The 144,179-nt window shown below is 39.0% G+C and overlaps 2 protein-coding genes across 6 annotated transcripts; one reads left to right on the top strand and one right to left on the bottom strand.

Annotated features, from left to right (window-relative positions):
• Window positions 1–62,859: 62,859 nt before the first annotated feature.
• VRK2 (VRK serine/threonine kinase 2) lies at window positions 62,860–109,428 on the top strand. 4 transcript variants are annotated; one of them, XM_072857517.1, is made up of 15 exons: window positions 62,861–63,095; window positions 63,389–63,529; window positions 74,378–74,433; window positions 74,957–75,026; window positions 75,857–75,944; window positions 76,081–76,189; window positions 77,640–77,732; window positions 86,484–86,616; window positions 96,704–96,824; window positions 99,431–99,489; window positions 101,304–101,485; window positions 105,516–105,689; window positions 106,036–106,212; window positions 106,896–106,987; window positions 109,186–109,323. In XM_072857517.1, exons 2-14 carry the CDS (start codon window positions 63,394–63,396, stop codon window positions 106,965–106,967), a joined length of 1,470 nt encoding a protein of 489 aa, XP_072713618.1. In that variant the 5' UTR covers window positions 62,861–63,095; window positions 63,389–63,393; the 3' UTR covers window positions 106,968–106,987; window positions 109,186–109,323. The 4 variants fall into 4 exon arrangements, with proteins under 4 accessions (XP_072713620.1, XP_072713618.1, XP_072713617.1 ...); XM_072857516.1 differs by lacking the exon at window positions 106,896–106,987 and having other exon boundaries at window positions 62,862–63,095; window positions 109,186–109,428; XM_072857519.1 differs by lacking the exons at window positions 106,896–106,987; window positions 109,186–109,323 and having other exon boundaries at window positions 62,860–63,095; window positions 105,516–105,708.
• On the bottom strand, window positions 109,387–141,012 carry FANCL (FA complementation group L). Of its 2 annotated transcripts, none has more exons than XM_072857520.1 (14): window positions 140,865–141,012; window positions 137,723–137,781; window positions 136,695–136,755; window positions 135,600–135,656; window positions 133,715–133,812; window positions 126,983–127,097; window positions 122,089–122,157; window positions 114,012–114,162; window positions 112,149–112,232; window positions 111,454–111,499; window positions 111,283–111,364; window positions 110,365–110,481; window positions 109,986–110,057; window positions 109,387–109,524 (listed from the first exon to the last, which is right to left on the bottom strand). In XM_072857520.1, exons 1-14 carry the CDS (start codon window positions 140,955–140,957, stop codon window positions 109,489–109,491), a joined length of 1,140 nt encoding a protein of 379 aa, XP_072713621.1. In that variant the 5' UTR covers window positions 140,958–141,012; the 3' UTR covers window positions 109,387–109,488. The 2 variants fall into 2 exon arrangements, with proteins under 2 accessions (XP_072713621.1, XP_072713622.1); XM_072857521.1 differs by having other exon boundaries at window positions 126,983–127,079.
• Between the last annotated feature and the right edge of the window lie 3,167 nt (window positions 141,013–144,179).

The following is a 144,179-nucleotide window of genomic DNA, read 5'->3' as shown; positions in this document are numbered from 1 at the left end:
GCAGTACGGTGTCACCTAAATGCCACACTTGTGTTCTTGAAAGGCAGCACATTTCAGAGGGGAAAACATACATCCACATCTTGATAGCTACACGCTTGCTTAAACTGCTTACATTTATTGTAAAACTGTCTCAGCTTTTCAACTTCTGCACTGCAGACAACTGAAAATCCAGATTTTCAGCACAAATCTCCAGCTTCACATCGTCACCTATATCTTTTACATTTAAACACTACATGACAGCAGAGCCATTTGACAACAGTAATATAGTGTGGCTAACACACACATAGCACGGTGTTGACAGGGGTATTGTGATGAGCGAACATTGGTCTAGACAAGAGCCAAACACCAGTACTGGAACAATGGAGCATCCTTTGCAAGCCACAGGCAACGAGGAGACAGCTTTCAGGAAAAGGAAAAATTTCACTTTGGGGTGGATTGTGTAGGTCATTTAGGGTGAAATACGTACAGCACAAACCTGCTGTATAATCGCAGGATAGGGCTAGCAAGGATAACGGGTGATACCTAAATGCTGCTAGCCCTCAGCACAATGAATAATTTCATTCACTGTGAATACTCAGAAATACAAGCATAAAACTCAGTATTTGTGAGTATCTGTGCTAATGTGATTTGACCTCTCATTGTTCAGGTAAAGCAAACATGACAAGGTCACTGCATATTTCAGTTGCAGTTCTGTTTATTTTAATACGGGAAATATTTGTGAGTATTTTTTCCATACTTTGCTCAGATCTCTTCAGCTCAAATTCACTTATTAGGAAAGTGCTTATGTTCCATTTAAGCAGAAGGTAAGCCTGCGTACTCAAATATCCTTAAAGGAAATTGCATTTTACAAATCAGAGATACCTTGCTAACAACAAAGACATTCTGCCTTTCCTCTGGAAAAAAAAAAAGTCAGAAAGCTTACAAGTAACTGTTGACTACCTAAACAAGAGGTTAAGAAAGATTTTCAGTCTGTTCACAATATTCTATTATTTTAATTCATCTAAGAAGGAATTTTTTAAGAGAAAAGCAAGCACTGAGTTCAACTAAAAGCCTCTATTTGCAGCAAGGCAGCCTGGTAAATTTTTGCATTATTTAAAAATGAAAAGTAAGTGGGGACCAGGAACCCTAATGACTAAACATGAAGTTAAGGTGCAATAGAGTGTGTCTATCTTCCAGAGTGCCCTGGATATCCTAACTAATGTTTTACTCTTACTTACCTATATTATTTTTATTTATTCAGCATTGTAATTGTTCCTAACTTACCTCAAGTGCAATTGCCAGACATACAGGAAAAGATACTTAATAAAGTGCATTAATAAAGTGAGGATCATTTAATGATCATGCTCGCCTTATAATGATCAGGCTGTTAAAAGCTCATGTAGTACATTGATTCTTATTCTACAGTCACCAGGAGACTAGAGGCAACTAAGAAAGGGAAAATATTAGAAGCAGTTCTGGCTAACTACCTCAACCCAGTTACCAAACTCTGACAAGACCAAAGACAGAAAACAAAGAGCACAAACTGGAAGTAAAACCCAGACCCCAAAGAGAAGGGGTGCTTCTTTACACAGAGAATTCTTAGCTCATAAATTGCCAGTGGGCAATAACTTCAAAATTGTCATCGCATAATTCTTGTAATACACCATCCTGTCTCTGATAGCAACCCATACTGAATGCAGGAAGGAAAGGCATACTCCCCTCCTGCCCCATTCTGTACCGAAATTGTGCAATACAGTATCACGGGGGAAAATGTATTCCTCTACGCAGCTGGTAAATATCCTATGCCTGCACGAGGAGTAACGACAGCTCTTATTTAAATCCTGGTTGGAAGGACTACAAGCTACAATTTGAGTATTAGAAGTAAATTTGTGTTGGGCTTTATTAATGTAAATCGTTCTGGCTTCATTTCATCCTGCAGCTCTGAGTTCCACAAGTTAAATGCATATACTGTGTGCTGTACTTTTCACTCACTCTAATGAATCACTCTTTGGCCCGTTGTTGTTCTATTTTTGAGTTCTCTCTTTTTCTTTTGTTACAGACAAACGTAATGAGAAGCAGCAGACTGGCCTGATCTATGCCCTTCATTATTTTATATGCCTCTGCCACATTTCCTCCCGCTCTTCTTCTTTCCAAACTAAATAATAATCCTGCCCTTTTTAATGTAGCCTTATATGAAAGGCTCTCGATGGCTCTACTCATTTTCTTTGCCCTTCTCTGGACCATTTCTATTTCTGTTATGTCTTTGAGATAAGGTGACCAAAAGTGAACATGATTTTCAAGGTGAGGACATGCCACTGATTTATATGGTGGCATTAAAATATTTTCTTCTTTATGATTTATCTTCTTTGACCACCCTCACATTGTATTCTATTTCTTTCTGACTGACAACTAGCACTGTCCTACAGAGCAGCCATCTTAATTGAGCTGACTTCATTGACTCTTACGTTAGCGCTAATTCAAAACATAAAAGCATGCCCAAGAACCTGAATTTCATTGTATACCATTTCATTATATTTGCCAAATACACAGTCTGATTAGCCCTGGAATTCCTCAAAATGTTACTAAACACCCGTTGGCCAAAATTATTTAGTATGGTCAGCATATCACGTCAGCTCCCGCAGAAAGTAGAAAGTAAGTAGTGGGGGCTGTAGGGGAGGAGAGGAAGGCAAAGGATGCAAGGAAGGGCAATTTATTCCTATACTTGGTTTCCTCTTTCTTAACAGGTGTTAAACTCGAACCAGGATCTACCTTGAAGTTATTAAGATTCCTTATGAGGTCTCTACGCAGCACCCTGTAAAAAACCTTGAAAGGCTAAATATACTGAATCCACTAATACTCTTTTCTGCCCTACTTTGCTAGCCCTTTAAAATAAATCTCACAGTCGCACTGACTGTTAGCATAAATCAACAGAGTTCCTTCTGATCCTGGAAATACCATTATGCTCTACATCAGTGCAACTGTGCTTATTTACGCCCATGACATACATACATATGCCAGGTGTCCCAGTTCTTTTCTGACTGCAGTTAGGCTGAACTCATCTAAGCATTTAAGCCCAGTGCTTAGCTTTAAGTCAATGTAACACACAAATTTACTTAAGAATTTCTCCTAGGCTTAAGGATGTGATTTAGGGAAACACTTAAGTGTGCACATTTACTTAATTAAGCACATGTGGTAAGCATGACTTCATACACTTAACCACCTTGCAGGGCTAAGTGAAGAATGTCTCCAATGAAGACAATGGATTTGCAGTGGGATACAAAAGGGGAGGTTTAAAATTCTATTTTTAATTAAAATTTTCAAATCAGTCCTTAAGCATTAGCATCTAGATCAGCAATTCTTCATGTTCAGATCATCAAAAACATCAAGACATCACTGTCTTGCTTTTTGTTCCTTGTTGTTCCTCACAAGTAGCAACTGCAGGAGGAACTGGGATAGAGGTTAACTTTTCTGTATTTTTTTTTCCTCTTTTAAAAATCTGTTGATAAATGCATCACTGAAAGACACTGAATCAGAGCCCAGAAACTGTGAAATTTAAGGATATGTGAAGCATGCACAGAAAGAACATATGCTTCCCCAATGTCCTCAAATCTGCTTCAGTCCTAATCTTGGAAGGACCGTCTCTAAGGGTGAGAGAGTAAATGACACCTCAATCCCTCTGTCAAACACAGGAGCACAAGTGCCCATAGCAGCAGGGGTTTTACTGCTACAAAAATTGGGAACTGAACCAAGAACACCAACACATTTCACAAAGGCCACTGGAAAGCCATTAGTCTTTTGCTCACTGAATTACAACTAGGGATAGGCAAATTCATCTGAATAAAAGAAAGACCAAACTAAACATTTATCCAAAACCTCGTCAGATATAAACCAGACCTTCTTGAAGCTTTGAAAGTGGTCATATACTTTTGTTATAATTTTTCTATTTTGTATATTCTTGAGCTTTGGATAAAAGTACCTGTAACGTCAAGATACCAACTGTTCTTGCAGTATCTTCAATCTGTTTTATAGATTCAAGAGGCTCAGATATTTAAAGTGCAGTTAAGTTTGCCTAATACATAAAAACAGTAACTGACTTTAAAAAAAAAATCTGCTAAAAAAAGTTGTCATCTCTGCCCTTACACTGCACCAGTGTCAGGGGGACAGCCACACAGAAAGCTGAATTAACACAGAATGAACAACAGAGTGGAAAATTTAGGATCCTCAACAGTAGTCAGTAAACTTTACTTTAACGTAAGATGGAAATAAGCATTTAACTTGGGGGCACTATGGTAATACCAGTGACAATAGATTTTTTTTTTTTCTTTTGAAATTAATGTTAACCAGTACACTGAAAACATAAGTATTACATTATTTCCTTGACCAGTCAAGAAGAATAAGGAGGAAGAAATGTGGATTCTTAATTGTAGGATGGAAAGAAGAAAAAAACAACCAGTGCTCCAAAAAGTGAAAGGATCATTTGAATGAAACTGGTTGCCACTTCAGGCTTTACTAGAGTAGAAACATCCTGACCAAGAGTGGCTGTTCAATCCAAGTGTCTTTATTAAGCAAAGATTGACATATATGCCCAACGTGAAGGAGCTTTGCGATTGGTAACAAATGTCTGCCAAGACTACGATGACAACAAAGCAGTAGACATACGTAGCTTTCAGTAAATGCAATTTGAACATAGGTCTTTAGAGATGAATGCCTAGCAAGCTGACTTGCTCACCAGCTTCACCTCACTCACCTAACTTACAACAATTCCTTAGAGGAAAGCACATTATGTAGCACAACATCTATAGTAAAAAGAATTGTATGTACTAAAACTTCCATGTGCTGTATGGTCCCTGTCTTATTCACAGACACCAAACTAGTCTGTCAGGCACTATGGACTGAACTGCTTCTGTTGATTCTATTGAGGCAAAATTCTTTTGAAATAGCCAGCACAAAATGATTGCTACAGAGTTAACAAGGTGTACAGTAATTACATGCAAAAGATGAGGTTCCTACTTTCCAGTTTGGTGGCTAAGGCCTTAGGTCAAAAGTCATATAGTACAGACCCATTAAACTTTGGGAATTCAAACATCAAGGAAGATAAGGTCTGTAAAAAATTATTGACACTGCATTTTTTTTCAACTCACTTGCACTGCCTTAATTTATACTAAAGAGGAGACAAATGAACTGAATTGTCCTGACACAAGTCCTAGTGAAGTGTGCAACTAGTACCAGGCCCAAGGAAGCTAAGCAGTAAAAGACTGAGTCTATACTATCTACCCTGATGGTGTGTCATCCCAACAAGTCACCCCAATGCACTTCTCTGTGCACTGCTGACAAGTAGTAAACGAGGTATAAATGCCAGCAGGGAAATACAGAGCTCTAACAGGTCCCCTAGCCCAAACAGCCAAGGGAGCTGGCCTCCATACCCTGGGGAAGTGGGGAGTGACCCCACAGCTGAGAGACACGCAACAGATCTTTCCACTGTATTTCATGTTTGGTGTATGCTTCAATGCCTGTTGAATGGGAGGCTGCCTGTAAGGTGGCTCAAAAATGATTTAAAGCAATTGCTTCAAAATTAGTATTAGGAAAAAAAAAAACCCAGCAGCAATTATCACAGCCTAAACCAATTAGCCATGTTGTTTCTTTGTGTAGCTGGTGATGGCTCCTCATCCAAAGAACAATCCATTCCTGTCATTCTTCTTCAAATGTTACCTTACGATGTGTCCAGCCCCCAAACTCATCAGAACCACTGTGACCTGATATCCTGCAAGTAAAGACTTGACTTTCTGCTGATTTATTTAAAAAAAATCTTATATTTTACTGCTCACATGTACTCTCTAGAGCGTGGTCACATGACCAGTATAATGACAATCTGTCTCTCTGCTAACATTTCTCTACTTTGGTTATTTGTTTGATAAAGTGAGGAGCTTCCCTTTTGTTGCCCTTCATCAGAGCTTAATGTCTTTACTTTGGGATCAATATACTTTATGAATAATTTTATTTCCTTCTATTTTTATGGTCTTTTCTCCTCATTATCATACTGAGTTTATTAGCTGGTGCTGTCAGTATCTTTACCCTGTCATATGTTCCTGAGGTACAGTAAATATCACTTGTGTTGTAATTAATATGCACACCCTCTGCAGTAATTAAAGCACAGACCCCTTCAACCAGCTGAGCTTCCTACGCTAATTCCACCTTATCTTCATAATGAACTTATTGTAATCTGAAACTACCACTGAATATTGTTCAGTAAGGATAGAAGAATGAAATCTAACGAGATGCAATAATATTTGTGAACATGTTAATATGAAAAAGTGAATTTAATTAGCCTTAAATCTAATTAAATTTCCTGTACAATCAAAATCCCCCCATTTATCCCACAAAAACACTGATGGTGCAACACTAGTGCCCCTTCGGAGATTTACACAAAGATGGAGACCAGACACCTCATCCTTTCCCTACAAAATTCTCACAGTTAGCTATCTAGGGGGTGTCCTGCCCACAGATGATTACAGAAAGGACTTAGAATCTCCGTTCAGCGATGAGATTTGGAAGTAAGATGGGAAGGTGAAGATGGAGAGGCAATTCAAGCCCCCTGAAAAGAGACCCAGCAATGAAACAGTTTGGCAAACATTTCCAACAAGGGAGGGGAAAGGAATATTGAATATATAAGCATGATAGTATAATGCAGAACAATTAGAGGGAGACTGGATACAAGAAATTCAGTTCTTATTTTCTGAAAACATTTCCATATGGGAGACTAGCGCCTAAGGTGCAGACTCACACAATAGGAAGAAAACTGGCAGGCTACATAGACTGAAAATTGGCTGAAGGGCAAGAAACAAACAGTGGAAGTAAATGGGATTATTTCAAGGTGGAAAGAGGTTACCAGTAGGGTACAGCCCAGCTTTCTAATTATTCACAGTAATGACTTGGACGATACTATGGAAAGGATCGTTTCCAAGATTCTAGTAACTGGGAAGCACAGCAGTAATAAATACCAATGTAATCCAATAGCCATTTCATTAATAGTTAATTTGAAAACCAGGGAAGTTGCATAGGAAAGTGTTTGCATGTATCATGAGGCAGGATTGAGACATACGACGGCACAAAAATGGAATGACCTTCCCTTGTAAATGGTCATTCTAGAAGAGGCTTAAGCAACAGCCGTTGAGCAGCTCTTTGTGCTTTATTGATTGATGTCAATCTGTCCAGTTCCAGAGCGTTAACTTCACTTTAAAATGTGCCCTTTTCTGTCATTCTTTTCCTGTAACCCCCTAAACATGCCTCATTTCCTACACCAAAAAATTATGTGGTCAGATATTGATTTGTGACTCTCTGGCTGACATCTGAATAGTGAGAAAATGAATTGACTTAAAGACATATGAGGATAAATAAGTAAAGGAAGCAAAAAACCCCACCCTTAAATTTCTGCTAAACTGCACTGACACAATCTAGTGACTAGGAGAGCGGTATGATTAGTCTCTTCCATCAAACTATGGAGAACTGTCCTAAAATGAGAAGATTGTTCCCAAATTCCCCAGAAGAGGAGGAAGACTCATATTCCATAAGCCATTGTGGAGAAACCCTTCGTCCTGAAAGAAGTGACATCATCATTATTATTTTTTCTGGCTCATGAAAGAATTCATATCTAGATGATTTCACTCACCTTCCAGACCCTATAAGGTACACAACAGCCAATCAAAGAAGGGAAAAAAACCAACCAAACCCTACAGTGCTTCATCTGTTCAAAATTCACTAGGTAACCCTCACAACTCAAATGCACCACTGCATTGCACAAAAACTACCTTGTTTGCCAACACTGAGATCATGAAAAAAGCAATCTATGCCCAAGTACAGAAATTTCACACAAGTCTCCCTGCCCTGTAAATTGAGGGTTACAAACAGGCACTTAAAGCCCTTGTCACTGCCTTCTTTCTGCACTTCACTTCTGAGAGAAGCAGCAAAGACTGACTCTGCATGTCTGCTGAGGTTGGCGGACTAAGAAGTAAGCAAATCTGAGCATTTTTAATTTTCTCTCAAACTGTACTTGGGAACTGGTGACCTAGCTTTAACCTTTCACTAATATGAAATATTTCAGCTATTACCACTCAAAGCCTTCAGAATTTTAAACTTGGCAGTTCAAAAGAGTGCCAAGATTTTAAGCTACAGTGTATCATATCATGCCAGGGAAGGAGCAAGAGAAGAGAAGGATATAGAAGGGGCAAGAAAAAAGAATGTGCAAAACTAGGACTGATAAGAGAGCAGAAATAAAGATATAAGGGCAGAAAACACGATAGTTTTTTTCTCCTATATCCCTTTCATGAACCCTGCAGTCCTTATCTTACTTCTGCTTTCTACATTTTTACATGCTTTCTTTTTTTCTCTGGCTGCTTCTTTATTTCTAGGCATGATCACAGTATTCTTCAGTTTAGAAGAGTAGATTCTTATCCTCAAACTGTATACCTGAGGACACCTTCTAGGAGTCTGTGTCCCATAGACTTGAATGGAGGCAGGTTCATGCTTTTCAGTCTGCAGCTGAAGTACTGGTACCTCCTGTTCTCACTGCTGCAGATGCAGGGCATAGATGGGCCACTGTTCTCACTCAGTAAGGCATTTCTTAGGAACTTATTAGTAATTACAAAGCTCTGTCCCTGCAGCAGGCCACAGTAAGAGTGCTGCTACCACAGGTAAGGAAGGATTCCTAGCACCAAAGGATTTGAGTGTCAGGGAGCAGCAAGAGTGGGTTGCTCCTCAAGGCAGATGAGACAGGAGCAGAGGGTGACAGCAAAGTGGGCAAGGCAGTGTCCTCACCATAAAAGGGCACAGTGTCACAGTACCCAAAAAAAGGTCCTGTGACAGTAACCGGCATCAGCCAAGAGCTCACTGATTGCCAGACAAGCTTATGGCGAAAAGGGCAGGTGAATCCAAAAGTCAAGTCACCAGATCAGGGGTCCAGATAAGGATCAGCAAGGTACATGGACAAGCACAGGCTCACCTGCAGCGTAGCTCAGGCAAAGAGCCAGGCAAGTGCCTGAGTTTAAAAGCAGCTTCTGAGCAAAGTGGAGGAAGCCCCCAACACCACTTTTCACATAGCTCTTTTCACAGCTGTCTTGTCCAAGGTTACACAGCTGTGCCATAGCAGAGCCAGTGCTGAGCACAGGCAGCTAAATTTTGACAAGGTTCCTGACACTAGGAGGGAAAATGTTAGCTTAATCAGAAGGATTGCTACAAATCTCACTTTAATGTCATCCTTAAATAGTCTAATACAATTTTTTGTCTTCCATTCAAGTATCTCCTGTGATCCAGAGTCACAGATCAGTTCCGGCAGTAGCAAAGAGCAAAATGCCAGCTGTGTGGTCCTTCTGCCCTCCAGTTCCTTCACTCTCTTTCCGTTTTTGTAATTCAGAAAGTGCTAATTTTTTCTGAGTTATCTTTCAAATTGTGATCAGCTTTTTTGAGCAAAGAATACTATGCTCACATATGTATATTTGATCATGTGAGTACGTAACTCTTACTAGCTTTCAATAAATTCTTTATCATAAACTTATGTTCTGCAAGCAGAATTTGCAGACCATACCCCAAAGCATCAGAGTGGATAAAAAAGCAAATTATGAGAAAAGACCTCTCTCAAACGTCTTGTGATATATTAAATAGCGAAGAGGGGAGGGAGCAGGGATGGCCTCTTTTGTCACATGCAGCTTTTAGACAGTTCAAGAGAGGTATCTAGGCCAATGCTACCTCCCTGGACTGGCAGAGAGGCCGGGCAGACATCAGCTAATGAGTATCTCCTGCCACAGCAGACAACCCGCTGGGGAGAACCATCATCACGAGCTACCTGAGAGCCACTCTGGACATCTCCTTTTCTCTGGAATCTGGGTTGTGCAATGTGGGCCCCGTAGCTTTCAGCCACACAGAGCTTTCAGTGTTCAGCTTGCAGAGTGGCATTGGTTGGCCACTCCCAGAATAAAGTCACCAGTTCAGTTGTAGGATTCAATAAAACCCCTGCAGACCTGCAAGGGGACCTAGATTTTAAAGGCTCTCTGTTTTCTTGGCAAATACAACTTTCCCCCCATGATTAACTGCAGACAAAATTAATTTTTTTGGCACAGCCTAGTCACACAAAGACCAGAACTGAATGTCTTGACCTTACAACTTGGAAATGCTGAGTCCAAAACCTTAGCAGGACCAACTACTTACCTTCTGGGCCAGATTCTCCAGTGTTTTAATTCAGAGAAACTCTGTAAAAATTTAGTAAAGTTCTGCCAGTTGATCCTAATTTATCACTAATCAGTTATAGTCCTTTGAGTTAAAGCAGTCAAATTCTATTCCTATTAGCAGAAAAAAAATCCAAAATGAAAACAATCGGCATTTAATACTTGGCCCACTCAGCTGTCTGCTGCACTAGCTTTTGTGCAGCCAAGCATGGGAGAATTGTCTGTACCATCTACCTCTCTGGGTTCAGGTCTCCTTCCCCCTCCACTGCCAGGCTGCTTCTACAACTCCTGCCTTACTCCTCCTTTAGCCAAAGATCATCACCATCTTGTCCTCATGTGCCTCATCTCCCTCTTGCCAACATTACAAACCACTTTTGTTCCTCTACTCACAGTCTGGCACCTGACATACCTCACCCATACCAGCCTGGCTCTAGATGAAGTTTGTGCCAGACAGCACCCAAGTCATTAAACCTGGAGAAGGACACCATTCAGAGCCATAAATACATTTGTCTCTATACCACGCGTGGCACTCCCAATTCCAGCAACATGGCCCACTGCCAGCCTGGCTGGCCATTCCCAGGGCCAGCAGAAGCCCAGCAGTGCTCAGCAGCATGTGCTGTGCCCCATCCCACATATGCTATGTGCTTACAGTTTCCTATGGGAGGAAGGGACCTGGGACACTAGTTCATCTGAGGCCGGGCTAAAGGCAGGCCGCATTTTACTAATGGCTAGAATGAATTCTTCTGAAGTCCAGAGGTGGAACAAGTAACAACATCAGGTTTTTGTGTGAAACTGTCTGGTTTAGCTAATGAGCAGTAGAAAAGTCCAGCAGATTTACTCAAAATCTGTCCTAGGGTTATTCTAGGTCTGACAAGTTGGTCTTTTCTGACACTGAGATTTTTCATTGTTTTGCAGCTCGTTTAGTCATCAGTAACAGTAGAAAAGGTGTGGAAAATGACTGTCAGTTTTCCTTCACATTTTACATCCAGTTTGCATAAGTGTGAATGATTATATAAGGCAGACATGAATGGATAAGCAAAATGATAAAGTCCGTAATGCAGACTTTTGCAAAACAGAAGCTAGTCTCCTTAGCATCCTATATGTGGTCTTGCTCTATTTCGAGGGGAAATCTGGCAGGGATCTCCATTGCACTAAGGATAAGGAAGGTGTTGCTACAGCTCCTGGGGCCAAACACTGCATTCTGTCACTGAGCTAGCCCCTCTTGAAATCAGTGGGAGTTTTGCTTCTTTAGAGACCTGCCAAACTTTTTCTTAGGCAGGTATTATTTAGAAGAAAATCCATTCAGTTAAGTACAGCAAAATAGCGTAAGCCTTCTTAGCAAGAGAAGAGGCAGCCAATCCCATCCACGACAGGCAAACGCTCTTTCTGTTCGGTCTGCTTGTCCTGTGCATTTGGAGGCACTGGCAAAGTGAACCCACTGAGAAATGGAAATAAGTGGAGGTAGATGAAATCAAACTGAAGTAAAAAAAATAAATTTGTTTTTTTTACTGTCGCCTCCCCATCTCACTTACATCACAGATTACACAATAGGACAGCTATGCCAATATAGTCAACATATCATCAACAGAAAACACCATACTGTAAAATAAAGTAAGAGAATATGTTGAACTGCAGATAACTGAATGCTCCATGATCAAACAAAAGGGAAGGAAGCGTCCCTATCTGCTTCTGTCTCTGTGAGTTTCTGTAACTGCTACCACGTTAGCGATTTCATCAGTTGAGAGATTTTTTTTTTTTCCGCTTACTTAGTCAACAGAAAGTAGCTTTAGATAATTAAGGTAGTTATCATTTCCATTCGTATTTTATAAAATCCCTAAAGGCCTGTTTCCACAGTTACAGGTTACTAGGGTCTCGCTGTAGCTTAAGTCTGAGAGGGGTCACAGCCCAGAAGACAACACGTTGTAAAGGCGTCCTGGTTACAATCTTTCCTCTTGCCACTAGTCTATGCTGTTGTATAAAGTTCAGAACAGGCCTGGGGAAGCTCAGTGCAAATGTTGGGATGATCACTTTTGTCTGAGAATCTTCTGAATTCAATTGCAGAACGGTATGCTCTATTGTTCTGTTCTGTAAAGTATATTTAGCTTGCTTAATTAACCTATATTTCAGACAAGTCATGCAGGCATTCACCTAACTCTGTATATGCTTTTGTGATTAAACTTTAATGCAAGGGAATCTAAAGTAAAATTCCTCCATGTTATAGTTCTGAAACAGACAAAAAAAATCAAAACATAATATTTCTGTCAGATGAATTATTATTATTCTGAATTTTCCCTGCAAAAGGGAAAAGAATATGGATGAGAATGAACACAGGGTTGAGAGGAAAGGGTGTTTCTGATTATGCTTAATAAAGGCTACTTCAACTGAAGACAGGTACAGAGGTTTAAAACAGTTTGATGTGAAATCTGGATGGGGCACAAAGCACAAGAGCTAGTACACAGTTGTCAGAAGAAAGTTTATATTTCTTTGCAATATGTGTGAAAAACCACATAATTATTTATATTTTCTCCTAAACAAATACGCAGTAGTGCTATTCCCAAGGAAAAAAAAAAAAAATCAATGCCAGGCAGACTAGCACTCATAAGCAGCCTTACAATAGCAAACCAGTATGTGTCCATGAAGGAAGAAAAAGGGATTAGATAAGAAAACAGATTTCACTTTCAAGCCTCTAGTGGATTCTTAAAAACAACGGAGGGAAAAAATTATTTTATCCACTGTTGGGAGAAAAATGCTTTGCCCAGTGTCCTTTAAACTTTCAATTAGAGCAACTTGAGAGTCACAAAAATACACATTTGTTTGCTCCTCTGTTTTATGTTAAAAGACATTTTTAAGAGATATTTATTACTAGAATGAGATGAAGGTTAGTCTGATGAAACACTGGCATTATTATGATCTTAGTACATATTAATGAACTTTTAAAATGCAAATCATTGACCCACTAGGTGGTCTCATGGTCTCATAAATAGCAATCTTTTGCATTCCAGCATCCAAATACCTAGTTAGGAGCTTTACAGAATGCACATTATAGGTGATACAGACCATAACAAGTACTCTGGCAAGGGAAAAAAAGCCATTCCAGCCTATTGTGTCAATTAAAATGAAGGGATTTTAATGTTATGAACCATATGTTCAAAGAACATTACATGTAAAATTACATACAATCATTCTGACTATGAAGAACACAATAATCCTGGTACATTAGTGTATGGCTTCTGGTAAAATTTGATACTGGTGTTTTTTCCACTTAGCTTGTGTCAAATAATTTGGATTGCAGCCATTCCTTACTCTGTGCTGTGATCCCACCAAAAGTCAAGAGTAAGAAGAATGGGGCAATTAGGTGGGAAAGCAAAGCACCAGTGAAATATTTCAGAAGTGATGATGGTGACAGTGTCACCACTCCCTTTTAGCCAGTGAGAAAACAATTACATTGGTGGTTCAGAGGAGACGTGGTTTAATGACAGAAAAGGGACTCAGATATGCTGTTGGCACACACATCCCAAGCCTCTCTTTCCCCCCTCCTAAATTTTGCAATCTAAACAGACATACAACCAAAGCCTTCAGGTCCTAGAGTAATGGGATTCATACCTTAGCACAGAATGCCTTTAAGTGGTACCGCATTAACAAGCACATACCATCTTTTACATGCCTTGAAAACAGAACAAAAAGCATAGACAGAAACAAATCCCGAGCAACAGTTCATAAGAAGTGCAGTGGCATGCAAACTAAAATATGTAGTGTCCCAGCTGCTGCTGACACACATACACCCTGGTGTTGCTGCCTCTCTGATCACGAGGCTCGGTAGCCTTTGGGGATCCCACCCCATCACTGAGGACCGAAGCAGGTGCCTGACTTTGCAACTAAGCGGGGGTGCTCAGACAACTCACTGGTGTAGCTGCTACTGCAGGAGCAACCCACAGTTTTAAGGAAACATTTAAACACAATTAATATTAAACTACAGAAAATGTTTACCAGTTTGTAAAATTATTAATTCTATTTTTTACTGATCTGTCTATTTACCAGATTAAGCCAATATATCAAAACTAATGTCTTCCCTCTCTAATTATTATTAATAAAGACTGCTTATTTCCCCTTAACAAGAATTCATTTTCTCTCTTCAAATTAATAACAGTCTGAAGTAACTCAGGCACCACAGGGCCTGATTCCAGGCTCAGTTAATCTGGAGTAGCTCCAGAGCTTTCATGTAGTGAGATTTACAACTGTGTATGTGGGAACAGGATCTATCCCTCCACCTGTAGGCTCTCTCTTGAAAGTTTTTCTGGTCTAAACTCCAAATCAAACTCTCCCACAGCACTGAGCAAATGCAAACCATCAGCAGCACAATCTTAGCTTATACTTCTGAAGCCAGTGGAGCTACATATGCCCATTTTCACCTTGTGAGCATCTGGTTTTGTTAGAAAAATCATTCCACACGCTTAAGCAGATGAAGGAATATGCAGAAAGTGCAGAAGAAATGCTGCTGAAACTAAACAAGGCGACCTTGGGAACCCTGGCTACATTTCTGTGGTTCTCAGGATGCTCACCCAGAAGGTCTGTGCTCGTGCGTATGTCCTAGACCATCCTTTCCTTGCCATAGGGCTGGCCAGGAAATACCACAGCCCCAGCTGGGGGCTTTCACAGCACACCCTCTCACACAGGAGGCACCTGTGAGAGCACAGCAAGGAGCAGTCACAAACCTTAAGGAAGAGGAAGCTGATATCTGCACCTCTGCCTGAAACTACAGGTTTTACAGGCAGGGGAGGGGGGAGACTGAAGGCTCCCTGCCTGTGCTCTTCCTTTACTCCTGCCACCAGCAGCTGGGGCACCGGACGCAGGGTGAATCGGGCACTGCTGGCCTGGGCCCAGAGGGAGTCCTGCCTCCCACCAGTCCCTTTGCAACTTTTTGCCCCAGTTCCATGCAGTTGTTTGGCTTCTGTCCGTGCCTTTCAGTGGAAGAGAGCCTAAGATGAACTGCAAAGGAGCGAGTGCTTGCTGGTTTTGGTTTGATTTTTTTTCGCCTTTCCAAAGCCCTGGCTGTTGTTTTATAAGTGCCCTTCTGACACATGTTTGTGCTTGGGGAGGTTAAGGAACTTTTGCCTCTCAAAAATGATGTCCTCAGTTTATCCACAACCTCTGTACAGCGAAAGCAACTGCAATCAAATACCCTCATGTTACCCAGCATTTAGCACAGCCCTGACCTGACAGTGCCATCCTCTCTAGGGAGGAGAGGTAATTTAGACTCTCTGATAGCTTTCTTCTGTCCGACTCTTTAGTACTGGATGTTGCTTAATTATATGCGGGCTGTGCTTTGCTTTGTGCCTTTTTCCAAATTAAACCTCCCTTCGTCATTTTAGCACAGCTTTTGTACTCCTGCTTTAGCTTCCTAAAGCTGCATCTGTACAGCATCTTCACCCAAGCATTATAAAAAATGCTAAATGACTTATGTAGGTCTTCTCACTTAAGGTCATTTCAATTATGGCAACATCAACAGATGTATATGTTCATTAATAAAAGTGTGATATGTGTTTGTGTCCCTCTGAAAGTTCAGTCAGAAAATTATAGATTATACTGAGACACTGCAGGAATTGCTACTCTGTAAGTCAAATGCTCTATTATTAAAAATGTCATCCCATATGAATTTCATAAATAGCAAAGCCAAGAACAGAGTAACCATTTTAAAAAGTCTAGAGGGGATTCCATAACAACATTTAAATGCATTACTACTCAAACAATTTGATTGGATTATAAAATATTTAAAACTGCAGCTGTACTTGTGGTGTTTAATGTTGACTATTTTGATTTCTGGAACATCTTTACCTAAGAAGTACAAGTTTACAAAACTAGTTACATAATTAGTATATAAATATATAAGAGAATCTATAACCATGGAAATACATCGTTTCGAAGTATTGTATATAGCTGGCTTATTCTACATACACAAATAAAAGAAAACTGAAAGAGAACATCAGACATTAGAGTTCATTTAAGACTTGCCCATAGAATAAAGCAGGACCCTATTTTGCCAAAAGTATCCTAATGACTAAAAATAAATATGACAAGAGATGCAGGACAGCGTGTCCTAAATGGGTATTGTTGGCCAGATTCTCAGGCGGTGTAAACTGGCATTGATCCATTGTAGTTAATGGTTACACTGACAAGTTTTGGCTTTATTTTCATTCTGTGTCCTCTAAAATTTTTTTTCCAGGATCTCTCTTACATATGTATTAGGTATGTTTGGGTTTATAATTAAATCTTCATTGACTTTTTAAGCAGAAAGGACAATTTTAAAACCTATTTTTCAGAAGAATAGCTATGTATTAATCCACAAATATATACTGATGCCCATATGTTATAGATATCCTTTCATATGCTAACTGTACCTCTTCTGCCAAACTATCTGTCATCTCCGCTGCTTTACCTGGATGAGTGTCAAGACATAATTCATCCAACAAACTCATGTTATTGGTCACTGCATTTCCACAAAAAGCAACCTTGTTTCAGAAGTACAGTGACTATCAGAAGTACCTTTTGTAATGGATGACATTTTGGCTGAGGCTTCATGGATTAGACTGGTGCTGAAAGCGTAAAGCTTTGCAGCTTTAGCTATGGGATCCATTCTGTAGGCAAGTGGTATAACATATCCACATCCTTTGTGCACGTGCAGAAAACAGCATGGGTTACCTTATTTTTGCCACCGCTGTCCCAGGAATGCTCTAAATTCAAAGTTGCCACTGGGATCTTGTCTCTGGTGCCTGCTTGTCTCCTGCAGGCAGTCTGACCAGCTAATGAACTCAGGCAGCATACAACTCCTGTCTGTCCTTGCAGCAGGGGACAACGGACAAGGTCTTCTCTGCTTGACATTGCTCCTGCAAAGGCAGACAGAATAGCTGGAGATGCAAGCATGCCCACAATGCATTTAAGCGTGTGCTACAGGGGATTTCAAAGCTGTGGATGCATCTGAAGGATTACCCAGCAGGGTCATCCCAAAACATACTTCTACCAGCATACAGTTTAAGTAGTAGCCTATTTTTGGCCATAAGAGCACAGCTGTGATATTTCACTTCAACTTGAAGAGACACAAGGACATCCTTCTGCACTTTCCATTCTTTTAGAGGACTCTAATTTCTCAAGATGTTTTGTTTTAGGCTATCTGATCTGCACATATGCAAATTCAAAATGCCCTTCTGAAACTTCTCTAATCCTGCCCACCATTTAGGCTTGGCATAAAAGCATCATCCACGTCTCAGCAAGCCAAATGACCTTGCAGACCCTGTTTTCCTCAGGGAGAGTCACCTGTATTTATTTCCATTAAACAGAAATTAACTTGGACCTCCATATGCAACCTCATTTGGCATAGTTAATTCCGGATTCCAGAGTTACCATTAAAACAAAAAAGCACATCTTACACATTGAAATCAGTGGGAATTAGACTTCAGTAACACACACAAGGCTATAACAAAGATAATCAAACAGCATAAGGATAATCCACTAATTGTTGAAATGAGGCGGAACATCTCCATGGCTTGTCTCAACAGCTAGCCCTGGGCTGAGTCGTGTTTGGAGTTCAGGAAGTTTTTATCATTTTAAAGTATGTCAAGCCTGTGCATTTCAGGGCACAGCAGGAAGCAGAGGGAGGATTTTGCCTGCCCCGAGGTAGGCAGTTCTAGTCGAGGAAATGAAGATCACCCAGTTCCAGTTGAGCAAGTGAATGCTCCTGGTTCCAGTTGAGGGCATGCATATCCACCAGGCCTTCAAAACCAGGCCAGTGCCTAACTGGTACACATTCTGCTTCCTCAGATGGTCTTTGAAAAATCATCTAGTCTTTAAAAGGAACACAAACCTGAAGTTTCTGTAATTTCCTGGGTTTCTATATGACAAAGAGGCCAAAGGCTGCTGAAGCAAATTAGGATCATGCTCTCAGTATATCTTTAGAATTATTTTGTTCTCAGCCTGAAAGCAGAATTTGACATTCAGTAACCTTTGTAAGTCCAAAGAAATGCTATTGATTTCACTGCAACTACTATAAATTCACACTCAATATAAGTGAGAGTAGAGCTGTGCCACAGTTTGGTCATTACTCTATGAATTCATATGATATAGAACAAGCCCAGCAATTATTTGTGGTGTTTTTATTTTAAATGCCTAGCTTCTTGGCGCATGGTAACTTTCATGAGTGGACCCTGCCCTTGATCATCTCAAATGGTGTTTGAACCATTTGGATCTTAAAAATCTCACTGGCTTCTAGGAATAGCGCCTTTCCTATGACTGGGTCTGAAGTTAGAATTGTGCCATTTAAGAGACAAGTTCAGAAAAAGGTGCACTGGAAATTTGTGCATGAACCTACGTACATAGTGAAGAGGTGAAAACATCACAAAATTAAAGAAAATGTAATGCCAACAGAGCTCTTAACTTTTGGCTGCCTTTACTCCTCTCATTCTACCTATGTGTGGTCTCGTTGAAAAAATAACTAGGTATATGGAAAATATATGATCAAACATTTATATTCAGGTGTAGCATGAAGGAGCCTGCAATACCTTTCCCCCTTACTACAACTTGTTAGAATGATCATGCTGGCAAGAAATTTGCCAGCTTGTGGTTAAAGGGCGAGCAGCTCATACCTTGAACAAGGTCAGCACCCTACTCCATTCACATAATATCTTGGATATAATGGACATATATCTCATATCATTATGTACTTAAAAGTGTACTATACTGTTGCAGATGATCCTAAAGGTCCAAATAGTCCAAAGACTATTTGAGAGGCAAAGTGCCTCTGAAAGGGACCAAATGTGAATAGACACCCAGCTTCATTCTTCACCATTAAAGCAGCGTTTAGGATTCAATTTTTATGGTGGAGGGGCTCTATTTTACCTCAGTGGAGTTATTCTTGATTTATACCAGATTAGAATTAGTGCTCACAACTGGAGAAATCTATTCTACCAGGATGGTGATGGAGGCATTGATCCTAAACAAATAAAATGACCTTCTCCTTCAATTATTTTGGGCTTCACTAATTAAAATAATTTTGCTAATGAAAGCTGCAAAAATATTCACACAATTCTCATGCAGTCAGTCTGACCTTCTGCTGGTGTTTCTGATGATGGCAAATACTTTACTCACCAGAAAATGTACAAGCTGTAGAGACTCCTCTACAATGTAAGAAACCAGAAAACCTGAAAATAATAGTTCATTAGATACTTCAGTATCAGTGGCAGGCACCAGGTTCTGTGCATACATCCATGGTGACTTAAAGGTGCTAACACATCTTCTGATCTCACGGCTTCATTATTTCTTATCGACCTATTGACCAAATCCATTGGTATGATTTACAAACCACACCTGCAGATCCTCTGCAAATAGAGGTTATTTTCCTTGAAATAGTGTTCCTAGGGACAAAATTACTGACTCAAACAGGCAGTCAAAACTTGGGCAGAATTTCTTTTGAAATCAGAGTATTGAATGAAGACTTTAAGAGCTGAGCCAAATAATTTTTGAGAGATACATTAATATAAGCATCTGTAAAGTATGGCTTAATGCCAGAAAAAGATGCCAGTCACATGCTTATTAGCTTGTACACTGGTAAAACATATTGTTAAGAGTTATGATTGTTAATTTTTTTTTATCAGCACTAGCACAGATTGCAATGATGATCGAAACAAAAGGAAACATTTTGTTTAGGTGGACTTGGATATATAGGTGCCCTGCTAGTGAGCAAGAGAAGCATACCGATCAGTACTAAATTCTCATATTGTTCATTTCAACATCTATTTTCTACAGGTATTTCATTCCAAGTCCTAAAAAAATACTGTCATACTAAAGAAATTGTGTTAATTAACCAGCTTCTTCTGATACACAGTTCCCACCTTGACTTTTTCAGTGTTTTGACATGCTGACGTGTCATTTTTAATTGTGGTGCAGTCTGAGGTCCACAGCTTATCCTTAGAGGCCTCCCAAGACAAATATAACCAAATGCTGGTTTAGCCATGCACATAGTAGTTGTTCCGAGAAGTAAAAATAAGGAAGCAGACAATGGAGGGGAATGGAGATCAGGAAGTCTTTGCCAAAACTGAAAAATGCTAATCCCCAAAACATTGTATATGTTGCAAACAACATTTAAAGTGCTGCAAAAATACAGATGTTGTTAAGGAAAGGATCATAGCAGGGATCAGAACTGACTCCAAAATGGTCTATCATCTTCCTACAGTTTTGTTTACATTTCACATTGATCTATATGTTCCAAACCTTTAGGTAGATTTAGCTATGTATTTATCATTATCAAGAATGAAAAACGTGTGCTAAATACCATGTTCCATTTTGAAAATTTCAACCTCTTATTTTGTGCAGATTCAGCCATCACAACATAGTATTTTAAGAAACTGCTTCCAGGAAAGTTCAGACTCCCCTCGGACATGCCACCACTTACCTTCCAATCAGGAGTAAGGATCATAGCCCTAAAAAGTGCCAGGATTTATTAAAGAATGCATATAATTTTTGCTTTCCATTTCATCAAAGTGAAGAAAAACAATTTTAAAAATATTTATGTATGACTGGGCAGACTGCAGGACGGGCATGCTTAGTATATAGTAATCTGTTATTGACAAAGGTTATTACCAATTGCTGAAGGAAGACAGGCAGTCAAATGCCTACCACAATGAGCATGCGTAGTTGCTCCCTAGCTCACATTAGGTAATGTCTGGCATATGCTCTGAAGCAGGATGGTTTATTTCCCTACAAAAATTTTTCCTCCTGTCTTCAAATATTTGCAATTAGAAATCTGGATAGTCTTGTTATATTTATATAAATGTCACTCCTTAGGCTTCACTGATATCTTCTGGCAATTAATTATTTATTCTAAGAGTGCACTGTGTACTCATTTTTAATGTACAACCTTACAGTTTCATTGTAAGTTCCTTTTGCTCATAACATAAACACTGCATGGTTGAAAATCAGAAGGGAGGAATCCCAGAAACCCAAGTCCTAATAGATGCAATATTAACTAGACATCCCTGAACAAGCATTTGATTCCATACAGTGGTGTGTGTATTTTATCCTTATTTACTATTTGTACGGCTGCAGCATGCAGAGAACCACACAATTGTGGATCAGGGCTACGTTACTCTAGGTACTCTGCAAAGAGACTGTCACCTCCCTAAAGGCCTTACGTACAGTAAAGGACAACATAAAATACAGAAGGTTTGCAGAGTGCCCAGGTCTACTGTCATTTACAGTTCCTAGCTTCCAATGGCCTTATACTCCCATTGCTGTGTGAATTTATATTTTGAGTCTCACATCTCTCACTGCAGATGCAGAACTGGCTTGATCCAGTGAGGCAACAGAGCAGCAGTAATTCGGCTAATTTCCCTGTAAAGTGGTGTACAAGGACTGGTGTACAAAGAAGCCTGAAGGCAGAGCAATGCAGGATGAGCTACCAACGAGGCTCCTTTGGTCCTTCCCCCTTTCGCAGGAGCCCACTGAAAGCACAAAGGCTGTTCCACCCGCCAGGCTGAAATTGCCATGGCAAAATAGCTCTATTGCCTTTTGCAGCGCGGAGGGCTGCATCCCCCATTTTTCACAGGCAGGGCTCTTGCCCACTCACAGTTAGGTGTGGGTGCTGAGGAGAAGAAAGGGGGTTGTGTTTGTGATACCTTTTCATGTTTCATATAGCAAAGCACATGAATTGCTTCCTACCTCAAACCAGCTCTGCATAACTTTGCAGTTTTCTGGCTTTCTGGCATTTACAAACGATTGTGCAAGGCTACATCCTCCCTAAGCAAAGCCTTAATCTGTTTTCAGTCAGTTACTTTTTTTCTGGCAGCAGATATAAGGCCACACAGTCAAATAATGAACTTGTCTTTCATTTGGATATAGTTTATTAATGACAAAAACGCTAATCCATTAATCAATTTAAAACAAGTTGGTAAATGAAAAAAATTCTCAGTCTCCTTTAGTAACAGGATCACATGCATCTTAAAAGGGGGCCATTATCTCCATGGGTTTCTCAGCTGAAGTTAAAAATCTAAAAATGATTTTCATTCATTTCTCATTAATATGCAAAATTATTCAAATTAGATAGTAATTAACCATCTACTCAGTAGAAAACCTTTTCATGATAATTTATGATAAACTCAGTAGCAGCTTTGATTGAGATTGATTTTTGGTGTTGAGAAGCTATCATGAATACAAAAAAGCACCTGAAAAAATATTTTTAAACACCTAACTTACTGCTCAGCTAATTATATGGTAACCATGTTCACAGATTATTTCAAAGAGAGGCCTATAGGCAAGATACTAATGCTGAATGAAACAGGCAAAACATCCTTTTGAGTTTGTCCTACATTTCATCTTAAAGCTCAGCTTTCTTCACATCTCCCAGCCTAATTCATTTAGAATGTTAAATGTTTAGCGCTGTTTAATTCAGCAAACGGATACATTGGAACTAGGGCTTTGCTTGATAAGGCTTACAGGATTGCTTTCAAGATAAAACTGTTTTGAAAAATCAAAATACATTCAAGACAAACTGTTGTTTTACAATGCAGTGTTCCTGGGAATATCACTATGATTTGTAAACAGACTCCAGATCTATTTTTGCAGATGGCGACGGGAGCTCAGCGGGTTATGGGGTTAATATCATGGGCATGTTGCACTGTGGAGAATATGGTTTTGTTCTTAGTAGCAAAGATGAGCTTCAGGATTGGGGGACATCATAGCTCTAAACACTGGGGATTGCCGTTCAAAAATGTTACTCTCTTGAGGTGGGAAAACCAGAGGGAAAGAAGCATTGACCTTGTGCTGCTGAAGTAGCATTAAGGGGAGAAAAAGCCCTATTCAATACCTATTGCTACTAGTGGGAATTGCTATGAGCACCCATGCCAAAAAGGCAGGACTATGGAGGAAAGAAAAAACTGATATTCTTAAAGGTTTTTTCTCTGAACTTGATCACAGAACTAATGCAACCGACAACTGACGATCTTGTAATAAATAAGGTATATACTGCACATTCTGAGGTATATACTGCACATTCTGAGGATTGTGTGTTATTTAAATAAATACCAACAGTAACAGGAGAAATAGGAACCTTGAAGCCAAACCACTTGAACTATGTCATCGTGGGGGGCGGGGGCAGAAGGAGAGAAGAGGAGGAGAGGAAGGGATCAGCTCTGTGGCTGTCCCTAAGGTTTCGCGCCAGCTCAGATCCAGAGCTGAAAGGCCTGTTCTCCAGGGTGAAATCAAGGCTATGCATAAGCTGCACCTTACCACAGGTAAATCTTTTTCAGTCCTTAAACCAAGTCTCAGAATTGAGTAAACACGTATATGTCTAATAAACATGTAACTAGCAACAAAAGGATAGAGTGTGGTAGCTTTGAACAAATCTCCATTCCTATAAGTACAATGGCATCAGCATTCACATACATTAGGTCTTGGCTGAGTTTTATTTACTGCCCCACTGCAACCCACAAAATCCTTTTCCTCATCAGTGTGTTATATAAATGTCCTGGTTAGTAAATAATCCCCAACTGTACTTCTTGGCCCTGTGTTATTTTTTACATTGAAAAGTATTTGCCATCTATTGACCTACACAAGTACCTACACAAGCCAAAGCCTATTGAATGCGACTGCATTGTTCCTCATTATTTACCCTGCCTCCAATTGCTTCCAGATGGTATGGCGTTACAATGACTCTATTCATTCCTCCCTAGAAGGCCAGAGGGTGGCAATGGACAACCTTCCCCAAGAGCCCTCCTTTCTGCAGGCATAGAGGGGACCACATTCATCCTGACCGCATTCATCCACAGTCATGATATGTTTTCAAAGGGTAATAAAAAAAACTCTGTCAAGAAGTTACTGATGATACCCAAGTTAGTATTTCTTCTTCCAGGGACACGGTGAGAATCATCTCAGACATGGTACAAGACTTGTAGGATATTGAAACTGAAATTCCTGCTCAGGTGACATGTCACAGATGGGCCTGAAAAAGAAAGGCCATTTTGGGGAAGAAAACATAATCTCTCAGCTGACACATATTTAACTACTTGATCAAAGAGAGAGAAGTCACACAGGGAAAGATGATAGAGAAGGATTTCGGAGGGACAGATGCAAATTAGCTGTTTTCTGAGACAGCACAGACTAAAAGGAACGAGAAATTTGTTCTGAACTTCCACATCCATTGCTTTTCAATGATCTATTTTCCTACTTTTTGAGATTCAAATAAATTGAAGGTAGCTGTGTCTTTGACAAAAGCAGAAATAATAACAATCCTCTAGTACTTAAACCTTTTCTTTTATTCCTTCCATTGGAATATCTCAGGGGAGTTCGTAAGTACGAACTTCTCAAGTGGTGAAGCACTATTCTACTTATTTTACTGATGGGGAAATTGCAGCAAAGGACAGGTTTGGTTATGTGTCCAATAGGTCACATAAGAAGTTTTTGTCAGAAGTACAAACAGTTACTTCACATTAACCTGGAGCCCTAAGCATTAGTCACTAGATTTTCTTTGTGGTTTGGGAAGAATAGATGCCAGTGAGAAGTTTGGCTGAGAGAGTCCAGAATTAAACAAGCTCTGATAAGTGTGTGCTGTTCAGGCAGCTGGTAGGTTATGGTGAACTGCAAGAGCAAATAACATCACACTTTAATGTAGTGCACTTTTTAATCTGACAGACAAAAGTTTAACAACATCCAATAGCTGCCAGTCGACTCCTGAAGAAGTCCAACTGGAAATCAAGTGGCATCTCTCTGACCACTTCGCACCACTTCAATGGGAACAAAGCAGCTGGAAAGCTACCTAAGCCAGCAAGTTAAAGCCATCACAGCTCTTTTGTTGCAGAAAGAATCCAGCTCAGAAAGGTTTTGCCTCCTCAGGAATGCTGGAGCAACCCTTTTCAACAAAACGCTACACATATTCTGGTGCTAAGTTTGCAACTTCAAAGAGGATTCAAAACGAGGTGGGATAACGTATGGCCCAGCTGTAAAATTGGACAGCAGGGAGACCACAGTAGCTACCCTGGGCAAAATTCCCCTGGTGTCAGCCTATTTACTTGTCTTCAGTGGGAGGAAAACTGTAGCTTTGCCCTTGTGTTTTTTAGTTTAATTTCTTTTTGCTACTTGTGGAAATGTGAAACAGTTAACAACCTTGTTTCAATAATATATAATTCTGAGGGAGGAAAAATTGGGGACCTAAGGAACCTGGCTTTTTTTCCCTCCCTTATTATAAAGTCATTTTTCAAATCACCTTTCTGGCACATTTGTCCATATTGATTAGCTGCTTTTAGAATGACATTGTCTGACCTGTCTAAATCCATCAATTGCTCTCCTGCTGATGCTTAATTCCCAGGCTACTTTAGCTTCTAATGGTATGGTATGAATATTATTCATAAAGCCTTTTTGCTGAAAAGATCAATAATCATGTACATCTTAAGTTTGCATTCTGGGTGTTGTTCAAGTAGCCCTTTAACTGGCCACAGACTCTTCTATTTTCCTTTTACCACTGTGGACTGTAAATGTTTCATTAGTAGCATTTAGAGACTACATACTTGATCCTATATCCCCAGGAGTTTCAAGTGAGTTATTAGGAACTTGTTCAGCATTAGGATTAATGCATATTCCCAGTAGTTTTCATTGCATTTCCATTCTGTGTGCCACAAACTCTATTGGTAAATATGTTTTGTCCACTTAGAAACTGTTTGGTAGGGAAGGCATGCCTTAATTATTCCCAAGACATTGGGTAATGCTCTACTGATGGGCCTAAGGTTGAACTAATAGGCAAGTAAGATGCAGTTTAGCTTCAGCAGGTTTTAAAGTACTAATGAGGCACAATATACTGAAGTTAAGAACCTGTCAAGATGGGCAGTTCATATAAAAAGTTGAAACAACCGTTACATTTTTTTTTCCTTTAAAAAAATACAAGCAATGCTGAGAGGATATGTTCAAGTTAAATATTTTCTAGATTAGTAGACAGATATTTGCCTTACAAAATCTGAAGAATTCAAACATCACCTGCATTTCACTAGAAGCATGTTATTAAAAGAATTTTTAGGAAAGACTTTTCAAATCTAGATCCCCGAGTTAAGCAAAGCCTAAAATGTATCTGCCTGAGCAATAGTAGGTAAATACACTTGTAAAATAGAGTTTTCAGTTTGCAGGATGGGCAAGTTGGATGTCCTGTATTCCAAGCTGCTGTTTACACAACTGCTTGTCTATATTTAGCAGCCTTTGCAAGCTGGGAAATTCTAGAGCCTTAAAAGTACAAATACTGACTAGTCACCATCTTAGCTTTACGACATTTTCCTGGAAGCCCTCTTGGAACAAAAATGCAAGATTCTAGGTATTTTAGTAACTACAGGATTGATTGGAACTTCATTGGATTTTAACTACTGCATGCCAGGCTGTTGTGTTCAGTGACATAAAATATTTCATTTTCATTTTATGACATAAAAGTCTAAGTGTCCTGCTGCTGAGATGTATCAATCAAATCAGAGGTTCAAATGGAATATTATCTTGATGCTGGTATAAGAGTGAAAATGATGCTTTAGTTCACAGTCAATCGGTACCGAATGTCTTCGCAGTCAATAACAGACTTCTGCAGATACTTTTGCAGAGCCATTACTTCAGGGTTCATAAAGTGGAACACAGCACTTCTGACAATGCTGGAGGATTTTTTTTTTAGAACATAAAAATGTTGCTTACATTAAAAGGAAAAATCAAACTTTTTAGAAGGATCATTTTAAGACAGGCATTTCAAACAATTAAAGCCCAAGTGTTTTGTGGATAGTGATATTTCACAGATGTTTGAAGAATGGTTATAATCTGCCCAAATACATTTTTTATAAAAACCACTGGAGAGCTGCAACAGTGGGTAGGGACACTGTAGGCTACACAATGGGATTTTTTTTCTTTTTTTAATGTGACCACCTCTCTGGCCATGGAGCACATGATTGTTGTGGATAAGTGGAATGAAATCTTCTCTGCACTTGAAAAGCTCAAACTGTTTTAATGCTGAGGGATGAACAAAACTGTTCAATTAATTAATAAGCATCTCTGCTTATATTACGCTTACACCTTAAGCGGGCTTTTTCTTACACAGCTAACTTAGCTCACCCCACATGCTTAGCATATGGACTTTTAGTTGCATGCTTTACAAATTTAATGCAAGTCTGTACCAAGTGGACAGAATGTGCCCCACGTACCACTTCCAGTGGCTCAGTGGACCCATGGAGCACAGGTACTTTTCTTCCATGAGAGCTATTTCAGCACCATGTTAAATTTCCTCCATCCGGCACTCTGTTGAAATATTCAAAAAGAAAGTTGCTGCTGTAATTATAGAAAAACAGAAGCTTGGGTTGTTTTTTTTTTCTATCTTTCTTGTAGTAAAAGAATAAAAAGATGACTGAACTGCTTAAATGTTAGAAAGTATGACCTGCAGGTAGAAACCCAATCTGAAAAAAAAGACCCCAAAAGATGAAGTGCTAAGCCTCCAGGCTAGACTGCATGCTGATTTCCAATGACTTGGCATGGGAATGAGCCCATACCAAGAGGCCTGGATCAGTCAACCAACCAAAATTTGACTTTTTGCACCTCTCAGTACCAGAATCCTTCAATTCTGCCCAAGTAAATGCTCAATTTCATAGGAATGCAGTATCTGCTTGAGTCTGTGACCCTCCCAAAACAGGAGAAAAGGACTCGGCCTCAGCAGTCTGTGTTCCTGAATAAAAACAGTCTGCTTTACTCACTGTACCGGAGCACAACGGGGGACAGGTAGCTTTTTGCACCCAGAAGACACAGAAAGCATTTCTGCACATGCTTTTGATGCTTCTCTTGGCACACTGCCACTCTTCTCCCTCCCTGCATACAGCTAGACCATGTAAGAGTGGCTAAATTTTTGTGAACCAGACACCTGAGACTGCTCTGCGGAAAGGCATCAGGGGACAAAACCCACTAAGCAAAAATTTGCAAAATTCTGGCGGCATGGATTGCTTCTTATTTTTCCTTAACAAGTTGCCCTCCTCTAAGAGAGACCTGAATCAGAAACCTAAAGAGACACAAATGAACTTCCAGGACTGGACGCTGAATGTTACTCCTAAGAAGATTTCACTTGGTCTCTTACATGTACCACCAACACATCAAACATTTCCCTCCCACACACAGATATACCTTGTTATTTTGCTTTTGCTGACCTTTCACAAGATGACCTCCTTTGCAGCTTCTCATACTCATAAGGCAGTTTGAAAGTGCCGCTGTACTGTGCTTAACCCTGACCCAAAGGACAAAAATCACTACACTGCAAGGAATACTGCAGCATTTGTGGTGGTTAACACTTATTCCTTACTGCTAACCTTGTGTTTTCTTCCCACCACATCATGGAGTTTTTCTGGACTCAGTATGAAGTAGCAGGGAAGAAAGGGAGAAATCCAAATAAAGGATTTGTTCTGAAGGCTTGCTGCAATATAATTTATGATGCTTCTTTAGCAAATGACTAAGTAAGGCTTCATTTAATATTATTGTAGAGATTTTCACAGTAATATCCTTTTTCTTCTAAGCAAGGTAGATAATATTGACAATGTTGCCAAGTAATTATACCAGCAAAGCAAATGTATGGCAATGTGCCCCTACAATTCCTCTTCTGGCTGCCCAGCATGCAGCTCGGCAAGCAAGGATACAGGCCACTGACAGTAGAAGAAATGGTTTTATTTATTAATTGCGAAGCTCCAGGTTACAGAAATGCCACTCAGACTTACTATGCTTCCCACATAAATAATTGATCATTTTATAGCTCAGCACAGTTACTACGAGAGCATGTAATGCACAAAGGATCAGGCATTTGTTGATACTTATTGCAGTACATAGGTAATCCAGTGGAAGCCAGACAAAATTTGTTCATGTGGTTCCTTCCTTCACCCACCTTTTGATAAGACCATAGGCTGAATGTAGTTGTGGGAACTGCTAGTTCAAACAAAAACCACCTATAGAGTATACTACCTCACCCTTTGCAGGATCATCTTGCTCTATGATTGCCAGTAGATTTCTTGGAAATCTCTGAAAGTCAGTGAGTGTTCCTTCAAATGGTAAGCACCTTGTCTCACCATCCTGAAGTTTAATCAGGCACATTTATAAATCTTAGTCCTCCAGATTCTACGCAATGTCACTTGGTCCATCCAACCCACCAAAGTCCATGCTTTTCATCTTCACTAAGGCATCTAGGAGTCAGAGGACCTGGCAGAAGCACAACTAGAGGAGACACTGCAATAATCCTTCCCGCTATGAATGGCTCTGCTGCCATGAATATGCCTGACACAGCCTTAGCCTGATTGAGTTTTGTAAGAATAATGTTCCTCAGCATGAGACACTCCTGGATCTCTTTTTCAAGATGTTCCATCTCAACCAGGAAGATGGCTGTCAAATGCACCAACAACTCTCCTTGCATACCTATGAAGTATGGATGGATGCATGCACCCAGACACAATGAAAAAGAATGAGCACGTGCTAAAGAGAGCTTCAGAGACTACAAGCGTCATCAGTGAAATAGCTGTCTTTCCTGATAACAGCAAATTTTACTGTAGCAGCTCCTGAGGTGGATTGTCTCCTAACATCTCTTTAATGTCCTATTGTATCATAACACATCCAGTCCAAGAGGTAAGGCAAGTTCCCAAAGCTGATGAAAAGGAGCTGACAAAAGCACTTAAGCCAAACTTACATTTTGCCCAAAATTAACGCCTGTGATTTAGTGACTAATAAAGTAAAAATAAAAGCAAACTCTGGAAGTGAGTAAAGAAAAGCCATTTCCTCCATATGCTCATGCTTTAGGGATAGGCTTGGAAACTCCAACTTTCACAAAGTCATTACCAGTACATGAGCATGAAAGCCTTTTTTCTTATGCATAAGGACTGACTCACGATTTTTTTCAGCTGTGAATCTGTGTTCCCAATTTTCTAAAATAACATGGTAATTTACCCTGCTTAAAAAATGGTAAGAATTTTTTACCATTACTCTGGTAAAAAAAAAAAAGTTAGTTATCTGCCCAGTGGATCAACTTTTATTTTTTTCTCCTACATGTGAGAATTGCCAGCTTGATAGCATGAAAGTCTGCATCCCCTACAAGACACACCTGTATAGTAAATGAAACAGCAAGTTATGTCTCCCTACTGCTGTACTGCAGTGTTTCAAGCCTCCTTTGGAAGGACAACCACAAAGAATTAGAATATAAATCCTTTCTAATGCCCATTCCATCCTTGGTCTATCTGCTATCACCGCTAAGCAGAGTGCCAATTAGTGTCAGTTGTAATGGTGGTTTCTGTACTACGAACATTCTTCAACTGGGAATTGGACTAAATTTCCTCATTTAGTCTCATTTCACACTGGAAACCAGACCGGTCATCATGCAGTAATAACTTTTGGTCACTGCTAACCCAGACCTCAAACCAGTGACCTTGAAATGAAAAGGTCTGCGTCCCACTCCCTTTCCTTCCATTTCTCAAGCAGAATGGCAATGCCACAAGTTCTTACGATTGGAAGGAATCCAAATATAATGGATATGTCATTGAACCCTGAGCCCTAAACTGGAAGCCAGTGAGATCTATTCTCTATCACTCTTCAAAGCAAAGATTAAAAAACCCAAATAAACCCCCCCACAAATAAAAGACCCCAAGGATTCCACTTTCAGTAACGGGCTATGGGCTGTGCAATACCTACGAAACCCGTAATCACTGACCCCAGGACATCTCTCACCACCAGCTGATAACCATCCAAAATTTTCCTATTGCAACCACCTTTGCTATAGTCTGATTTATATGCAGAACATGGCATATTTTGGACTCAGTCCACTGTAACTGACCACTGAAATTACTGGGTCCTTATTTATTTGAATTATTAGTTCAGATTAATTGAAGAGTTTTGTTACCAAGCCAATGCTCCTCTGTTCCTCCATACAACTTGAGCCAAGTAGTAAGATTGTTTGGAATAACGGAGATTAAATTTTGGTTCACTGTCTTTTATTTCTACTTTAAAAAGTTATAAATACTGCATTAACTGGGTTATAACATACATGGTGATCTCTAACTTCCACTCTTTTTATGGGTTGGGTTTTTTGTACAACAGTTGCTGTCTTTTCACTTTCAGAAAATCAAGACCCAGAATTTAAAGTGAGATTTGTGTATATATACATATATGTATATATGTGCTATAAAAATTACAGCACAAATGTCTACATATGCTGTCAGTTTTAAACAAATTAATCTAAGGCTCTGAAAATATTCAATATGTGAGCATTCTACTTTTAGGTCCATGATATTTAAAATTACTAAGGCTGGCTTTTGCATTGCACATGAGACTTTTTTTCTGTTAAAAAGTAACAACTGTAAATCTGTTTTCTCATGCCCAAGTAGCCCTTTATGAGACACGTAAGGAAATGCAGTGTGGATTGTCATGAATGGAGCAATAATCATAAAATTAGAAACAAAAGAATCAGACAGAACAAAGCTTTTTAAAGATTCTAAATCACACACAAAACATTTGTTCTGCTCCAGCTCTTTGTGAACTAATTGGCTCTCCTGGAGGGACAGGTAATTGTACTTGACTACACAAGCTGTCCTGAAGCTCCCTTGGAAAGCTCCAGTAAGCTTCCAGTGTTAGCAGCCATCAAGGATTTCACAGGTCAGGCATCGGATCGATACAGCTAAAAGCAGCAGGGACTGTAATGTCGACAGCAGGTTTCAGAAAACGCTGCAAGTGCCAGTTTGTTCCCCTTCATGCAGAAGCTCAAGACAGCTTAATTAACCCTTGGAAAATACAATTTATCCAGAGGCTCTGCGGGTCTGTACTAGGCCTTATTGGCGAACTGATAGCAGAGATACCGTAGCTGGCAGCTCTGAATTCCCATTTCCCCCTTTAATGCTGTTTCAGTTAGGATGCAAACAAAACATGATTTTAGGTGGATATGTTCGCCTTGTCCTGAAGAGCATGCTACAGGAGGCCACAAAGGCAGCTGTTTTGTTAGAACTCGCTTGTGATTTCAGCAGGAGCCTGGCCCAGCAGGTGCATTGATCACTCACGTCTTGGGTTGTATGTATGTGTGCATCTGAGTGTGTGAATGTGTGTGTGAGAGAGAAAAAGAGAGAAGGGGAAGGAGTCATCTCCCACAGGTCTAAATGCTTCTTTGCCCTCTTGTAAAGATGTTCCCTTGTTAGTTGTCTATTTTTACTGTCTTTTAATACCACATGGCCATGAAAAGTACAGACAAGGTAATTTTCCACATCCCAAAACACCTACAGTTTAGAAGACAAAGAACTTGCCAGGGGTGACAGACCAGTAAGAAGTTAGCTTGTCTGATGTGATATTCAAATTTGTGTCTCTAATGTCAGGCCAACAGGCCGAAGGGTTTTTCCTTCCACAGCTCTTTTCAAGCTAAGGAAATCTTCTAAGAAGATATACATAGAGCAACTGAGAAAGAAAAAAAATATCCAAATTACTGAGGCTTTGCAATTTTAACATATAAATCTGCCTGTGAATTCAGTTAAAAAATTATTTAAAATAGTAACTACTTACACTTCCATTAGTTATGTTTTTAATTTGTATAATTTCAATTAAATCACGTAAATGTATCTTGTTCAGTTTATATTTACTTTCTTTAGTGAATGACAACATGCCACTTTTGTTCCAGAACAGTGAACTCTCAGTGGAGTAAGCAAGGTAGATACCACTTTCTTTCCACTGGTTTGATACTGTTTCTGATGGTAAAAGTCTATGTGAATGAGTAGGATGAAGTAGATAAAATCAAATTAGAAAGAGGTTTTTTTACATGTGCGCACGCATATCATCATATACACTCACACATATATGTGAAGACTTGTGACAATAACTATGCAACTTTGAATCCACATTTTCATCTTCAATAACCATTAAAGGTATAGGAATTTATAATGAAATATAAAAATGCTGAACAATAAGCAACCAGGAATCTAAAAAAAGCAAAAGCAGGCCAGACTATATCCGTGACTCTTGTTTTAACACACTCACAAAAACAGTGCAAAAAAACCACTTGATAGAATTATTTAATACATCTATGTCACAGTCCCCCTATCCAAGCAACTAGATATTAATTTTTCAGGATAGCTTGTAGGAGGCAGTCTGCCAGAGGTAGTGAAAGATGGTGCTTGAAGGTCTGCAAGCAAAGGGTAATGATAGATACTTGACACATTTCAACCTGGTATATTGCTGCCTACTGGGCTGCCAGAAGGTTCTGAGGTAGGCCCACACTCGTCTGACATTTGTATTAATGACAGGCAAGAAAAAAATAAAACAGCACTTGAATGACAAATGCAGAAGTGAGAAAGGGCTGGACTGTGCCCAATATAGGTGTGCAAATATACAAGATACATTGCAGATGAAGAACTAGGACTTACTCATGTAAAGGCCAGTTTCACAGGAGCAAAACCATCTTAAATACAAGTACGCTGCACTCCCCATGAGGAGAGGGTTTTGCAGATGAACTGGCATCAAAAAAAGACATAAGTAGGCGACAGAAAAGAAGTTTTATGGCCGCTTACACCAACTGTAAGTCTGTCTCCAGAATTTGAGAAAACATCCTACTGTTTTAAAGTCTTTACTTACCGTTTGGACTACAACCAGAACATGCTTGAAAAGACCACAGAATCCAGCTGGTTATCTAAGATTTGTGAGATCAAGAAGGATAAAAGAAGCATTGCTAAACATGTTGTCCCAGTTCTCAGGAAAGCTTGAAGCTGGACTGAAGAATGCACAAGATATTAGATGGTACTAAGGGAAAGATTTATGATTATTGCTAGAATATCAATTAAATAAGTGAACATTTTTGACTCCAGAGTACACATGCATGTCCACAGAAAGACTATGAGGTATGCAGGTATGAAAAAAAGAGATGAATTCTCTTTCTACCTCTGCCACCCATCCCCTTGCTGTTTCTGTTTTTCCTGTTACTATATTTTTTTATCTTTATCTGCACCTTTACTTTTGTTTTTACTGTTTGGGATTTTTTTGGTGATTTTTTGCTTGGTTGGTTGGGTTTTTTCCCCCCAGTATTTACCACTGCAAGGACCTGACCTCTACTGGAACCACTTGGTGCTACCATAACACACAACAACATCTGACCAGCTGGTGTGCATGTGAGAACAATCACAAAATTTGTAGTTAATGCCACAATATGCTCTTGTGCTTAGCAAATTAAGTATTGCAACATGTCATGTTCCAGAGCTCTTCAGCGGCATGCTAGTGTCCATGCTGGTTAGACTGCTTGCTTTCGTCTACCACTGCTTGCAATCGACTTTAGAAAAAAAATACGTGTTGCAAGAATTTTCTTCAGGAAATGCAAATGGTTTCTGAGGACACACAATGAAATACATTTTAGCATTTTATGACAGTTCCAGAATATAGCAGGTAACAATCCTTAAGGAGAGCTCTGCTCTGATATATTCTAAGCACTGTTATTCATTAGAATCAGTAAGAGCAAAATCTAAATCTGTCATAGCTCAAAAATTCCATTTTAATAATATCAACAAAGAGCTTTTACATTCCCACAATACAGTTTAAAAACTAAATCCTCCTGTTAATTATCAGGGAGTGCAGGCTCTCCAAGGTTGAGTACCGATTTCTGTTTAAAGGTCGGCACTTTAAGCGCTCTAAAATCCACATACTTGCTCAAATTGGCTTGAAATTTGGTGTGCCTCATGGGGATCCAAGGTAAGGTTAGAGTCATAAGCTTAGGGTCACGTTTGCCTGTGCTTTTCAAGATATGGCCTGAAAAAACAGCTTTTCCTAAGTGATAAAATTCTGATAAACTGTTTTTTCTATTCTTGCGCATCCTTAGTGGATGAAACTACAGCTTTCCACGATGCTCCAAATGTTCTTAACATTCAACATTTGGCACCCTGAATAGGTAAGTGTCTAAATTCCTGATCGTGAAGAGGCTATAGAACATATTAGGTATCTGAAATCAAGAACGGCTTCCACCTTATTGACCAACTTCTAAATGAACTGGGTGGTACAAGAGGATGTATAATATTAACTTACTCTATACCTAGTGGAAGTTTGCATTTGATCCTCAAAAGGAATTCAGAAAACCAACTGAGTAGATATTATTAGTAATGCAAAAACCTTTGAGGAAGACATATTTTATTATTCAGGGTAAGTAGTTAAAATGTTTTTGAAAAAGAAAGTAAGTTACACATATGAATTCTTGCTTTGGAGGACAGGGGAACTAATGAACAGTGAGCAGACCAAGGAAGGAAGAGCATTTTAAGGGCAGTGGGGAGCCCAACAGGAAAGTCACAAGACTCTACAAAGAACTTGAGGAGACCAAGGAGGAAAGGGGTGAGCAACTCTCATGCTCTTTTTCTCCTCTTATGTGTGTTTCAGGAGCTTCAGAGGCTCCTCCACATTTGCGTCAGGTCCTGGGGAAACCCTGTTCCTCTGGGAAGAAAGGATGGGTGCCCAAAAGCATGTCCTGTCCACATGCAAGGAATAAAATGTGAAATCTGTGAAAACCAGGACATTCAAAATAAGATACCTGCCACCTCTCTGTAGGGGTGGGATGATGGAATGGGCCACCCCTCACAGATGACTTGGACAAAGGCACAGGGAACAAGGCTACAGAGGTGGGCTAATGAAAAGTCATTAGGATACAAAAAAAAGGAATCTTATGACCTTATTTCTAAAGAGATATTGGCTTAATGAGACAAGACAAAGGGACTGGAAATGATGACTAGGGAGGCTCTATGTTTTTAGGAAAATCAGATAAGACAGACAGACTCACTAGTTTTATACTACATATTTAAAATTCCTGTAGCCATCCCATAATAAAAAAAAAAGCCCAAATGTTGGGCAATGTGTCATATTTGTGATTTCTCTGTTAGTAAGCAGGAATTTCTGATTACATAAAGCATCTGCTTGCTGATGGTGTTGTGAGGAAAATATGGCATGAGTTGATGACCATACGCTTAGATATTTCCCTGCAACAATTTGTTGAGGGGGCTGTCTCAGCGCAGGGCATGCGGTGTCAGCCTTATCAGGAGAAAGTAAAGTTGAGCTTTAATGCTGTTTAAGCTCAAAAAGTCTTAAACTCATACACTTCCCTACGTATATAAAGATGCATGCTTCATTCATGCTCCATGCAATCTGATCCGTTTGTTTTTACTGAGAGCTTTGATACTGACAGTTTGAAAGAGTCATATACAGTCCAGTACCACTGGCCCCTCCTTTTCAACTTTAACATGCCTATAAATTTTTTTGGAGGTAATGCTGCCACAAAAAAACAAATGCAAAGTTTGTATGATCTTATATATGTGGAATGGGACATCTATGTATGTGCTACTGTCGTGTATTAATCAGTAAAATGTTCTGAATAGTAATTCCCTCAATAATAAATGTGGTTTAAAACATCTCCAAACTGTTATTGTAGTCAAGCTGAATTAACTTAGAAGTTCCAGGTGAAAAGAGTCCTTGGAGAGAAAATAACCCCAACGGGAAATTTCCAAGAGGAAATTTGGCTAGCACCAAAAATGGGTCATTTGAGGTTGTCCTTGTACAAAATTTAGTCTAAGAAACTCTTGACAGTGGTATCACTTTTTCTGTCATCGTTTTAGAGAGCAGAGAGATTTTGAAAATCAGTATATAACCTTTTGGATTTGATCTAATTAGATTTTTAATATTTCATTCACATATTTCCCTTGATGCATCACATACAAATAATGCAAAATAGAAGCTTATCAAGCCATAAATTCATTCCTTTTACGTTTTGTCTTTTTTAAGTTCAGTGACTTAACTCTTCTAACCTTTCATCACTATCATCCACATACGGCCAAATGATTTTGGAAAGCCAAAAGGCATCAGGTAAATTTTATAAAAACTGCTCCATGAAGGAACAGTAAAACTGCATCAACAAGAGGTAGGCTGCAATACAAGAAACTTTTTGTTAAATTTCCTGTAAGAATGCCACAGAATGCCTCTTATAAGGCTGCAATACAAGAAACTTTTTGTTAAATTTCTTGTAAGAATGCCACAGCAGAGCTGCTTGCCCATCTGTTGCTGAAACACCTCCCAGCACCGTATCTAACAGTGTCAATTCACAAGGGTGCTGGATTAGGGTTTCCTGGGGGTGCCCAGCCAGGACATGGAACCTTTTCAGCCAAGATCTAAGTCTTGAGAAGTAAAAGAGGAAATGCAGTTATAGCATATCAAAGTCGCCTTAAACCGCTCCAAGCTATTGCCTCCCTTCAGAATGTGTTTCAGAATACACTGAAGCATGTATTGTCCCCTTCTGATCACATTACAAGGAAGATGGTTGCTGTTTTTTTGAAGAGTCCTCATTGTAGTTTGACATACATATGCCTGGTACAGCATTCAGGCATTTGAGTCTGCAGGTACGTACAATTCATTATACACAAGAAGAATGCTTATAGAAGCCAGGGAAACAGGGCTGCAGAAGCCTGTCCTGCAAACATGAGCATAAATCATGCCCCTGTAACAGCAGACAGCTGAAACTGCAGACGTCCAGAGCATATTGCTGAGAGTGTGCTGGAGGTCAGAACTGCTGCTCCAGGTTGGTGCAAAGGGAGTGAGAAGGGGAAGCAGGTGGCATAAAGACAGTCAATACAAACCCAAGTGACAGACAGAAGCTTACCTGGTACTCCTGGGTGAGCAGCATGCTGCCCATCATGAAGAAAGTCTTAGCTCCTCATAATTATACACAATTAATACAGAGTTGAATTTACTATGTGAACCAATAGCTTTATTTTCTCCAAGCCCAAACAGATCTGATAGAATTAGATTGAGCAAGATGGCCCAACAACTGGAGAAAAACTGGAACATTAGGTGTCATCAGAAAAGATCACCAGAGCCATGAAAACTGACAACCATTGCTCTACCCCAGAACTGGGAGACATAGAGGACTGGTACAGAATTAGGACAGAATCAGGTCAGGAAAATTGTCCTACTGCTCCTATTGCTGCCAGAAAGTTAGAGAAGAAAATCTTGCTACTTTTGAAAGGAACAACTGCCTTTCGCAGCAGTTTAAGACACCTGGCCTAAATGCTCCAGAACTAATTTGCTTTTCAAATCTAGCCAAGATATGCCAATGTCCAGCCACATTCCTGAAAAGTGTAATGGTTAGTGATTTTACAGATAGCAAAGAGATTCTCCCATAAGATATAATATAATAGAAGAGGGATGGATGGACGGAGGGACTTAAATAATTCACACTATTTAAATGCACAGGGTCAGTATAGTGAAACAGACGATCTTTCCAATTATCCTAGCAACATTGCTCATAAAAGCAAGATCTAAGCTGTGAGAGTGTAGAAGAGGCATCCTACTGTATAGCCACACAGGTGATACTCCATGCATTTCTATCAGCATTGATGTGATACATAAATATTACTTAAATATTAAAAATACTGAAGACTATTGTATCTCTTATTTTAATACAAACAAGTTCTCATCAGGCACCACTTCAATGCAATTGGGTGGCTCAGGGCAGTCTGTCAGAAGGGCAAAGGAGGGAAGAATAATTATAATGGGATGATCGATGGTCAACCCCTAACACAATGGCTAGAGAAGTCATGGAGACCGACACATTACTCTATAGACACAACAGCTCAAAGCCAGAAGTCTTTGCTAACCGTAGAAATCTGTTGCTCTAGGTAACTACCTGAAGGTGAAGTTAGTCCCAGTTTTCTCTTTAGAGGTGTTGTGGCTCCATTCTCTGAGATTTTTAAGGGCTATCCCTCTGAAAGCAATCCTGGGAAACAAGCATATATAAGAGGTTTTTTTGCCTTGCTAGAAAGAACATAAGAACCATATGGTTAGAAAGGGACAGGCTTCAGTTTCTTTGTCAGCATGAGGACTGTGCGCACTACAGTACAGCATAAAGCTTCTGAAAACTGTGGGAGAAAATGGTTAGCGTAAGCTATTAACTCTGTAATTTTCAACATGTGCTGGGCAAGTATCCTGTGAAATAGCAAGACTCTCTCTGCAGTTACAGGGACTATAAAGCAACCCTCAACAACTGTTTAGATAGGAACCTGTTTTAAATCCTGAAAGCCTGGAATCACTTTATTTAGTCAGCAGTGGAGCAAAAGATGATTTAGAAATAGCTTCCTGGTGTGTCTGGAAATACATCTGTATTTCATCATATAATGGAACAAACATGGCATAGTTCAAATGCAGGAATTGGTTATATAGATGATGTGTTCATTACAGGTACAAATTAGGAAGCTCCTTTGGGAAGATCAGCCTATTCTGAAGGTCACTGCCAGGTCAGATTTATTCCAAAGCAGCTTCTTTTTACAGAACCTGGAACTAACACACTTCTCTCATAAGCTCAGCCTTTGTTCAGCTGAGTTTTTATTTGTGTTTTGCTTTTTAACTTCAGAGAAGCCCCAAACTTCGGCATACTTACTGCTGTCTTTACAACATTTAAAACCTTCATGCTGCAGTGTCATACCTGGCGAGAGCTAACATTTGCCACTGCTGTCCGTTTCTGCTGCTGATGCGAGGCTCCTAAGCCTGAGCTGCGTGCACTGAGCCCTGTTTCCCCTGCAGCTCTACTCCAGCAACAGGAGACTACACTTTGTATTTCTGAGCAGAGGAGAAGCAGCATCGCTGTCCCTCATCCTTCTCACCCCAGGTGGATCTCACATCGCAATAAAGCAGCATTATGACTGTACAGAAGAACTAACTCTCAGCATGAGAAGGATCTGAAAAGTTTTCCTGTGAAGAAGAGCAAGGAGTGTGGAGTGGTCTAGAAAGGAAGAACTGAGGGGTAAGGTGGGGCTTTTCCAAGAAGAGGGGAGTACACTGGGAAGGGAAAAGCAGGAGGAAAAGCAAAGGGACCAACAGGAAGAATAGGGTGAAAATGCTAGCAGAAAGACAGACAAGGAAGGAAAGGTCTTGCAGCTATGCACTTCTGTATATACATAATCATCTATTTCGGTCTTTGATACTGATTTCCTGTGGGACCTTAGAAGATGCATGACTTTCATGTGCATATGTAAAGTGAAGATAGAGACACTTCCACCCCACAAGTGGCAGCAGTTTCAGCTACTTGGAAGGAAATACTGCTGCTTATGTAGGCTATATCTACACCAGAACAACTACAAATGTTTTTGTGTTAAAAGTGGGTAGTAAAAGTAATCAATGCAAAAGCTTAAATAGTTTATTGTGGCAAGCCAGGCTGAGGAAAAATACACAGAATCCTATCTTTTCTTCTCTGAGCAGTTAGCCAAAAACTCAATAGTCAAAGTTTATTCTAGTTAGAAGGCAGAACTGGCAATGGAGCTGTGTATCCCCTCCAAGCAATTCTGTTGGTCTGTAAAGAGCATACAAAGCTCCATTTCCCTGAAGACAGCAGGACTTAACAAGAAGCACTTTTTTTGCTCAAATTCCAAGACTCCTTCCCAGTTGGTGCCTAAGCCTGTAGCCCTCCTCCCTGGGATTTTTCTGTGACCCAAACACTTGGCTTTGTTTTTCTTCTCTCTCCTATACTCAGAAATGCAGATGCACGCGTTCAGTTAATTCCACTGTTTAATGAGGTAGATGTATCGGTCCCTGGAAACACATCTGTGCTGGTTTTGGCTGGGATAGAGTTAATTTTCTTTATAGTAGCTAGTACGGGGCTATGTTTTGGATTTGTGCTCTAAACAGTGTTGATAATACAGAGATGTTTTAGTTGTTGCTGCACTAGTCCAGGACTTTTCAGCTTCCCATGCTCTGCCAGGTGCACAAGAAGTTGGGAGGGGACACAGCCAGGATCGTTGATCCAAACTGACCAAAGGGCTATTCCACACCATATGGCATCATGCTCAGTATATAAAGCTGGGAAAGAAGGAAGGGGGGGACTTTCGGAGTGATGGCGTTTGTCTTCCCAAGTAACCGTTACATGTGATGGAGCCCTGCTTTCCTGGAGATGGCTGAACACCTGCCTGCCCATGGGAAGTAGTGAATGAATTCCGTGTTTTGCTTTGCTTGCGTGCGCGGCTTTTGCTTTACCTATTAAACTGTCTTTATCACAACCCACGAGTTTTCTCACTTTTACTCTTCCAATTCTCTCCCCCATCCCACCGAGCAGGAGAGTAAGTGAGTGGCTGCGTGGTGCTTAGTTGCCAGCTGGGGCTAAACCACAACAACATCTTAGTGCTATTTGTCCTCACTTCTGTTTACTTTTGACAGACTGAGATAGTGTGCCAGACTTGGATCAAAACTAAAAAATTTTTTGCCCCTTCTGAAGCCTAGATGGTAGGACAATTCCTAGACTCACCACTTGTAGCTGTTTGTTCACAGTACTAGCCTCTCTCTCAAAAGTGAGCAAATTATGCAATATTAAAGTAGTATCTGACTCTTATTTTTTATTGCATCGAGGATCTTTTTTATTCTCTCACTGTTGTCCTCTGATACTTGAAGTATCTCATAAAGGCCTCGCTTTCTTAGGGTATTGAGAGCCAATAAAAATTTCATCTCATTCTAAAAGATTGGAAACCTTGCCATTAAAAAGAAAAGTTGGAAAACACAAAAACATAGAAACCCAGGAGATAAATAAAAACACTGACAAACATTTACTTAATCACTTCAAGTCAACGCTAAAGCTTTGCAGAGGTGGAGATATAATTTTTGAATGCTTCAGACTGACAATTCTGCAGATATAAAACCTGAATTTTCAAGTTACATAGAATTTACATGACAGATGAGAGACTTACAGCTACTTCCCAGCAAGAGCAAATCCCTGTATGTAGGAGCTGTGTCCATGACTGTCAGAAAGCATGAATAATTTTTAACTCCGCCTGGTTGACATGGAAATGTCACCACTTTACCATAAGTCCATAATACAGGTAATAAGTCTTATGACATGGTCCTTATAGAAGATTTTCTTTAGACTAGAAAATGTAAGATACATGAATACAGCAGGAAGCTGCAGATACCTTCACCCTACACTTCTGTCAGAATTAGGGTTAGAATTTGAAAACTCTAATTTTCAAACCTGCAGTTGTGGGTGACTGCCTATCATGCGAAATATTAAAAAGTACTAAAGGGTAAATTGCTTCCAGAAATCTAACTTTTCTTTAAAGTAAAAAAAATCCCAAACCAATAACACCAAAACCCAAACAAAAATCCCCCAAAACATAATCTTTAAAATAAAAGTAAAGAGGATGCTCTAAGTACTTGCAGGAATTTGGAAATTCTGTAGATTTCTGAATAGGGAGATATTTACATTTTTATTAGATCACAAATATCTTGTTAACTTTTTAGGTCAAAAAATTAAATGGTTAAAAAAAGGCTCTTATGTCTTATCACTAAGTGAAAGATTCTGCCAAGTACTTTCAGTGAAAACAGTCAAATCGATGGATCACTCTGCAGATGCACGAGACTCTGTAGGTTCAGGGTTTACAACACGATATAGGGATGGATAGCAGAAAACTGGCCTGCAATCACCTCCTAAAGCCAGCTGAAAAATACAGAAATTTGGATGCAATCTTTAGCTGCTTTTAGACACTATAGATCTACCATCACCAAGCAGTTTCCAAGAATGAAAATTCTGCAATCTTGCAGAGCCTCAAAGAAAAACTGAATCAGACTGAAAATATACTTATCCCAGTGAAGATAATCCTGTTGAAAAAATTGTGTCCAAGACGCATATTTTGTGATGTTTACGTGTAATAACAAAGGTCTTGTTGACAGAATTGCTTGGAAGAATCTCCTGAAAGACTGGGATAAATGTCAAATCAGCAAAAGGTAATTTTGGGGGCCATATTTATAGGAGATGACTGGAGAATAGAGCAGAGACTGGTAAGTACAAAGCAGTCCATTGGGTCTGGCAAAGCAATCTATTAGGAAAACATGCCAGAGCATAAGGAGCAAACGTTCCTCATAACGTGCTATAATGCCAAAAATACTTTAAACAACGTGGCTTCCAAGAAGACTTCTGAAGTTCTATTTATTAAGGGTTTTGCATAAAAGCTGACAAAAACTTTTCAAACATTCACCTTTATATCTGAAGAATTCTAAACATTTGCAGGAAAAAAAAAAGATATGAAACACATTGACTGGCTTCTTATCACCTTGACTCAAATAGGTTTGCAAAGATTTTGGTCCAAATATCAGCATGATAGAAATGGTATTTTTGGGAAAAGTATCCTATTCAATCTATTGCTGAGGCACCACATAACTAGTTTAATCTTTTCTTCCTGTGCTGACCTCCAAACAATACTACACTGAAGTCCAGCTGACCTATTAAAAAAATCATCTTTGAATCCAATTTCCATTTTTACACAATGAGAGAATCACATGAAAAACAAACAGGAAAAAAGTGAGAAAGCAGAAGTGAAAGAAGAAAAAAACCAAGTATTCTGTTCTAAGCCTGGTTTCCACAGAACACAATGATAAATTTTCCATTGACTTCATTGAGCTGTGACTTTACTTCAAGTAAGTGGGGAGAAGTAAAAGGAAAAGAAAACAGAACAGTTCTTATAACTTGTGGTTACACAATGTAAAAAGATTAAAAGGAACTGAGGTAAGTAATTTATCTAGTAGGTATAATTATAAGACTTTTCAGATCTTCGAAAACCTTCTGCAAGTAGAAGTTGTGCAGAAGACAGTTACCTTCCCTTTATTTAATAAACTAAGTTTTCATACCACTAGACCAAATAGGACTTTTTGATGTTATACAAACCTTGACCAAATTCAAATTATTCTAAATATTCTGTTCTATATGTTACAATTTACTCAGTGGATTTTTTCAGAATTATAGAAAAATGTCAAATCAAGGGGTAAAAACAGAGGAAAAAGCAAAATACTTGAAATAATTTTCACTTGATTAAAAAGAAATCATTTAAATTAAATTGTATCTAACTGTGAAAAGCTATTTTTGTAGTGGGTTGGATTACAGAATCACAGAATCGTATAGGTTGGAAAAGACCTTTAAGATCATCGAGTCCAACCGTAAACCTAACACTACCAAGACCACCACTATACCATGTCCCTAAGCACCTCATCCAAACGTCTTTTAAATACCTCCAGGGATGGCGACTCAACCACTTCCCTGGGCAGCCTGTTCCAATGCTTGATAACTCTTTCAGTGAAGTAAAATTTCCTAATATCCAGTCTAAACCTCCCCTGGCGCAACTTGAGGCCATTTCCTCTCATCCTATCACTTGTTACCTGGGAGAAGAGACTCCCCTACTACATATCTGTCACACAAGATACACTTTTATGAATTAAAATATAAAAATATAATATACAAATATGTTTTAAACACATTCTTTGTAATTTGGAAATCATCTGGTATGTCACTACCCTCCTGGGCTACCGACAGCACTGTAGTCTACTTCAAAAACACTAAGCAAATGCACTTTAATATAATACAGGCTTGCTAGTTTGCTGCTTTCCTTGGAAGTCAATGGTTTAATTAAAAAAACCCAAACATAACCACAACAAACAAAACAACACCCCCCCCCCCCCCCCCGCATATGTTTTGTGAAAAAAATCCAAATTCTTATGAATGCTTGTTATACACCTTGGAAAGGCATCAGCACACTTGCAAAAGTTTCATTAAAAGATGCAAGTTTCATGAAAATCTAAATACTGATAAAGGTGAGTTTGTTTGGTTCCCTTTGGTACCTCACGCTTCTGCCAAGTATCCATTTATTATGTCATCAGACTAACAGTCTTGTATCTCACTGAAGCAGAGGCCTGAGATGTGTTTGGATTCCATTTAAACCCTAGGAACAACTTCAGTGCTGTGATCACACCAGTAAAAGCATGTGCTTGTACTCTACTTTCAACTCCTTCCCCTTTCAAAGCAGTAAAAGTTCTTTTACAGGTTTTTTTTTCCCCCCTTTTATGATAGTCCATAGTCTCAAGCTCGGTGCAGACAAAAGACTTGCACTTGTAAGTTAGTAGTTTGATGCATATACTACAAAGCTTTTGCTTTCTTTGCAAAACTGCAAAATCCTCAAATGACCTCATATGTGAGCATCATGTGTCACCTGGGACAGTCCAACACATACTAGCTCATAGCACGTTATAAGATGAGAGGGTTTTTTTCCAAAAAAACTTGAAAGCATGTTGCACATGCCTTAACAGTAACTAGTAAAACAGAAGAATAACATACTGAACTCTTGGACTTTTCAACACTTTGTCTACATCCCTGTTTCATCTGCTTGTGTTTCATGACTCATTCAAATGTCAGCATGAAAATCACAGTTATAAACACAGCCCTCTAAGCATTTATGGTTTTTACTGTGCATTTTGAACAAGCTTTTTGATATTTTCATTTTACAACCAATTAATGAAAAACCACTCTGAGCTATAAAGAGGAAATAATGTTGGGTTCTGACAGATGTTTTGCATGCGTGCTGCATTTATTACAATGTTTTCACTGTAAAGCTGGAAAGAGAAGTTGCAAATAATACTTTGTTTATCCACCGCACCTTAAAAATAAATCTTGGGGAACCCTCAGGAAAATCAATGAAAAATCATTCCAGACGTTGAAAATAAAGTTCCTTGAAGTTACAGAAGTCTCTGCCATTCTTGCCCAAAAGAATAAAAAGCTAGGTTCTTTCTTTATTCTCTTTTACTTCTCTTTTTACAGTCTCTTTAAACCTGGAATGTAAAGTATCTATTACCCTTTTTCTACTTACGACACTTGGACGTTCTTTGCCTTCTGTTCTCTGGATTTCACTGCACGAATCAGAAGCTGAATGACTACCACTAGAACCATTCTGCAGAGGCTGAGCCTGTGTCTTTATCAGAGTGATCATTGTTTGCAATAGTCTCATAAAACTGTTTTGTCCCCAACTACAGAGTTCAATAGAGAGATGGTTTTTATGCTTTCTCTGTTTAGAAATGACCTCTTTGTCTAATCCACAAACCTCCTCCTTCTTCCCTTAAATATTTTTTTAAAGCTGTATTATGCCAGCAATTTTTCTTTTTCCATCAAGAAAAAAACCTCTCCTTGCTATAACAACAAAAATTTCAAAATCAAGTTACCCTTGAACTTTACCAAATGGCCTTGTACAAAACATCTCAGACTAGCTGATGAAAAGAACTTAAATCTTTTAACACTTAGACACTTGCATAAGTTCTGCCTTTTCTAACTGAAAATGATAATGACTTTTTCATCAGCCTGCCTCACACAGTTGCATTACAGCAACATTCAGCATCAGCAACACAGTGTCATCTAGGGCAGCGTGGCTCTGAGAAGGATAGAGCTCAACTGAAGAAACTAATTCCTCTGAGGGCTGCAGTGTAGTTCCTCATGAAGCTCATCGGGAATCACAAGCACAGCTACATTAAGGCTCTCTCCACTAAGCAGCAGGTTACTCATGACAGCAACTGCTCACTAAAGGAGATGAGCAAAAACAAGAGAGCAGGAGGGTTTCCACAGGGCAAGGTAACTTTTCTGCCACGGACTGACACCAAGTTTTTGCTCAGTGTTACTAAGACCCTCTAGAGAGGCCATTCTCAAAACACATCAAAGGTGATCTGGTCAGTTACCAGGCATATACTCGTATTCTATCAGGAAGCCTGCATAAGAACACTAATGAAATTAAAGCCTTGCATTAGACAAATACAAAAGCATCACAGTATTGAGGAGTCAAGAAATACAGAGTAGTGCCCAGAGAGTGCATTTGGCATTACCCTACTTTTCCTTTTGCCAAAAAATAAGCCTGTAATAGTACAGAAGAACTGGGGACAAGAAATACCTCCCAAGAACTAGAAATGAACCTCACTCCCTTGTGCATTTAGCTATTTAAAAAAAGAGTTTTTAAAGTCACAGTGAAACTCCACTATAGAGTCAAGGAACAAAGCACATGAGAGCTAGAGAATGACAAGATCACTGATAGCTTGAGGGAAACTTTGAGAACTTAGAAACAGAAAGAAAGTATTGTGAAAATTAAGCAATTCCAATTCATCTAATTGTAGGGAAAAAGTACCTTCTGCAGGGCAGTAAAACAGGCTGAACTGATTCCTATTTGGATTACAAAATTATGTTAAACTACTGAGCACTATTGCTATGAAACCAGAAACAATGCATACACCTGATTAACAATATGATATGGCTAAAATGTTCAGGTCACTGGAGGATGGCATCTGTTTTCAAGGTAGGAGCAACTATACAGAAGAGGGGAACAGAGCTTCCTTTTAATGAAACAGGAGTGGCAACCGGGGTTAAAAATATCTAGTGGGTACACCTTTGCCTGACAGTGCACACAGTTGAAAGGTCTAGAAATTTCAGAGATGCGAAGGCTGTGACAGCCACGGTCATCATCTGTTCAAATAATCACAAGCTATAAGACTTCACCCTGTAATTTCCACACCCAATCTACTTAATGGGGCCAAATCTGTGGCCTTGGTAGGATGGAAGAGCTGATAGAGATTTACTCTGAAAGAAAGACTACTTTTATAGCCTGTAGGCAAGAAATTCACCTCACATGACACCTGCAAATCCTTCCTCTCTTCCATACTTCATATTTCACAGTCAGTACTCAAGGCAAACCAAAATGGTTTCTAGACAGTTTAAAGTAACCCCAATTTTGGAAAGCTGAGGTATGGATTTGCTTCCTCTCTCCCAGTCCTGTGACTTGACCACTAACTTCACCTCATAACTGTTGGCTGGGAGCTTTTGGCTTTCTATCATCAAGCCTCTTTAAAATAATCTGGCTATTTTCCATGGAGAAAAATAATGTATTTGTCAATATGCATTGTGTGTAGCCATACGTCTGCGAACATCTATACTTGGTGACCGGCCATCTTTCCCTCCTGGAAGAGGAAGGAGTCTGTGGTCAGGTGTGCATTACATAGTTGATGCAATGGGAAGCCATTCCCCGCACGGTATGCTTTAAAATTTGTGGTTCCAGAGTTTGTGAAGGAGGCTTAGCAGCACTGCAGAGGTTTTGAGGCCCAGATCAGTGTTGGATTAAAGCTGATAGCAAGGATTCCCTGGAGGCCATCACCTTTTGTTTGTGGTCCTCCCTATACATATGTTCTTACTGTACTGTGCAGTACATATAGCCCTTCTATAATGTTAGTAGAGGGTAGGCACATCTTCTGTATGGGTAACATTTACCTTGGCTGCATTATTGCTTTTTCACATGCCTTGTGAACAAATTTACAAAGAGCTTCTTTATAGATTTTCTGCCACCTATTAGAATAGGGAATGTAACTCCATTTTCTTTATGCATATTGGCGCTCTCATTTGGATGCAGGAGCCCTTCACTCCTTAAGAGTAGGGTCAGCTCTTTAACAGAGAAAAAGTGCAAGATTGTATTTCTCAATCTGAACGGGATGCTATCTATATGGTGATACTGCTGCTGGTTTACACATGGCTCTTGTAGTATTTATAATGGTTTCATAAGAATGCAAATACAATTCAGTATAACTTTATAAAGCTATGTTGCATACAACTGTTGTATAGCTAAAGCTACTACTTTCTCCTGACAATGTTTCATGCCCACCTCTTCCAGAAATGTAGCCACATGCCTACCAAAACCTCTCACCAAAATTCCTAGGATGTCAGCTAGTTTCTAGCACCCTTTCCCCAAGCTTTAACTCCATCACGTGCTGAACTGAGACACATTGACGGGAAGGATACAACGGAGAAGATTTACTGACTTACTGTGTGCGTACACACAGTGGTGTAATAGGGGAATGGAAGGTGTGTTTTTTTCCCTGCTCCAGCCCCACAGAGACAGGAAGAGTGCCATGTGTATGTGGGTTTCTTTTCCCAGGTAAAAAGTGATAGGGCGAGAGGAAATGGCCTCAAGTTGCGCCAGGGGAGGTTTAGATTGGATGTTAAGAAAAATTTCTTCACCAAAAGGGTTGTCAAGTACTGGAACAGGCTGCCCAGGGAAGTGGTTGAGTCACTATCCCTGGGGGTACTTAAAAGAAATGTAGATGTGGTGCTTAGGGACATGGTTTAGTGGTGGACTTAGCAGTGTTCGGTTTACAGTTGGACTCGATCTTAAGCGTCTTTTCCAACCTAAATGATTCTATGATTCTATTCTATGATTCTATGAGGGGACGGACTGGGATAGATTATTAGAGCTTAATGACCCCTTGATTAATTTGTTGTTGACATTTAGTCAGAGGAAGCAGCAGAACAGAGAAGAGAGCCATAAGCGAGGGGAAGGATGTCTCTGGAGATTGTCTAGGGTTTGGTGTGTATGTAAACAAAGTTAGTACGTGCCTTCAATGGTTATGCTAAACAGCTGTTTCATTATTTATGTAAAAAGTAGTAGCAAATGAAGACTAGGATTCTCGGAAGGAAATATTTTTTCTTTTCCCAAAGACATGCCTCTGGATTCCTGCAACTGATATTTATATCCTTAAGTGATTTCATCAAATGCCTTCCCATGACAATCTACTTTCCATAAAGCCTCGACCTGATGAACCACTCAATTACGGTAGGTCACTGTAGTGATATAATGACGTCAGGGACAGACACTTACAAGGCAGTAAGGCAGTTTTATCTTAAACAAGCAGAAAAACTGTAGTCATCTCAGCTGAATTTCTAGTTATTTCAGTTACAGTACTTTATTTTGGAGTTGCTTTTATCCTCTTGGTGCAATTTTCCAAGTGGGGCTTGACACAGTTTGCAAACGGTACACTCAGCAAGACAAAAGTCTGTGTACCATTGGTAGTGCTGCTGGAAAGTTCCCTGCTTAACTAAAGAATTCAAATATAGTCTAAACAACAACTGCTTCCCAAATCTGCCTGCCCCAAATTTCATTAGCAATCTCCTTCCTACCCAAGTCACTCCATGCACAGGCCACTCCAGAACATTGGCTGCAAGGTGAACAACACAAAGCCTTGAACATCTGCTCTCTATCTCATGCCCCCACCAAAGGGAGATTCTTGTAATCTATATACTAGTGATGATGCCACGTGAGTGTCTTGTGATTTATGCATGATGCTGTACAAACTACAATGAGCTCTCCTTTGCTCCCTTTTCTACCAACTTTTTATCCATTCTCATCTAATCTTCTAATCTTTGGGAATGTTTCTGCCACTTGGACTCTAACTGAGCAGAATCCTCTCCGAGTACTCAGTTGCTCAAGTCCCCTTGGACCTCTGTAGCCTCACACATGCAACAACTCTGCTCTGTTTCAGCACTGCAGAAGGCCTAGGAGACCTCAAAGAATTGTTCAGAGCTTCCAGAACCGTGGCCAGAGAGCATGAGAATGGCCACTGCACAACTCCTTACTGCAAAATGAACCTGACCCTGCAAACATGTGACGGTGTCTAAGGAAACATTCAGCTCAGCTTTCTACTACTCAGCAATTCCATGACAAGGTGGTTTCAGAGTTAATAACTACTTTGCCTTTCTATGTGAGCAAAATTTATAAGCACAAAAAAAAAAAAGACTGTCAGATGAAGAGACCCTCACACTTGCTGCCTCTGGCATAAAATTCTGTAATCCATTCATTAGCTGCCTCCAGGTCATTGTTTCTCCAAGAAATTTATAACTTAATATCTTGAGTCCATCTTCCCCAATGATGCTGAAACGCAGACATTATAGAAGTAGGTTAAACGGTATTTTTAGAGGCTATAGGTATCTCAATATAAAGAGCTATGGACCACTACTGAAAATGATATTCACATTAACTAAATCATAAAATACTTCAAACTGATGTATACAAGATGTATAATAATATGTGCACTGCTAGGCTATCACGTATGGACTTGACCGAGTACTTATGCATATTTTTCTTAAAGGTAGCCAGTAAAAGCTTGTTGGTTTTGGTCGAATGAAATGCTGAATGTGTTCCACTGTGACAGATTTGTTTGGGAACAGGAAAATTTACCCCATGTGTTCTTACTGTTCACATAGCACACAGATGAGCCCGAGACATGAATTCAGACATTGTCTATAAGGTGCTGTGCAAACAAAGCAACAGAAAGATGGCTTCTACTACCACAACACATTCTCACCTGTGATCATAAGCTACATTTCAGAGACCAGCCACTTCTACATCTCTATTTCTACCATGTTTGCTATGGGAAAGATCCAGTCCTAACAAAGGCCTGTGGATGCCACCGTAATATATGTCTGCTATTACTGCAGATGAAAGCAATCAGAAAAAATGTAAATTGTAATAAAACTGCCAGACATTCAATAACAAACTATTACAGCCTTCAAATGACAGGCAAGCTCTGGCCCTGAGCAATTTGTTTTAACTTTGAAGATTGATATAACTTCAGAATTGGTCCCACTTTGTGTACTGGTGCTGGACCAGATGACCTCAGGAGGTCCTTTTTGGCCTAAATTCTATGATTTTGTGAAATTACAGTTACCAAAGTGAAATATAAATAGTCTTGAACTTTTATCCAATATTAATTTACACCTTCAAACTGTAACTTGTATGTATGGTACAATTAATTCCACAAGCAACCTAAAAGCCTTCATTAGATGTGATGCATCACAAGAACTTATGTATCATCTAAGGAATCAAATCCCTGATAAAGGAATTAATACAGTGCATTACACCATAATGCACAAAGAGAAATCAGATACTTCGTACAAAAGCTTTCTATAACCAAAACCCTTTTATCATCATGTGAGACCTGCAGACTCCGCTGTCTAAAGATGGTGGTTTAATAGTAATGCTTGGGACCTGGACCTGTTCTTGCTTCACCTTTTCTTCTAAGCTTCTTCTAAGCTACATCTCCACCAGTGTTTTAATTCAGATCAGGGTTATACTTTTGAAGCAAAGCTCATGATTTTCTCCCCTTGTCATGCATTGCTTTGTGTTACAGAACAGTTGTGGAATATGAGAACTGGCTCCTTTTGGAGTGAATGAAGCTGTGCGAATATGAATTTTGGAGTGAATGTGAATATATCTAGAAAGGTATTTCCTGGTGAGTTCTAGGATACCGATGCTGTTAAGCTGAGTTGCCTTTTTCAGCTCAGCACATCAAGTGTTACTGAAAACTAACCCTGTAATATACCTAAAGGGTAAGTAAATATGATCCATATATCACTGATGATTGGAAGAGATGATTGGATATCACTGAATGTAACGGCCTACCCAGCTAACAACACAGCATTGGCAGAGCAACTGATAGAAAGCCAGCAGCGTCCTGACTTCCTGCTCCCCTCCCTTCTTAGGCGTCGAGATGGAATTGAAATGTCAGTAAATGAGAACTATTGCAAGCTACTGCTCAGCGGGCCAAAAGTCCTTTTAATGCCCCAGCGTGGAGGGAACAGTTTATGGCTTTCATACAACCTTTGACGCCCTATTTGCAACTTTGAGCGATGATTGCTGTAATTTGTCCTAATGCCCATCCCGTGGCTTGCTCACGAATTCACAGTTTCACTGCTGTGTCTATATAATACCTTAAATATTGGCAATATAGTCTCCATTCAGCAGTTAAAGCAAGTATGGAGTGTACTGTAGTAAAACAAACAGCTGTACCCTACACAGAATAGTTCAAACCTCCAAATGAAATACTGAAATGAATCTCTACAGTGCATCTAGCTTTATTGCACAGAGAGATGAGTCCATGAAGACTATATACACAGAAGCATTATTTTTTGATGGAAGTATAGTACTTAGCTTTTAGAAAAGCAGTGCTGACTGGTTTTCCTGTGCTCCACTTGTAAGTACCATGTACCCAGCTGTCCCTTTTACACAGCTTTATGTATCATTCTATGTATTATTTATACTTGGAAAAGGCAGAGCCACACAGGAGTCAGAACTCGTTTACATATCAGTTATGTAGTAAGCTATTGATGCTATTGTGTCAAAGGTATTTTTGTTTATTCAGCAGTCTTATGATCCACAGACGATGAAAATAAATTAAAAAATAAAAAATGAAGTTTCAATTAAGAGACAGTTGTGATATTTCCACCAAAGTATATTATAGTTCTATATTGATTTAATGGCCTGTTACTTTTAAAGTGACTGCTTTTAAAACAGTTGCACACAGTTGCCTTTATTATTACAAAAGCACTGTCAAGTGTAGAAGTATGGAATTAGTGTACTTACATTAAAGAAAATTAAGGCAGAATGCCCATCTTCTTAACTTTATGTTCCTTTAATAGACACTCATTCTTCATGTTTTTCCTTTCAAATGTAGGAAAGCTTGAAAGACTTAAACCAGGTTTAGTTTAATAAGAGAAAATAAGAGTCCTGCCACACAGAAAATGACTAAATTATGCTCAGTTTAGGGGTTCCACTTTTCTCTTTTGCCTCAGGCTTTTGGGACATTAAGGCCATGTTATAAATCCTGGTCAGTGTTTTTTTCTAAAGAGCAGAAATGAGAGTTTATTAGCATCACAGTGGTTGCCTCAATAATGACAAAACAGTTGCTCATTACTGCTCATTAGATTCATATTAGATTCATTTGCAATAGCAATACATCTTCTATTCATACTCGATTGCAAAACAACAGATATGATTTGACACCTGCTGTAGTACAGAATTCATTAGAAAGTAATAATACAAATAGGAATTCAATGGATGGACTTAGTCTTCTGTCTCTGATGGGTCTAAAATTTGTCATTTAATGTAGAATTTACATAGGATAAATACCACAGCAGGCAATCAGCTTCTTCAAATCATATGTGCTCCAATAAAATATCACACACAGAAGCAGATATGCAAAGAGCAGACAGACACACAAACAAGCAAATTAACAGTACCATATGCAGTATATTACGTACGCTGTAATATACATGAACTGTTTCTGTTAATATCCCTAATATATAAAAGTAGTTACTAATTTTTAAGACCACAGAAAAATGCAAAAAGTTACATTTTCATCAAAATATTAAGTCAACAAGTAAACAGGTCCAATTTTCCCTTGAGAACTTCTGGGACAAACTGAGCCCAGGATGTTACTGAAATACTACTTAAATGCCATTGTCTTAATTTACTCCAATAGTGCATAACCATTATTGTATCGCTATACTTTGGAAGCACCAAACTCATAATGGTGCTTAAATGGGCTGAAACCTCTCCTTTTTCTAGAAAATCCCATGGGGAAAAAACAAAATTCTCTCAAAACTCAGCAGTTCTTGCCTTTTTTCCTGTGCAAGGGATGAAAGTATACCCAAGTAATAGGTCTTCACATCATGCAGAAGCAGAGAAATGGAAGGATAGGTTGATTCCAAAATCTAGCCCTGCATATCCCAAAAGAACTCACATTATATTACCCTCTGCCTTCTACCTTTCATGGTATTTCTGATGGTATTTCTCAAGGTACAAAACAATATCCCCTTTCTGTCCTCTGCCCAGCTCCTAATTCATCCATCAAGTTAATTAATTCCCTACCACTTACTCTTTATGCAAAGGAGTTTCTGTGTGTTCCTACCCCTCAACATACCTAACATCTGAAGAACTATACAATTTTGCTTACTCTACCTCTGGAAAGAAATTTATTCACAACTTCTTTTCAAATCTGTTTCTTACAAGAACCAGTTTCCAGCAGAAGAGGTCCTCTTCCAACTCAATTCACAGTAATGATCTAGCTCTGCTTTCCACAGCAGAACTGAATATGATCACTGCCCTCTGCCTGCATTGTTTTAGAGATAACATTCATGATTTAACACTTAAGGAATATGCAGGACAGTAAAGATGAATTCTCCATGAAAGACTACCAAATATGTATTCTGAATTTCATAATAAAACTACTTGATCTGATACACCCTAGAATCAGGCCTAACTTTTCTTCAGACTTCTTAAGTCACATTACCAGCCCATGGTCATTCTGTCATTCTCCTCTTTTTCCTCCAAACCAGTAGTGTCAAAAAGCATAACCTAAATTTTGTATTATGAAATTCTGTTCTGTTTCTCTTACATCGATACTCCAGTGCCTCACAACTTTATATTCATCAGCAAATTGTATAAGGACATTTCTATTTTGTTGTTGCTGCTCATGAAATCAGTAATACTGAATTGAACAGGTCCTGGGGTAGATCCTTAGAAAACTAGTAACCTCTTTGACATTCACAATTTCCCCTTTCAGTTTATTATTCCCTTCCCGTTTCTCCACTGTTTTACACTTTTTGCACTTACTCACACATTCTCCAGCTTAATTAATAATTTCGCATGTGATTCTGTATTAAATGCCTTGCTGAAGTCCAAATGAATTGGTTCTATCACACTCCTCTTATCTAGCAAATAAGTTATCTTAGCAAGGATAGGTACCAAGTTAGTTTGGCATGATGCAAAGCAATACTGCATTTTATTCCACTTTCCATTTATCATCATGCACTGTTATTATTCTTTCTTTCAAAATTAGTTCTAAAGCTGCAAACTGTTGAATTCAGGGTTTTTTAGTTGCTCAAATCACTTTCCTTTCTTAATTGTAAGTATTTTCCATATGGTAATATGTTATACTGGACACATTTATTTTCCTTGCTGTCTGTAAACTATGGAATGGAAGTTGCCATCTTCCCTCTTGACTTACGTTACCTGACACAAAACACTCAAAACATGTATTAAAGAGAAAGACCAGCCACAAAACAGCATTTATAAAAGGCATATAAGTATTCCTCCTCTAAGTGGGCACTGTTTTCTCAGGACGTCTAGAGACTATACAGTATTATTCAAAGGTTACTTCAATGCATTATCTCTTATCCCTGCTCTTTATAGAGCAGACTTTATAGAAAAGTCATATACAATTACTCTATGAGGAATATTTAAAAACGACAGATGTGCCTTGGTTCAGCCAACCATTAGAACAGCAGTTCTAAGCCTGGATTTTCAAGCATCACTATAAATGCAAAAAAAGAAGGGAAAAAAAAAAGTCACACAAGCAGGGCAAAGCCTCACTTGAATAAGCTAACTGCTTTTAAAAATCAGCTGTTAAGATCAACGGCTTCCTGATTTCTCCTGGGAAAGAAGGCATTGGCACCCTGCCTCTTTCCTTCTGGATGGGATCTGAGAAATAACAATGCAAATATATTAATATTGCATGGTCAGGGCTACTTTCTATTAATATGCCATTAATATAACAAACTTTGCACTACATTTAAAGATCATGAAGATCAATATTTATTCCGAGGTCAGGAAAAAAAAATCAATCTTGGAGTAAAATGAGTCATATTTAATATATCCTATCATCATAATTAAGTTTATATATAAAAAGTAGCATTGATATGTGAATAACGAATGCTATGACAGCTGAGTTTCCCTTCCGAAACAACTTTATGCGAATAATCCCAGAAGTGGAAAGACTTAAATGAGTATATGCACCTTCTCCCTGAGTGCTTTGCCAGGGGAGCAAAGCACTTTGTTTCTCTAAACCTTTTCACGTACACAGCTGTATAGAAAAATAAGAAGTCACTGCTTCCTGTAGACCAAGAACACTGGTGTGCTACTGCTAATATTCCTGTAACTCCTTCATTTGCATTCCTAGATATCTGAAAAGACCTAATGTCTAAGTAATAACAACTACGGAAGCTTAGCAACCGTCCTCCGGCTTTTTGGACTAGCGTGTCTCTACTTTTATAGCTAGGATAAAATGCATGACAATACTAGTAGAGGCAAATGTACTTATTTTCTTTGCAAGGCTGTGACAACTTTAACTTCATGCAAATTTTGTGTGTTCCATACGTGTTTGGTTTTGGAGGGGAGAAGCTCGAATAAAAACGCTTGAAACAATGACAGAAAGAACATACATTCAAGCTGCCTATATGGGAAACCAGTTCTAATGCATCACATGTCCCATGATAAGGTAGGGCTAATGTTCACCATCAGATAATAGCCATGGCAATAATACATACACAGTAACTCTCACCTGAGACTCTCAGTGCCTTAAAACAAGCCACCCGGACTGCTTCGGATGGATAAAATGAAACAGATATGAAATTATTCGTATAAGGTCAGTCAGTAGCAGAGCTAGGATTAGGATTCCTGGAATTACTCCCATGAGGAAAATCATTCCTGATCCCCTTCTCTGCTCTAACCACTAGACGTTCTGCTCTCCCTGCAAATACAATCCATTCCCACAACAACAATACACTTACATTATCTCTTTGCACATTTCTGAAAGTAAATAAACATGGCTAAGAAAACACTTTTTCTTCAATGCTCACAAATAATCGCTTTCTAAAGGTATGAGCAGTAAAACCTCTGACATATGAGAAGATATAAGGAACACACCCAGGGTCTGACTGTCTTTTCAGTTATAGGAACTGGGAGTAACATCTCATCCCCCCAGCCATTAAAATGATGCGAGAGCAGGAACAGACCTGGGGAGAGGAATCCTGAGCCTGACTGGACAGACAGATTCTGTAGCTCATTCAAAAACCAGACATTACTTCTTCTCTGTTTCAGGGCTTTTGGTGCTTTTGTTGCCAGGAGGTTTGACCTCATTGTATTAATTCCTTATTCTGGTTAGTTCAGGATGTAGAACTGATTACACATTTCTCTTGTATTGGTAGCAAGGCAAGTGTTAAAGAGAGACTGAGTAGGCAAGTTACAGAGGCTAAAGCAGCCCCTATAGAAGGAATTTATTTTTTGGTAAAATGACAGTGTAGGAGGCATTAATTCATTCAGGCTACATGGCATTAAAGCAAATATCACCTATTGCCATTGTCATGTCCTGTACTTTAATAGAGCTTTTCAAATAATTTGTTTGCAGTATTGTATTTAAGATGAAAGTTCCAAGATCTCCAATTTTTTGCATTTTCTTTAAAGAGAGGACTAATTTCTTGCCTGCCTTTTTAAAGTCTAATCTGTTTTCTTCTGCTCTGTTTAACACATAAAAGCCTTTAATACTTTGAACTTATTGTGAGGTGCAAAATACAAGAACTGTCTACGTGGAAAACCTTAATCAGTCAGGAAGTTGGTAAATTATGTCTTCATGCCATCCATATTGAGTGTCCATTACTCCTGGACATAGCACATTAACTGACTCATTAGCTATTTCAAACCATATGGACTTAGGTTTGGGTGGGTTGCTCCGATAATATCCTGAGGTGAGCTTCCTAATTATTGTAATTATGTGATCTCAATCATGGGGCCAGTCACACAAAATAGAGTCAAGAGTCTTTAAAATGGGTGTCAATGCACCTAGACAATGACTGAGTTGAGCAACATGCCCCCTGGATGTTGGAGATCCCTTGATACTGCAAAAAGTAATTACTTTAAAAGTTCTAAGAAACTGGCAGCGAGCACAGCGACAACTGAATAAGCACAGCAAGCGCATGAGCCTGCACAGATGCATGAACATGAATAGATTTCTCAGCAGAAACTGGGAAGCAGTCTGAAACTCGATGCCTTGTTGTCAGTGGTCTTAATACAGAGATGTTACTTCTCTAGTGTAAATTTAGCCATGATATTTTAAGCAACAAGGAGATCTGGAGTGGAGTGGGGGAATTAAATGTGGAAGTGCTAAAATGTCAGTGTTAAATACCACAAAAGCATGACAATGCAACAGTGAGAGAAGCTACAAGTTGCTCACCTAGTGTAGCAAATTTAAGGGGCTTTGTGTATGTGATACTGCAAGATTTCATATAATTGACTGAAATCTTTTATACTTAAGCTTAAGTTTGAGCAAGGAGAAGAAAAAAGGATTGAAATAAATGGAAAATAGACCAAATGTTTAATGTACAGTTCTTTAAAACAAAGACAGAAAAAAATACAGTCTCAGAATAGAGATAAAAATAGTTTTATTATTAAAGACTTAAAGAAAGCACTCACTCTCTGAGAATCGCACCACACTTTTTAAATGCAACCCATGATAACACCACATAGCTTTTTGTCACCCTCTAGAACTTATTCTGGAAAGAATATTAGGAGTAGGGTGCCGCTTCTGAGCCACAGATCAGGATAAAACTTCCAAAGTTTCTACCTTACAGGCTTACTTCCAACTTTCAAAGTGCCTCCTGGGCACCTACAAATCCAAAAGGCCAGATATTAGATAGCACTAGACACTTGAATACATAGCTAGATAGCAGAACCATACTTTCAAAAGTTACTTAGGTATGTAACTTTGACCCACTATGTAAAGTAATCTATGCTCATATCTTCACCCCAAAACTAGATCACTGTATTTACCTTGCAGAAGAGCCAGCCCTAGGTATTAGTGATGATCACAGAATAACCTAAAAAGTATAGCACCCCCATTTTCATTTTCAGTAATACAACAGTGAGCATACCTGTACCAACTCTGCAGAGAAACTCAGCTTTCCTCACATATTGTGTATCAGTAAGTATATACCAAACAAAACAAATTAATAAAACCGTGAAGATATCAGGAGCACTAAAACAAACATCCAAACAGAATTTTTTCCACCACTTCTAATATATAATTCTGAGTAATGAGAAAATACCCCCTGAGCTGCAAGAGGGATAGATTCTTCGTGAGAAGGGCCTGTGGCCCTCAGCTCTTTGCAGCAATATGCCATTAGGAAGTAAAATAACAGTACTTTGGTAGCATTTTCAGTTGTATGCTAGCAGGATTTGTATATTTTTACCTTTATTCACATACACACCTTTCTCCTGTAATGATTCTTGAATTTGGCCGTAATGGTGGCTATATCACCTTGAAGGGAAAGTGCTTCCATCATAATTAGGCTTTCCTAGAGGAAAAAAAAACAAACAAAACCCCACCCTTGTATCTATAATTATTTTGGCCATTCATCCCCCTTACATCACATCCCCAAACTGCTAATTTGAAGCAACTGTGAAGAGGTAATGGAGGCTTTAACCTGACTAAATGAATCTCATGTTTCTTGGGAGGGTTGCTAATTGGCTGATGATAAGCAAGGGAGAAGAAAAAAAAAAGCCCTGTCTCCAGTTCAGCCCAACAGGAAAAGAGGTTTTCTTAGTCCTGCTCACAAAACACAGGGATGTGCTATTTATAGGGCTAAAGGGTCTAGTATCAAGTTCTAATCTGATTAGAGCTTTTCTCAGGTAAAGTCTTTGATCTGTGTTGATTTTTAGAAAGATGTATGTGTTAATTTTTTGTTTTGTCTTGTCCAAAATAGAATTGTATGAAAAATTTGCTAGTGATGTTTGCATACATTTTTTGTGGGCCTACTAATTATAGTTGTTTATTAATAAATGTCTGGATTTAAGTGACAAACAAACTCATTCTTCAGGAATAGTCTGGTATGTGCAGGAAACTTCTCTTTTGTAAATCTTTTTTTGTTTGAGTGATATTGTTAGTCTCTACTACATTCCTATGTATTTGTCTTTGAGAGTTTTTTAACTCTTGTAATGAATGATAAAAGATTCAAAATCTTTAACTTTATATCTATTCTCTTTCAAAACAAAACCCACAACTATTGCCTGTGACTTGTAGGGTATATAACTTAAACCTTTTTATACTACATAATAATGTTGAACTGCACAAGGTGTGAAAGAGCTGCATGATGTTAAAGATAGATGGAGTTAGAGCTGTAAACTTGTACTACTAAAATAAAAGAAATTACAAGGAAACTTTTGTTTAAAAACTGAAGACCTCAAACCTCAGCTACTTATGTAGGTATCAGTGTTGTATGAGTCAAAGGGATGTTATGTAGCCTCACTTAAGTTTTCAAAACCAGTAACAGATTGTGTGTGCTACTGTATTCATTAACAATGAAACAGACCCTTGTCTATCTATTTCCACCTTCAGTTTTGCTATTAGCTTATAATGATTCTTTTTAAAATAGCCTTTTCTGATGACTTCACTATTCCTCAGAACTGCATGAACTTGTTTTCTTTTTGTGACCTTATCCTTGCTCATGAACAAAAAGCACCAAATAAGCTCAAAACAACTTATGTTTCTGAACTGTAAAGCTTTGCATTGAACCCCAACCTTTCATTAAATCAATGTATTCCACTAACTTCCTGATGTTAGACTATTCTCAATGGTTTTGTGGGAACAAAAGGGAAATACACTCCAGTTCTTGTGTACTTAAAAACAAAAAACAGGAATATCTAATCAGTTTTGTTTCTTTAGGACCATGTATCTTTCCATTCATTCATCATTAATCTGTTTTTTTCCCCACATAATTTCTACAAATTTTGAATGTTTTAATTTGTTATGGGGTTTTCTCCTGTTTCTCTCTACTTAAAAAAAAAAAAAAAGCTTAAACTATATAAAAAGGTAGGTGTCTACCAGCAAGCTAATGCTATCACTGGTATCTGCTAAATGTCTAGAAGACAGAAGCAAACCTCAGAAGCAGCAAGCCCTCTAATACATGCTTTTGTTTCAGTTTAATTGTGTGAATATGTCTTTGCAAAAGTTGAGGAAAAAAAGCTTTCTTCTTAAACAAGGACTGGTTCTCTGACTCCCAGGCAACTATTTGAAGACAACTTTCTCCTGTGCAGGTCTTTCACCTGGGGCAGAATAGTGGCTCTCATCCCAAGTGACAGATATCCTGAGAGCATTGCCCAAATGGTCTCAGTGAATAAAGGTGCTAGCTCTTGCCAGTGAGTGGGAATGGTTTCTTTGATGCAGCACTGGGCATCTGTGGTTTTGTGGGGTGGGGTGGGTGTTTTTCTGAAAAAACAAATCAACTAACCCCACCACCACCCTCCTACAGGCTGTTTTGACAGCTGCTGCAAAGGGATAAACCTATGAAATACTTTATGGCAATCTTGAATTTGTTTGCTTTATGGCTGAGTCTTCTACTGGCAATTCTTTAGCTAGTCCTTTCAGTAATGGTAAAATCGCAAAGCCTGCAAGACCAATGAACCAGAAAGGGTTATGTTAAGGCCTAATGTACTGATGGCAATATACACTTTGCAGTCATAATCTGTGTTACTACTTTTAATGTTCACTTGCAAATTATGTGGTTGCTGAAGATGTTATGGATTTTAATTATTCTTGAACCTTTTCTTTGATAAAAGGACTTGTAGTCATTGCTTGGAAGACACAGTGGTCCCCAGTGAGCTCTACCTCGATGTAGTGTGCTGGGTGGGTGGGTCCTATTAATAAAGCAAACCTTGCACAAGATGGTGGCCTGTGATCAGAGGTATACCCTGTGAGCTTGGGGAGTAAAAAAAAAAATCAACTCACAAGGTGATGGTGATGATGGGGCTGACCCACCCCTGGGTCAGCTGCATTTGTCCTCTGTACCTCCCTGGAGCAATGGCTGACTGGCCTGTGAGGTGGCTATTGCCTCTTCCCACTGTGCTGTGGGGCTGCTGATGGCTCCCAGTACCCCAGGCAGTGCAAGTCTCTACATTGTCTCAACTGAAGCAAACACAGGAGGTGTTGCACGTTGGCTTTGCGTATCTCTGTTTCTGTGTGTAGAAATGATTCTGGAATACAACAGCGAGGCAATGATGAACCTATGATGGAAAGATCCTGAGGTAAAAATTAAGTGGCCTGACTGAGGAGTGCCACCCTGACAGTTCTGTGACTTCACTGCAGCTCCTGAAGTCCTTGCTGCACACAGAAACCCTTTTTCCCTCAGGCAGGGAACAGTCTTATCAACTACTCCTACATGTACCAAAGCACTTTAAGAAAAAAAAATAAAATTCCTCACTTGTGATGTGCAGCTTAAAAAGAGGGAGCTCCGAAGCGACTGGGGCCCAGGTGGGGTCAGGTGCGCCATCTAACTTCCCCGTTTCCCCCTGCAAGCGAAATGCCGGCGCCTCAGGCAGGAGCGCTCCGCGAGCGGGCTGCGGGGAAGCGGGAAACCGCGCGCGACGTTTTTCCCCCTTCCCGCCGGGCACCGCCTCGCTAAGGGGAGCCGGGCGGCTGAGGGAGTCCCGCCCCGCCGGCGGCGAGGCAGGGCGGGCAGAGTCAGCGCTCCGGCCGGGGCTGGCTACGCCGTTCCCCGCCCCGGGATTTCCCGCGGGAAGACGGCAGTCTGCCGCCGCCTCCTCCTGCTGCGGGCGAGCGCTTGCCGCCTGGGCCCGGCCTGCGGCAAGTTGGCGGCTCGGAAGTTTGCGGCCGGCGCCGGGGGAAGGCCGCGGGGACCCTGCGGAGGTGGGTGGGGGGGGAGCGGGCGGGGGGGCGGAGCGCGGGCCGCTTTACTACCCCCGTCCCGTCGGCCGTTGGAGGGGAGGCCGCTGCGAGTGAGCCGCCCCGGCCTGCTGCTCAACTAGAAAGGCCCTGAGGCGGGGGGAGCCTCCCGGCGCCCGGCCGCCGCCCTGAGCGGGATCGCCCGGGGAGGCCGCGGAGAGCAGGCCCCCTGCTTGGTGCCTGTTGGGCAAAGGACATCAAGAGATATTGTTCTGACAAAAGTCAACTTTTTCTTTCATTCCCCCCCCTCCCCCAAGGTGCAATGCCGCCTAAGGATCGCGGCAGAGGCAAGCTGCCAGTTCCGCTCCCAAGAGACATGATCCTGAAAGACACCGAAGGAAAAGTCTGGAGGCTGGGCGGTCAGATCGGCCAGGGAGGATTTGGCTTGATCTATTTAGGTAAAATAGTGGTGGTGATTAGAAGGGTGGCTTGCAAATTGCTTTGTAACTTTCTGACATGAATAAGACAGAATGGGTTTAAAAAGTTAGTGTTGTTTACATGCTGGTGGTCTTCTGTGTTGAAGTGTGGTTTTCTGACGTTTGCAGCACCCTGTTAGGCGACCTTGTTGTTCAAAGTGTTGCTGATGGTGCAGCGTGTTCTCCGTGGGCTCTCCAGCCCAGTTTGCTGGCTTCTAGTGCACTTTTTAATGGAGCTTGCGTGGAGCAGGCAAGCTGCTGCTGCTGTCAGACTGTTGAAGATGCTCTTCAAAGTAATGCGATGCTGTTGTGAGCTGCCACTTTGGACTTAACGCCAGTCTTGTGCTCTGGAGCGCTCTGGGTTTCCAGATATTGGAAATGTTATCTTCTGGCCAAGGCTAAGTCAGTTTTCATCCCAGAAACATAACAGAAACAGTAGTCAGCTGGGTGTTGCCTCTGAATTAAAGTCTTTCACCAGGGGTGCAAAAGCTGTTCTTCATTTGCTGTAGCCTAGATATGTTTCTGTATTTTCTTCAGAAGAAGCTGCTGCATTTCATTCAGTCTGTGTTTTATAAGGAATGAATGGTTCTGAAAGGCAGTTTGTAAAGCATTCTGGGTCACTGGAGAGGATATAGTGTATGTTACTATTGCTGATCTCTATGAAAGAGCAAATCATGTTTTCAAGGCAATATTATGAGTTTGTTTGGTTTGGGTTTTTTTTTTTTGGCACAGCAAACATATACAGGCAAACTAGTCCATAGTGACTGTTAGGGACTAAATTGAGCTTGTATTAAGATAGCAGTAAAGAATTATCTAGAAGCAGTTTAGTATATTGTGCCTGGAGCCAAACGTGATTTTTTTAAGTTAGAGGTATGTTAAGTCTCTATTTGGAGTATTAATGTTTAAAACTTCATAAGCAAGTCATTCCTATGTATAAATCCACTTCCTTTTATGCATAAATCAGCTATACCTTTTTTTTTTAAGTGTTTCCTTTTTGTGTGTTTCTGCCATGGAAAATACAGTTTTGATTGTTGCCCAATCTTGGATTTTTTCAGTTGATGTCTTAATGATATTTCCTTCATATTGAATGATTTGTCAGAAAATAATCTGTTAATACACTGTTAAGCAGCATGAGCTTTCCACTTAGTGTGATTTCCAGATTTTTATAATGCGACAAGTTTTCATTAGAACAGGCATCATACATCATGCACCTTCTCAATTCTTTTGTCTTTAGTAACTCCTTTCAAATCTGCAGAGCTGTGCTAGATTCAGTGTGGTTTCATGGAGGTGGAGGAGTTGTGCATCAGTGTCGAATTGTAGCATCAGGCACCTGCTGTAGAGAGAAAAAGTGTGCGTTTTCTATAGAAGGGTTAGCATGTTTGCTATTTTCCTATTTGCAGACATAAATGTAGCACTTGTGTGCTACTGGTCTCTTGGTGACAGATTTACTGTGATCTTTGTTACATCTGTCTGGCTGTCTCATGGTGCTTGTCTGCTTTCAGCTGTTCAGGAACATTTTATATTGTGCTGATGTGTTCTTCCTCTCCCTGTTTTTTTCCTCCTTGTGTCCATTATGGTTAGTCACAAAGAACTGAATGGCAACTGAAGACTCATATTTTATTTCATGGTGTGATAGTCCCATATGTGGTCAGATGTTGCTTCTCTGAAGGGGTTGCCCAGTTGTACTGTTCTTCCAGCTATTAACGTATGGCTGTAAACTACAGGAGGGTGGACAATTTTACTTGTGCATCTGGACTTAAGTTGCATCTAGACTTCAGGTTTGAGTGGAGAAACTTTCTAGGGGGGGGAAAAGGTGTAAACTGGCTTTTAGAAAGAAGAGGAAAGTGCACTTTGTTCCACTGACTGCCTGTGTAAATGAACCAAAAATATTTCAGTAACAACTAAAATGCCACTGCTTCTGCTTTTCTGCAAAGTAAACAGTAACTGAAAAACCTGGAGAAAATGAAGGCTGTGTATATGTTTGCAAGTAGTTTGGTGTAACAGAAGTGAATGAGTAAATGGCAACAGTTGGTGGCTATGGCCCTACGTATACCTTATATATAACCTGAGAGTTTGTTTCACTTGGGACTAGATTTCGTGTGGTCTGCTGCACTGAATTCCTTGCCAAGTGCATGGTTTGAGGCTGTCTAAAGGAACTGTTTTGAATCCTTACGTTGGTGTTAGTAGTTGGAGTGCATCTGATAGGTTCCTGTAGTGGAGTTTCTGGTTTGGTTTCCTTTGGAATTTGTATAGTTCACACATACCTAACTGCTTTGCAGACTGAACCAGTGGTGATGATCGGGGTTTCAACTAACTGCAATTACAGTTAGTTAGAGTCAAAAGCTAGTGCACTTAGAATATTTACATTCTTTTTCCTTTTGATATATACTGATAGCTTTTTATGACCTTCTTTGAAACATCAGTTGGTTATGTTTGAGAGATGCTGTGCATAGAGCATATATGAGATGTTACCGTAAGAAAAGTAGACCTTAGCACGAGCTAAGAAGTGAAGTTAAGGTGTCTCTGGATATTGCCATTCAAGGATAAAGGAAAGGAAGACGGAAACTTGCAGAAGGCTCCAATGGAGAGGAGGGACTGAGGGAACTGGAGATGCAGTGCAGAAAGCAAGGTTGTAGTAGGTGCAGTTTTCCACAAAAAATGTGTTCCTGAATCACCTGGAATATAGCTCTGTCATTTTCTGTTGCAGTCAAATCACACCGGACCTTGTGGGTAGTTAGCATGTTGGATTCAGTCAGCTTCATGCAGATTTGGTTGGTTTTCTGCCTGATCACACAGACCATTGAGGTGATTTCATATATTGTGGTGTTTGTTGCAGTTTGGCTCCCACTGAACCGAGGTGGAAAGCAGTCAGTGGATTAGTTGAGAATGAGAATACAATTTGGGACCCTTGGCATTACTTTTCTGTGTTTTTTCGTAAGTGACAGCATAGCTGAAGAAATACAGCTGCCACTTTTATAATGGTATTTGTGTTCGTTTAATCTCTTCTTTCAGAAGGAGTAGTGAATGCTACATGTAGCACTGAACTGAAGGCTTAGCTCCCCTTATAGCTCATCCTACAATTAAATGAGGAAATGGGCAAGATTTATCCCCAAGTATTGATACTGGCTGAAGCTTTCTTGTCTAGACCACCTCTTTGTCTCTGATACGTGTTTATATTATGTAAAATATGCTATTCAGTAGCTTTTTTGGGGCTTGATCCTACAAAAGAGTTTAGCTGTCTTTGAGAGTCAAGGGGAGCGAAGTAGATGACGAACCTTTGAGAGTAAGATACGGATGCTTGGTGCTGAGAGGCACCTTCTTTCTCTGTGCTGTTCAGACTAGTTTTTAGTTCATACACAGCAAGATGTGAGAGGGCTGCTAAACTTTCGGTGAGAAGCTAACCCAGAAAGAGCTGTAGAGAGGTGGGCAAGACAGGAGAGTGGAGACAGATTCGACTGACTGCCAGATGTGAACAGCACAGCCCTTTTATAAAAGTAAAGGTTAACTTTGCCGGCTATATCTTTTAATAAGTATTTTTACAGTAGTCGTGTAAAGATTTTGATGTGCGTTGTTATAGCTTAATTTCCCATTAAGAGTACTCCATACTCCATTAATCTATAACAATGTTCTTGAGAAATTTTACGGTATCTCTGCAAAATATATTTATAAGGGATGCATTCCATGAAAGGTTCTATTCACTAAATCAAAGCTGCTGAAAGCCATTTACTGGCCCTGTTCTCTTCTGCCTCACAAACCTTTTCCCTGGTTTTCTAATTATTCTTTCTCTTTCCTGTCTGTGCCATCTTGTCAGTTTTTTTGTTGACTTGTTCCTTCCCTTGGATTCCCTTTGCATTTTTATCTTGACCAGAGCAAATCCAGCAGCAGAAGGCTTACAAATACCGATTCCTCCCAATTCTTCTGAAGAGGAGAGCTTCCTCTGCTGCCAGAAGCAATAGAAGCCATCTAGAGATGTTCTCTCAAGCATTGCTTTTGTTATAGCAAAAGCAATATGAATCATAAGCTGGAATTAACTATGCTGTTGTATGTTAGAAGTTTTATTTTACTTTATTTTTGTTACTGGTGCTGATTTGCTGTCAGGAACCTCAGCCGGAACTGTTGTCTCTTTGATGAGGGGGAGCAGAATGGAGAACAACCGGGGAAGAATGTGACATATTGGTCTCAAGGCTAGTTTGTAGCCCTGTGGAGAACAGTGGCAGTACACTGGAAGATTAAGAGTTGAGGAGGGTGCTACTGAGAGCCTTACATTCTCTCATTTATCTTCCTGATCACAGTCAGTAATTAACACCAGTCTTTATATAAATCATTCCCTAGTCCTGCTGCAAGCACTCTATTAACGCACAATTTGGACTGAAAATTTAAATGCAGAAAGGTCACACAACGTTTTGTTAAGATTCTACTGTCACAGTGAAATCTGCTTTACACAGTACTATCTACTTGCAGGCTTCTTCTCATGGAAACTGATGGTTCTGCAAAATATTTATTTTTTATATATACAGATTTATATACACACATGTTTGTTAGATGATGTCTTTTACAGTAGAACTTATTACATTGTAAATGTGTTTTAATTGTATTCTACCTGTATATTGTAATGGAACTTTGTAAGTGATAGGTGAAAACTAAGAGTTTTGAAACCATTTTTCCTAGCTGGCTTTGCAGCAGTTGTTTATGTGTTGCTGTTTGACTGCTGTTTTTGGGAAGCCCGGGAAAGTACCTATTGATAAAGCTATAATTGGTGATAATTCTTCCCTGCTTGGAGATCTGGCACCAGTATACCCAGCACACTATCCTTTTGTTTTTTCTCTCTCCACCCCCCTCCATCCCCGCATTTTCCAAGAAGAGGCAAAGAATATCTGCTTGAGCAGTAAATGGCGATTAAATGGGTGAATATTGTCTTTAAATACCAGCAGCGTAGGGAGCTCTGCTGCTGGCGGAGGTAGGGAAGAAGCATGGTTGTGGCCTTTTCTGCTTTTAACCTTGGACCATAGTACACCCTGCCATTGATATTCTGAGGCCTGGTGTTCTGGGAATCAGACTGAGGTGCGAAGGAAGTTTGTTTCTGTTTCAGAAAGAGCAATTTCCATGGATAATTTGTATAGCTGTGAGCAGGGGTGTACATGTGTCAGGGAAGAGAGGCGTTGATGGAAGCACATTCTGTCATTGTCATACTGTTCATTCCTTGGGTTGCATTAGGAAGCTGGCTTTAGCAATTGGTTCTAGAGAAATGAAGTACTTCAACAGTTGCTTAAAATAACTTCACTGAAAATAGTTACTATAGTGCAGCAAACGAATTAAAAATGCAGTAAAAAGGATACGGAAAGATATATGTTCAGCATGATTTTTATGAACTCAATGCAAAGAAGAATATTAATAGCAAAACCCTGTAATTAATAGCACTAGCAAGTAACTGTCTGGTTAGGGATGGATTTTTCTTAACCTTCAGGTGTTAAAATGCATTTCAGCAAAGGTCTCATTGTACCTGCAGGTGTGAACCTTAGTGTGAAAATAAATTCACTGGCCGACAAACACCACTTCAGGAAAGAGTCTTTTTATCTAGTCACTGATATTAAACTGTATAAATATAGTTATAGCAAGTAGATTACCTAATTTTTCACCCTGTCTATGGGGAAACTAAATCCTAACTTTAGCCTGATTTTGCCACTTGGTGGTTGCTTAGGCCTGACCACATCCTGACCAGGATCAGCCTGCTCCATCTGTTAAGGAGGAAATACTCCCTGCATCGATGAGTTCTTGCTGGTGACTGCCTCCTCTTGAATGTTCCCTCTTCTTTTTTGGTCCTCTGTAGGCTAGAAGTCTTAACTTTGAAAGCATAACTCATTTGTACAGAGTAGTCTAAAGTCTGTTACAAAGTCTGCAGAGATCATTACTGTTACACTTTAGTGTTCTGACACATAATGTGTTGGGTTTTGTTTTTTGTTTTTTTTCCATATGTATGGACCTGTGATCTGGGAGCCGTTGTCTTGCTCTTCATTAGTCTACCTTGCAAGAGTTCTGGTCAGGGACCAAGACCCTAGCATGCCAAGTAAAACTAGAAAGTCAAGAGAGCAGGTTTGATTTTTTAAATTATTTTTTTTTTATTTTTCAGTGGAGGTTGTATTCTGAGCAGTGTTATACGGTAACAGGAAGAGCTTTGGATGAAAGATAGGGCACCTGTTGCCTTATGGAGGGCGCTCCCTTCAGCTGTCTTTGGCACCTGTACCCCACTGAAACTGGCATAGTATCTTCTGAATGGGCATCATGTCAGACTAGCAGATGGGCTGGAGCAGAATCTTGCCAGAAAACAGTTTGTGCATCAAGTTTTAAATATTAGAGGCCTGGACTCCCATCTGAGAGTGCTGTAAGAGCAGACCATGCATAGCTTTTCTGCCTGGGGTTAAAGGAGGTGTCATACCTGTTCCAGCTTAGAGTAATTAACTTTGAAAGTCAAACAGTGGCTTCCATTGCTGTGGAATACAAAACTTTGGTTCTAGTGAATCAAGATTAAGGTTTCATAGAAAGAAGAGTAAGAAATATAGTGAAATTTCCTACAGTTAAGAACTGCATGTTCTTAACTTGGAGGCATTTGCAGTTATCTGCAAAACAGTTTAGCAGTTGAGCACCATTTTCTACTGAAAACAGTTTAGTTAGGTCTTGTGGAAGATGGTTTCACAAGCACGGTACAGAGGGCTGTGTATATGTAATTTGTATAATAAAACTCTACATTCATAAAGCTACCTAGAAGAAGAATCTAGAAAAAAAACTGTTCATAAACACTGCTCAGAAAAAAGTCTGCCCAGGAAATGATGATGCATCTTTAAAGTAACAATATGAGCAGAGAAGCAGGCCTTCCTTAGGCTACGTTAAAAATGGACTGTAAACACCCTTCAAGCACTGCCTGTTTCAGTTCTTGGGAAATATTGGATATTGCGAAGGTGGGGCGGGAAAGCAATGTGCTTTGTTCTCCTTTAAGTATTTGCATTAGTACCCTCTGTATGTAGGAAATACTTGAAGATGTGTGTTAAATAGCAGATGCTACTTTTTATTTATTTGTGCACATTTTGTTTGTAGTAACTATATTCCTGCAACTTGGATTGGTTTTTATTGTTAGATGCTCTGAGCAACACTCCCCCCTGTTTGCTAGCCATTGAATTTAACAGCTCTTGGCTTGACTTAAATGGGGTCAGAATTTTTCCAGCTTTTTTTATAGGTAGCCTGTAACTTCGAAGTGTGGTATTTCTGAGGTTAGTTTTTATTTCTGCAAAAAACTAATCTGACAATATCACTCTTCAGGATTAGTTAACCAATGAAACAAAGCAAAAATAAAATACTAGCAACCCAAGTACTTCTGAAAATAATTTTATTCCTGTTTCCCAAACAAATATATCCTCAAAATATCCAGCAATGGCAAAGACACCAGCTGTGGACAGGAGCAGGGATGTTTTTTCAAACTGCCAAATCAATGCTGTTTTCTTTTCCACTGTGTAAACTTTGTCAACAAAACTGGTTCTGTGAGAGCCATTGAAAATATTTCACCATATTCCAAATGTGACTGCCACAAATTAACTGCTAAAACTACAACAAGCACGTTTGAACTGGCAAATAGAATTGGCACGTTTCTTTGTCAGACTGCATGCAATTGTGCTGCGTGGTTGTAGGAAATCGCAGTTCGTCCAGAAACACTCTTTTGTTACCATGTCATATTAACATTTAGAAAGCTACATTAATTAAGGTTGTGGTACTCAGCAACAAAATGGATGAAATTCACGATTAAAGTGGATGATAAGACCATAACTGCTGTGCCTGGGTGAAACTAGGGAATTCTGGACATGGGTTAATTTGAGGTAAGTTATTTGCTGTGTTGTGTAGGCACAACAGTTGGAAATTGTGGCAAAGAATGTGAATCTTAGTGCACTACTTTATTTCAGAGTGTATTTTAAATTCATATGCTTTTCACTGGCATGGTAGCTGCGATTGTGGGATGAAGGGGAGGAAGGGAAAATAGAGCTGTGCCCTTTGCCCTTTGCAAATGTTTTGTGAGACTCTTCTTGGCATGAGATGGAAACAGCCACAGCCCCCTACACAGCTTCATCTTGTGCCAGTGTTCCCAGTTAACAGTTATGCAGACAATGGTTTTGATTGTGTGCATACATCAACACCCCTCCCCACAAACGTAAGGAGATTGTGCATCTCTAGTTGATAAAAGCAATAGAAACTGTAAATGGGGAACTCTCACACTTGTTATGCTATTTTAAGATGTCCTTTGCAAACATAATCTCACCATATAGTGCTCCTGGTACTCTATGTGTGTACTTATATGCCATCAGAGACCTCCTGCCTATCAGCATTGCTCTCCTGCAGGGTCTCTGCTTACTGTCCTGCAGTCTAGCATTTAACTGATTGTAATATTATAAATAGCCATGTGCTACCACACAGAACGAGGCTAGCACATGGCTAATTACGAGTATACAGTAATTAACTATGAGCTAAACTCGCAGGAGAGTATGTGGTGGTGGTCTATGAGGTATGTAATCAGACTGTTTGTTAAACCTTGGGAGCCTTTCCAGTCTGTTAAGTAACTATACATAGTAATGAGACAATTTTTTAAAAACCATTTATGTATATTTATGGACAAAAAATAGTCTGTCTTATTTCTAAGCTGTGGTTAAAATATTGCTGCCTGATATACAAATGGTTGATTAAAAATATGTAACAAAAGGTACATATGCAACTTCAGCTTATCTGTATGTATGGGATTATTGTCTAAGCATTATCTGTGTAAGAAGTTTAGAGTGTTATTCATTGTGAATGTTACGCCCTGTTTCATGTATGTGCAGTAAAAACAACGATACTGTTTCTCCTCTTGTAGATTTGAATGTCATGTTACTTATTTTGTGGAGCATCTGTTCCTGTATCTTGTTGAGCTTTGTCGGACTTTTCTCCCTTTTCACATTGTAACGGTTGCCAATTAGTTTTGGTTTTATTTTTCTTCAGGATGTTCTTTCAGTGTGACTCCAGAAAGCATCCACACCGGCATGGTGTAAGAACCATGGGGGTTAGGCCCTTTTGCTGGGCTACCTCCCGTTAATTGCTCTTCTTCATTACCCTGACAGCTGTTACTGTCTGTTCCAGATTACCATGAATAAGGCCTCTCTTTATAAAATGTCAAGATGTCTACAGGGAAGTTAGACCAGACTCGTTCAAATACATTTAAATTTGATACTTCTCCGTACCCATCAAACCTCTGTTAAGTAACTTGGTATTAAAATACATTTTCTTATACACAGGTTCTTTTCTGATCTGTGTCAGTAAGGGTGCACATCTAATTCTGTTTGGGTAATGGGTTGTTGTTGAATACAATGAAAACACATGGGATGTGTTCCTTTAAACTAATGTCTTCAGCTGTTAACACATAGTCTACATGTGGCAGAGAAAGATAAAGACTTAAGCACCTGTGCCTTAATTCCCAGTTCAGTACAAGAATATGGTAAGAACAAAGTTTACCAAAATTTCCTTCCTGATTGTGTGATAGTTTTAAATTGTATTCTGAATGTGAGTGCTATTTGTCTGAGTCTATGGATAGTTCACACCTTCCAGAGCTACTGTTTTAGGATATGTTCATTTTATCTTAATGTGTTATTAGCACAGAAGCATTCATATGGGGAAGTGTCAAGCAGAAGGCCGTGGGGACCCTGCGGGTGTTTGGGGTGCGTATGCTGCCAGATTCAACCCAGATGCTGAATAGAATTGAAGGAATATAGCAGCTGAAGAGTCTGGTCATTGTGAAAATATTTTTATGCCCTGACCATCAAAAAATGTAAGCTTGGATGGTTTGATTAGATCCAAGTTTATTTGATTTTTATTATGCGGATAAAAGTAGTCTATTTTTGTGTGTGCTGATAGTTGAAGTGTTTCATACCTGGACTGTTGTTGGTATTTGATCATTATAAGAAGTTTGAAAAGGACACTTATTTCCTAGGAACTGTATTCTTTTTAGTTTTTTTCAGTGATGATTCTAAAAGATGATTTAGTCTCATTAAATTTTAATCCCAGTCTAGCTCCATGTAGCTTCAGGAGTATCAGAGAGAACTGATAGTTCTCTCAGGGTCAGAAGAAAATAGGATTGCATTGTCTGTGCAGAGAGGTTCTGTCTCCTGGGCTGTAATTGGCACATGTGGTCAATTATTGTTTTGAAATCTCTACTTGCAGTAAGAGGCACAATCCCTCATCTCCCCTTTAGGCAGGTGGTGGCTGTGCTATCCCTAACTTAGGCCAGTGTCTAAATAATGTCAGAATAGAAATCAAGGTTCTGGGGCCAAATTAATTTGTAATAGAGGAAAGCAGACAATCCTGTCTAGAGGCATAATGTAGGTCATAACTTTTAAGCAGTGTCTTTGTCACGACAGTGGATTGACAGCAACCAAATACAGCAGTTATCCAATTGACTGGAATGACTTAGACATAGTCGGTTATAATGGAATACCTCATTGTGGTGCAAACGTGCAGTAGGGACATCCTGCTTACTCTTTAATTAGCATCGAGGGAGAGAGTTCTGAAAATGTGGGTTAAAATTGTTTCTGTACTTGTTGATTAAAACTGCCGTGTGTGTGTGTGTGTGTGTGTGTGTGTGTTCGTTTTGTTTTTCTTTGAACTTGGCAAAACTCTGACCTTCAAAGGCAGGAATTCAGACAAAACATTGGGTATCTTTGTCGCGTATTTTTTTGGTCACCCTATGCCATGTTAGCTTGATCTTTGTTTGCAATTATATTTCATTGCATACAGCTTGATCCCCATCTCTTTCTCATTTTGCAGCTTCCCCTCAAACTCATGTTCCTGTAGAAGATGATGCAGTACATGTAATTAAAGTGGTAATGTGTAGATCTCATTTCTAAATTGTTAACTTGTATGCAGTTCTTTCTCTTAATTATCTATCCTTATTTTCAGCATTGGGTCTGTATTGCACACTTGCAGCTTTTGTTTTTTTCCCTATTTTTTTATATCTTGATATCCTTTCCCTGCTTGGGGATACATTTGGCATTTCCATGACACACGGTATTTCCTCGACTTGATTCTTTCCTTTCCTTGATTACTGCCCTCAACAGTTTAGTAAGGAAAAATCAGACTATGAACTTAAACACATCTGATCTACAATATTTCTGAAAATAGTATCTTAACTAATTCCTGAAAGAATCTGTGTTGTTTATGAAAATGTGTTGCCAAACAACTTTTCTTTTTAGCTACTTATTAAAGTTAAATTTCAGATGGCATGGTATATGGGAGGTGGGGAAAAAAAGTGGGTTTCACCCTCTTTGAATTTCTCATGCACTTTTCTTTAGAAACGGTTGTCTTTCTAATGCATTTTATGATACCAAGTTTATTTCTTCTCAATAGGAGTATCTTGAAAATGGCCCCTTATTTTCTGAACTGAAATTTTACCAGAGGGCTGCAAAACAAGAGCACAGTAAGTAATATATCAGTTCTGATTCAGGTAGATTTCAGGACAAGTTTGAGTTTAACTACTTCTGATAAGAACTGTTGCTTTAGAGCTTGATAGCCATCTCCTTTCATAGACACTGAACTAATCCTAGTTTGTGCTATAATAATTTTAGATTGCTATAGGTTTCTTTACTTGGATGTCATCCTTGTCCTTTCTGATCAGAAGGGAGACCACAAGCATGCCACATTTACTATGTGCACACTTCAGAGTGCACAACAATGAATGGGCTCCAAAGAGAGGCCAGCCTTAGAACAGAGGTACTATCTGGACTAATTGGTGACCATCTTTCTGCTAGTAACTATTTCCATGTACAGAGCTAAGTGTGTGTAATTATCACAGGATTTAGTAGTAATCAAGGCACTTGATTCTGCAGACACTCAAGCATGGATGTGATTTATTCATGGGAACTGTCCTAAAGACTTCAGATGACTTAGATTGCTGGTAGACATAAGCACTTTTGATAGCTTGAAGCATTCTGTATTGAATAAAGTAGAGCTTCTAAAGGAATTATTTCTTCAGCTATTGGTAATTGCTTATCTGCCTTCTAAGGGAACAGAGTACCACATTGCTTGAACAAAAAACTGCTTCTTGTTTTGGAGAATGTAGAGAACTTCACAGTAAAGTTATGGTCTGAATTGTTTGCTACACAAACTGACTAATAAGTCCTTTTTGTTTCTTTGTTTCATTCAAAGTCTTGGCTTGATAGCTAAAACAAAAACAACAAAAAAACCCCACACCAAACATGAAACTCTGGCTACCTTTAACCCAATGTGATCTTTTTATTATCATTACAGTAAGAAAATGGATGGATCTCAAAAAAATAAGGTGTTTAGGAATTCCAGTGTTTTGGGGATCAGGCTTGACTGAGTACAAGGGAAAAAGGTAATAAGATGAATTGTAAGTAAGCCTCAAATTGACTTGATCCATTTTCAACAAAATGGAGATAAGTCCTTTCAATCTGACACAAACTTGCAGTCTTGTCTTAAAGGATTCCTCCTTTTTATGTATATCCTGGTAGCTATAGATTCATGGTCATGGAGAGACTGGGGGAAGACCTTCAAAGAATCTTTGAAGAGTGTGGAAGCAGATTTAAGAAGGAGACTGTTCTGCAACTTGGGGCACGAATGGTATGTACAGAGAGAGAGAGGAAATTGCTATGTCTCCAACTTGCTGAGTTCAGCTAGAAAATTATCTTTGTAATATGGTTCCTTTAGGTAGCTCTTGAGTTTAAAATTAAACATGTGTAAATGCTATGTATTTTCTTATTTTTCATCTTTTTTTTTTAATAAAATGAGTATTAAGTAGAAAATGAAGACCCTCTGCAGACCGGAAGTTGGTGGGCTCAAACCAAAATTTTCTTCTAATAGGTTAAAACATAGACCATAAACTTCAAAATGCATGTCTAGACTGAGATGTGTAAGCCTATTCTCATATGCTTTAACATGTATTGATTTTTTTCCAGTGTCTGAAGGGTATTGTATTAGACATCCATATTTGTCAAAGTTCACAATTGCATGCCTGAATGCAAAATTTGCAGTGTGTTTGCTGAACACACTGATTGTACAGGCCAGGATTAGGCTGGTCTGCAAATAGCAGTTTTGTTTTCAAATGTGTGTAGACTGGCACATACTAACGGAAGATTGTATACGTGCTTCTTTGTAATATTATTTGTGTTGTGACAGACTACTATTACCGAACAGAGGCGCACAGCAAATGGAGTAGAGGCAATGGTCATAAGTTGCAGGAAGGGGAACTCTGGGTATAAAGGAAAAGTTTTCACAGAAAGAGTATCTTAGCACTGGAATGTGCTTCCTAGAGGACTATGAAACGTCCATCCTTGGGGACTTTTAAAACTTGACTATACAATCTTTTGTACAACCTGATCTAGCTCACATTAGTTCTGCTTGAAGGAGGGGGTTTAGATTGGACACCTCCAAAGTTTCCGTTTAACCTGAATAATAATAATGGAAAAAAAAAAAAGCGAAGGGCTTTCGTAGTCACATAATCGACAAACTTGTAACGCTCTTTGTACTCTGCAAAAGCCAGGATTAGATTGTCCTATGTATGAGTTGCCAAGTGCAAACGTATTTTTTAATAACAATTAGAGCTATTGTACCTCAGTAAGGAGCTGAAGAAGGATGATGATGCAGGGGCATGGTGACACGAAATGCAGGTCGTACAATAACTGGCAGGATCAAATATATTATAAACCTTCAGGGCTGATCGAATATGTTCTTTTTAAGAGCTTGGTATTCTCAACATTTCCTCCAGTGTTTATAAAGTACTAGTTTCATTCTTGCTTTGTGACCTTAGAAGCTGGTACTCGTAGGTAGTACACAGGGATACCTCATGGCAAAGTATGGCTTGTTTATGATTTGCCATCAGCTATGTGCCTGGTGGGAACAGACCCTGTGGACAGAGTGGGTAGTCTCTGTGCTTTAACTCAAAACAAATTTGTCAGCTCAGTCTGTGTAGCCCTTGATTTCACTGTCTAGGTGAGAAATATTTGGTGGTAGGGTTAGGGGCAGAGTGGAGATGATGATGATGTTTTCTTTTCTGTTCTAAATCCTTTCCTAGTTGGATACTTTGGAATATATACATGAAAACGAGTATGTTCATGGTGACATTAAGGCAGCAAATCTGCTTTTGGGCTACACCAATCCACACGAGGTAAGCATGTTTACTTATCTAGACTGTTATTCTAATGTGTTTATAACTGTTTAATGGTTTTAAGTTATGTATATTCTACATTAACAATTCACATATTAAAAGAAGTTTATGCATGACCATTCACATCCTCTCACAACAAATCTGAGGGTGGCTCTGTGGAGCTTAAGGTCTGAAAAAGAAGCAGGGCAAAACTCTGCTTTGTTGCATTTGTGCTCTGCTGACTGGGGTACTGGTATGGATGGGTAAACTAATCAAGAGAGTAAGTTAGGGGACCTAATTGCTGTTCTAGGTTACACCAGTTTAAGTACATGAGTAGAGTTTAACGATGTGGCCCATTGTATTTTCATTCTTGGCAAGTTCTAGCTTTCTAATATTGTCATGAATTGTGTTTCCGGGCCGCTCTCTCTTATGTCCTGCTCATTGTAGTGGATATAACAGGTAAATAGGATTAAGGTTGCTGCTCTCTAACGCTCTAAAGCCTAAAGCCAGCCTTGAAATTGAGGTGTTTTGGTGAAACATTTTGAAACAAATCTTTTGATACTGTCATACTCCACATGCTCTTATGATGTCTTTTTTTCTTCAGTTAATAAAATCTAAGTATGCTTTTTTCTTGGAAAAAAATACCATTTAGGAAAAAAAGGACATCTTTAACTTCACTTAAATATAATTAGCTGTAAGCAATACTTCTCCTTTTCTTTCAATTTTAGTTTTTCTGCTGCAGTGATGAAGAAACAAATCTTGCAAAACAGCTCACTGCCATTGGAGGTTGAACTGTTGAACCATATCTCCTTTTTTACAAGTTTCAAGTTAAATGATTGAGTTAAATTTAACTTTTCAGCTTTCTAAAACACATAGTTTTCAAACTATCGTGGCTGTTTAAAACCACCATGTTTTTAAACAGTGGTAGCAGCCAGTACATAATCTCAGTTTATGGTGTTTACCAGCCTGCTGAATCCAAAGAAGGAGGCTATTTAGAGGCAAAACGATCTGCTACCCAAACTCATTAACATAACTCAAATGACTCTTTTTTGTCTTGGCTATTGTGTATTTTTATGACAGCAAGATATGCTGCTGTTTTTCACATTGAAATCATTTTGGAAGTGTCCATTTACAGTAATCATAAAATTTTAAGACATGTAGCTGACTTTGATCAGCTGCTTTTGAATTAGCCAGATTGTGGGGTGATTTTCTGATTTGTTTCTCATGTTGTCTGCATGAAGATAGTGCTACATTAGTATTTTGTTTTCATGAGTACTAAATTCATTGACAGATTAAAAATAAGGTACTTGTGAGTTACTGGACAGAGCTGTTAGGTGGAAATACAACTTAAGTTATATTTATTGAATAAAAGAAATCAATAGATATTCCAGTTTAAGTAGCTCCTAGCTCAACACTTACAAAATGTATGTTACTGCCAAGAGGTTTTGTGTAGAATTTTGTTTCAGTAAAATTTCTTTTGCACTGAAATTATTCTATAAAACATTTTAAAAAGTTCACATTCTAATTCAGAAGAGCTAACAAGAGAGAATTTCTAATATTTGCTTGCATTTGTAAGGTATGAATTAAACTTTCATTTCTGTATACTTAAGAAAACTTAGAGCTGTTCAGATATTATTCAGATAAACTTCCCAGTCATGGCCCCAGAAATTCTGCAAGTGGCCACAAGTCTGCTAATTTCACTGAAGCCGCCATGATAACTATACCATACCAGTCTACAGCCATGTATTCAGTGATTATTATTTCTAAATGTATTTTAAGGTTACGTGTACTATATTTAGCTTACACAGCAGGGCAGATGGCTTAATGGGACTGTTTCTGGTCAAATAAAAAATTATTTTCCAGACACAGTTTGCACAATATCTTGAAACACGTATGCTGTGTGGCTTGTGGGGCATGAAAAGAAGGAATAATCTCACCAACACCACAGCTAAAACTTTCAAATTGGCAGATCTACCTAGGCCACTAACTGAATATCCTTCCCCTGGAATTGTTGACTCTGACATGCTCTCTGCCCCCATACTTCAATAAATGTTCTTTACCTGGGTTAGGAGCAGTACTAGACAATATTCTCACACAGATTCAGGTATTCAGAACTGTACACGTGTACTTGCACAGATGATTTTGCATTTGTCATGTCCTGGCTATTTGCATGTGCCATTAATTTGCATGTAACTTTGCCATGAAAGTTGCTTCTTCCTATTCCAAACATGTCCAGTTCCTATGTAAGACTTTGTGATGTTGCAACAGCTTTGTCTACAAATCAGTCTGTCTCTATAACATGCTGGTGAGCTGATTGTATTATTTATTTACCGAAGCGGTATTTTGGGAGCATTACCACTGACTAAATATGACAACAATATGGAACATCCTGTCCTGTGTCCTCTAAACTGTTGTCGGAGATGCTGTATTTTAATTTGGCAATCTTGTACTAACGTTAGATGCTTCAGGTAAAACCTCAGACACTGTTATTGCTGCCAAATGCCTGTGAAGTGTTTTGTCCAACCTTCTCTCTCTGCTAAAATGGTGGATAGCTAGATTGCCATGGTCTTGTTTTTTTAAAAACAATGGAACTGGGAGGTAAAGTGATCAACCTAATCTCATAAATAGGGAGTGACAGCATCTAGCCAGTGGCAAACTCAAACTCAGGAATACAAGCTGAGAGACCTGTAGCTCCAGTGGGAGCTGGCATAATAAAGCTGTCTGACCTAACAATTTCTGCAGTGAGTTTTTGTTAAGAATTTTATGCTAGTGGGTTCTTGCTCTTTAGGGTCTAGGATTTTAAGAGAAAATAATTTGGAAGTGCTCTTTAATTCTAGAAATGTGTTTTTAAAAGAAACCCATAATCTCTTTAAAAGTAAAAAAAATATGTATTCAAAATGTATTTCCATATTCTGTTTTGGTGAAGAGACATAAATCTCTGTTCAAAAAAGCATGTGTACCTTTATACTCAACTTTGCATTTTTTTTGTCATTTAGTGGCTGTTCATGTGTACTTTTATGTGCGAATTTGTCACTGACTTCTCGCAGTTCCAAAAAAGATCATTTTTCTGTGTTAGACTTTCTGCTGCTGCTCTCTCTCTCTCTCCTGTAAATTAACCTGGTAAATTTACACCACAGCCAATAAATATCATAGTCCCCTTTTTGAAAGAATGTGTGAAATCCATACTGCTGTCCCCTGCCTTCTGTGGCAAGGCAGAGAAACAAATAAAGTGAAGGTCCTGTCACTCTGTGACCTCCAAATGATGTTTAGAAATGGTTAGAAGATCAGAATCAACTGACCTCAAAGAGCAGCTTGCTGCAGATGTATTCAATAGAAGGGAGCGAGGCCATTCAGTGAGTTACAGGTCAAAAGATCAATTCTCTAGTCAATATGTTTCTGAACATGGACCCAGCACAATGACTGACAGAATAGGAGTGATGTACTGAGGGGAAGTACACAGCCCATGAATCTCAGAGAGGCCTGAAAGAAAACTTGAAGTGATCAGACCTATAAATTACAGAACAAGTGAAGCACTGTCTCAGTATTGCGGCGAGTTAAAGATAAGTTGGTGCATAGTAGTAACTGTTTGTATGATAAAGCAGAATAAGCATTATTGAAATAGACTCTAAAAGAGAAATTCAAATCCATTAAGCTCATTTAAATTGTGATACTATTAAAAGGGACAAGCGGTCACCAGACAAGAGCTTAAAATCAGAGTTTTTAATAAATGAAGTAAGGTTTGGAAGAATGCCTCTCTAAGACAACTACCTTGTAGTATTTTCTTTTTTTTTCCCCCATGGAATATATGGGCAGACATGCTGCAATGTTGCAGACTCAAGTCTGCACCAGAAGTTGCCTATTTGTATTTTTAAGCTGTAAATTTTAATTACATTTGCACCTCAGTTCTGATTTTGATTTTAAGTGTTTCTTAGACAAGATAGTTACAGAATAAAACTCTCAGACTAGAGTATCATAGATAGCCCTAACTGAAACGGAAAAAAGAAGCATACAAAAAAGTTTCAAAATGTCAACATTTAAGACCAGCTTTCAGTGGACCAGCGTAGAAGATACAGAGCTCATGCACTGATCATATGGGGAAAACATGCATGAAAAGAGTTCCAACTTTAAGCTGTTTTGCATTGTGAGATGAATCATTATGATTCTTGCTCTTTAGTCCAGTATGACAGATTTGCTGAAGAGCAGATGAATTGAGAAAAATGAAAATCTTTTCTGTTTTCCTTCACATGTTTTTAGGAAGGATACAGTATGCAGAGATACCATACAGAAACAGTTTTAACTGATGGATGCTGGCTGCGCCCCTGATCTGAGATGTAGCTTCACAATCAGATGGCCTTAATTTTCTTTCATCAGTCCTACTGCTACATTTGGATAGAACTGTTTACACTGGTTTAATTTCTTTTTGTAGTAATGGCCCAAATATCTTGGAGTTCAGTTAATTCCAGCATTGGGACTTGCCACTGACAAGTCACAGAAGATTTCTTCCCCTCTCTCCTTTGTTTAACCTGCTTTCCTCCTTCCTTGGCTTCTGTTTTGTGAAAGACGCTATATCTGTCCCAAACACCATACTTCAGACTTCCTGTCCCAAGATGGACTTCAGTCTACCTTTAGCCTTTTTATAGTATAGTGTCCAACTGCAGTTGACAGCACTATGGCCATTAGCAACCAATCTGCCTCTTATTAGTTAGGTATCTACTTAATTATTTACAGCGCATTACATAAGCCTAGTAATGGAACCACTGGAAAGAAAATGTATAGAGAAAATCACTGTATTGTTATCCTTTCAGCGATAAATCTCCTGCTTTGTGTACTTCAAGATAAAGAGAATACCATGAGAATCCAAAGTGCCAGGCTTATGACTTCCCAGATCAGTGCAGTTATATATCATAACGTATACAAGTTGTAAGAATTTTATATGTTTAGCAGATATTTAGCACTTCAGATATAAAGCACTATGAGGGAGTCACGCACAGAAAGGACAAGAGCACTGCCAAATCTACGGCTGGTTGCTTGTGCACATAAATAATTATTTGTGCCTGTATGGCTGTTCGCTTGAATAAGAAGGGCACATTCATGTTTGCATGAAATTAAGTGCGAAGACTTTAGAAATCTGGCTCCTAATCTATAACAAAATCTATTAATAACAGACCGTGCTAAGCACTGCTGAGTCTAGTGCAGACTGGGATGTGTAAAAAAGAGAAGCTTGAACAAAACGAAAGGACTTAAAATAAGTAAGTGTGTGGGAAGGCGTGTACAGTGTAACACAGCTAAACCCAGCTGTTTTAGGCTTATGTCACTGCGGCACCTTCATCATCCATGTTACCATTTCTTGTTTCAAGTGTCTTGTTTATCTTACTCTGCATATGTTTTGTTCTCTTTTTGTTCTTACTTGTTTTGTTGTTCCTAAAAAAAGCATGCAGATGAAAAATATTTATGGCATTGAAACACATGCTAACACTGACTTAATTTTTCTCAATATTCTTTAATACTCATCTTCTTTTCCCCCTCCCTATACCCGTAAAAAAACCGCAACAACCTACAAATTCTTTAACTACCCCTACCCACCATGTTCTGAGCAAATTTGGAAGGGCACGCTGTGTTACATTATCAAAAAGTGACAACTAGCTATAAAGAACTATATATCTTTTTAATGATGAAAGGGTTATAATGAGAATTGATGAAATGAAATTAATGGTAATTTAAAATAATGTAGTCATTCTGATAATGGTTGTGGCAAGGTTGTAACAGTGCATTGCTGGTTCTGTACAAGCTGAAGGGGATTGATTTTTGTTGGTGGCCAAGAGGCTTTGCCTTGAAAGGCTACCATCAGTTGCACGTTTGTGGAAAAAATCCGATGTGAAAGTTGTGGACGTGATAAATGGCTCAGCTAGAAGCTGAACAACGACACTCATGACCAACTTCTGGAGCAATCTGTGGTGCAATCATAGATGTTGCAATTGCGTGTAAGTGGCTTTAAGAAGTTATTGCGTCTTGGTTTCCAGGTCTTGCCACCATCAGTCAAGGCAGGATAACCTAAAGCTTCTTCTCACTTTTAGAGGGGTTTTTCATTATAAATTTAAAACTGCTCTGCTGATACTACTACTGAAGGTATTTTAAGCAATTCTGTTGCTTAAAAACGGATTAAGAGCACATAGTTATTGTGATTTATCTGTAGGATAACTGGTAACTTTTTTACATAGTTCAAATTTGACTGGCAAATATTTGTGGCTACTTTCTAGATGCCCTGTTGTTAAGGTAGTTTGAAAGACCCCCAAGGCTGGGCTGCCGTATGGGAGTGTCTAACACATAAGCTAGCGTTCCCAGCCCTGACAGAACCAGAGAGCTGGCAGAGATGCTTTTCTTGTATTGTTTTTTCTAACAGTTAAAACCTCATTTTAATATAAGGCATAGCCTGAATTTTTAAAGGTTGAAATCTGATCTGTATTTCATCTTACTGTATCTGGTCAACTGTACATGTCAGAAATCTGTAGTCAAGCAAAATCCAAAATGTACCACCTAGCCTGGGAAGAATACACATTCTAGCCTACTCTTTCCTTCTCAGCCCACAAAGGTGCAGAAGACTTGGAAAACTTGATATTAGGGTAGTTTAAATTAGTTCTCTCACACTGACTGTGGGCTCAATTAGGACAGGTACCAGACCATCAGGAGTATGCTGGAGAACGGATGCAGGAGAAAATCAAATCGGTCAACCCAACAAAGTTTATGCCTTGTCCCAGATTTTCTAAGTGTGCCTACAGTCTTTAATCTTGTATCACAGTTTGTATAGTCTGTCAGGTGAAAAACATCATCGGTAATCTTAAAAGCCATCACCCTGCAGGAAGCGAGTGCTGCATCCCAGCTTACACGCTCCAAATAAGCACAGATCCTGCAGCAGAAACAGTAAAACCAAGAGACCAGCCATCCCAGGATTTGAAGCTGCCTGGAGCACAAACAGGAATCAGTAGTTCAACAGAATGTGCTACAAAATAATGCGTTAAGTTTTCTTGAGGGTTTTTTGTTTGTTTGTTTTTCCTCTACCAGGAGTGACATAATTAAATTAGAAGTGAGTGCCAGAAGAGTTTATTTGAGACTTTCATAGGATAAACTATTTTTTAGCTAAAGAGGAAACAAAACTAAGGTTTTAATAAGCAAAAGATTTTCTTTGTAATATAATATGATTTAGTAGAAATGATCTCTATATGCCTTCAGGTGGTTTAGCTTTTGCCCCAGAGATCAGTTCCATTGGCGATATAATAGTGCTCTGTAGCTTTTTTTTTTTTTTTTTAAGTGAAAGTACTATACTTGGATATTTATAAAAAAAGCAATTACCTAATGTGAGAACTGGTCAATGTAAGGGGCAAAGGCCAGGTGGGAGTGTGAAAATGACAGAGTGAGAAAATAACCTATGGGATCTTGTGGGGTGGACAGATTGTGATTAAATTCCAGCTGCTTTCAACAAGTTACTGCTTGTCAGCTGCACTGCAGTAATTGACCATGTGCATGTATTAAGTCCACCCCTGTTGGAGGGTAGAACATGTTAATCTGAACTTCATAGAGTGGACTTGTGCCCTTAATCTAAATTATGTGAGTGGCAGAATTGATATGGATGCAGTACTGTGTGCGCTATGCCTATAGAGAAATACAGGCGTAGGAGCCAGATGGCATGTTTGGGTTTGTCTTGACAGGCAGCAGAAGAACAGAAAGTAAAATTCAGCTCTCCTGAGCTGTTCTGTTTTCAGCTTCAAATACCATAAAAGTGAGCAAGACTAAGTTTAAAGTCAATTAATACTTTCACAGTTAAGTCCCAAGAATATGCAAGTGCTTCTCCCAGATACATCATTCAGAACTGTGGGGCTTCCTCCCTCTGGTTATTTAGGTAGCTATAGTGAAGCATCTTGGGGGGAAAAAAAAAAAATCACCTGTGCCAGGATGGAAAGGTAAATGTGGCAGAATGCATGAGCTTGCTGCAATATACAGAGTGGGGGCCCAGATTTTTTTTCTCTTACACTGATTTAGCTCCACGGATTTGCTTCAGAGTAACTTAGAGTGAAGTCTGGCTCTTAAAAGTTTATTTTAAATTCAGGAGTGATTTACTAAGAGTGCCTTCTGGGTTGGGGGGCCTAGTTTGTTTTGCTTCATTTTATCTTATACTTTATGTTTAAATAGTTGTTGCCAGTATGAAGTTACTGACCATGACATTGAAAAAGATGAGACTACAGTTAGGCTAATGCCCAGCAGCACTGTGGTCACAGTCCCTGTTAGTGCTGGAGCCCTGTGTCCAGTCCAGCAGGGGGAAGGTACTGCCTCTCGCTTCCTCTGGCTTTTAAGTTGCACTGCTGTTATGAAATTGTACAGTCTCAGCTGATGGAAAATTTGAACAGGGGTGTGTATGTGCCTGTTTAAGTAAAGAGAGGAAGGGGTCCCATAAGCAACGTGAGGATACATAAAAGGCATATTGCAGTTTATGATGTCTAGATGCCCACCTGGAGAGGAGAGAGCTTAGGAACAAAATAAAAAGACTGAAATTCTGCTCGACTCTGAAATAAAGTAAGAGTATAGTAGTGGAAGGATTTAAATGGGGAGGGCAGCTGTTATAGCCCCCAGTTGTACATATTTTATCCTGAGGCACCATTTGGTTTAATAAAATTTAGATCTAAGGCTGTCCTTAACCTATCAGTTTCTTAAGACTTAATTATAAAGGTTATACTTTCAAAGGACAAAAGCATTATTCATTTGTCTGTTCATGTCTTCCAGGTTTATCTTGCAGATTATGGACTTTCCTACAGATATTGTCCCAATGGGAACCACAAACAGTATCAGGAAAATCCTAGGAAGGGCCATAATGGGACAATAGAGTTTACCAGCGTAGATGCCCACAAGGGAGTAGGTAGGTTTCTTTTTTTTATTTCAGAGGAGTGATTACAGAATGAGTAATCAGGCTGTGTGAGCTGATGTATACAATAGAAGTAGTCTTGGGGATTGCTCAGGGTTGATCAGACCCTTGTGTGGTGACCTCTTCTTGTACCTAGGAACGCTTCTCCCGGGGTTGGTGGGGGAAGGGGGGGCAGCACGATTAAAACTGAAAGGCTGCTACACGTATGGTACTGGAAGGCGGATCAAGACGCCCTAAGAAGAGCTTGCCATTAAACTTAATTGGTTCACGTTGGGAGTACTGGTTTGTGTTTGCTATACTCTGTAGACAGGCAGAGGCAATATTTGCTAATGTTGCATTGTCAAGGAAAAATGTTTCGAGTCTGCACTGTCCTTTAGGGAGAGCTGTGTCTGAGTGTCACCATCTGTGTTATGAGAGGATATTTCAAGATGACATTCCTTCTGCAAGGAGAAAAACCTTTTTTGAAGCCATAAAGTGTTAACTTTTTTGAAATCTTTTTCCAGTAGCCTTTCATATATCTTACTTATTTAAACTCACTTTGATGGTATTGGAAACACATTTGCAGGTAAATTACATACATAGTCCTTTTATTGGATATTGATTGTGCTGCCTTGCATTCCAAGGCAGACTTAATTCAACAATTCCCTAATTAGTTAAAGTCATAACCTATGTCTTGTATTCATTTACCATTAATTAAACCTTAGCTGTTTATTACACTGCAGTCCAAATCCAATAGCAGACCCATAGAGCCATGGAAAAGGGAATGGGAGGTCAATATCGAAAATATATGGTGCAAAGTCCCACTGATGGCTGCATTGTTCACAATCAATATGGTCAATGCAACACAACTTTCTTAGTTGCTATGTCAGCAAGACAAAAAGTCAATTCTAATGTTATGCTAGTGAAAAAAATGGTGATTATTGAAAAACTTTGACTCTTGCTACGAAACAGTGTTTTTGTTAACTTTTCTTTCCCCTATTCCCCCCCCTCCCCCCCCAAGATCTTCTAAAACAAAAGGAATGGTTTTCCGCTGCCAGCTTTGCTAGGATCATAGTGTCACAAGCGATAACTGTAGAAATTTGTGCTTGTTAATAGCTGCTGAACTGTTACCTTAAACTAATACTTTCTAACGAGTTTTAGTTGGCACAAACAACTGTATATTATTGCTTTTTCTATTAAAAGGACCATTGACCATGTAATGTAGAGGGTCTTGATAATTTGCCGGCGCTGTTAAAACCTGCAATCGTTTAACTCTGGTCATTAGGAAAAATGAAATAAGACTGTCAAGTATTTGCTGCTGAGACAATTGCACAATTTCACCTGCTAAAAAATATTTTGTGGTGAAGAGGACATCTGTTTCAGACTCGCCTAGCCCTCCCAAGCATACAGGGCGTTTTCTGAAGATCCGAGTCTGGCTGTTTTTCCTGGTAGTGTGAGCGATGTGGCGGCATACTAGTATTTGATGGGGATGCTGTCTGAAGAACAGGTGGAGGCTGGAATATTTGGGATTTGGCAGTTGGATAGTTATAGCAGCTAGTTTGTCTAGTGGACAGGTGTCTGTTGATGGGTATGTGATTACAGGACAGATAATTCCTTTTATTTGAAAGAGTAGGGAGATTTTACAGACTTGGGTATGCACATGCGAGGGGTGAGTTAAGTTGTTGTCTTTTGCAATCTGTGGGCTAGATTACCCCCTCAAGTAGCTAAAGCTGTGATGGAATTGGTGAAAAGCAGAGGGCTCCAGAAAACAAAATATGCAGAAAGATAGCTTAAGCTTCAGAAAGATACCCCCATCTTACACTTGAAAATTTTTTGCTTGTTAATAGCTGCAAACAGAAAGTCTGTAGATTTTTCTGATGCTCCTGCCAGAAAAGCCTGCAGAACATGATGTGATATCTGGTATGTTGCAGAGAATCCAAACTATTAATGTTGAATGCTTCAGCTCTGACTTTGTAACAGTCTGAATCCATTAAGGTCAAATTACCAGAGTTTCCCATTCGCAGCAGGTCTCTCAACATCCCAGGGAAAATACACATCTGCAGCGACCTTTGTTGGAGATTGCACAGATCCAGATGGCAGAACACAGCGACTGGTTTCCCTCATCTCATCTCTTTTTGTGAGGTTTAGACTTGCGGAGATGTTTCAGGATACCAAAAGACTTCCAACAGTTGGGGCAAAGGGCTGCTTTGCTCAACAACCCTCCTGTACTCCCGACTTGTGATTGAGTCTCATCTACCAAGCGCAGTCTCATCTACCAAGTGAGGTGGGGTGCTCTTCTGAAAAGTGTTTAAAGACTGTTTCACTGTTGGCAAATTAAAGCTGCACAGACAGCCTTCATTCTGGTGTTACCCAGTTTTTCAGGGTGGAATATTTATTTCAACGCTTTTGGAATATAGTTCCAATTTTTAAATGTTATTTTACGTAAATGAGATCCTGTCCAGAGGGCATTTCCTGAGTGTACGTAGCAACATAAATATATCTCAAACCTCAAAACCCCTGAATGGTACCAGTTGCTGTATTGAGCTAGACAAATGAGAACATTTTGACTTGCTCTGCTTTTATTCATAAAGTACCTACCTGAAGATATACAGCGATTTGAGGTACGTGCTGAAACTTAAAACAAAATTATGAATTTGTTGCTTTCGAAAGTGCCTCTTGGCAATGCTTAAAGCTGATAACCTCCTTGCATAAAGCCAATCAAATACAACCGCTTCCCACTAATTCAAATCAACACTGGTGTTTCCCTAGTTGAACTGAGAGATTAACCCAGCTGCATGCCTATTTATTCCCCAAGCTTTCCGTGGAGTTCATCAGTTGTAGAGGTTATGCAGTCCGCTGGGATCCAGAAAGTTTCCTACCAGCAGCCACTGTGTGGTAACACTTTTGGGTGGTAGAATTAGTCCATGTTCTTCTGACAGCCTCTGGTAAGGGCTGAGTTGGACCTGTTGCTCTTGTGGCAGCTGATGGTGAATTGCTGCCTTCAAACACGTTACTTTAGTGCGTGCCGGTGTACGCTGATGGTGCTGCTGGCTTTGACTTTGTGCTGGAACTGAAGAGGAATTCCCCCTGAGCTGGGAAAGGCTGGGAGCAGCTGCCCTGCCTCCTGTCTCAGCTCTTCGTGCTGGTTTTGTCTTTAGTTTTGCACGGCTCACCTGTGCTCCGCCCAGTGTGCCTGGGCCCCACAGGCTGGCTCTTCCATGCTGCGGTGTTGCCTGGGGGCTTCCAGACTTGTAGGGTGGTTGAAAGTATTCACTGCAGCCTCAGTTACATCCCCTGTGTATGTCTAGAGTTCACTTTGAACCACGTCGGGGCCCAAGCAGGGCTTTGCCATGGGATCTGACCTGCACCATCAGCACTCCTGTATTTGGTGGCTGGATCTCATTGCAACCAGCATGTGGGGTTTTTAAATTTAAAACCTTTTTATTTTGATGCAAATTTCATATGGCACAACTGCATTGTTAGTTTTAGCATAGTATTTGAGTGTATTCATTGTATTCATTTTTAAAGACCATACTATATAAACAGTATTACCTTTTTGTTTGTTGATTGATAATTAAAGAGAATTCTATCTGTACCCAGTGTACATTTAAAAAATTGTTACATAGTTAGTGTTAAAAAGTGATATTTGGATCAATGCCTCCTATGGATTTTTGTAGATTTTCTACTCACTGAGGCATGCAGTCAATACCTAATTTCTCTGGAGATATACTGCACTTAACATATTGAGTTTTTTTTAAATACTCCAGTCCTGTGCATTGAGTGCGTAAGACCAGTTTTAATTTGCTATCATTGATGAACATAAGAGTATGAACTGTCTATGTTGAATTCCCTCCAGCATATATTTGTGTTTGCCGTAGCTTTCAAGATAACTCTCCTCTTCCTTTTAACAATGTTTCACAGTAACTATTAGCAGTTTTGCCATCTCTCGCATTGGGTAGAGGGCCTGCCGAAATCCTTGCAGAATTTACATCTACATCTGGAATAGTAAAAGCTGCTTAAGACAATAGTGGTGACTTTTGACAAGCTTAAGGATGAGGAGAATATCTGATAACATCTGCCTCAATTGGGCCCACTGGTTGTCACTTTTTTTGTAGCTGGTGAATACGTTTTGTCTGAGCTGGTTTCATTGAGCAAAAGTGTGTTTGTTTTTTTTCATCCCCTGTGTTGGGGAAGGCAGTTGCAGCTATGTTTGATGCCCTATTTTAGCCAGTTCTTTGTGCCCCTCACACTGTGTTATTGCAACGTGCGCTCCTTGAGGTCTGTCCGAATACTCGTACACCATGTTTGTACGGGCAATGCAGGCATCGGGCTGGCTGTAGGGAAGGTTCTGCAGTTCTTGTTCTTATTTTCACCACTGGTCTGACAGAACTGTTGGTGTTTGATATTAAAACATAGCTCAATGCTTGTCCATTTTTTCTTTTCTTTTGCATGCAGGGGTTGACTAGAATATATGCTGGGTTCATTTTGTGAGGAGGCATGTGCAAGAATATAAACACCTATGCCTGGAAACGTATTCTTTCTGAGCCCGCATGGTTTCCAGAGAGCAGAGCTTTAAATGGCTCTGGATCAAAAGGCTTATTTGGTGTCTGTCCATGTATAGTTAGGAGTCAGAGGGAGCCTGCTGGATTTTTTTGTTGGTCAAATGAATTATTGATTTGCTGCAGTTTGGTGTGTGTTTCCCAAAGACTGTGTGCAGGACAAACTGTAAATCCTAAAAATAAAAGGAAAATATAACTGGTCTGGCGAAAAATGGGTGGAACTTTGCAGTGTGAAATAAATAAAAAGATGTTTTCGTTTCTGAGTGTTGGATTAGAAATGTGTGCCCAGCAGAAGAGGGAGCAGAAGGTCATTGTAAGCGAAAGAAGAGTCGAGCTTTAGCAAGGAGAAGATTGAATAGGTTCCTATAACCACCTCTGTAAGCTTATTCTGTCCTGCCAAGACTGTCCAGAAGCAGCAAAAGAAAGATGATGAGCATCACTACTTTCTAGCACAACTGATGAGTGCTGCTGGGAATTGGCTGTTTAATTTTGGCCCTCAAGCTCTACACCAGGAATTCAAAAAGTTAGTGAATATCACAGCTGCTTGTCAGCTGCTTACCTTTGTGATTTTTTTTCTGCCATACAGATGTGAAAGAAGAGTAAAACTTCCTGTCCCCACTCTCCTGCCACACATTGTCCTTACTGCAAGCTTGGAACCTTTTACTTCCAACCAGGTACCTGCACCTCTTGCCACCACCATTTTATCTCTCCCACTCAGATCTTGTGGTGAAGTTCCCTTGCATCTTCCAGCCTTCCAACTACATAAACTTTGCCCCACCAAATCAGGACCCCAGCCTTCTTCCTTTTAGCACATCCCATTCCACCAGTCCTGATGATTATTCACTCTCTGTCCATGTTCAGAGGAGAATCCTGCTGCTGGCTGCACTTTTCTATTATGGAGGCAGCAGAGCAAGTGCGAAAATGAGGAGGCTCTGCAGTTAGATCCTGCTGGCCAGTGGACTCATGTAACTGCTTGTTTGGAGGTTGCTGTGCACATGTCTGCACATTAGGCTGTTGTGATTGTCCAGGACAGCTCTGCTATTTTGAAGAGGTTTGAGGATCGCAGTTTGGGAACTTCTGGCCTGCAAGACTTGCTGGCTCACAGTGCGCTCATGAGCTTGGCTACAGCAGGACAGCAGCAGTAGTGTCGCTGCTTTTGTGGGTCTTGAAGCGAGTTATCTGACTACTGTGCTGGGACTGCATCCCGTGACTGACAGGACGGTGCTGATGTACAGGCTGGTCGCCAGCTTTGATGCCGTCTTTGAGAGGACGTGAGCCCTCAGGACCGTGAGGCTGATATTGTCAGCACGGCACCTCTGTGACCGCCCAAGGTGAGGTCAGTGCTGGGGAGTCACGGTTGTATCCTCCCTGTGAGCAACTGTGGGAACTCCTGCCAGCTCTGCAGTAGGTTTTGTGCCGATCAGCTGTGTGACCAGTTGAGTGTATAGCTGTAGGAACTTTAGGAGAGAGACCATAGCTGGCATGGGAAAAGTTGCTCATTGCCATGTCCCAGACTGAGTTCCCTGGAAGAGTTGTAGTCCAGTTGTGGTGACACCGTGTTTGCACTGGATTTTTCTTTCCAGCATTCTGTGGTGGTGGTTATTGTCAGTGAGTACTTCAGCAATGTCCCAAGCTAATGTTGCAGAACTGCACATGAGGGGAGGAGAGCTTGTTCCTGGCCCTGGCTGGCAGTTGCCCTGCCTGAGACTGGATAACTCTGTACAGAATGGCCTCCAAGCATTAAAATGTATCGAACTTTTTAGGTTTAGCTATATTTCTCTAACCTTTTACCCGTAGACACTTACTCTATTTAGTTAGTCACTAGCCTGCTGCAGTGAATGCCTCAGACTGACCAGTACCTTGGGGAAGCAGTACTTCATTATTGGCTTTGTTTCGTCTTTTCCTTTCTGCTGCCTCCAATATGGGTACTGATTTTTGACAAAGTCTTGTATTTGTCTGGGTTTTTTTGTCATCTCAACCTTGAGCTAAAAAGTTATATCACTTTTAGTTCATTTATTAAAACACTGTGATGATACATTTTTAACATAATTATATTTCTCCATGGTCATGTTAACGCTCCTTTCCTTTATGGGCTTTTGGATTAATGGCTATGGTATGAGTTATATTTGTTTGTGAATTAACATGAATTTGTATGTTGTAATGCCAGTGAGAAATGGAGGTTCCACTGCATGTAGATGCAGTATGAGCAACTAAAATGATACTTTTTATGAAAATCTTCCAATCTAAAGAAACACTAATGGTGAAATTATAATCTAACGGTGCTAATTAAAAATAATAGAAGAACATTTCATCTGTCACTCGTTAGCTTCCTAGATCTTTACAAAAGGCTTGAGAAAGTTTGCTTAATAAGGGCCATAGAGGAAAACTCCCATTTTTACATGGGTTTCAGATGAGCTCTTGGGAGCAGTGTAGTTTTGAGAGCATATTGTGGCTGGTGTGATATCATTTATGATCTATTTTGAAATAGTAATCTGAATATAAATTAGGGCTCAGATAACTGCCAAATCCAGTATACAGAGATACATAATATATTTTCTTCTCAGGGTGAATTGCTTCAGTTATGCTATTCTGAGTTATCGTTGAACCCTGTGCCTGCATGCTGAGTATATGTTTGTGGTGTATATAAAACTTCTTATGGCCAGACTCTGATTTCATTGACGTGGTTGTTAATTCATTAACTTCAGTGGAGTTGTTCCTGATTTATCTTGGCAGCAGTGAGGACAGAATCAGGCCTTAAATCTTCAAATTAAAAAATTAAACTATAAAAATATTGTGAAATAAAATATCGCCAACATGTTCCCATTAAATAGTATTTCATATGAGACTAAAATAATAATAAAAAATTCCTGGTTAATAGAAAAGCAGAAAGCAACTATCTATTACAAAACAAAGAAAAAAACCCCAACAAGTTTTTAGTCTACAGAGAAGTAGGAGAATTTGATTTATATAAGTACGATTTTGAATGTATACTCTTGTAACAGTGACAAGTTATCAAGCAGAATAATTTTATTTTTGCGTGGCTATCACATTTAAAATGAAGCCAGACTGACTTCTCTCAGTTGATGTTTATCAAGAATTCTTGTAATCTCCAATTGTATTAGCAGATTTATTTTTTCAAGTAAACATAATTGAAATTTATGTATTAGTGCTTTATTTGGGTTTAAAAATCCAATTATTCAATTGTTAATAGATAATATTAATTCATTAAAGATTAGTTAGTAGAATACTTTTTAAAAGTTGAGGAAGTTAGCATCTCTAATACCAAGCTGACAAAGGAGCAGAGAGAAGGAATAAGCTAGTACAGTCAAATAATCAAATGTTGACATTTTCATGTGGTTCTATCAAAACCACATGTAAATGTCTTTATGTAGTAACACTTGCAGTGACCTGGGAGATAAAGTGGTACGTGAGTTTACCATCTCTCTGTAAAACATTTCCCCTTTTATTTTTTAGTGATGTATGGCTTAGTTACATGTACCTCCCCCCCCAGCTGACTACTGTGTCCTTTGGAAGGTATTAGTAAAGTCTTACTTGCACATATCTCCCTGTTTCTGATGGCTTTGCCCTCGTGTTAGTCAGGAAACGGCTGGAAGATCTGCGTGTGAGTGAGAAGGCGATCAGTCATGGCCAAACTGTTAACTGCGAAGTTAACTTTACTCTCTGGGGACCGTTTTGTCAGAAAACGAGTTATCTTAGGTTAGCTTCTGAACTCTAATTGACTTAGCATTATTTACAGATTCATATCAATTAGCCCCTCAGTGGAAAAAAGTGGTCCATTGTAATTTTGACAATTTTTCTCAAAAGGCCGCTTTCTGTAGCCCATCTTACACAAGCAGGTGCCAGAAAAGCATTGTGTGAACATTAGAGGATCTGCAATCAAAAATGCTGGCTTATATGGTTATAATCTGGAATTGCCATAATGGAAAAAGGAGTTGTGAACACATGTGTATGAATGGAATTGTTCCACAGTTAACAGGAGATTTATGGCTGAAGAAATCACTACAGAACAGCAAGTGGTAGAGATTGTGTTTTTATTTTAATATGAGAGCCAAGTCTTGCATTAGGACGTTGCTGAATCTAGTGCAGAAAATAAACGACACCCAAGGGATAGCGTAGCATTCTGTTAGATTGAAGGGCCTTTAATAATCCCATAGTCTAATAGCAGTTAAAATAGAGAATGTATAAGAACTAATCTTCTGCTTTTACAATAATGTGTGTACGGTAACAAGAAACAGTTATGATGTGTTGGCACCGCAGCTTTTAGCAGATGACTTTTTAAATTAAAAGATAAGTTTGCTGAGTGACTTTCTGGAATTTATTTAATGAAGGCCCATAAAATACGATATCTGTTTACAGCTGGATTAACAGCACTATGCTCAACTACTAGTCTTTACGCTAGACGAAAAGTACTGAACAAATCCAAAACCTTTCATTCCTGGAAAGTTCAAATTCATTTTGGAAAAGCATAAATTTAACTTCTACATCTGTCTGTCTTTAATCACAATTAATTGTTTCTCTTTCTGCAGATTCTATGTGGTCTTGACTTGCAAACTATAGGCTGCAAGTCAAACGTGTACAAAGAAATATTGCAGCAGTCCTGCTTGTTGTTTTTTCAAGTTTGATTTCCTCCGAATAGCGGCAAGCAATAGCAATTCTATTAGTACTGCACTTTTTTTTTTTCCTCTTTCTCTTGGAAAAGTCAATCTATAGATTAACTTCAGTTACCTGTTTTTCTGCATAGAAGATGTTTGGGGATGGGGTTAATTTTTGATTGAACTGTACCTACTGTATTTGTATTCTGTAGTTAGTGTATCTGTTTGGGGTGTGCAGGGTGAGAGTAAGCTGTTCCTGAAATAACTTCCTTTTTGGAAGCAATAGTGGTAAGCGTACACAGGACTTGCGAAACAGCAAGTGTATTTTAGCTTGTGCTACGACTCTCTAAACAAACAGTTCCTGGTACTTGTAAGCAGACAACTTTGGTGTGTAAATGTACACTAGATGGCAGTTTTGTCATATCTTCCAAGTTCAAATAGCTCTGTAGGAGAACAGGAAAGGCCATCAGTGTTTAGTCTGCGCTCACAGGGTCCCTGCATGACCAATGTGGACCCCATGGACTTCCTGGAACATGTGTTAGCAATTTAGCAGCAGACATTTATTTCTTTGTTTTACTGCTTGGCTCTTTGAGAAAGTGTTGGTACTCAGTTATGGGCTGTCTGGATCATGTCAGAGGCCATGGGGATCAAGTCCATGTGACAGGCCAGACTGAGGAAGGATGAAGTTGGAGGAGGTGAGGAAACTGACCCTTACTTCAACAGTAACAAGTCACTGCCTGTCTGTGGACTGTGGCCAAATGCCGGGGCGTTTTAGGTCTAATACAGCTGAATAAACAAAACACTTTGCCCATTTGGCTTTTTCGTATTTCATCAACACTAGTTCAATCAAAGTCTTTTCTATTTCCTAAGAAGAGGTTCTTATTTTTCGTATTTTTTTTTTCTCTTCCCCCCTCCCTCCCCACATTTTAGCCCCATCCAGACGAGGTGACCTTGAAATTCTTGGCTACTGCATGCTGCAATGGTTATGTGGGAAGCTACCCTGGGAACAGAACCTGAAGGACCCTGTAGCTGTCCAGACTGCGAAAACAAAGTAAAAATAAAACAACACACATATGCGCACACACACGCATACCACCCTAGAACCCTGCAACGTCCTCATCGCTTAACAAAACAGGTCTGAAAAAGACAGCTTCACGTCCTGTAGAATAGCACCTTACGAGAAAGCTAAAACAATTTTCCTCAATTGAGAGCTGTTAGAAGCAGTTAAAAATGTGAACTCTGTGTGCACATATACCCTCTTCCACATGTTTATGTATGTACTGTTGTAGAGATATGATAAATTCAAATGCACAGTACACAGACATTTTGTCTGCTGTGTATTTTTTTAATGCTCTTTTTTAAAGAAAACATTTGTGAATTAGTGCAGGCCTTATTGCACATACAGAAGGTTGTTGTGTGTTTCCATTAAACTTCATGGGTGCTTTGTAGAGACTGTAGTACAAACATCTCTTGGAAGTTTTTCCACATGTGCATTCAATTTATTTTACTTTCTAGATGATACTATTTTTCAGATGTTTTTATGTAGGTTTTTAATGTTATATAAGCCTACTGCCGGTACAAACAATTAAATACCAAAATACTAAAGAACTTGATTAAAATCTTTCCTTTTTCCCAGCATGACTCATTTAGAGCTTACTAAAGCAACAGAGTGTATTAGTGTTTTCTGTCTCTGGTTTCACAGTTGGGACTTGAGAGAGTTAATTGCATGTGGTACAGTGTAGCCTGTAGAAGGCTATACAGAAGAGTAGTTACCCATAAATGTAACATCGCAATTGGAGAAGGCAGCAAACTTTTAAGTAGGGCAAGTCACAACAGAGGTACACAATAGGGATAGCTGATCCACAGAAATCAATCTGCAAATTCAGTGTGGCATCGGCTCTCAACAGAGAAAAAGGTTAGCCTGCAGACTGTGGATAATACAGATTGCATCTGTAAATGTTGACATCGTATGTTATGTTTAATATTTCTCCTTTAGAAGTTCTGATCATTACACAACCCCCTGCAAGGTAACACTTATACAATTCAATGTTAAATCAAGTTAATCAATCAAGCTGTTTCACTAATTCTTCCCTTACAGTTAACCCTTAGATTGCTAGCATTTTCAGGATGCCAAGCAAACATGCTTAGAGGAAACGCACGGAAAATGATACAGATTCCATTTATCTGAAATACCCTATTAATCTAATGAATTGCGTTCTTGGTATTAGGTAACTTGCCCAGGTCATCCCCTTGTATTTATCTTCATTTTCAGTGCCTATACTGTTTTCCGAGGCCAGAAATAGACATCCGGATATATGTGCGTATCCAGTTGCTTATAAGTTAATAAGTACATTAAGCAGCGCAGTCGAATCACTTCTGAGCCTGCCAGTCCTTTCTGCAGAGTCTGTGTGATGGTGAGGAAGAAGGGGCTGGGCCTGGAAGTTGGGGTGCCGTGGAAAGGCAGGAGCCTGAGCAGGACCTCAAACTGTTGTTCACCAGTTGTCTCATCCTCTCATCCCTTCGCTACAAGTTCTTAGTCTTTCCTCCCAGTAACGCTGGGGCGATGAGGCAACTGTGCCAAAGCTTTGGCCATTGGTAAGGGGATATTTGAGGACTGCTGGTGTATTTGAGTTTAGAAATGTTCATGCCATGCCATAATTAGAGGAGAGGCTCCATTTGAATTAGAATTTAAGCTAGATTACAGGAAAATGTTTATGTTTAAATGTTTCATTTCCCCCAAATTGAAACCCCTGTTTCTGATACTGAACAATAGATTACTGAATTGAAGGTTATTAGCCTATGTACCCTGACTTTATGCATTTGAGAACACATCCTGTTACTGATTGGTGGACCTTTATGGCTCCTTTAAACAAACGAACAAAAAAAAGGGATCCCTTAACAGTTTTAACAGCCAGACTGAACTAGCGGATTTCACTTACTCAGGGCAAGGGGGCTTGTGCAGCTGCAGGCTCCTACAGGTGCTAGGAGATCATCCTGGTTCATGCCTGCACAAAGATGAGAGCTGTTGTCACTTCATCCGTTTTTAGGGTATGATTGATTCTGAGCTCCAGTGTCCTTTGCTATTTCTGTTTCTGGATGGATAGAAAGTACATCTGTGGCCCTGCCCTTCAGTTTATGAAGTGCATGGGACTTAGGGTCGTTTAACCTCCCTCTCCCCTTTTGTCCCTGCCATGCCTGCTTGTAATTTTGACAGCCATCACCCGGCTGCCTGTGAGCTACATGGCAGAAAGAACCTGATGCTGAATGACTAGTAGGCAGACCAGAACTGCTTCTTAAATTCCGAAATACAAATATTAATCATTAAGCTGAAATCAGACCAAGCTGAAATCAGAACAATTTCAGCTCAAAGGATTTTTCTTTTTCTTTCTAGAAAGCTTAAAACATCTGCAAAGAAAAACTTAATGTTAAAGTGCAGTCTTAGCTGTAAGCCTGGTCTTGCTGAAATCAGCAGTCTCCAAAGAGTTAAAAATATAGCTGGTAAGAGGAGATTTTGTTTTAAAAGCAGTACTGTGAATCATTAGCTATCCCAGAGGTCCACTCCCTTTGGAATTGAGACTTGCTGTCTTCCTAAATCCCAAATGAAGAATCACCTGCTCCGAAACCACATTAAATTGTTGCACTCTCATGTTGTTTCAGACTTATGGATGAGCTCCCAGATTCAGTGATGGAATGGGGTTCTTCTGGAAGCAGCTGTAGTAAGTGTGCTTGCACTATGTACCATATAGCTCTTTAGCCTTTTACAAAAGATACTTAAATGTCTTAGTCCCTCCAAATAGGGGGAAGCAGGATAAAAGTAAAAGTAACACAAATTTAACAAAGCCTTCAATTTAAAATCTTAAATGGTGTTGCTAAGTTTTGCACCTTAAGGTAGATGCCTTCTCCAGGCCTGAGTCCGTGCAGTGTTACCAGGCTCTGGGCTTGGGGGAAACTGTAGTGTGCAAGCAGAAGTCATCCTTGAACCGACCCTTTGAAATCAAGCCTGCGTGAACCGCTCTTATACTACCTGTCCAACAGAAGAATTCTGCCTGCAATATCTGTATTTAGCTGCTAACACAGTAGTTATGTAACACTCATTGTTAGATTGTGTGTCACACTCATTAATTCAGGGTGCAATTTAACTGAACTAATATTTCTGACTTCAGTGGAACTGGATCAGGCCCTTCATGTACAAGCTTATTATCTTTTAAGCGTTTTTAGCTCAAAGGCTTGCTTACTGCAAGGGGAGAAGGTAAATTTCTGGATGCTGTCAAATGCTGGTCACTCTGCAATAAATGATTCTGGATGCTTACTGATACAGGATACTTAATGCTTTTATTGCAGGAACTCTCTTTCTGCTGCTTTCCTGCATTATCCCATAAACAAGTACTAAGTAGATGATAGATAGACACTGAGGGCTAAGTTTTCAGCCCCGGCGTGTGGTAGTACAAAAATCTTGATGAGTCTCCTCTGTGATGTGTGCCATAGAGTGCCGTAAAGGATCTTAGCTGTATGTAATCCAAGGTGTTAGGAAGCAGTGACTAGCTTAAAAACAGAAGTAGCTGTTAGTATGAAAATAGTAAGCAACTGTCTACAAAAGGTTTATTGCTTAGTATTGAGTTTGAAAAAGCAAATGAATGGACAGTTTGTCTTGTCATATGTTTCTTCCTTCACTGAAATACAAAAGTAACCCAGGGAAAACACCAAACTTCCTTCAAAAGTCAGTATCTATTTTTGATTTATGCACTTACTTTCATAACAGTTCGGTATTTGAATTACTGGAATGCATCATATATTACATAAAATATATTCATGATGTGTATACATATTTAGTAAATCTTTGCTTCTGGGATTTTACCAGATGCTAATTCTGGTGTCGTACTCCAGTTTTAGGATACACTTGGGTCTTCAACTGAAAGAAAAGTTTGACCCCCCCCATATGTTTTTCCTAATAGCATTATTTCTGCCCATTCAGTGGTTTCCCTGTTTCTAGAACCACTCGATAATGATAGCAAAATAATGCTGCTGTTAGACTGTTCTAGGATGTAATCTCAAAAACAATATTTGTCCAAGTATTAGAAGTAAAAAAAAAAAAAGTTGCTTTTTTTCCAAAGCATTCAAAGTGTAGTATCTATGCAGATTAAAATAGTGTTGTTGAGAGCAGTTAATATTTAAAGGGGTATTATAATCTATGAAATATAAAATACTTCTATTTTAAACAGAACTATTGATATTTGTTGATAAAGTATTTTGATTAATTTTTATACTTAGCTAGCTTTCGGTACTGTACAAATTAGTGCATGTGCATAACAAGATATAGCACTTAAGAGTTAGCTTGTTTACCCAAGTCTATCTTTTTCTTTTCTCATCTCGAAAAGACAAGATACTGTCAGTTCTGTGTTTTGAGCGTGTCTTCAGCTGAAATGGTGTCATCTTGTTTGGCAATGTAGGATTGGCATCCATTTTGGAATGAAATTCTTCCTGAAGTTCTAGGTCTACACCAAGTGACATTTACACTAAATATGCTCCACAGGTGAAATATCCAAGTTTTTGGCATGTGTTTATGGCTTAGCTTATGATGAGAAGCCAAAGTATCAAGTGCTCAAGAAAATCCTGCTGGATGGACTAGAGTCAAGTGGAATTCGCTACGATGGCCCTCTGGAATTTTCCGCTGCAGCATGCACGCGAAATCACTGTGCTGCTAAAGCGTCAAAAGTAAGACAGACAGTTCTGGGATTATTTCTGACATCTCCTGCTTGATTGTTGCCTTTTCTTTTGTAGAAGAGGAAATAGTTTAAGATCTCAAAATGAGACTGACACAGCAGTTCTTTTGCCTTAAATACACCATGTTTGTTAATTCCTGTTTCCCCTGGCTTTGCTAAAAAGTGGGATGTCAACCCTTAAGGAGGAAGAACTGTCATGAGTCCTTTTGACCTACAGCCTCTCACTTCAAAGCAGGAGGTCTGTGGAGAATGATTTACTTTCAGGATAATGGGGAAGTCAAGGACTTTGTTCACTAACATCTTGAAGACAAGCCTGAATGCCAGGTTTTTCCTTCATCCCAGATTAAAAGCAAAGTTACCTTTATTAGTGAAAGCATTTAATTCATTTTCTCGCTTTCAAACTGTTCTTTGTCATTTGCGTTTATACTCCTGCGGCCACTAATGTGGAGGAGGTATTATTCTGGGATTTAAGTGTGTTATTGGTACGCAGTGCTATGTGATGCACTAAGAGTTTTAAAACCGACAGCTATCGTGTTGTATTTTCCTTTTGTACTTTTAAGTCTGAAACGATACAGTTAATAAAAGCATGTTTTAATAAGTGGAGATTGAGGTAATTAGCAGTCTTACTGGACTTGCTGTGAAATGTCAGTCCCGTCATACCTCTGCCTCGAAACTCCCCGTATGCAAAAGCCCTGTTTCTGTCTCTGATGCGTGTGCAATAAGGCAGGGTCAGGGTACCATTCATTTTTAATATTTCTGGTGAACTTTGGACCATCACAAGTGTACGTGAGCCAAGAATGCAGGATGCAAACTAATGTGACTGATAGGCTGCTAGATGAATGGTGATTCAAGTATCAGTGCACAGATGGTTCTGATTTGCTGAGTTTTGTAGCTGCTGCAACTGAAGACATAAAATATCCTTCTAGTCATAAATTAGCTCTTTGGAAGCAAAACCTTGGCACCAGAGCTTTACAACCTTCAATTAGTAGGGAAAGAAGTATTTGAATGACTGTGGTATTGACATCTGTAGGCCTGCATAGTAATCATTCCTAATAGAAGAGAATATCTGTTTGAGGGGGTTTTGCATGGCTAATTAACCACCAGTGAGAATATGTAATTTTTTCATGATCTCCTGATTGTCACCTTTCTCTCATGATACAATTACATTTTATTGTAGCAAGTGCCTCACAAACCAATTGTCAGCACTATTTACGTATTATGGAAAGCAGAACAAAAGTTCATGTTTAATGAAAAGGCACTGGGTTTTGATCTTGGTAATTACAGATACTTATTTTAGCAATTTTATTGACTTTTCTGGTTTTATCACTTTTTTTCTTTTAACAAAACCAAAAGCTATTTCAGTGACAGGATTTCTCTTGCCTATGATGGTGACCACTTTGTCCTCACTAATTTGAGAAGCTTCTTTTTTTAAGTTTGTACTGTTTTCTGAACTTCCTTGAAATATCAGGTAGCTGTTAAATGATCTCCAGCCGATCCGGTTGGATCTCTGGGTCACAGGAGTCTTTGATTTCTTAGAGTCAGGTATCGAACAGTAAATCTGTTTTCTTCCTATTGCCTGGCCTAAGACTTGACAGTATACTGGCATAAAAGATGATCCTGAACTTCCAGGCTGTAAAAGCTGCTGTAGCACTTGCTGTTTGCAAGTTCACAACCCCACTGAAAAATCCATGAATGAGGAGTGTCAGTTATCACCACTTGTGTGCTGTAGGACTAAGCAGAATTGGTTTTGATGGCCAAGAACAAGATCAGAGAGAGTGTCTGCATATTACTACACCTTGGTGCCTATCACCACTTTTTCAGAGAAATTTTTCATGTTGAGTGTCTTGCTTCTTGGAACAGTAAGAATGCTAGCGCTGCTCCAATGATCACCTATTTTTTACCTGAGTATGTTTCTTCAGCCAGTTCTGCAGTTTACATGCGCAAGTTTCCTGTAACATTCACTGCAAAACAGCTGCAGAAAGGAAATTTCTAGGGTTATTCGAAGGACTTGAGGAGCACTTAAACACAAGTAGAGTGAGCAGATAACTGAACTTTCTCTAAATCTCTTGCTGTTTTCAGAAAATGCGATTTTTAAATCCGTGGTTATTGGCTGTAGAGGATATTCAAGACCTGGTGCACTTTGGTGCTACAGTCCTGACAAAGTGTTCGATGACAGGCAGGCACTTCCCCCTGCATCTCTTCATGGCACTGTCTGTAGTTATCCTAGGTCTGACTCTTTTCATCTCGGCCCTCTACATTCCCTTTCCACCTCTCCTTTTATTCACCAAACACTTCTCCCATTAAAGAGGCAACCTAAGAATAGTGGGAGCCACTACAAACAATCCACTGTCTCCTCACTTCTTGCTTATGAGCCGAATCTGACTCCAGATGACCTGTCTGATTCCACCTGTACCAGTTTGGTACGCAGGAAAGAGGTGATCTTGGGCTAATTCCCTTCTGAAGACCAGTAAACACCCGTAAGTACCAATAAGGGGATCCTGTAACACTAGCTCCTTGAAGATGATGTGAAGAGGAATTGCTACAGAACGTGAATTTTAAGATGCAGCTCCCTGCGTAGTACATGAATCGAATCTCGAGGTGACATAAAAGGCATAACAGTAGCCACATCCTGGTTCTGTTTCAGTTGCATACCAAATATAGGTGAATATTGGAAAATACGAATTGCGTTAATTCTCAAATTTGTTTAGCAGCTTTTGGCCCTGGATAAATATTTTCAGCTTTTTCACCTACAGGGAAAGTGCTAGCATTAGGGCCAAAGGAAGTATGGTAAGGCCAGCTTACTACTTGCTAGATTTTGTAGATTTCGTATTAAAAAACAATTACATCAATACCAACCTGTAGTTTTTATTAGTGTGGAATATGGTAAATTTTAGGCCTAAAATAAATATTTTCACAAGTGCTGTAAGTCCCGTTTTGAAAGTGATGTTGTCATGTAAGGTATGTATGCATTGTGAAGATACCGGAGTTAGCTGTCAACAAGAGGAGCAGTTCTTGCGTGATGCAGAGAAAACAGCTTGGGCCCCTGCATTCAGAGAACTGTCAGCGTGGCACCGAGCCTCACCTGTGTAACTCCGTTTCTCAGGGCCGTCTGCAGTGTTTTGTCCTGAGGTGGACTGTTTGAAAGTAGCTTGAGTTGTTATTCAGAACAGATACACCTTTATGTTTCGAAACATTAATAATTTTCAGAGAGCAGAACTATGGCTTATCTACTTAAAAGGTGTTTTGGATTAAAGAACACCTGAAGTGCCTACTGGCAGTTTCAACGGTATTTAGGTTGTGCAGTTTCTATCTCCTGTATGTATTTAATTTGCAGTATAAAAAAGAAGCCCATTATTTCATTTTTAGCTGCTACATTCAGATACAGCTGCTGCATAGAGGACCATATGCAAACATTACAGTTACAGAGTTATTAGTGTGCCAGAAGTACCAAAGGCATGTGGCATACAGCCTGTGTTTTGGCTACATTTGTCTTCCAAGTTACAAAAGCCAAAAACAGACATCATCTGATAGTTAGTGCTTAGAGCAGCACTGGAAAAAACTTGCATGAACTCATGCAACTATTCACCATGTATTCCCCATTTACATTTTAGAAGAACGTAAGACTTAAATTAGATTACCTGAGTCAGAAGACGTAGTGATTATCTTACGTTAGAGAGCTTTGCATTTGACTCAGTCCAGTGATACGAAATGCATTCAGCTCTACTTGTTAATGAAACAGAGTGACTTACTGGCATCATTCCCAATAAAGGTTGTTAGTGAATGTTTTGAAATGTACAACTCAATTTTATTTTATAGCATGCTTCCCAAATACAGCATAGCTCTAACTTTGTACTGTTTGAAGACGACATTTATTGATAATTAAAATGCTGAAAACAATTCTTTCGAGACAGATGAAAGCTTACTCTCATTCTGTGTTCTTGGTACTGAAGATAGAACATTTTTCTCTTTGAAATACCGCCTCTCTTTTTTACTATACAGAATTGTTCACTGTACATCAACAGGTTTGCTTACCAAAGCCTATGCCAAAACCAGTTCAGCAGAAGCAAAAAAAGATGGAAGGCGAAGAACGCATCTATCAAAACAAAGCCTGTACTGGGGTAACAGGCAAATACCTCCAAGATGAAGAAAAGCCCAGTAAATTAAACAGGATGCTTCACCAAACAGAGCCTCAGCAGGTGGGAGTTGGGCACTACGGTAAGGCATGGTATCTCCTGGGAGGGAGTTCGTCTGCTCTGTTAGCTCAGTGTCCACCTTTTGGGGTGGGCAAGGAAGAAAAGTGCTTGAAAACAGCCAGGAGCTATGTCCTAAACTCCAGAAGTTGGCATATGCCTATCAGCTTGTATTTATTTTCCAAACGTAAAACTTGGTATTTCTTGTAAGCCCAGGGAGTAAGTGCAAACAGGGCACTATCCTTACCTGTCTCAAACCTGGCAGGTCCAAGTATTGGAACGGTACCTGTGATAATTTTGAATGTTACTGAATTCTTTTCAGCTTACAGAAGTACTGTCTGTACATCAACAGGTTCACTTACCGAAGCCTTCACCGAAACCAGGGCAACAGAAGCAAAACAAGGTGAAAGAGGAAGGCTACAACTGCCTAAGCAGGCCCCATGCTCGGGTAACACGCCGGCAATTCCAGGCTGAAGAGAAGCCAACTAAATTTTACACTATGATTCAGGAGCCTGACTACCCACAAAAGGTGAGGCTTTTGGTGTTACTTCAGAAGAGTCATGGCACCTTGCGAAAGAAAGATCAGCTTTTCTAAGAATGAGAGTTTAAAAAAACCCCGCACCATCACAAACACTAAAAGTTTGTGTGTAGTTGCTTGGTCATACTGTTAGCAAACTACCACTCCAGTTTCTTCTATAGTTTGGTAGTAAAGCAGTGCACCAGCCTGCAGATAAAACCGTTGGGAAATGACAGTCTCCCTTTGTGGGCCCTGTTGTTTTCTTGGGAGAAACTTGCTTTGGTAGTTTCTTTTTCTATGTAGTGGAAAACTTCATAGCACTCAAGTTCTGAAATTCTGACTTTTTAACCTGAGGATTTTAGTTGTTAACTAGCTCACCTCAAATATTATTGGTAATTACTGCACAAAAGAGTTGAATGAATGTATTCAGTCTTACTCTTCAACTGTACATGAAAAAATTGATGAAAAAATCATCAAGGTTTTAGTAAAAATAACGCAGAATAAAGTGCATCTTAGTAACCACACTGTGCTCCTTTTCTATGGAGTTTACGTATATTTTAACAAAGAGATTCTACCCTGCTTGTTTCTTTCATCTAGAAAAATAACTTGTTAAATGAGGACAATTTCTAATAAGCACAAAAATACAACTTTAAAGATAGCTTTATTATTAATCCAAAATTCTTTGCTTCAAGCAGTCTGCTGATCACTGCCTGGAGACTCCGGTACAAGCTAGGAGAGTGAAGCAGAAAAAGCACAGCTGTACCTGAGAGCATCAGGCAGTAAAGTGGTGAGCAGAACAATTTTTGGAGATGTTTTGGCTGATAGCAAGGTAGACAGATTCTGAAAAGTCTCTGGAGTCCTGACACAACAGTGACTCCAAGTAACAGATATGGTTTTTTTAATATGAAGATATTCCAGTGCTGCTTCCTAGTCCTCAAATGTAAAATTTAAAGAGTAGTAGCAAAAAAAGGTAGCAAATCTCTCCCCCAAATCTCCTCCTTCCTGTGTATTTTGTACAAAAGCTACCGTAGTCCTAAGAAAGAAGTAGGCAGGGAAAGAGAGCCACATTTAGGCTTCCAACATGGCATGGAAAAAGGAAAGAGCTGGTGTAACTTCCCGCTTACTTGAACAGCGAGTGCACAGTATGGATTGTAGATCTTGACAGTGAAGAGTAACTAGGGGATTTGTGTTTCCCTCCTTTTTGTGGGATGAAGGCAAAGTAAATTTTTACAGACGTGGGACTAATCACTGGTCTAGTATTTAGATATATTTGTGTTGTGATTTAGTCTTTCTAAAGGAAAAGCTGCTGTTCCAATATGGTTACTAGCGCTGCAACTATGTAGAGTAGTTCTGTGGTACTCACTGAATATTATGCATAATAGGGGAGAGTTAAAATGGATGTCGGATAACATTTAAGATATTCACATGAGAAACTGGAGAAGGAAAAAAGGCAGGATTGTACGAGTTTCATTTTGCAGGCTTCCTCTTAATTCCTTTCACATAATTTAGGAGACTGGTAAAGGAAAGCTATACAGGAAATTTTAGAGTACTGAGGTTATGAAAATTCAGGAGGATTCTTCAGGCAGAAAGGGGGAAAAGAAACAATGGTTCATGCAGGAACAAGAGGGGCGAGAGGCTGCCAAGCATTCTCCAGAGAGCAATTCCAAACACTTCGCTTAGGCAACTGCCTGGAGTAGTTAACTGCAGGCCCCTCACTCTAACGTGGATGGGATGGCTGCCCTGTTGCTGCTAATAGACGGTGCAGTTAAAGGTCTGAATGCAGAACGTGGAAGGGAAGTTCTCTTTCTCCCTGCTTTATCTTTTGGGGAAGTACATTCAGAAAAACATCACGTAGCTGGGACAATGAAAGAACGAGTGGGGCTGCTTCGTAAGATGCTGCCGGAGAGCAGTTACAGTTTAGGTAGAAATTAAACTGAGAAACATTTCTATGCTGAAAGGGGAACACCTGACTGAGAGGAGTAGGACAAGAAGGGCAGGACACTTGTGAGAAACAGGACAGCTGACAAACTGGGAAAAAGAGAACAAGGAAGTAACAGCTAGAAAAGAATACAGAAACAACAAAAAGCAGAGAAGAAAAAAAAGTATGAGCTGCCTTTATCTTGGACATACTATTATGTTTCTATTAGATGGGGCCCATATTTCATTAACAAAAGAGAAACAGACACTGTCACTAATTCGAAAGAGGAATAAATCAGGAAGACAGGAAATTTCTATTAGAGGAATACAATTTAGGTTATGAATTTTCACCAAGAAAACTATATTGCTAGGGTTGAAATCAAGTGGGATGTATTGCTAAAAATAACACACATTGTGAATGAGATCACGGAAAAGAAACCAAAGGGTGGAAATTTTTCCAAGGGACAGTGGAAAATATGGCCAAGTCTTAGACACGTGAGAAACGGAACCATAGCGTTTGGGAATTCCGTTCAGAGGTGGAGATCAAGAAGGTAAGCTAAGGGTGACATTGCTTCCGGAGACCTAAAAAACCCCAACCACCACCCTAGCCAACTAGAACAAACCCCGCACTACGAGCAGATTTATGCTCTCTATGATATACCAGAACTTTAGCTTCACTAGGAAATGCAAGAACTTACACAAATAAAAACGGCAAATGAAAATTCAGAGTAATGTCTAGGGTTTCCAGGCTAAAACTTTATTAGCAGGAACACTGTAAAGACTTAATATATTAACATTTTTTGGAAACAAGTTAGAGAAGAATTTCAGCTGTTGACTTCTGTAATAAATATAGAGTATGTCTCTTTAGGAGGTGTTTAATCACACCTGATGTTATCCACTTACTATCCAGTATACTTATACCTGCAAACTCCAGCGTTAAGACTTTGTAAGAAGTGTATTGCTTTCTCTAGGATAACTGAAATACCTAAATGGCATCTTTGTATTTCTGATTCACATCTCACTTATTCAATATTAAGTTCATTATAACTTTTTTTTTTTCCCCTGCAGAAAGACACCTCAAGAGAATTACCACCATTTGACCCCCAAGCAGTATTCTCGGAATCCAAAAAGAAACATGACCAACTCTTAACTACAGAGCATCCAGTATCACTGCAAGAAACTGGTCCTGCCATCACTAGTCCTTCTATATCTATTCTATTTAGGATTGCATTCACTGACGAAACGTACCCCTACAGTATAGCTATACTTGTACTTCTGCTACTAATATCACTTTCCTTGTATTTTCTTTGATGTTGCTGTTCCAGTGTCTTCAGCGTAAGTGCAGCGGTGTTCCCATCACGCAGTTTTTTCTCAGAGTTTCTTCGTTGAAGATTTCAGTGTCAGTGGCTTGGAAAAGTTTTTTTAAATAATACTGTCAATACATATCCTTTAAAGACCAGTTCACTTAAACTTTCCAAACCTGCACTCAATAGTTACGTACGCACTAAACTATTTGTACAAGGCTGTTCTGTGTTACAAATGTTGGGATTCTTTTTTTAAACTGGACCTTTGCTACAGCAACATAAAAAAGTATCATGAAATACAGTGTGGCATGATACTTAATTATTCTAATGCTAGGATGTTGATAACTGGTGTGTAGCCATCTTTATGCTGCTTCAGAAAACCTTTAGTTAAATATGGATGGATTAAATGCATGGGAATTTAAAGTTTTCCTCTCTTTATTCCAGCGTGTAAAGGGAAGATAGCCACAAATTCTGTTTTACAACCGACTTTGTTACAGCTTTGCCTTTATCTAAGCTACCACACACTACTGAGTTCAATCACTCATTTTCATTAGATTTCCTTACCTTATTACAATATGGACAGTCACCAAAGATGACATTAAAACTCTGTCTGCTAGAAGGAAGACCTTGTAGCCACTGCAACACAAATAGATTAAAATTCACATTTGTTTCATATCAGATTTAAGAACAAGCTATTACCAGGGGTTTTCCCAAACAGAGTTCATTTGATCAACAGCTGACATGTTACAACCGCAATGCGAGGCAGGTTGCCTTCCACAGGGAGCTTATTTTTTATGAATCGTGGGCTAGAAGACAAGAGGAAGCACAGTGACTGTTGGAGCACTCCTTAAAGGATTTTGCTTCATCTGAAATGGAAGTGGGCAATGCTTATTTTCTAGGATCTGTGAGTTAATGAGCAAGTTTATCCCATTAATGACTTTACCTCATACAGGCAAGCCCAGTGGAAAGGTTGTCCGCATCGGGGATCATCGCACACTTGATCTGGAGGAGCGCCATCGAGTCGATAGGCATAGCAGATTCCACAGTCCTTAGCAAAATCCTTAAAACACAACATGTTTTAGCTCACAGTACAACTGCAAGGAAGAAACGGGGCTGGCAACACAGAAAACACGTTCATCGATTTGTAAATGCTTTTGCATTTCTTGTTACTTAGAATTATGAAATATTTTTGCCTTCAATATACCCATTTATACCACCAAGAGTGAGATCAGTTGCCAGATGTACAAGACTGTGCCAGGTTATATTTTATCCTCTCCCTGAACTACGTGTAGTTTGACAAGCATTTCCATACTCTTGGGCCCCACTCTTTCTTTTGTATTAAACACAATGATTTGTCATTACATTTGGACATCAGACACAAGACCTCACAGTCAGATATTAATTTAAAACTTTCACGAGTGAAAGCAAAGCTAGTAATCCAGTGCTACAGCATCGTCAAAAATTAATTCCAAGTTTGTTTGAAATGCACCAGTATTTGGATGGCCTCTTGTCCCCTCTAAGTAGCTCTACCTAATTAGAACTTAAGTCATCAACATCCATAACAGAATGTTTGGATTTTCCACATCTCATTAGCTACTCTGGAACTTCCTCTTTCCCTTTTAATAGCGAAGCCTGTTATTAATCGCCTTACTGCTATGAAGGCCGCAGGAAAGTGTGCACCTCTAATCAAAGGTTAACAAGCTCTGACAATTGTTGCTTGAAGTTCAGAAGTCCTTATGACAATATATTAATCCAATTACCTCTCCTCTAAGTCTCTTCTTTTTGCTGGCAGTTATAAAGTGACCATTTAAATTTTACTTATTGAGAAATAACAACTGATCATTAGCAAAAAGCAACTTACACTTTTTTCTAACACAGCACGAGATGGAAAATCAATTTCTAAGAGGTCTTTCAAGTTTTGTAATAAACTGATTTCTGGATCCCTGCGGGTGGGAGAGAAGGAGAAAAAAGTCAACACTAGGAATGGCAAATACCATTTCAGTTTCAACCCTAGATTATTAAAGATGCTTACCATGAATGCATATTGTTGTTCAGCTTAATTCTCAAAGGGTTAACCACTGCAAACAATGTACATAAATAATTACATCATCTTTAGGATCCCCTTCACTCCCCCACCCAATTTACCCTCTCATTTCAGCGCTGAAGGGGAAGGCATGGGTTGGGGTTTTTTAATTATTTAAGGTAAGTCAACAGTAGTCCCCGAATTAAAAACTCTTGGTTTTTACTTTCAGGAATTCATTACGCTAATATTTAAAATATCATACTGTTGAAGACATGATTGTAATTACCTTAGAAAGTTGGTAAAAAGCTGTGGGACACAGAGTAAGAGACTTAGTTAAATAGTTCCAAACACTATTAGGGCATATGTAGTAAATTTTAAATTTTTTTTTTTTTTTTTAAAGAAAATCGTATTAAAATGTAAAGACGATTGGGTAGTCATCTGTAGGACACAGGGTTCCCTCTAAAGCGTGCTAGGAAAGCACTGGGAAAAAGTGTCACTCACAGAGCAAAACAGCATGCTATGGCTTTCAGCTGTTAAAAACCCCAGCGTCTGCTGGGTGCAACTCCTACACGCATATTCAGCTTAATTCCTGGCTCTGCTCAAGTGAAGTTTACCCCAGGAGCCTGACATAGCTTACGCTGGTGTCTGCTCACCAGAGAGCAGATTCTAGAGGAGAAACAAACGGGGTACGTCTGCTGCCTTACCGTGATCTGCACCAAGAAAATAACACTCGGGGAGCATGTTTGGATGCCGAGGATCTACCTCTATGTTCACTGAGACATTGTTCCCTACAATGAGAAAGCAAATAAGTCACGGGAAGCTTTTCGTTGCAGTCGGGTATTTGAAAATGGAAACCTTAACCTTTTTTTAAAAGCAGTTTTAAATTGGTTAATTCAGGCTGGTTTTCATTACTACAAATAATAAAAAAGTTGGTAGGTATCCAAATTAATTGTACAAAATATCAGTATATATTAAATATCTAAACGTCAATGGACTGTAATTAAAAATAGCAACTGATGAAATAAAACTGCCAGTCTTGCATTTATTTCTTATAGACCCGTCTTAACACTTATTTCTGAATAATCAAACTCAAGCTAGATGACATAATCCACTAGAAATCTTAGTGAAATTTTAAAGGTAGTAGAGTAATTGTTATTAATTCCTCCTCATCTTTTACAGTCAGAGAGATGCACAAAGACAATACTAAGCAGTAAAAGTCAGTCCTCTCCACAACATACTCCTGGACTGAGCGAACAATAGCATATTTTTGAAATCACAAATATTTTTCTTTTACAAGATACCCCATCATCCTTGCAAGGTCTGCTATTCGTGAGGGGTAAGCAGCTCAAAAACATTCTGGATCCAGGCTAAAAACCTCACAGCGAATTCTCTCCTAAATAAAAACAGGTGAAAGCCAACATTTGTTGTAATTAAGGGGTACGGTAGGCTTGCCCTCCTGGAAGAAACTGGAATGAATGAAATGAAAGTTTAGTCATAACTGAAGATTGTCTGTGACCGACAACAAAGGGCTCAAAGCCTTGTACTGCCCTCCGCTCATCGAACGCGAGGTGCTTTTTGAGGCTTTTCTTTGCTTTTCATTGCTCTGTGTCAAAGCACAGCAGAACCAAGCTAAAGCCACCCTGACTGCGCGCACAAAAAGATGCGTTGTCCGACCCATGTCATTTTAGCCGGTTGCCAAACTTTGCCTGTCCCTCCCTCCGCCCACAGTGACGGAGCAGCCTCAGCACCCCACTAGCTCCTTTCCTTCTTCACTCTGCAGGCAATCAGACTTTCCGCAGGTTTTGAGGACAACTTAGGTCTACTTTGGTCTGTTGTACGTTCCCAGCTTTCTACAACACGCTATTGATATTTTGGATTTAAGCTAAAAATCAGAACTCTTCTTTCAAATATAACATTCCCCCCTCCCCGCCCCGCGTATTTCTAACCTCTGACAGCAGCAAGTTTCTCCTTTGCAATTACAAGACTCCTTATCCTATATATATTAAGACCTTAAAATGCCAGGCATCAGCATATGAATTAAGGTACTTTTTCAGATGGTTAGCACTGTAAGCCTCTCATTTCCTCTCTTCTCTTCTGTCTTTGTCCTTTCCACCTGCCTCTTTTAACTGCCTTTTCTGCCTTTTGACTGCGCTCTAATATTCCTTTCACTCTTCCAGGACAGGATCAATGTAAAGTAATAGTCTGTTAAAAAATCTGGAATTTGTGAATGAGATAAGGGCTTCATCTAAGCTGATTTTTTACAAAGACTGATTTTTCTAGTTACCATGCCAGTCCTCAGTTTTTCCCAGTTACATGTTCATAATTTACAAATACACAGGGATTTCCTGCAGAAACTTTCATTTTATGTAACACCATAAAGTTGTAATTAACTTTCCAAACCGGTTCAGTATTCTGGGAGGTTATTTTTTTTAATACGCAAAGTAAGAGAGTGGTGTCTTGCTCGTTTCCTAACTCTAACAAGCACCACCTGATTAGATAAGCAAAGCAAAGCAGCAGCCCGAGTTTTACTTCTCAAACCCACTGAATTCCTTCAAATCTTTCCATACCTATTGCAATTCTTCTTGTGGTGGCACTCCGTGTGGGATTTTCTGGCTCAAGCACCCACGTCTTGCCATCAATTTCATCCATGGCATCCCAGAATTCTTTCAGCGATTCTAACGCCGCCAGGAACTGATTATAAAGGTCTATTAAGGAGTTCTAAGAAAAGAAGAAATTGAAACAAATTTCCTATAGTTTCCACCTCCAGCCATATAGAATATTTAAAAAAACAAACTGTAGGTAATTTAAGAAGCGTTAAAATATAGTTTGTATCCAATTGTATCATGGTAGCATGAAATGTTGAACCTCACAGGTTTTTAGCTGAAACAACACGAGTTAAGAATAGCTGTATCCCGAGGACAAATAAGTACACTACTCCTGGTAGGTTGAACGTGTTGTGATATATGTACATCGTACCTGGCTTGGATAGTGTTTCATGCTCCTTTTCAGAAAACTTTTCTGAAAACTGGTAACGACTATCAATTTGCAGTGTAACTTGTAACAAACTCCTGTAACATTGAAGTAAAAACCATCATTATCTACTACGAAACTTCCAACATTCTGATAATTTCTCTACTTCAGCTGAGCCCCACAGCAGTGGTACCAAATATAAATACACAGAAATACCCACATATCTAAAGCGGCTTGCTTATTTTTTAAAGACTCTAAGAAATATAGCCTAACAACGTCATAATTATCTCAAAATTAAGCAGTATAAAAATGGGTACTTAACAATAGATTTCAAGCCATGTAAATACGGTAAGAGAAGGAGAAACCATCTAATCATCAGAGGATTACACTCAGGGGATTTCAATATTTGAGAGTGGATTAGATGGAATCAGAAAAATCTTTCATTATACAGGACAATATGCAGAACAGCAATGCAAAAGAAGTCTTTTGAAAATCACCGGTGAGCACAAAAGAAGTAACTATTTCTACGGGGAAAGACTTCTTCAAGTTGAGGAAACAGTCGGCAGTCACGTTGACACCTTTCCAAACACAGATGCCTCGAGGGTACAAATCATGAATTTAGGGAACCGAAAGGAGGTGAAGAATGCAGGAGGGGGAGACGAGTTCTATTCGGGGTAACACCCCACAGGGGTTTTCAGCCTGACCTCGGAGGGAACCAGGGGAGGAACTGGGAAGTGTCATGAACAGCGGGAGAACAAGGAGCCGTTTGGTGGGGAGAGATGAAGCTACGGCAGGAAAAAAGGGAAGGTGTCAAGAACCAAGTAGACTTCTTGTCAAGAACAAACTAGACAAAGGCAGCAGTGAAGGGAGATCAAGGTGGGGAGAAGGCTTTTGGAGACGGACTCTTCCCGCATAACTCGCTTTCTCAAGTTGTTTGGTAGCGGGGAACTCAAGAGTAGAAAAAGAGGAAGCACTTGGGAGCACCAAAGGAGATTTTGAAATTGTTGACACAGAACACAACTGAACAATTAAATGCACGAGTAAAAAGCAGGAAGGATAGGAGAGAACTGGCAAGACTTCTTCAACCCAGATAAAGAGACAATAAAGTACATTTTGAGAAACAAAAAAGATGTAACAAGGGCCAGATTTCAGATCTCTTTTGGCCTGGGAACAAGTTCTTGGGGTCAAAAAGAAAAAGCAAATTAAATGTTCGGTTCTTAAAGAGGTAATTTTCTATAAATAACACAAAATACATATGGAATGGTTTCCTTTAACCTTTAGTAATTATGTTCTTCCTTTCTCACCTGGACAAAAATAAGCAAATTAGATGAACATTCTCAGGTGAAGAAACAGGATTTTTATATGTAGAAAGTTTTTATATTTTATGCATACATATTTTAGAAAGAAACAGTGTAGCTTAGAAATAAAATGCTACGTTTTTTCCTGCTGTTATTAAATATTAAAGTAGGAAAGCACTTAAGCAGAAAAGTGTGAATACTGCCAATCTCAAAATGTAACGCTTATTATCTTTAAAAGCATTTTGTTACTTTTATAATACCTGAAGTGATATAATAGTGTCAGTCACTTAACCACATCTTAGAGTATAATATCTTCATCTTAAGTACTATTATTTCCAGTATTTTAATAATTTTCACACAGTCCTGAAATGTGATCTTTTGTGCTCTGATGACACTTAAATTAATAGCATAATTTTCTGGTACTTGCAACAGTTGCTTTCCATTTTGATTTTTTACATTTTTCTATATCACATACAGATAAATCCTCTAATAATCATTTTTATCTTTATCTTCTGGGAATTCAAAGGGTTTCACTAGAAAAAAGAAACATCAAGGGATTATAACCCACAGATAAGTTTTAAAATCCAATTAATTTTAATACTAATTGTAATTTTTCAATGATGTTCCTTAAAAAGGTAGTTAAATCTTTTTTTTTTAAGGCACTGTTCATTTGATCTGATTTGCGTGCTTCATTGATGTTGCCAGCTGTCTCCTGCTATATACATAAATGCATCTATAGCTATTTAAATACATCACGTGCTTGTCATGCAAACCATGAAAACTAGAACATGCCTTTTATTTGATTAACCAACTCATTTTTGGTCATTGCCCAGCACTTTTAGAAAAGACTGCTATCATGCTTTTTTTTTTTTTGCCTACACTACACCAAGAGAGTCATTGATAATGTCAAACAGCACAAACTCTTTGTTTCTTGGTCACCTTTGTACAAATGCATCAGAATTTGTATGAAATATCTCAAATGTTCTTTGGAAAAGACGACATTCATAATTCAGGATATCACCACTGGCTCCCCTGCCTGTACAAACCACTATAGCAAAACCAAAGTGGTTACTCCAGCCTCTGTATCTGTTAGGTTTCCACACTCATCGGGCAAAACATCCATTATAAAAACTAAGAACATTGTGGCAGTTTAATCTTTCACAACTTAAAACAAAATGATGATATTTTTAATGTGTATATAATTAATTACTGTTTATATAATTCATATAAACCTTGCATTTTATTTCTAACTACTGAGGATACTGACATCAGCTGCCCATACGAGTAGCAATGACTAGCTAGCAGAGGTAAGGAAAGACTAGTGCTAGAATACTCACAAAACCTTAATGCAGTTTTTTGTGCAAGGTTTTTTTTCTAACTTGATCGCATACTACATCCCCCTGCCATGGGACCGCTGGCATCTACAGCACTGGCTGGGAGTGATCCCTCTGCAGCTGTGCTCCCCGATCCCCAGGCTGACCGGGCATTACGAAAGTCAGTGCGGAAGGCACTCACTAGCGAGGGCACGGTCCAAGCTGAAACACTGCGCGTGCTTCTGACCAGACCTTCTCAAGTAAACCAACCATAGCTGGGACAAAGGAGTATCTAAGACGAGGAGTGGAGAGTCCACCATTAGACAAGGTCAAAAAAGTTTTACTGGTTTAGACTAGCAAAACAGCATAAGAGGAGATGTGATTATTAACTACTATTCTCTTCACTATGGTAGCTGTACAAGATACCTAGAGCTAGGGCTGGTCAAAGGACCCATCAAATGTGAATGCATACAAAATCAGCAGCTGGAGCCAGCTTCCTCTCCATGACAGCACCGAGGTCCTGAGAAAGCCTTACAGTCCCAGGACACCTCATTACTTTCAAGTGGGAGCTTGGTAAGTTTTTGACAGAGATATGCTGCATGATTTAATGATCCTGTTCCCTTCTATAAGGACCACCACAGCAACTGAGCAGCCCAAAACTATTATTGACTTTATCATCAAAACGCATTTTCAGATTAGATGGCCTCATTCTGAGTTTTCGTATGGAAAAATAAGAGACTGAGAAAATGTTAGTTTGGAATACTCAGCTTGAGACCCTTTCATCTGGCTTTAAGAGGACTTTTTATCAGCATCACCTCCCGTGACCATAGTCATAGCTCTAATCACTCAACACTTCTCCAGATTTTTCAAATTTCAAGTTGTGAGTGCAGAAAACAAAGAATACAATTAGTGATGACTTGTGGAAAGGCACTGTAAGTGACTCTCGGCACAGACAGTTTTCTCTCAACAAAGCGTATCTTCAGCCTCAAAGTCCTAGTTATTCAAGGCTCTGTGAGGCAAAAATCTGATACATACTGATACAAGCTATACCCAGTCCTTTGGACTGAAGAGCAATTTAATGCGAGTTTGAAGGGTCGCAATTCTCTGATCTTAACTTCTGAAAACAGGTGTTTGTAGAGACTGGGTTAAATTGCTTATTTTACAGGAACACAGACGTGAACATATCAACTTTGACAATTCCCCAGCAGTTTTAGAAAACTTTGACCCAAATGTTACCCTTGTCCTCCATTCATTTCAACCACTGGTAGGAGACGAAGCACTGACTTTGGTCAGTGAAAATCAGATATTCTGGACCTGTCTCTTTCTGAGAGAACCTTCTCTTCTACCAGGAAAAGTCTGGTGTAGTTTTGCAACACTGTTGTTTCCATTTCTATCCTCTGCACTCTCATCTCCATCTCGTCACTGGTAGCTCCTCATGCCAATTCTTTCCTTCTTTTTTTACTTTATTCCAATTCAAACGCTTTCCCCAGTTTACCCCTACAGCCCATACGCTGTTTCCTTCAATTAAAGGAATAAGAAGGAATGGCAAAAAAGTCACTCTACTCTTGGTTCTTATTTCTACAGCCATGGAGGCTGGGAAGAATAAAGATGAAGTCTTGAGTCTGCACCTGCCATAAAATCCATGAAGCCTTTCAGTAACTTTTCAGAAGTGCTGGAATAGCCTATATGGCTATTCTGCCAGATTTCAAACACCTGCTCCAAATCCTGGATGAACTAAACATTAATCAAATGGTAGTAAGAATGTTCTGATTAAGGTAAATAAAGCACAATTTATTAAAATTTATTTTCTAAAAAAGATTAAAATGTGATCTTTAGTCTGAGATTTTTTTGCTAAAATTCTTCCTAACACAAAATTTGCTTATCCAAAATTAAAACAACTGCAAAGGCTCCTAATGGCAAAGGTAAAGTAGCCTAACCTATAGGGGCTGTTACTTGTTTGCCCTTTATGAATTCATAGCTAAAATACAGTTTAATACAGTGAAGAGCTGTTGGCTGGAAAAGGGATCACCTCAATAATTTATGATTCTTTAGATTTGTTTGGAAACAGCTTATTTCTCACGAACAGTAGTTTAACAATTTCCCCCCTCCTTAGCACAAATCAATCTGAGACCCAACACTCTGAAATCTTTATAAAGTGTCTTGTCAACCATCTCCATTTTTTGTGTTTATAGATGCATATAAAGCTGGAGTCTGTGAAGCTTCTTTACTAAGAAAAAGCACAATTATGATGTGCTTTTTACTGTGTTTTCATCAAAATAACTGAAGAATAATCTCAGCCATACCACTAGACCTTCTGAATCTTGTATTACTGCTTCATTGTTGGCTGGCTGCATGACCTCATTAGTCATTAATTTCCACTCTCATGACCTTCATGTAGCCAACCAGGTGGGCAGTGGTCAGTATAGAAACAATACCCTGATGTGAGGGCAGCAGAATATAGATGCACTGAAACTGCAGAACCCTGCTTACAGTGGATGCTAAAATGCGGAGACAGCACATTTATCTGGTTATTTAGAAAAAGAATATAACTGAAATAAGTAGATGTTCTTGCACTTGTCATTGAGAAGCACTCTGCATTTATTTGGCACTTATAACACTAGCAGCAGCAGCAGCATTGCCCTTGGTGCTGATTTCTTACTACTCTAAAATGTCTCCTCTGAGCCAGAATACACTGGCTGTTGCTGATCATGCTGTGAGACACCTGCACTGGCTACTAGGCTTGTCATGACGCACAAAACCCTACCATCTTCAGCTTGACATTGTGCAAGTTATAATTATTCATCCAAATGAATATGTCAGAGCAGCAGCAGCAGACCTCTCATCAGAGCAAAAGAAAAATACATCAAAACATTATCAACCCAGCAGGAAGACAGGGACCATAAGGAAAATTACCCATTTTTAATATGGATGCCATAAAGCCATGTCTATTATTATACAGAGGGAAAAAAAAAAAAAAAAAGAAAAAAAAAAGAAAAAACCCCAACCACCCAACAACCCCTCAAGTTTAAAGTCCATGAGCACTGAAAAGAACCTGAAATAGGCAACAGCACACACAGGGGGGTGGAAAAAAAAAAAATCAATTACCTGAAATCTATTTATATTTTCTTTCATAGGAGTTTATATTCTAATAGTGCAAGTGCATAATTTTAGTTAAGCCTTGTCAGTTTTTATGTTAAAGATGACCAACAAATACTAAAATTTAAGACCTATCAGTAGTAAAACTTCATGTTATTTGACTAGAAAATAGGTATAGCATGTTCTTTTTCCCTTTTAGGAACCAGAATTTTCAACCACTTGAGGACCTGCTAAATTCTGCTTCCAGTGGTGTTTCAGCATTATCTAAGCTTAACCCTTATTTTGCCACGGCGTGAAGACTGCTCACTGCAATGATTTCCATGCATTTTTAAAATGAGCACAATTTACACAATTACTACACACATTTTTTCCCCAGAAGTGTTAGGGTCATGTCACCCACACAGATAAGGTCAATTGTCAAAAAAGACTGTACAACTAAAAGCATTTCTAACAGCACAACGCACAGGTTGCTGGTATTTGGTTCAGTATTGTAGCAGGCTATCTGCAGCTAGAATTACTATCTCATGATTTCAAAACAGGGTCTTCAGTTACATACAAACAGCTATTGTTCGTGTTTTCAAAGAGTCCATAGGTAATTCTAACTGTAAAAAGATTTTCAGATCTCAAGCATTAGAATGTCATTTTTTGAACATTAGGTTGTAGTGGTTGTAGTGTCAATATTAATATATTCGCTCCCATCTATAACTTGTCAAAGAAGGCTGCTTCATATCATGTTTTTCTAGAACATTTTATTAAAACATAAGTCCAGCTAGTAGCTTTAAAATTACTGACAGTAAACACAGAGAAGCAATGACTGTCAAGGATATTTGAAGTGCTGTTAATTTGAGGCAACATAAATTGCAAGGCTGTAAAATTAATAAAATACTATTAAAAGTATATATAAAGTTTGAGGTTAGAAACAGTACTTGAAATCCTGCCTGTAGTATATGGAATCCAGTATAATTTAAGGGAAAAACAATATCTGTTTAAATTGTTCCAAACCACAACAGAGAATCAAAAGCTAAAATTACATGTGAAGCTAAATATATTTTTCATTTGCAATGATCCATTCTTGCAGTTATTTCCTCAAGCTCTCATATTAGAGGATCTGAGGTGACACACAGAACCTTGAGCTTTGCAGTCAAAATTATATGCCCGTCTTGAAATCATTCTGATGCAACCTTTCAGCCATGTTCCCTATGTAAATTTAGTACCATAAAGACAGGTTTTATTGATGGGTAGAAATCCTCGCGAGAGTTAGAATTATGAAATGCAATCATTTATGTAAAATCTATTTTCCTGAATTAAATGAAATTAAACATCAACTATTTTCTAGAGCTAATTCAAATTAACTTAGATGTAAGTGGTCACATTTAAATCCATTTAATCAAGTACACATGCTCTATTAAGGAAAAAAGATACATGAAATAACGCAAGAGAGACTAAAAAAAAGACAGTGGCTCTTGGTTCTTTACATTAACAATATCAGTTAAACTATGAAATCAGAATTCTATTAACTACTTTCCTGTTGTTCTTTTGATTGTAACTGAAAAAGTTTTATTATGTTATGAAAACTGTAGGATAACAAACTGGGGGACTGCCTTTTTTTAATGTCTGTCAACTTTAGAGGGTGCTTCTTTTCTAGAAGCAATCGTTTCTCATGCATATATTTTCCCAATATCATTCCTAAAAGTATTTCAGCCATATGAACAGCTTAAGAAAAGAACAGCCAGTATAAGTGCAAAGCATACAACATGCAAGGTATAGCTATATGACGAGGAAAATATTTAAAGCACTATCATAAGGAATACGGAGTTCAGTATTATTACATTTACATAAGCATGTAAGTAAAATGCACACAGGGAAAAAAGCTGGAGTTAAAAAATAAAGTCCAACCCCTCATTACCATCTATATATTGCATATGTGTCTCAGTTATTAAAAAAACATGCACAGTACAGCAGTTTACCTGTGGCATCCAAGAAATAGCAAACTGAACAGGAAAATCCACAAGGCAATCCGGTGGTTCTGTTGGGTACTAAGGGAGGGAAAGAAAATACAGTTTTTCTTTTCTTTCTTTTTTTTTTTTTAAGTGATTTAAAATCAGACTGATACTCAGCTGCCAAATTTGATAATGAAATATGAGCACTTCAAGCATCTTGAGAACTTGGCTCTTAGAGGAAACAGTATGTAAAGCATTTTCAGAAATAGTTATGAATGTTAATTAGCATTTAAAGAAGAAATCTACATGTAAACAGTTTTTACATATCAGTTTTTAGTAAAGGCAGGAGAATCAGAGTTTTCTGTGTTCAGGAAGACACATTAAAAAAGAACTTAAGACAAAAATCATCAGATATTTAAAAAAAAAAATTCTCCTCAATTACCTGTACCGGATAGGAAAGTTCAAAAAAAAAAAAAAAACCAAAAAAACCCCACAACCCTTTCACGAGTCAAGAACTAATTTTCATTTAAACTAGAATATTTGCTCTGATTGGCAATATTTTTTGTTTTGAAACTGAAAGTAATCAAAGTACATAACTATTTAGGAAAGAGATGAATGAACATACACCCAAGATTAAAACAACTCCCTACCCCAAAATAAAAGGTATCAATGAGGAAAAGAAAAAAATAGCTGTATTAAGAAAACTGAAGCTTTAAGAGGTTTGATAACTCCAAAAATAACCACTATGCAATTAATTACACTAGTAAATCTGTTGCTGTTCAGCATCCAATGTGAAATCTGTGGAAAAAAAAAGTTATTTTCTGAAAAATAAAGTCGCAAAGGAAAGAAACATCTAATAACAAATAAACTGTGTACTTTCTAAGAGCACCTATCCAAAATTTTCTTCACCTGAGAAGTTGCCTCCTTTAGTCCTATGCAACCTTTCAAATTTTACCAATGACGTACACAGCAGTTTTATAGAAATTGTATTAGTATTGCATCAACTGCCAACACAAGAAAATGTTACAGAGAATCTTATTTGGGGAGACCTATGAAAAAAAGTCCCAGCTTCCTCACAGAATTAGAGTTAAGACAAAGGGGCGAAGTTTAGCTGTGCTGCTTCCCATAACCATTCTCCATCCAAAACAAATCTCTAGACATAGACACTGTCCTCATTTATCAGACATCTGGCAATCAAGTTATCACAAATTTTTAAATGTGTCTTTATTTGATGTAAAATGTAATTCTATAGTAATTAGCTTCCAATTGTTCTCTATGGCAAGAGCAAAAAAGAGACATAGCTTCCTAGAGTATGCATTCTTCATTGCTTTGGTTCTAATAATAATCTAGTGGATTTATGGATTTCACAGAAATTTGTTTCAACTTGCTTTTTAATTTGCCTTCATTTGTGGTTTCTGTTAGGTATCCACTTCCTGAAGACAACTCCTACAACTTGAATATCTTGTGCTTTACCATTTTATCAAACTGGTGGCAGACAAGTTAAATAACAGTGACAGAGCAAGAGAAGCGAAACAACTAATTTGGACAGGAGGCGGTTACAATTTAGAAAGGCATATCCACAAAAGCTCTTACAGTTTCTTTTATCGTAGTGTTACTGTTCTTGTATTGTAGGCATTGTAGTGTTAGTGTTTCTGTATTGGAGGTATTATTTTTCATGAAATACTTCAATGCTTGCATAGAAATAAACTTGTTTTCGATGTATAAAAGTATGCCTAGAACAAACTAAGTCAGAACAATTTTTTCCGTAGGATTGGTTTTAGGACTACCTCATTTCAATCCCAGCCGCGCTAGCCAATTATGTGTTCGCTTTCTTGGTAAGTAAATTCATTTTATGCAGTCTTTTGTAGGGTGCCTTTGAACAAGTGCTTGCAAACAGATTCTACTTTATATTACTTTAAAAAACCTACAGCACTTTTCCCCTGCATTTTTAGTCAAATTTTCTTTAAGAGCACAGTATTGTACTGTGCACCAGATAATTGCCAAGAACCATGCAACAATGATTCTGTACATATGTACATAATGTTTTTAGACCTTGCAGAGCAAAATGCTATATAAAATAAGGCGAGTGATTCCCCAGGAGATAGTATTTTAAAATACTGTACCAGCGCATGTCAATGACATCATATGTTATTACCATTACATTCAAATGTATATGTCAGAAATCATCCTAGTACTCTTTAGAACAATTTAAGCATTTATTAAACAAAATATTTATACTGTATTTTTGAGCATGCAGCTAACTTTATCTAGAAAAAGTATTTTCATAACCCTTGCCAAATCATTCAGATAATTACCAAAGCACCTTGATTACCACGTGGCATGCAAATTCTTGCAGTGGCCTATTTGAATTCTTGGGCTCTGAAATGGCAAGCACCCAACCCACTTCTCATGCAATACAAAATGAAATCTGATAAATAAACCTCAACACGTTTTGTTTTATACTTGCAAAGATTCATACTTTGTTTTCAAAACTTCTCTAGTCATTTATTTAACTTGTGAATGGATAAAGATTTCTGGACCAGGCATTTTCAACCAAATAAATCGGAAAACTATTTCACAAAATGTGATCTGAGCATTAAACAATATATCCTCTTCTGAGGCTTAAGCCCAATCATTTACAAAAGTCAAACTTGTGTAGCACATGATTTGGCTAACATACCTAACTATATGACATGACCATTCTCAATTCTTCCAGGTTTAAAGTTGATCGCCCCAAGTTTCCCAGACACTTCACAAATGTGGTTTATAGAGAGAAAGTGTTTTGAAGGACAGTTCCTAACACAAAGCACATTAAGACAAGGATAACGGGTGGAAACATTTGACAACGCATTAAAGTCCTCAAAACACATCCAAACCCTTAAGAATGACAGCAAAGGAATATTTAAGGGATTATCTCAGTACACATGATAACCTTATGAAAAATAATTTCCTAAATCACTTATTGAAGAGTTTCTTCCTGAAAACATTGTTGGCGGGCTTATAAACTCATTTCACTGTATGGCATCCATGAGGACAAGGCTGAGCAAACCCATCTGCCAGAATACAGACAAGAGCCAGCAATATATGCTGGGGAGGAGAGGTTTAGCTCGCATACTAACCTTAATCAAAGAAACAGCATAACAAAAATAAGCATACTTTTATTAAAGCAGGTTATCAAAAGAAATCCTTTCAAAACATACTTCAGCAAAGTCTTTCCAAATGTATTAGATATATATATGAAGGAAAATCAAATCCTCATGTCACCAAAACCACGTTTCACATATAAATTTTCTCTTGTGGCAAGTTTAAATGTCAGACACGGTTTAAAAAGGACAAGCAATTGATCCTTCATCATAACAATCACTCAAAAAACAAAAAAAACCCCAAACAAACAAACAAAAAGATTGATGATTACTTGTTACAACAGACAAGTTGGATAATCTAGTCTCTTTATTACACTATATCCTTAGTTGTTGGACTTTCTTCTGCTATTAGGAGTCTCAACTTCAGATATTTTATTACTATAAAGAAAATACACCAATTTTTACAAGAACAGCAACGGTAATCTCTATTCCCCTTACAGTACAGTGGTAAGTTAAGGCTAAACAGAACCAGCCAATGCATAAGTGGAATAGTGTTTGACCATGGCAGCTGCTTGGTAAAAATAGGTATTGCACTGTATTTTTTTCCGCGCGTTTATAGCTCTAAATAGTTAAAATACTTTACTTCAGTTGCCATAAAATCAAGAAAAAACTTAGGGGCAACAGGCTGCACTTAATTTCTTGTGTCATACTAAGTATGCGATAGCAGGTCCCTTATAAACAATGATAATACAGTCTGGTTACTCTCTTCGCAAGTTAAATAGACCATAATTGTACTTCCTGATATATTTTTTTCATCAATGTATTTAATAACGGTCTGACTAGCAAATTAATTATGCATTCATTACTCTGTGCATGTAGGATAGTTTTACTCTTTTATTTTTAAATCCACTCTAGCAACCTCAATTCTCAAACAGTACTTTTTCGACAGGCTCCTTTTTCCTCACTAAGGTAAAATTAGCATGTCTTCTGTAAAACTAAAAATCTCCTGGTGTTTAAAGGATGTCTGTGAAGGTGAAATTTAATCTTACAATACCGTGCCCATTCCTCATCCCTTCAAGATTGTTACTCCAGATGATGGACCAAAGATAGTCCCAAACAACGTTTAGACCTTTTGGATCCACTTTTTCCCCTAGACTGATTTTCTGAAGACAACAGCTATTACTGTACAATTGTCACCATACAGCCTGGATAGTCATAGTTTCTGATAAGAGATTTATGCCTTGAAATGCGAAATTCTAAGAAGAAACATTGCAATTTGAGTTCAGTTCTGAGTAGCAGGAAGAATTAAAGTTTTTCTGCCTCCGCGCACGCCATGGGTTTGCTTTGCAAACACTGTCAAAATCAGCCAATTATTTAGACTAAAAATAAATAATTTTTTTAACATAAGGAACTCACTTCTGTAGTCAGTTTTTCATAAATCTTTGTATCTATAGCTTTAACAGTAAGACTTGCTAAAGAAGCAACCCAACATCCTCTAATTCTTGTTATACGCAATAGTCTCTGGATGGAGTGATAATGAATGAAAGTCTCCCAGGTGGCTTTGTCTGATTCCAGTAAAATAATTGCAATATCATAAAGTGTTTCTCATGTGATGCACAGTTTCATATGAAAAGATTCTTACAGATAACCATAATGCAATATTAATTTTAAACGTAAAGTCTGAAAACTCTACATAAAAAAATTTCTCAAAACGCCCCCCCCCCATTATCTTGCAGAACAGACTTACAAACAAACCAACTCTCTAAAATCCTTATGAATTAAGAAAAATCCATTTATTTCAAGGAAGCCTTAAAATATTTTCTCCCACTTAAATTCACCTTTGCCTTTAACTTCAGAGTGATGAGATGCTGTCGACCAGAAGAGTCTTCAGCTTTTAGCTTGATTGTGGTAAGACCAGTATCCACATATGCGACTCTGAAAGAGAAAAGAAAACTAACAGCTTTGTAAGAAGTACAGTTTGAAATGTCTGCAATACTCTTATTAGTCTGTTACAAATATTAATCAGAGGAAGCCCTATATGCCAACATTTCTGCTGTTCTAGATTTACTGCTGTTAATACACCAGTCTACTGCTTAATGCAGTCATATATCTTTGGGTTATTTACAGTGTGTGTCAAGGCTCATGCTGTGGTCAGTGAGCACCGTGTTTCAGTTTTCCATCACTGGAACCTTTGACACACACAGCATGTTCCTGTCAGCCTCTACTTATGTACACATTAAACTTCCTGTCAAATCTTTGATCCATTTCTGCAGTTTCTTACTGTATGAGACTTTTATGCTCTTGATTTGCTTTTCTCTTCAATGAAGCTCTCTTTTATTATCAATACTATTATTGTGGAAAATTCAGTGGATATTGGTTCATATTCTGAAATTGATTTTCTGCAGAAAATAGTACCCAAACAGGTACAAAATGAGTTATTTATGATGATTTGCCTTCGTTTCATGACAGTTTTACACAGAATACGTGCACCCAAGCAAGCAGCAAGTACATACCAAATGTAAATAAGTTTTAAAACTTCTGACATAATCACAGACTCTTTGCTTAAGATGTCACTGATTTGTGCTTCCCACAACAATGAAGATGAATACAATTGTAAAATACATTGTTTTTTAGAAATATGTACTGCTGAGTAGCTTCAACAACTGCCAGAAAGGTTTAAACTTCTCCATATATTTACCAGTGAACTGGGCATGTGGACATTTTGGCATTTTTACTATGTCATTCTTGTGTAAAGATAAAAAGCAGTCCAAGATTATTGTACAGCTTATCACCTAGACTGACGGAAAGGCCTATCAGAGCTCAAAGAAAGCATCTGCTTGCTGCCCTAAATAACATTGGGTTTTTTTAAACCATTACTACTAGCACAGTCACTTGAGCCAGGATGCTGGTCAAAATGGTTCCATTTCAAGTGAAACTGGCAACAGAGCTGTAGAAGCCTGTACAAGAAAAAGTAGACATACACCAAAGGGTGTGCACATTCCTAGGAAGGATGTGAAAAGAAGAAAAGAAAATGATCTACATAAATGACATAGCCTCAATATGAGGAAACTGAAAAATACAGATGGAAAAAGCAGGAGTGGTAGTAAGTAGGGAGAGATATATTATTTCATGTTTAATGATGATTAACTTTAATGCAATATTAACTAGCCCTACAGATTCCTGGGAGTATTTTGACACTCCTTTCTCCACAACAGTTGAAAGAAATCCAAGTCTTGATAAAAGTGTAATTCAACTATAGTCAATTAAACACGATTTATTTAGAGAGAATTAGAGCATTCTTCCTCTAACTGGAAAAAAAATCATTACTCCTGCTTTGTTCCAGCTTTACCTCAAAATTATATCACAAAGTTTTATAAAGATAAGAAACTACCTATAGCACACCCCTCCATCTACTGTTGCCTGGGGTGTGGAAACCCTAAACCAGCTGCTAAGGCACAGAACGGTTACTGCAATAAAATATATAGCAGTGTCGAAAACAAAGCACAACTGGTGCCTGCACCAATGCACTGTGAGGTTAGATAGCAAAAGAGAACGGAAAAATTAAAGGGATGCTGTCAAGGCGTTTAGGATTTAAGATTATCTGTTCTGACAATCATCTTGTTTGGACCACTTCAGTCTCGAGGTGCCAGAAAGGTATGGATTATTTTAGTTTATAATCAAATATTTTTGCAGTTCCTTACTCTATAGTGGGTAGGAGGGAACAAGATTAAAAAATTATTTTTATTTCTTGGATAGCAATGGACATACATATCTTAAAATTTATTTCTGAAATCCTTAAGGGTTCAGTACTTTTACAATTAGTTTACAACCTGACAGCCTCTAAAATAAACATATATACCTGCGTGCACCTGTTTATATATTTAAAATATAAGTATATACACACCATTACATTAAAAATATAGTGACAATATGATTATGTTCAATCATATTTGTAAAGAACCTTCACATTCAGTTTTATTGACAGTGTAAATTAGGCAAACTTAAAAAAAATGTAAGCATTTGGGAAAGGTGCTAAGAGCACCAATAATGGCTACCTGTTTAATTATGTATAGAGGGATATATCACAAAATTATTTTCAAGTTCTGTCTGTTACTCAATTTTTAACGTATTTTTAGTTTTAGAATTCATATTAAGTATCTTGTAAAGCCAGTTTAAAACATGATTTTCACTGAGCCTGGAGATAACAGAAAAAAAACTGTAAAAAAATGCAGATCATCACCATTACGAAGCACCACTACCATCCAGACCAACCTGGGAATTCTTAGGACTTTTATTTAATTTTGACTTCAACAACTAGCTGCTAGTAGAAGACAACTATTCAAGGTAAGCCACACAACAGCTTTTAAATATTATTCATTACAAACCATGTACTTAGAGGCTTTCTAGTAAAATGTTCTCTTCCCTTTCAAGCTTTTTCCAAACAGGAACACCAAGGAATAAAAAACTCCTCAGACAAGGGGCATAGAGGGTTGAAGAATGCCCAGAATGAAAATTCATAACTAGCCTTCCTTCTTCTCAACAGAATGTAAAAACAGTAAACTGTCTCTGGGGAATGAAGGAGGATTCAATTTTCCATTTAGGGCAGAAAAAAGGAACTCAGTAGCTTTGTGGCTACCTGTTCTGTAACATCACTCAACCATTCTTTGGGTAAGTAGAGATGTAAGGGTCAGTTCTGTAGGACTGGAGAACGTTGGACAACACTGTAAAAGTCATATGAACTTCTTCATATGACTCTATAATCAAATAAGGAATTGTTTACATAGGTGATATTTCAGTTATATAAACCTTTATTCCTCTGTAGGCTCCATCATTTTATCACATAGAAAAAAATGGAATGACCACAAAGATGGAAAGCCTCAGTTAAATCTCTGAAGTACTGTAATTCAGCATAACACACACACAAATGATTGAGAGCACACGACAAGGCAGGATTCCCTTGGAAATGGGGAAGGCAAGAGGAGAAGATACTTTCTATGAAAAAACTTGGCAAGCATCAAGCAGAAATGCATTGAGACTTGAGAGATCATGACTCACACCATGGACTTAAGAGATACTAGCAACCTTTATGAATCCACATGAGGGTGATTAAGAGTCCTACAAATGTTTTATAGTCGATAATTTACCTTCCCAAGACATTGTCATAGGATCAACTAGCGAGATTATGAGATAGCATTAGAAGAGCCTTTCCTATAGCTTAATACTACTACATGTGTACTCTCTCCCACCTCAGCTGATGAGGTTTGTGCTGGTACTTTTCCATGTTCTTAAAATGAAGGAAGTATCCTCCTTTGAACTCCTCAGCTGTTAGGACAGCACTTAGTGTGGGAAATTTGGTACAATTTTATAACTTGTTGAACTGTGACTTTTGTGTACAAGTATTTGAACATGAAAGCATATTCACCCTCCCCCACACCTAAATTAGGTCAAAGAATCAACTTTCCTGTGTCACAGAGAAAGCCATTATATCTAATCACAGCAGCCTGCCCATTTGCAATCCTCATTACTGTGTGTACTTTCAGTGGCCTAGGAGGAAAGAGGTGCAAGATTATTGCAGATAATGTCTTCAATTTGTTTCTGAGAAACTTCACATATTCCTTAGATAAAAGCCATTAGAACACACTAAGTTCGTGCCATACCTGAGAGCTTCTTAACTCACTTCGGAGGTAAAGGAACCATAGCCTATTGCTTTAATTCTCTTTCAAACAAATCAGTTGGATTTGGATGCGGCCAGCTTCCAGCATGATCCAAAACTCACTAGGAAAAAGTAAATCTAGAGTCCCCAACAAGCCAATTCTTTTCTAAGAAAAATCCCGATAAACAAAGCTGGAGGCTTCTCAAGGTGTGACCAGTAACTGATCCTTACTGCCAGTACAAAATGCAGGCTTCGTTTTGTGCTGAAAGACCATACCAGGATGTTTTGAACTAACATGCAAATATGCATCACCTGCAACTCAAAATCCATCTAGGTTAAGAGACCTTCTTCATAGTTCATTATATTGTTAAAAGCACACTAAAATTAGAGGTGTAACTTACTAATGTACTTCAAATCGCCTCTCTAGGTTATTCTCCTTCCAACTCATAGTAAACCAGATACAAAACCCCTATGTACAGCCTAGCCCTTTGATTAATGGTTGACTTCCCCAACCAAAAAAACCCAATCAAACAGAGACCTTGTCTGTAACATAAGTCAATCAAGAGGTGTATGTTTACTGAATGACATGACTACACTGGACCAAAGCACAGCATAAGTTGTGTGTCTACATGAAGACCATCTTTGCCTACAAAACCAGGTCAAATTCTGCCCTAGAAGCATGCTCTCCGATAAAACACTGATGTGCTTTTTACTAATAAATCACTGGATGTTTTGTATGTACAGCAAGTCAGAAGAGATAAGCTAGTAAATTGTATTTTCAAAGTGTATTTTTAGTATATTTAGCTATATGCTATATTTATATCTCAAATTATAAATATAGTACATTTTATATATCTATATCTTTAAAGTATTTTTATTGTATGCCAGTGTCTGTTTTGCTGGCATGGGCTTTTTGAAGGTTTTGTTTTGTTTTTCATTTTGGGAGAGCAGGCATGATTCGAAATTTATTTCCCATGTGTTTAGGAAATTTTAACTAATATTCTCAGACCCGAGTCCGAGAAATTTTAATAGAGTATGTCATCAGCTGGCACAACTACATACCTAACAATGGACATCACTGAAAAAACTTCAGCTGATTTAACAAGGATGTTTTAAATCTTTAAATAAAAGTGGGCCTTCAAAGCAAATTCCTACTTAATGTTAATCACGTTATTTATTTATATACAAATAAGGTGAGAAAACTCAAAACTATTCTTAAACTCAAGACTTCTTTATTTCATTTAGCAAAATAAACACTTGTTAAATTACCATCCAAGACTAAGGTAAAAGTAGATTTGTCTTGTTGAAAACTGCAAATGTAAACTTTTTTTTTAACTTTCATTTTACTGAAACTAAGAAGTAGCTTCTCATTCAAAACTCTTCAACATCCTACAAAATCTTTCATCTTAACCCCTTGAAAGAAGACATTGTGAGATTAACGGCATATTATTAGTTAAAGACAGCCTTCAAATATATTTCCTTAATGCCTCCCTACACAGAAACAACGACCTTCTTCAACCCCATAAAGGTCTCCTGGAGGTTCTAGGGGAAAGGACAGAAATCAGTCCATTCCAGGCTCTCTGCTGGAGGAGTAAAAGGCTCAGTATCTGAGAACTTGCCAGTGGTGGCCCATGTAATAGCAGTTAAAGCCTTTCAAGTAAAAGTCTGCAAAACAGGAAGCTTTGCAGATTTCTGAAAAATTTCCACATGGACCTTGTGTACTTCATCACAACTGTGTGTTCCTTCAGGTTTCTATGGGAGGTATGAGGAGAACAACCTTGTTTTCCTCTGTAGGAGGATGAAATTAAATTTGTTCTGTGAGCTCATCTGAGAGTATACGGAACTCTGAATAATATAATCTGTTTCCACTCATTCAAGACCCTAACGAGAAGGCACCCAGAGGCAGCTATGTGTACATTTCATTCCTCAACAAAGTCAAATATCCTTTCCTAATGTGACATTCTTTCCCATGGTATTAAACCAACCATTTTAGTTGGGGTGAAAAGATTCACTTCTAGTTCCCCTTCCCCCAGAAGACGACCTGAATTGTCACTTCTTGTTCCACAGATACTCAATTTATAGTACAGCATATACATGAAACCACGTTCTTGGGTACACTGAGCCTCCATCCTCAGGTGACACAGTTTATACTCTCTTTGTGCAGTAACCAACATTCTTTCCACTTCAAAATGCCCCCCTGCTCCCCCAAACATGCTCTGCTTGCACTTTTGGAGACTAAGGAATGCTTTTCAATAGCCCTCATCTCTGTTTGAACCCATCTGGGCAGCAAAAAATATATATAAGTTTCTCTCAGTCTCACAAAGAGCTGGCTGTTTTGAAGTTCTGGATTTACAGCTTTCCAAATTCTCCCCTCCACTCACACTTTTTTTTCCTAGATTTACCTTTTTGTGGATTAACTATGTTATTCTTTTGTCTAAGGAGATCCTTGTGCTATGGAGCGCAAGACAGAACTGTTCCTTAAAAATAATTATCCTAGTTCTAAAAAATGTACGAACTGTTTATGAAAGCATAAAGGTACACGATGACCAACCATAGCATACAGGAATAGTCAAAAAAAGCTGTATAAAGTGGGGAAAAGAAGGAAGAAAAAGGAAAACTATAAAAGTTATTAAATATGTTTACTACACCAATAGTTTATAGGTCAAAGAAGAATTGATTTCTTAGTAGCAGCATCTCACCTTTCAGCTCAGTTATTTGAGACTGCAAATATAGTTGGTAGAGGTTTTCTGTTTTTTTTTTTAAATTAAAAACAAAGCAGCAGAGTTTTTAAAGCAAAACCAGTTTCTGAACAGGGTAAATTAACTGAACAAGTACATTTGATATGTTCAACTCACAAATATAAAACAAGAACAGATATTCTAAAGATAATGTCTCTTAAGAAATAAAATACACATACTTATTCCAACCCAATATTTCTAGATCTCTGACAAGACAGGAGTAGTATTCTGGTGGCCGTGGTATATGCAGGTCTTGTGTATTCTTTAAAGCAATTTCCTGTTTAAAAGAACATTAAAAACATCATTAAGAAAGATTTCAATATTTTTGCATCTATTTAGTCATGTGATTTTTGCAATTCATTCAAAAATATTAAGCCTATGTAAAATTAACTGTACACTGCATTTGTTTTGTTATAGCCTCCAGCTAAAGCAGACAAAGAAGCTGTTTGGTAAATTACTTCAGATACTGGTAATGAAAACATCTGCAATTTAAAAAAACCCCTGCAGATGTTGACAACATAGTCTTCAGATGCAAATATCAATTGTGCTTCTTTTTCAGCTAATAAATTTGAAGTCAAGCATCTTGACTGAAAGAACATTTCAAAAGAAGGTTCTATTAAGCCCACAGCTGTCTCCTGGGCTCCACAGCCACAAAAGACAACACATACATGAAACCCCTCGTATCATTTTTAAGTAGGTATATACAACTTTAAATAGCAATCAAAAAAAAACCCAAAAAAACCAAAACCTCAATTTTAACATCATAGGATCCCAGAGAGAAAGTTTTGGTACAGACACTCATCAAGTATGTTGTAATGCCTCAAAAAGAAATGTTTATCAAAGAGGTAATGCCATGTTACAGAGAAAAACAAAACCAAACCATATTTTCCACATTCATGTTGTACTACTTGTTCTTGAAAAGTATACTTAAGTTAAAATTATCCTTACAGGACAAATAAATAAATAAATTACTTTTATAATAAAATTATTAACAAAAATAAAATAAATTTAAATAAAAGAAATCATAAATAGAATTAATAACAAAATCAGTATAACAATCATTTCTGCCCAGTTCTCCTGCAGTGTCTTCAGTTGTTTTTACTATCTGCACTGAGGATCACTGTTTTACTCCTTTGAATGAATTATACTTTCATTGCATTCTCATTTTCTGAGTGTTTGTGTATCCAGGTAAATAGATTGGAATAACTATTGCGAAATATTCCAAAATAGCCACATGTAGACATTCTTATTCAGTCCTATTCCAAGCACCTTTGCTTGGTTTAGTGTACTCCAGTTTGGCAGGGATTGAACCAATACTGAGGGAAGGCATTCCCAGTGTAGACCATCTTTGTTGTTGTTCTGAAGAACACTTACTGTGGTTTCTTTCTAAGTTAAGTAGGTTATATGCAAGTATTCTTTGGCAAGAAAGCTCACTGAATAATGTTTTATTAACAGACAAGAAATTGACAGTTTCATGTTGTTAACTAAAGACTTTGCTATTCTTCAATCCAGATTAGAAAAAAATTTTAAAAAAGAATAAACAGCAGTCTGAACTATTAAAAAAAAAAAAAGCTTTCTGCATTTATTGGCCAAGTTGTCACACAGGTGAAAGCACCTTCAGCAATGCACTGACTGTATAATCCTTTGTATGATTATAAGCCTTCTTTACCATCTGGACAATACCAGGAATTCCAAGAAAATAATCGTAAAGAGGATGGCTCTATACTGAGATCCCTTGTTGGGATTTTAACTTTAGTTAAAGTGTTAACTAACTAGTTAACACACTTTAGTTAACACACTAAGTGTTAACTAAAAATTTTAGTTAATTTTTCTATAACACTCCAATTTCCAAAGAGTACAGTCACTTAAAATCCTAAAGGATATTTATACAAATATTACATGAACAGCACACATACAAAATCACCTCTTCTTAAAAACAACAACAACAAAAAAAACCAACCACCAAAACATAAATCCATCTATCAAACAGTAAACTGTAAACTGAAAGTGAAAACCAAAGCTATAAGAACATCCCATCTCCCACATATATATTCTGTCACTTACCAAAACAGTTTTCAGCTCCACCATAAAACTGACAAGATCTGGACAGCTGTGCAACCTCTGGAGGGAACACAGTATCAGTTATTTTCTTCAACTCATAACTTCTAGTGGCAAACAATTTCAGCCTAACTATCTACTTTTCTAGTATTGTCAAACCAACTAACATAAAAAACCCCAACTGTATACCATGTTTAAATATTTCAATTACAGAACAAATCTCCCAGAGTACAGGAAACGTTACTGAAAATTAACCATCACCTTCATCATATCATGTCACATTACACATTTATATATTTATGAAGACTTTACACTTTATGTATTTATGAAGACTTTAGTCTTCACCAATGAGAGCAGAAGGTTTAGAATCACTCAAAAATGTTTCTTAGTTGGTTATATTTTCTTTAGGAACTCTCCAGACCTGTCTGCTTCTAGATGCTGTACATGATTGAGGATCCCTGTCCATTTTCAAATGCAGTACCTATTTACACTTCCATTTCCTCAGCTCTGTATCTTTGGTTACTCCCAACTCACAACCCTTGTTCTACAAAGGGGTGCACAGTCCATGAGATACAGCGTCTCAACTAGCACATGCAAAAATGCCTTCCTAGAAACAAAATATTCTTTGTGACTCCAGGGCTGTTGTATCCTTGCTCCAAAGCTTCTTCCGGATAGGAAGGTTTAACTTCGATTCCTTGACTGTCTACAACACAAAATGAGCTAGATCTATCAGTAATTAATGTGAATTCTCTTCTTTGTGTTATGAACAGTTTGTAAAAAAAAAATATATATATAAAAAAGGAAACACAAAATCTGTTTCTATCTGAGAGATTAAAGAAAGATTCCAGTAAAATGTCAGCAGCCATTTATTAAAAAGCATTCTATCTTAAAAAAAAAAAGCTTGAATAAAAATGAATATTTACTATATTCTATCCATCTCTCTGTAGACTGACCTGCAAATCCTCAAGCATTTCAAAATAAATCTTGGCTATACAATGAAAGGAGAGTTCTTTAACAGTTTTAGAATAGATGCGTGAGTACAAGCTTTTCAGAATTATTATAAGCATACATTTAACAGAAATGGTTTTAGAAGTTGTATACCTGCTTTAAAATATGCCGATATCCATGCAGTATCTTCTTTAGGTGCCAGCTACACTCTATCCTAGACAAACAGTATTTTGTATAGATTTTAAATTCACACTACATGATTTTTAGGAGATCAGAAACTCTGCTACACAACAACATAAAATATTTTCTTCAAAAAAAATGAAGGAAGTAAACAATACTTCAAAATTTCTTTGAGTTCTCATATTCAAAGTTATTTAAAACTTTCAAATGTCACTATCCCAAAGCCCATTAAAAATTAAGCATTTACCTACAAAAGCCTCTGTTCTTTGCTGAAAACAACAACATAATTCTTGCAAGCTGATATGACTTCATAAAATATACCAATATTTAACAATGATATCCTGAAAATGTCAAAGTTACCTAGAATGTGTATCCGACCTAGAACGTAATAAAGCTATCAAATACATCTGTTCATAGATCAGAGCAGGCTGGCCAAGGCAGAATTATGGAACACAAAGACTAATCCATGCATGTGTGCATGCACACAATACACACCCCCCCACACATATTACTATGATAAACACTCGCAGTAATAACAACAGAGCTTTTAAAGAAAAGTTGGGTAACGCAAATTGATACGTATTAACAGGGAAGAGAAAAATATGGTTAGCATAGCTTTTTGAACTTCAAGCATATAATTGCTTAAATTTACAGCTTTGCACTGAATTTTCTGTTTCCCAAATGGTGACATATAAATAATCAGATTTAAATGAGCATTTTTCCAAGTACATTGATTTATATGTAAATACAACCAATTAATTACAACAGGTTTCAAAGTTAATTAACAACAAAATATTTTGATATAGGCAATGTTTATTGTCAGCGTTTATTAACACTGATGCTGTACAATTTTGTTGCAAGGTTAAGTTGAAGCCAGTAAGACTTAATTACCAACAATGATATTGGGAAAAAAAAAATTAATATGCATATCCATAATAGCTTTTATCAAAATAAACTTTTGTTACATACACTTACAAGTTGCTTTCATAAAACTATTTTACCTTGCATTTTTCAGTTGAAAATCCATTGGTAACAGTATCCTGATATGGAAGTCTCTACCCTTGAAAATAAACATTTAGTTAATAGGAAGGTCAGCAGAGAAAAATAGTTAGACACTTGTGGGAAGTGTTCCCCATAAGATCAGCTACTAAGAAAGAAAATTTGTCTTATCTGACTTTTGGGAATATTTTTCAGAATTTCTTGATTTAGGAAAAAAAAGCAGCATGAGTGACAGGTAGAAATAATGCTGATTTTAATTCTGAAGTTGAAATACTCTTGACCTCTAACTTGCAGTATTCAGTAAAAACTCTTCAGTGCATCACATTTCATAAAGCAAAACCAGAACATTTTAGAAGAAAAATAAGCATTATCCAAATCTGGACAAAACCAAGAAATATCATTTAATCCAAGTCATGCTGAAGTACATGAAAGTCTGTCTTCAGCTCAAGTAAAAGTCAAAACAGACTCTTATCATAAAAGTACTACATATGAATTATTTTTTTGTGGGCACTGATCCACAACACATTTCAGCAAGGTTTTAGAAACTGTAAACAAAACCAGTCCCAAGCACATGAATGTAATTTCTTTTCCTGTTAGTGCAACCCATATGGGGCAGTTCCTAAATGCCACCTACTTGCATTTTCAGTAATTGTCCCGATTTGGGATCCACCCTCTAATTTCTTATGGGATGATCAAAATAAAACTGAAGTAAAGAAGGTTTGTGAGTAGTTTTAACTCCTCCCTGAAGCAGAGATGGCAGTTAACTCATCCCAAAACTTTTATTCCAAACTCTGTTCCATCTCAGCATACCTTGAATTATGTCCACAAATTCTGAGATTTCTTCAGCAGGAAGTTGAGAACAAAAACAGATTTCATCCTGCGATTAGATGACCGATACAGTGGATGCTTTATCTCAATTTCAGAAAGGCTTTTAATACTGTTTCCCGTAACATCCTCATAGACAAACTAAAGAAGGATGAACTAGATAAGCTGACAGTGAGGTGGACTGAAAACTTGCAGAACTGCTGGGCTCAAAAGGTTGTGATCAGCAGGACAAAGTCCAGCTGGAGGCCCCTGACTAATGGTGCACACCAGGGGTCAGTCCTGGGGCCAACACTGTTTGATCTTTGCTAGTGACCTGGATGATGGGACAGGATGCACTCTCACTCAGCAACTTGGCAGAGGATACAAAACTGGGAGGAGGGGTTGATAGGCCGTGTGATTGTGATACCATTCGGAGGGACCTCAACAGGCTGAGAAATGGGCTGACAGGAACCACACAAACTTAAGAAAGGGAAGTGCAAAGTCTTGCACCGGGAGAGGATTCACCCCATGCACCAGCACATGCTGGTGGCTGACCAGCTAGAGAGCAGCTCTGCAGAAAAGGACCTGGTGGTCCTCGTGGACATGAAGTTGATCCTGAGCCAGGAATGCACCCTTGCAGCAAAGAAGGCCAACAGCCTCATGAGCTGGATTAGGCAGAGCATCGCCAACAAGTCGAGAGGGGTGATCCTTCCCCTCTGGTCAGCACTGGTGAGGCACACCTGGAGTGCTGGGTCCCCAGTACAAAGAAAGGCATGGACATACTGGAGTTAGTCCAGTGAAGAGCTATGAAGGTGATTAAGAGCTTGAAGCATCTCTCATACAAGGAGAGACTGAGGGAGCTGAGACTGGTTAGCCTGGAGAAAAGAAGGCCCAGGGGAGATCTTGCCAGTGTGTACAAATACCTGATGGAGAAGGACTAAGGAAGGTGTAGCCAGACTCTGAGTGATACATGCTGGCAGGTTGACAGGCAATGGGTACAAGTTGAAATACAGGAAATTACACTTAGATGCAATGAAAAAACACCTCAGTAACAGTGAGGGTGGTCAAACACTGGGACAGGCTGTCCATCAGGTTGTGCAGTCTCTGTGCTTGGAGATAGTCAAAACCTGACTGGACATGGCCTTGAGCAACCTGCTCCAGCTGACCCTACTAGAAGAACTCCAGAGGTTCCTTTCAACCTCAGTGCTTCAGTGATGCTCACAAGCAAAAACAAGATACCTGTTTCAGAGCTGAATATAGCCCATTGGCACATCAGTTGCTTCCAAACTCCTCCAAAGCTGGTGTTTACCATACGCATAAATTAAGCGCATAACCTCAGACTTCGCTACATTATGGCCTTAGCCCTAATAAAAAAATCACATCTGAGAACACATTTGCGTCTCAACCTTCCCGTTAACTCCCGGATGCATTCTAACACGCAGAGCGTTTCAGAAGTTGCAGCTGTTAGAGTAATGGAAATATAAACACATGCTTGCAAATGTCTTGTGAAAGCTGAATATGAAAGTCACCAAAAATCTGCCTGAATTTTGACTGCAAAGCTACATTTTTGAAAATGCAAGTGTGACGCAGCCCACATCTTTTGACTTTTACTTATTTTTATAGGAAGAAAATCCCACGCTATTTCTAAATGAAAATACACCTGTTAAGAGCAGTTTCTGTGGTCTGTGTGCAGGCGCATGTGTGATATTTTAATGGGCCACGGCTGTAGCGTCACTGCATAGTGCCTCTGATGGCAAAGCTGGCTTAAGAGCATCCACTCTCAACCTGTCTTAGGTGCTGGTTTTCTCCCTGCACTGCAATTTACCAGATCCTCAGAGAGATGATGCAGCTACTTAAGCTGAAACTTCACAAACACAACAAACGAAAGGAAAATACCCACAATTAGTCATTTGCTTCAACCTTTACCCTAGGCCAAGAGTGTAGGGCACATTGAATCTGCCCCCAAAAAAACCACTTGCCAGCACAACAAATCCAGCCCACAAGCCATCAGCGAGACCGCGCTGCTGAAAGAAGAGCAATTCTAGGCACGAACAGTGCAAACCCGCGGGATCGCGACGTGGGCGCCTCTGCACAGCACCCTTACGGCACACGGAACCGGGCGCAGGAAGGCACCGCAAGCTGAGGGGCCCCGCTACGCCTGCCGGCATTTCCTGCTTCACAAACCCGGCGGCTCCGCGCTCGGTCAGGAAGCTGCCGGCCCCGGCAAGGCGGGAAGCGCTCCCCCCTCACACAGACCCGGCCCGCGAGCGCAGGCCTGGGGGGCGGGGAAGCTGATGCGGAATAACGGCCGCCGGCCAAGCGGCGCGCGGGCCCCGGTACCTGCGCGGTGACGAAGCCCTCATAGGCCGTCCCCTCCCGGTTCTGAGGCAGCAGCAGCGGGCACTGACGGAGCAAGGCCCCCGAGCCCGCCATGCCGCCGCGCTCCTTCCCGCCCGCCCGGCACGGCCGTTCGAATCCGACGCGCCGCTGGGTGAGGCCCCGCCCCAGCCGGCGCACGCGCCTGAGGGGAAGGGAGAGGCGCGCGGCGCGGCCGTTAGGGCGGGCGCGTGCCGGCCGTTACCTGAGGCGGGCAGTCCTGTGGAGACTCCCGCAGCGAGGTGCAGGTTCTAGAACTCTGAGGAGTACGGCTTCCCGGGAGCCGAGCCGGGCCGAGCTGCGGACCAGCCCTGGGGTTTCCTCACGCTTTAGCACGTCCTGAGGGGACAAGCACCCTGGACTAAGAGCCGTCGAGCAAGGCTCTTGATACACAGCCGGCTGCGCCAAACAGATTGCAGTGCCCCCCGAGGCAAGGCAAGGCAAGCGGTTACTCCTGGCTCGATTCACGTGTTGCTTTTCTAGGAATCATACAGTGTTTCTTGCCGCAACACTTCTGAGGTGATAAAAGTTCTTCTGCCTGCCCACGCAGGTGTTGGGATAAAAACTTTCCTCGCTTTTCTGGGTAGGCTGCCACTAGGACTTGACCGTCACCGTGTTTGGGAAAGCCTGAGGAAAGAGACTCAAACAAAACTTGGGGGTTTATTATGTATGTTTCAGAAGGCCTTAAGACTTTGCAAAGCTGAGTGTCACACAAAACACAGCAAGAGGCAGTTTTTGCCTAGACAATGTTATCCCACAAGTGTGAGGTCACTTACCCAGTGTGCGAGACACCAATATACACACAGGGCAGAAGTATTGTACTTCATGTCTGCGCAGACATGGGTGCTAGGTTGGTAGCTCCACAAAGCTAGCACAAAGTTCAGTCATACAAGTACAGTATTTATACAGTCTAGTTATGCATATGCATAAATAATTACACAAAGCAGTTTTCTATTGGTCTACATTTCTCTTAGTTCAACTTAAAGCTACCATGCTACTTTAATATTCTGCACATGCTCAAAGGTGAGGGGTCTTTACTTGGGCCAGGGTATCCAGCTCGAGGGGTGTGACTTTTAGTATTATAATGAGGATAGTTTGCATGAGGGTGCTACTTATCACACTTCCACTACTTGTTTCAGATGGTTCCCAAAACATCTTAATTAGCATACATATTTCTCCAGGATGTGCTTCTCTCCCAAGGACAGTAATTCTTGTTTAGACGTTCTGCTTTCCAGCCTGAATCCCCCTTATCAGCTTTACGGAAGCCTTGGCCTTCCGCCATCTCCTGTTAGACTACACTGTTAGACAGACAGACACATTTGAGAGGGAAAGAACAGTTCTACAAAGGGATAGCTGACTTACCAAAGTCACCCAAGAGGTGTGTTGCAGGAATAGCAACTGAATGTTGAGAATTCCCAAGGCTGCTTCCCTTGGGAGCAAGTGCAAAGTGCAATTTGATTAGCATGCAATATATTACTGAAGTTTGTAGAAGGTCATATCCGTAGGCCAGCTGATAAGGCCTCTACTGTTGGATACAGTATGACTGACTGAAGTGGCTAAATCTCATCAACCTTTCCAGTTACTCATCTCTTGTAATAGAGGTTATTTCTCTCAACACATGTTGAGATGTTCATATCTTTAAACCAGTGCTTCTCACTATGGAAATGAGTACAGAAGGCTCAGCAAAATGTAGAAAAGGTAGTATTAGCAGGAGCTCAGCTGTTCCAGGCCAGGGAACAGGGAAGGGGCTGCAAGTGTTTTCTGCAAGTTTTTATGGCATAGAACCACTGTCTGTGATTGCTGGCAGCAGCTCGGTACCTGCAGGACAAGGGGAGAATTGAAAGAGAAGCAAAGAACACAACAAAAATGTTTATACCTGCAGCTAGATCTTGTTCCCTTAGCTTGAGAGACCTGTACATGGGGATTGCATGGAAATAGAGGAGTCAAAAGGGGTTAAACCCTTTGCAGTTTTATATTGTTGTAGTGGCTATTAGAAATATAGCTACTAGGTGAGGGAATGAACATTAAGCCTTGTTTGCTCATTTGAGCTAGATGTTAAACTCTTGTGTTCTGTGTTCTTTTTGTATGTTGCCAAAGTTCCTCTGTCCTGTATCCAAATTCTGCCAATGATTTGCCCAAGCATCAGGCGTGCAATGCACTAAGAAGAGTCAATAGAGAGGTGAAAGAGTCCCAAGATTTGCCATTTAAATTCATTATCATAAGATTTTCAGGAATACATGCTAATAAAAATATATCCTCAGTGGTGGTTAACATGGTGGGGGTTTTTTTGTGTGTGTTTTTTTTTTTTTTTTTTACACCTTGCAAGTGTCACTGGTGATTTCCAGACTTCCAGTAAATTATCGGTGTACCTGAGAAAGACATGTTCTAGCAGTTCAGTTCTTTCCAAGAATGTTGTTCTAGTCACCCTTTTTTGCTCCAAAAAACTTTGGACAATGCAAGACTGTTACCAACTCAAGAAACATTTTCTAAGTATATACACAAACAGGTTTTAAATACCACTATGTTTAATCTGTATGCCCATAGTTTGCTCCCCCAAAGCTGTTCATGTGCATTTCAGTACCCGGCGTGGCTCACCTTGAGCAGTTAATCCAATGCTTCACAGTAAATTGCATCCTTCATATTATCTATTAATTTCATTTTGATAAAACCATTTCTTCTCTTGAGCTGTTTTCTCTCAATGTGCATTACACTAGAAGTTACCTTATTTAATTGTGAAGTATCTCTGTACTTTACCAGGTACAGAGATTATTTCTTAATTGCATCAAATGCAAAACTGAAGACAGGTTTTTTTTCTTCTTCTTTTGGCCACGTTTATCATAGTCTCTGACATTAAAAGAAATGTCAAGTCACTTTAGCCAAGTGCAGTTATGGAGTAATGTATCTAAATAAAAATACTGTAATACCAGAACCATAAAATATTTTAGTATTGGGGCCCAGAGAACATTAATTATTATCTTAACATTGTATATACTGCACACTTTTAAACTTTGTATAAAAACGCAATTACTTGAAACATCATATTACTTTGATCTGGCCACAGACTTCAGCATTTTTAAAACAGGAAAACAACAAAATAAAAGCAAGAAAGAAGCTTGATAGGTATACTTCTTAAGGCAAAGGAGTCCTGATCTGATCTTTCAGCCACAGGCCACCTTTACTAATTTAATGACAATCATTGTTTGCCAGAGGCAGCAGAATGGAGTTTGTTATTAATTATTTGTCCATTCAAATATCATATCCAGCCAGTTAAGTAATCAA

The sequence above is a fragment of the Ciconia boyciana genome, chromosome 3 (genome assembly GCF_034638445.1).
Source record: "Ciconia boyciana chromosome 3, ASM3463844v1, whole genome shotgun sequence".
In the NCBI taxonomy this organism is placed as follows: Eukaryota; Metazoa; Chordata; class Aves; order Ciconiiformes; family Ciconiidae; genus Ciconia; species Ciconia boyciana.
The sequence above is the reverse complement of the archived record's forward strand: the minus strand, read 5'-3'. Positions and strand labels throughout refer to the sequence as shown.

Excerpts from the sequence above, each read along its gene's own strand:
- FANCL (XM_072857520.1), bottom strand. The coding sequence starts at position 140,957 with ATGGCGGGCTCGGGGGCCTTGCTCCGTCAGTGCCCGCTGCTGCTGCCT. Across the intron at positions 137,782-140,864 it reads AGGGCTTCGTCACCGCGCAG|GGTAGAGACTTCCATATCAG; the intron begins GTACCGGGGCCC and ends TTTATTTTCAAG. Across the intron at positions 110,058-110,364 it reads ACTGGGCTTGCCTGTATGAG|TGGCTACAAGGTCTTCCTTC; the intron begins GTAAAGTCATTA and ends TTTGTGTTGCAG.
- VRK2 (XM_072857516.1), top strand. The coding sequence starts at position 63,394 with ATGCCGCCTAAGGATCGCGGCAGAGGCAAGCTGCCAGTTCCGCTCCCA. Across the intron at positions 77,733-86,483 it reads GCTACACCAATCCACACGAG|GTTTATCTTGCAGATTATGG; the intron begins GTAAGCATGTTT and ends CATGTCTTCCAG. Across the intron at positions 86,617-96,703 it reads AGATGCCCACAAGGGAGTAG|CCCCATCCAGACGAGGTGAC; the intron begins GTAGGTTTCTTT and ends CCCACATTTTAG.